At 41.8% G+C, this 144179-nt stretch overlaps 1 protein-coding gene across 4 annotated transcripts; it reads left to right on the top strand.

The window, feature by feature from the left end:
• Nucleotides 1–48901: 48901 nt before the first annotated feature.
• On the top strand, nt 48902–96352 carry EMCN (endomucin). 4 transcript variants are annotated; one of them, XM_081959082.1, is made up of 14 exons: nt 48902–49230; nt 67284–67316; nt 70819–70854; nt 72921–72962; nt 77534–77611; nt 77965–78039; nt 80254–80331; nt 81690–81740; nt 85748–85843; nt 87252–87276; nt 90917–90978; nt 93398–93476; nt 94508–94581; nt 96052–96352. In XM_081959082.1, exons 1-13 carry the CDS (start codon nt 49161–49163, stop codon nt 94533–94535), a joined length of 753 nt encoding a protein of 250 aa, XP_081815208.1. In that variant the 5' UTR covers nt 48902–49160; the 3' UTR covers nt 94536–94581; nt 96052–96352. The 4 variants fall into 4 exon arrangements, with proteins under 4 accessions (XP_081815208.1, XP_081815209.1, XP_081815211.1 ...); XM_081959083.1 differs by having other exon boundaries at nt 48903–49230; nt 94511–94581; XM_081959085.1 differs by lacking the exon at nt 93398–93476 and having other exon boundaries at nt 48916–49230; nt 94511–94581.
• Nucleotides 96353–144179: the final 47827 nt, after the last annotated feature.

Genomic DNA, 144179 nt, shown 5'->3' with positions numbered 1-144179 from the left:
TAACTGAAGGGAGCAGGTGATGTCTTTCTGGATGCAGTCCTCAAGAAGAGGCAAGATTTGGGTTTCGAGATGATTTATTGGGAATACTATTGAAAAATTAAAGGACCAACCCTAATTTGAGATGGCGATAACTCTCTGGGTGGGAGACAGAGTTGTGGCAGAACTCACCTAGACTGAAAGAGCAGGAAGGAAAGCATTTCCAAACCTGTAGGATCCTAGAGAAAGTAGGGAAATGGTACATATAGGATTCTTGGTCCTGGTTTTTGTGTATCCATTTCCAAACCTGTAGTATCCTACAGAAAGTAAGGAAATGGGACATATAGGACTCTTGGTCCTGGTTTTTGTGTGCCCATGTGTGTAAGTGTGAGAGTGTGTGTGTGTGTGTGTGTGTGTGTGTGTGTTGAAGCTGAAGTTGGAAATTAGTGTTGTTTAGAAAGAAACCAGGGGTGGTATTCAGCAGGTTCTGACCAGTTCTGGAGAAGTTTGGAGTAGTTTGTAGAACTAGTAAATGCCACCTCTGACTGGCCATAAAATAATGAGACATGATTGATACGAAAGGTCAAATTTTATGGATGGCTTGTGGTGATGGGGCAACTTAATTGGAAGAATATTTCAGAGGGGTTTTTTGGGTGGGTGGGTTGCAAAATTGCAAAGACTTAGAGGCAAATTAACAAAGCTGTAGATGACAGAGATAGGTATCACAGGAGATGACTGGGATGATCAGTACAAAAGAAAGGGAATCAGCAGTTTGGCATTGGTCTACTCTGCAAATTTAACTGCCTCTTCCTTATATTCATATTTATGTACTTGCAATTTTGCATGCTTCCTGATTCAACAACTGATAGTCAATGCCAGGGCTCTAAAGCAATAATACCATATTTATTTATGTACTGTATATAATTACGTATTTTCAATTTCAAAGAACTTACATGAATGATCAATACCTGAGTGAGGATGGAGATATAACTCTATCTTAGCCATTCATGCTGTGACATCTAAAGGCTTGTCTCAGTCCACAGCTAATATGTAGCTCAACTCAATCACTTGGCCATACAACTGATCAAACGGTCACTTCAAAGCAGATAGTTTACGATCTCCAGGTGGCAGGTACTGTGATCAATCCTTTGTCATGGTCAGATCATTCACTGGTCAGTTTGCAGATTTGTTGCCACTGATATCTGGAAGGCTCATGGAATAATTAAGATGACTTACTAAAAATAGCTGATGAAAACATCAGTTTTCAGCAAATTTGTGGGTATTTGCCAAGCAATATATTGGGAAATTGCTTCATGAAAACTTTTGTGCTTTCAATGACAATGGAGGAAACCAAAGACATGAACAAACCAACATATTTATCAGAATTCAGGCCTTCATTACAGCAACGGATGCAGTGTAACGTAAGTATAAGTATAATCTTTATTGCCATTGTACTTAAATACAATGAAATTGGTTCGTTAATCAATACTTCTTTGCTCTTGGTTGGTGAGCAGAATGTCATTTAGTCTTACTCTTCAAGATACCCATACTTCATTGGTTAATATGGTTGTGTGAAGTACTTTCCAACCACCATGACATTTGTGCAAGCCATTTTTTATGACAGTTGTATTTGCTCTTCGATTCCATGTTGGCAAAAGTAAATGGGAGAGTTGTGGCAATGTTTTCCGAGGTTATCTGCCCTTATCTGCAAGCAAACAGGAGGCAATTAGCACACTTCAAAGAATTTTATTAGCTAAGTTGTAAATCTGTTAAGGTAATGCTGGGACTAGATGGCCATAAATTAAGTGAGGAAATATCTGCAGAGAAAAAAAGTATCTTATTATTTATTTATTATTTATTTATTTATTTATTATTATTTATTTATTTATTTATTTATTTATTTATTTATTTATTTATTTTTTATTTATTTATTTATTATTTATTTATTTATTTATTTATATTTATTTATTATTTATTATTTATTTATTTATTTATTTATTTATTTATTTATTTATTTATTTATTTATTTATTTATTTATTTATTCTTCGCATTTCTAAACCGCCCCCTCTCCCAAAAAGGGACTTGCCTTTTCTTGTGACTTGAGTCTAGCTTGAGAAACTTGTGGCACTCCAGTAGCTTATGGTGATGTCCACCATATCAACTACAGAAATCCTAAAAATATAGCAATAGCACTTAGGCTTATATATCACCCTATAGTGCATGGGTGTCAAACTCAAAGCCCGGGAGCCAGAGCAGGACCACGGGGTGTGTAGATCTGGCCTGCGTGACACTCCTGGAAACAGTGAAGGACCAGCCCGTGATGCCTCAGTCTGGCCCTCCTGAGATCCATTTTCACTGGTAGCATGCTGGAGCAGGTCATCACTGTTAAGTCCTTGGGGCTACGACGCTATTGAAAGACATTGCCAGCTCCTGATTGGCTGAGACGCGAGCAGCCAGCCGACCGGAGAATGCAGCCGTCCTATTAGTTCAGCCATCTGACAGCTCCTATATAAAGAGATGTCAGATGGCAAATGTTGCTGTTTGCCTGTTCAGAGTTTGCCTTGTGTTTTGTCCTATTAATGTTTAGAATAAAGGTTGTCTGTTAACTTTCAACCTCCCTTGCCTCAGTTCCTGCCTGCCAATGGCAGAGCTTAGTGCACAAGACAATCTGCTATAACGTCCTACCTGTTAATGACTACTTTTACTTCAACTGCAATAACACATAAGGGCTATCAATAGATACAAACTAAATGTAATCCGTTCTAATCTTGATTGCAGGAAAAACGATTTCAGCAATAGAAGATTAAATGTGTGGAACACCCTACCTGATCCTTTTGTTAGTTCCTCTAACCCCCATACCTTTTACCTTAAGCTGTCTACCATGGACCTTATGCATTTCTTAAGAAGTCCCTAAGGGGGCGTGCATAAACGCACCAGCATGTCTACCGTCCCTGTCCTATTGTCCCATTTATATGTACTTTTTATGTGTTTATGGCTATGTTTTGCTTATTTATATCTATTTATTTGTTCCATTTTTTTCATTTGTTTTCATACCTGTTTCACTTGTTTTCGTGTGTTTCCCATACTTGTTGACAAACAAACAAACAAGCAGCTGAACAATAGGGCAGAGTTTTGCAGAATTATATTTATTTATTTATTTATTTATTTCTTAGCGCTTATAGACCGCCCCCTCTCCCGAAAGGGACTCGGGGCGGTGTACAGTCCATATCAAAATACATCATAAATGACTATAAAATTTACACAATTAAAATTATTAAGTGGATAGATACATAAATAAGAGGAGGATAAAAAGATATACAGAACTGTATTGCTAAGTAAATAATTTAAAATGTACAGAATTTAAAACCCCAATATCCTATAAAATTAAGTTTAAAAGAACAATCCCCCTAAAAAACCAGTAAGAAATATGTATGCCAGGAGGTAGACGTTAAAATTATGCCAGGCCAGCCAGTCGGAACAGGTGTGTCTTCAATTTCTGTCGGAAGGAGCGGAAGTCAGTGGTGGTTCTAATGTCGGGGGGGAGGTCATTCCAGAGGGTTGGGCCCATCACAGAGAAGGCCCTACTCCTTGGTGTCGCCCGTTGGCATTGCCTAGTGGACGGCACCAGGAGAAGCCCCTCCCTGTGAGAGCGAATTGGCCGCAGGGATGTGTGTGGGAGGATGCGATCCCGCAGGTAGCTAGGCCCTATGCCATGGAGCGCTTTAAAGATGGTGGTCAAAACCTTGAAACGCACCAGAAAGACCACAGGTAGCCAGTGCAGCTCGCGCAGGAGTGGTGTTACGTGGGAGTACCTGGTACTCCCCATGACTGCCCGCGCGGCTGCGTTCTGGACTAGCTGCAGTCTTCGGGCGCGTCCCAAGGGAAGCCCCATGTAGAGAGCATTACAGTAGTCCAGGCGAGACGTCACCAGTGCATGAGTGACCGTGCGTAGGGCATCCCGGTCCAGAAGGGGGCGCAATTGGCGCACCAGGCGAACCTGGTGGAACGCCCCCCTTGCCACGGCTGCCACATGGTCGTCCATTGACAGCCGGGCATCTAGGAGGACGCCCAAATTGCGCGCCCGTTCCACAGGGGGCAGTTGTTCGCCCCCTATGGCCAGCGTTGGAGTCAGCTGACTGAACCGAGGCGCCGGTAGCCACAGCCACTCAGTCTTGGAGGGGTTGAGTTTGAGTCTGTTGTCCCCCATCCAGACCCCGACGGCTTCCAAACACCGGGACATCACTTCGACAGCCTCGCTGGGGTGGTTTGGGGTTGAAACGTACAGCTGAGTGTCATCAGCGTACAGATGGTATTCAACCCCAAAACCACGGATGATCTCCCCCAGTGGCTTCACATATGCGTTGAACAGGAGGGGTGACAGGACTGACCCCTGTGGCACCCCGCAATGAGTGGCCTCAGGGTCGACCTTTGCCCCCCTGTCAACACACATTGCGACCGGTCGGAGAGGTAGGAGCCGAACCACCGTAAAACGGTGCCTCCGACTCCCATCCCCTCCAGCCGGCGCAATAGGATACCATGGTCGATGGTATCAAAAGCCGCTGAGAGGTCTAATAGGACCAGGATAGAGGAACAACCTCTATCTCTGGCCCTCCAGAGATCATCAACCAGCGCGACCAAGGCTGTCTCTGTGCTGTGCCCGGGTCGGAAGCCGGACTGGCGTGGGTCTAGATATTCGGATTCGTCAATGTGCCACCACATTCTCAACAACCTTCGCTAAAAAGGGAAGGTTGGAGACTGGACGATAATTAGCCAGCTCCATTGGGTCCAGTGAAGGCCTCTTGAGTAAGGGCCTCACCACTGCCTCTTTCAAGGCAGTTGGTAAGGATCCCTCACCCAATGAGGCGTTCACCAGGCCCAGAAGCCAGCCTCGTGTCACCTCCCAGGATGCCAGTACCAGCCAGGAGGGACACAGGTCCATTGAACATGTGGTGGGTCGCAGCCGTCCACGCAACCTGTCCAAATCCTCGGGGGCAACAGAGTCAAACTCCTCCCAGAATGGTCTCACAAGACTCACTGCTGACGGCTCGTCCGGACCACTGGAGGGGGCCCATCTGCTCCGGATCTGAGCGACTTTGTCCTGCAGATATTCCCCAAACTCCTCTGCTCTACCCTGCAAGGGTGCCCCCCGCGTCCCCTGTGACAGGAGAGAGCGGGTCACCCTAAACAGGGCGGCAGGGCGGTTATCCGCGGACGCAATAAGAGCGGCACAATGTCTACATTTGGCCCCTCTCAATGCCACAAGGTAGGTCCGTAAATAGGCTCTTACCTGTGTTCGATCAGACTCGGAGCGTGAGGATCTCCACCTGCTCTCTAGATGTCTCCTATGGCGCTTCATCACCCTCAGCTCCTCAGTATACCAAGGAGCTCAGGTGGATCGCTGCCGCAGGAGAGGTCGCAAAGGCGCAACCCGGTCCAAGGCCCCAGCCGCCGCCGTATTCCAGGCGGCCACTAGGTCCTCCGACCGAGCGCGGGTCAGGGCTACAGGTAGTGGCCCAAGCTCTGTCTGGAACCTATCCGGTTCCATCAGGTGCTTGGGGCGGTACCAGCTTGGACAGGCTGGCTCCGCCTCCTCGCGGTGGGGGGTAGCGGCAGGGAAGTCGAGCCGGAGACATGAGTGATCTGACCATGACAGGGGAGTAATAACTAAATCCCCTATTCCCAGATCACTCGTCCTCTGTTCAGATACAAAAATAAGGTCCAGTGTGTGACCGCCCTCGTGTGTGGGGCCCTGAATTAATTGGGTCAGGCCCATGGCTGTCATGGAAGCCATGAACTCCCGAGCCACCTCAGATGCTGCTCCCGTCAACGGCAGGTTGAAGTCCCCCATGACCAAAAGCCTGGGGATCTCAACCGCCGTCTCTGAGATCAGCTCGAGGAGCTCGGGCAGGGCCGCTGATGTATAGCGAGGAGCCAAGTATACAATCAGCAGGCCCAACTGCCTCCCTGGGCCCCATTTCACACCTAGGGATTCACAACCGGGTATCTGAGGGACAGTGAACTCTCTCGGTTCTAGACCATCCCGTATAACTACCGCCACCCCACCACCCTTACCCAGGGCCCGAGGCTGATGGAATGCACGGAAACCCGGTGGGCACATTTCCACGAGGGGTAAACCACCCTCGTGGCCCAACCAGGTCTCCGTTATCCCTGCAAGGTCCAGCTCCCCCTCGGAGATCAACTCGCTAATGAGGGGGGCCTTGTTGGTTACGGACCTTGCATTGCAAAGCATCAGCCACAGGCCCTGGCTCTGTAGTTCCTGACCACCTAGTCTGCGGGGGTTGGTGCAAATGACCGGGCGTAGCCAACAGCCACGGTCTCCCAACCGACCTTGTGATCTTCTCTTGTCCTCCCATCCCCCCCTCCCCGCGACCGATGTAATAAAACAACCCTCTGCTGGAATAATTTGTTCCCTCTCCCCCCCCCCCACCCCGCTCACTTCCCTCCTGGACTCACCTGTTCGTCTGGCGCTGGCTTCCCTCCCGGCCTGGTTAACCCACCCACCCTCCCTGGAGCCCCCTAAAAACAATGTAAAACATTTGGATAAAAATCCCCTCAGCTTCCATTTCATATCATTTGGCTCAGTGGTGGGTTGCCAATTTTTTTTTACTACTGGTTCCGGGTGCATGTGTGATGCTTCTGCCCATTCGCAGAAGCGTCTGGGCAGGTGGGCGGAACCTCCCACCCACTTCTGATTTGGCTATAGGTTCATTCCTGGATTCTCCATTTTAAAAAACGTAGGAGGGCTTGGAGAGCTCTTAGCAGAGGGTACTGTGAGAGATGGACAAATCAACTTCCTATGCTTCTGGACCATATGAAAAGGCATTTATTGTACTTTTCTTCCAAGAAAAAAAAAGATGGGGTTAAGTTGATCTACCTAGAGTACTCTGGTAGATGAAATTACAGGAATTTGTTCAAATTACCAGCAATAAATAAGTAACAGTGAGTTGAAATAAAGCAAATGAATACTAAGTGCATTCATTCACTGGGGACACAGGAAAGTGGCAGCAGTAATCAAAATGGGTATAATTATATTCTGAATTGCTTCTTACATAATATCACTTCTCTAACTGCTGCTAATAATATTCAATGCCCTAAATAATTTAGATTTGAGATAACATACACGCAGTATTTTCTAAACTGCCACATTGTTCAATGTAGGATGTTGTGTTAAATTACATAGGCATTGCTACCTGTATCTTTGCTGGGTCTTTTAGTTGCAACTACAACAGTATAGTACATCTTTAAGTATAACACATCATGATGGCTTCAATAATTACCAGCTTTGTGTGTGTTAGCCATATATGTAAAAATAAAAAAGATACATCTTTGTACCTAGAAATCAGTAGTAATGCTGTAGTTCGAAAAGCAAAGCAACTGAAAGCAATGCATGGGTATTATGATACTTTTAGAACAATAGTTAGCAAGCCTGTTACTAATCAACACGAGAAAAGCATCAGTAAATATTTGAGTTTTCATTTTCCTACCATCAAGGAGAAACAAGGGAAGATGCTACACCTTCTTTTGGATTCTACATAGGACTAATTTTGTGCAAAAACACTGATGGATGCAGGTTTGATATTAGGACTCAAAACAAGGACAAAATAATATCTGGACATTATACTAGAAATCTCAAAGAATCCTTTGAAAAAAGAAAACTCACCAGCAGAATTCTGATAGTGGCTGCTGAATTCATGTACATCAAAAGATTTCAGGCTACAGTATCACAACACTCACAACTGATTTTAGCATGTTACAATTGTTAATTGGTAGGGTACTTGTGACGTGTCTCACAGGTACCCTCTGTTAACGTAACATTACCCCCTCTTGCCCTCCTCCCAATCTTCTCAATTAAAATCCTACGTTAGTCTAGCTGCTCCATTGCAATTGCTGAAGTGAGCTATACAGCTCATTAAAGCTTATGCCTTTAATAAAATTGATTAGCCTGAAACCCTTCTAATTTTTGGCTACCATAGACCAGCATAGTTCTCTTTCCACACTATCTCATTTCTTATTCTTGCTCAGAGAATGGTGGATGTGGGCTGCTCACCCCCGATATCATTTCAAGCTCTTATTTCAAGAGACAAAGAAGCTGAGAATGAATCATATGCCATTAGAAAGTTTCCTTCTTTGCAAATGATGATAGGGCAACTGTTGGATGGTTTTTGGGTTGTTGGGGGTTTTTTTTAGGTTTTTTTTTTTACAGCAACACAATTTCTGCCAAGACCAAAGGCTCATCAGCAGGTCACACAAATCACCTTGGCAAAGTACCAATTCTACCCACACAAAATCCAGAATGAAACAGTACATCATTATTAATCTCTACTAAGTACTAGCACCATCTAGTGCTTTTGGAATGCAGAAGTCTCTATGCGTCAAGTGGATTTATATTTATTTTAATTGCAGCTTCGCCCCAATTCCCAACTCCCACCGCTTGCCTATGCCTTATATTACCATATTAAATCATTCCTGCAAGGCCTAACAAGCAGCAAATGTCATGTGTGATTGTTGTGAATGATATTGACCAAACTTAGTATCAGCCATGTTAGCCTACAGCAGCTGACATTTGCTCTCGACCCTTCGTTTTTTAATATCTCTTCTTATACAATACCTTGAGGGTGAATTTGTTTCCAGAATTTCTTCAGAAAGGAAATACGTTTTTTAATGAAATTGTCATTGCTAGCCAGGAAAATATGTGGCTTTTATTGTGCACTAGCTGATAGCGTTGCCCGGGTATTTATTTATAGGGGGAAAATGTCTGAACCAAACATAATTTCTAATGCTGTATTTTCCCCCTTACCAGAGGTAGCCCCCTTGTGGAGTACTGTGAAGCCATTACCATGGCAACTCCACTTCACTGTACAGTAGAAGGCATTTTACGGCAGTACAATAGAGGCCATTTAAAGGCACAACAGGCTGTATCTTAACAGAACACACACAGCCAAGGGGTGTTAGGGGTGTCTAACCCCCACAGTATTTGTTTACAGCGAGTAAGTCATCTGTGTACCAAGTTTGGTTGAAATTGCTCAAGGTGTTCCAGAGTTATGCTGGAACACACACACACACATTAGATGATAGATGATAGATAGATAGATAGATAGATGATAGATAGATAGATAGATAGATAGATAGATAGATAGATAGATAGATAGATAGATAGATAGATAGATAGATAGATAGATAGATTGATTGTAGGGAGCTGCACATCTTCTTGCTCTTCTTAAATCCCAGGAAAACGTCTCCTAACCAAATAGCCAAGTCCTATTGGGAAGTCTAGGCAGCTAGAGGTCACCAGAAAGTAGGAGTCCCAGCCATCATCTCCAATAATAAACTAAACTTAAAACCTCTACTAAGAGAAAACTAGAAAAATATCCTCAATCACCCTAAGAATAAAATAGAAAAACAGTGAGTCTTTCACAAGAGAAGAACATTTTTTCAGAAACAGCAAGGCAGATTTTGGCATAGTGTAACTGATAATTGCAGAAGGCTGCTATAACTCTATTAGCTCACTCCTGAGAAAAAAATGTTTCAGCTGAAAAAATTGAAAAATATTCTTTCTATTCTTAATGGGCAGGGTTGCTCTGTGCAAACCACCCCAACGAGGCTGTTGCAGTGATGTCCCGGTGTCTGGAAGCCGTCGGGGTCTGGATGGGGGACAACAGACTCAAACTCAACCCCTCCAAGACTGAGTGGCTGTGGCTTCCAGCACCTCGGTTCAGCCAGCTGACTCCATCGCTGGCCATAGGGGACGAGCTACTGCCCCCTGTGGAACAGGCGCGCAATTTGGGCGTCCTCCTAGATGCCCGGCTGTCAATGGATGACCATGTGGCAGCCGTGGCAAGGGGGGCGTTCCACCAGGTTCGCCTGGTGCGCCAATTGCGCCCCCTACTGGACCGAGATGCCCTACGCACAGTCACTCATGCGCTGGTGACGTCTCGCCTAGATTACTATAATGCTCTCTACATGGGGCTTCCCTTGGGACGCGCCCGGAGACTGCAGCTAGTCCAGAACGCGGCCGCGCGGGTTATCATGGGGAGGTCTAGATACTCCCACGTAACACCGCTCCTGCGCGAGCTGCACTGGCTACCTGTGGTTTTTCGGGTGCGTTTCAAGGTCCTGATTACTATCTTTAAAGCGCTCCATGGCTCAGGACCTAGTTACTTGCGGGATCGCATCCTCCCACATACATCCCTGCGGCCAATCCGCTCTCACAGAGAGGGCCTTCTCCAGGTGCCGTCCACTAGGCAATGCCAGCGGGCGGCGCCGAGGAGTAGAGCCTTCTCTGTGATGGGCCCAACCCTCTGGAATGACCTCCCCCCCGACATTAGAACCACCTCGGACTTCCGCTCCTTCCGTCAAAAATTGAAGACTCACCTGTTCCGACTAGCTGGCCTGGCATGATTATAAATGTTACATCTATGAACTCCTGGTAGTATATTCTCATCTGGTTATTTTAAGGGTAATGTTTTAGTTTTAATTGTTTTTAGGGCTTTTAGCCTCATATTTATTTATTCTTCTGTACAGGACTCTTAATTTTAACCTCCTCCACATACATACATACATATATTTATAGCCCTATTTATATTTGTATTTTATCTGTGATTTATTGTGGACTGTACACCGCCCCGAGTCCCTTTTTGGGAGAGGGGGCGGTTTAGAAATGTGAATAAATAATAATAATAATAATAATAATAATAATAATAATAATAATAATAATAATAATAACAACATTACAAGCAAGCCTTCCTAATGTTTGTTTAGCAGAAAAGTTGGAGCGGAAGTATCAAACAAGTCAAGGGATCCCTGCAAAGGCAACGAAAATTGAACCACATAAAGGCACATTTCAAGAGGGCTGTACCATTAGATATGCACTATTATTCATCAGGAGTACCATACATGAACTCCCTCAATTGCTGGAATATATAAGGAGTCTTTGCATGAACAACTGTATGTGCATTGCTGTTTCTTCTTGTAATCTGGAGCCCTCCTTGTCTAGACCGTTGACTATGAAAAGTACTATGTGCATATAAGTTATACACAAACATTCAAATGTGTCCATGAATTCACACATTGTTGACTTTCATTTGCTCATCCAGATATTATCTATCTATCATCTATCTATCTATCTATCTATCTATCTATCTATCTATCTATCTATCTATCTATCTATCTATCTATCTATCTATCATCTATCTATCTATCATCTATCTATCTATCTATCATCTATCTATCTATCTATCTATCTATCTATCTATCTATCTATCTATCTATCATCTACCTACCTACCTACCTACTTACCTACCTACTTACCTACCTATTTACCTACATATATGTGTGTGTGTATGTATATGTGTATATGTGTATGTGGGGGGGGGGTCAGCATAACTCTGGAACGCCTTGAGCAATTTCAACCAAACTTGGTACACAGATGACTTACTCTCTGGAAACAAATACTGTAGGGGTAAGACATCTCTAACACCCCTCTGGATGTGTGTTCTGTTAAGATACAGCCTGTTGCGCCTTAAAATGGCTTTTACCGTACTGCTGTAAAATGGCTTCTACTGTACAGCATTGTGGAGTTGCCATGGTAACAGCTTTACAGCACTCCACAAGGGGGCACCCTCTGGTAAGGGGATAAATCCAACATTAGAAATTAAGTTTGATCCAGACATTTTCAACAAGGGTTTGATTACTTTTGAAGACAAATGTATGGTTTCTGGGGACACAGGAAAAACATTTGTAACTAATTTAATTGTCACCGAAATCAAGGCTTTTCCTGTCTAATACCAGATTAAGATAAATAAATACCTAGGCAACGCTGGGTTACCAGCTAGTTTGTATTAAAAATAAGTTATATTGATCTTCAGGGGAAGTATGGTGAATTGAAAATGTCTCCACCAAAGCAGACCTAATGATCACCGCAAAGACCAAAGAACTGGTGAATAGACCGATTCTTTGGAACCTCTCTGGATAAGGAGACAATGGGAGATCACTCATTTTATTTCAGACAGCCACTCCTTGGGAGGAGACTGCAGAACAGGTTGTCAGAAATTTGCTTGTCAGAAGTTTGCAAAAGGTGATCACATGACCCTGGGACAACCATCATAAACACATGCTAGTTGCCAATATTCCGAATTTTGATCACATCACCATGGGAATGCTGCAGCAGTCTGAAAAACGGTCATAAATAAGGTTTTGATTTAAAAAATTACAAATGGATTAAAGGTCTAGTTAAATTTGGGGTGCTAACTTTTACTATAATTTTTTTTAATCATCAGGCTAAGTCCAAGGATGCCAAAGGGTAATTCAACCAGAGTTCAGTTCTTTATTTGTTTACACACAAGAGACAGAATCTTGCCAGACTAAACTCTTACTATTTTTACCCTAATGATTATATCCTGGAAGATTCTAGAGCAGTGGGTCAAACACAAGGCCCATGGGCCGGATCTGGCCCACGAAGTGGTTGGATCCAGCCTGCGGAGCTGTCCTGGAAAGGAGCCAGCCTGCATCACTTTGGCCCAGTCTACCCAATGCGAAGAGGAAACATCGGGCAAGCTCTCCTCCGTATGAAGAGGAAACATCAGGCCAGTGTACCCAATGCAAAGAGGAAACATGTCAGCAGTTTGGGGAGTGGTGTCAAGCTGGCCACACCCACCTGGTTAGCCACACCCAGTGAGTGGCATCAAGTTGGCCACACCCACCCAGCTGGCCTCACTGCCCAGTTGGCCACGCCCAGCCAACCTCCGAGGTCAACCACAGCCCTGATATGGCCCTCAATGAAATTGAATGTGACACACACACACACCGTTCTAGAGAGTGGCTCTTCCAATGAAGAAAACCTGTCTCCTCTCCAGCTACAGGGTGTAATGCCTCTTATCTGGTTCCTCTTTCTGGAATGTTTTCCTCCTCTCCTGGGAAACTGCCAATTCACTGTAGTGCATCCCACCAGCTCCTTCTCCATGGGCACAATCTCTCATAGGAACTAACTATAAAAAGACAGCTCATGGAATTATTAGCTCAAGTTATTTTGGCTGCCTTGTTTCATGGCAAAGATAAATAACTTTATGGTTTTAGAAAGTTGGCACTAGAGAAGACGAAAGGTTCTGAGTGGAATGGAAAAAGAAATACAAGCTAGGGGTTGACCAGGACTTAAAAGCAACACAATACATAACATTAGAAATATTAAAGGATATTTAATATTTAAATACCCCTGAAGAATGGTGCCAGAAATTAGTAGAAATTAGCACAATATCAACAATGTCAGTAATGACGTCTGATTCTAGGGATAGATGATGGCCAAAGGCATCCTTTCTAAGGCCATTGTAACTTCGAATGGCTGTTAAAGAACCAGTTGTAGTTAGCGACTGCCTGTAGATAAGGGATGAGATGTAGCACCAAGATATCTATCACTTTATGGAGGGGTGAAGAGTTACTAAATTTGTCTATACTTGTTGTAATGAAGCTTAAAATTCACTTCTTTACCTAGTTCTTTTCCTTGTCATATTCTTTTTCTCTTTTTCACTCTTTTTCTTTTTTCCTTGCATGTTTTATTCCTTCTTACCAGAGTGGTGCGGTGGCCTAGAGATGGAGCTCCCACCTCACAATCAGGAGGCTGTGAGTTCAATCCTAGATAGAGGCAGATATTTCTGTCTCTGGGAACACTGAGAATGTATCTGCTGAAAAAATTCTGCATTGGTGACAGGAAGGGCATCTGGCCATTAAAACACTCTGCTAGCTCCATTCAGTTGCTCAAACTCCGTCCTGCAAGGGATTACAGAGTTGTTCAATGAAGATGATGATTTTATTCATTCTTACTATTCTTTTTTCTTTAAGTTTAGTTTCTATTAGTTATTACCATTGTAATCAAATTCCTTCATTAAGAAAATGAAATGGCTGATGGTTTTGAAATGTACTGTTGTTTGATTCTGAAAGCATCTTGAAACAGAACCTGGCTGTGATTCTTTCTTTCAGATCCTATTTTCTTTTCTATTTTCATATATAATGATACCAAACATCTGGAAACCAGCCCTAGTCAACAAACGAACCCCAAGCACCACCCAGGCCGTTACAATACAAAACAACAATGCACACACAGCCAGCACCAATCAGCACCAATCTACCAATCATGATACAACCACACAACCAATCATTCCACTTACTGAAACAAAGCCAGCACTCCATCCCCTGCCACCAAGATTTACAGAAAGATGGCAGCTCCGGTTGCACTTTAAGCCAAAGACAACAGCCTGAAGATGGCGAGTGAGATCTCACTGACAATCTCAATCTTACACAGGAAAAGACCCGAATACAACAAAACCAGCATATGTATGTATGTATGTATGTATGTATGTATGTATGTGTGTGTGTTACAACCCCTGGTATGCCCAAATATGGGAGGGAGCTCACTACTCCCTCTTTCTGTCATTCGGCTCATCACAGAAAACCATCCAGACAGAAAACCATATATTTTTTTTAATGTTGCCTTTTTATATTTGTGTTGTATTTGTACTAGTCTCCCTTTATTTATTTATCAGCACAAATAACACACACACACACACACACACACACAATTCTCCGTATTTTTCAGAGTATAAGATACACTGGAGTATAAGACGCACCAAGATTTTGAAGAGACAATTTTTTTTAAAAAAAGTTTTTGACCTCCAAAAAACGGCCCATTTTTCGCGAAAACTGCCCCACTTTTTGTCTGGAAACCTTCTAAAGGCTATGCACGGCCCTTTTGGTGAAGGGGGCAGGGTTTCAGGAGGCAAAAGATGCTGTATTCTGTGTATAAGACACACCAAGATTTTCAGCCTCTTTTTTGAGGGAAAAAGGCGTGTCTTATACTCTGAAAAATACGGTAATCTTTTTATCAGTCTGTATTTAAATCAGTCAAATTACTTTCTGCGGCATGGCAAAAAAGGTAAGAAGGTATTCCCTTGTTGCTTATTCATTCGATCAGCATTATTCTGGTGAGTCATCTGCGCTGGCAAGTCATTAGTCAACATTGTAATTTTCAGCCATAATACCCCCTACTCTGCATACGACTTGTGAAACAGCTCACCGGTTTTAGCCAGATTCAGTTTTCTTTGAAGTTGAAGAGGCTTTTTATCCATCAAACAATGTCATCTTTTCCTTGAAGAGAAGCACATTAAAGAAAAGTGCAACAAACCTGTGTACTGTAAGGAGCAGAGAACCACAAGACCTTTCTATATTTTGTTAGGGATGTAGCAGGGTGGATCAAATGCTTCGCGTGAAGTGAGTGTCAGCTTCATTCCTCAGCATCGACAAGTAGAGCTGGAAAAGCAGTTTCCTGAAATCATAAGCAATTTCTCTCCAGCTCACCAAGTACAAGTTTGGTAAAAGTGAGGTCCTGACCCAAGATTTCTATGTGATAAACAGGAAAGAAAAGATAGAAAAATTGTGAGATTTGACTAACTATTTACAGGTCATCTTTGATTCACAACCAAAATTCACCCCCAAAACTTCCTTTGTTGAGAAAGGCAGTTGTTAAGAGAGTTTTGCACCATTTTATGACCTTTTTGCCAGGGTTGTTAAGCAAGTCACTGCAATTGTTCAATGAATCACACGGCTGTTAAGTGAATCTGACTTCCCCCATTGTTGAAAGCTGCCTGGGAAGGTTACAAATACTCATCACATAACCCTGGAACAGTGCAAACTGTGATAAATACATGCCAGTGGCTAAGTAGCTGAATTTTGATTACATGGCCATGGACACACTGCAAAATGGTCATAAGTGTGAAACATGGTGATAAGCCCCTTTTTCCAGTGCCATTGTAATTTTAAATATCCACTAAATCAAGGGTGTGAAACTCAATTTCATTGAGGGCCACATCAGGGTTGTGTATCCCCTTGGGGGAGGGGGGGCATGGCCAGGGTGGGCATGGCCAGCTTGACATCACTCATGTCAGGGGCGCCTGTTATCACCCGAGTGATCTGCCAGTGAAAACAGGCTCCAAGCTCTGTTTCAGCTGCAATGGCCCCCTGCAACCCTCTGTCAGCAAAAACGGAGCTCAGGAAGACCATATACAGCCCTCCCAAGCTCCATTTTCATTGGCAGAGGCACTGTAATACTGTTGTTTTTAGTTGCAAAGTCATGTCCAACCTATCACGACCCCATGGACAACGTTCCTCCAGGCCTTCCTGTCCTCTACCATCCTCTGGAGTCCATTTAAGCTCACACCTACTGCTTCAGTGACTCCATCCAACCACCTCATTCTCTGTCTTACATTCCAAGTTCCTAAGGAGGATAGATCTTATACAGAATTGGACTTTCCTTTCACCTCTACTACACCACCATGGCTCATATACTGTTTATCTGTCCCTTGATCTGACATATATAAATTATTCCAGTTCATTCCTGAAGAGAAACAAAGGCCTTGAACAGCTTCTTCCTATTCTTAAATGGTCCTTGTACTTCACCTGAGTGTCTCAAAATACTATTTTAATATCATATTCAGGCAGGGACTTTTTCCTCTATGTTTCCCTGCAAGTAAAAATGAGACTGGAATTGATAGGGCATAGGAAATTCCTAATGATTTCTCTTCTCTGGTTTGGGGTTCCCTCTTTGAAAATCCAGTGGAGTAGAAAATCAGTTTCTTCCTTAATATACTTTCAATGACATTGATGTACATCAGGAGTCTCAAAACCTGGCAACTTTAAGACTGGTAGACGTTAAGTTGCTAAGTTTGGAAACCCCCGATGAATAGATGAGGATGGCATTGGTGTTCTTTACCTATTGTGGTGTAGTGTTAAAAGTATTGTGCGAGGAGCTGCCAGACCCAGGTCCAAATACACTGTCACAGCCATAGAAGCCCATTGGCTAATTCTGGACTAGTTATCCTGCCTCAGTCCAATGATAGTAAGGAGAGAGCAGGCTATATATGCAATAGCGAACCTTTTTTGGCTCGTGTGCCATAAGTGGGGGGAGCGCAGGGGGGTTGTGTGCAGGCATGCCGCACCCATAATGCAATGTGCGACACACACACCCCAGTGCACATGCGCACACTACAGGTGCGACTCCCCATTTTTTGCATGCTTTTTTCACCCTCCCCAGGCTCCAGAGGCTTTATAGGAGCCTGGGGAGGGCGAAAACAGCCTCCCCTGCCCCCCTGGAAGCCCTCCAGAGGCTTCAGGAACCTTCAGGAGGCTTCCCTGAAGCCTCCGGAGCAGTCAAAACGAACCTCCGAGCAAACCGGAAGTCAATTCCGGTTTGCTTGGAGGGTCATTTTGAGCACTCTGAAGGCTTCAGGGACCTTCAGGACACTTCCCTGAGCAGTCAAAACGAACCTCCAAGCAAACCGGAAGTCCGTTCCCGAACTTCTGGTTTGCCCATAGGGCTGGTTTTTTGCACTCCGGAGGCTTCAGGGAAGCCCATGAAGCCTCCGGAGGGCCTCCGAGTGGGGCGGGGGAGGCTCTTTTCACCTCCACAGGCTCCTATAAAGCCTCTGGAGCCTGGGTAGGGCAAAGAAATTGCTTTAAAAAAGGGTGAACTCAGCTGGCCAACCCGCGCATGCGCGCTGGCCAGCTGACAGGGCAGCGCCTCGCATGCCCTGACAAATGGCTCCGCATGCTACCTGTGGCACGCGTGCCATAGGTTCGACATCACTGCTATATAGTATATGCCTGGATAAAAGGAGATATAAATCTAACAAATAAATAAACTTACAAACCGTGATGGCATATGGTAAATAGCTAGGAACCCCTGCAGCTCCTCTTTTCATCCATCTTCATCTCCTAAGTGACAGAGTTAACAGATTAACAGAAATGGAAGGGACCTTGTAGGTCATCTAGTCCAACCCCCCGCTCAAGCAGGAGACCCTACGCCATTTCTGACAAATGGCAGTCCAATCTCTTCTTGAAAGCTTGAAGAGATGATGCTCTCACAACTTGCTAAGGCAGGCTGTTCCAATGGTTGATTGTTCTCACTGTCAGAAAGTTCCTCCTTATTTCTAGGTTGAATCTCTCCTTGGTCAGTTTCCATCCATTATTCCTTGTCTGGCCTTCAAGTGCCTTGGAAAATAGCCTGACACCCCCCCCCTCCTCTCTGTGGCAGCCCCTCAAATTGATGCAAAGCACATCAATGTCATTGTAGTAGGTTAGACTGGTCTAGTTTTAAAAGATTTATCCATTACAATGTTTGCTTTTCTTTTGATGTACTGTAGAACTAGGCAGTGGGATCTGTGATATCAACAAAGTTCTCTGATCCCTAAGCTTACTCCAAGCAAATAAAATGTTAGAAGCCCCCGTGCTACAAAACAGTTTTATTTATTTTGGCTTTTTTATTTCATTAAATTTATTACAGCTGTGCATTCATGTAATCTCTGGGTTGCTTTTAAAATCTAATACAGATAGTTCACTTTTAGCAGCTGCCTTGTTTAGTGGCTATTGACTAAATAGTTATGACAGTGATGAAAAAGTAATTTTACCGTTCAGTTTCATGACTTTTCTACCATCTCTCTCTCTCTCTCTCTCTCTCTCGCATGCACACACACACACACATACCCAAGTGGTGGGTTTTGGATTTACCTACATGCACATGCGCAGCGCGCGTGCAAATGTGCCTGGTGCGCGCATGCATTCTAGCATCAAAAGTATAAATGCCATGTGCATGCGTGGAAGCGCCAAAAGTATAAAGCACAGGTAAGGAGCGCGGGTGGGTGGGTAGGCCCTCCGGAACACCTTACCAGAATGGTAACTGGTGCTCCGGGCAGGATCCGGTACACCCCTACTGGGGCGTACCGCCTGCAACCCACCACTGACACACACACACACACACACACACACACACACACACACTTCTTTATAGCAATGTATCAGGGTTCTGGATGCTAAATTGCTAAAATTTGAGAGAGGAGTGATATTGGTTTCCATATTGATAATGAATAATTTAGTCAGACTTGATAGAATGATCATAAAAAGATTAAACCAATCATAACCCATATTTTTTTATTTAACTGACATATCCCAGATATAAATATTATTCTTTTTTGCTTTTATTGATTGGAAAAAAAGAGGGAGAGAAAAATAAATAATGCATATTATAAAGAAGAAGAAAGAAAGAAAAACTAGAGGAAATCAGAAAAGGAAAAAGATACAGGGCATACATTTAGGCACACACCTATCTATGTCAATGAACGATAGAATTTCCCTGTCTCAGCAGGGCATTATCATAGTAAGTGCAAAATAAGATAAAAGTGATCCATTTTTGAATTAAGGCTTGCTCTGCAAGAGTTAAGAAAGTGAGCAATTTGAAAAATAAATATATTATCATTTACATATGCCTACAGGATTCTTGTTAATTAGGTTGACAAGTTTAAAAATGCAGGCCATACAACATTCTCTCTTATTCTTAATTTCTTTATGAATATACGAAGTGAATATGATAGAGATTTTTCAACCTATGCTCACATTTAAAATAGACTTGTCTTTTCTAAAGCAAGCCACACAATTTCGGAGTTCTTTTTAAGCTTTTTCAAAAGTTCAACTTTTCCTTTTACCACCTACGTAGATAGAGAGCAAAGCTTTTCCCTTCACCACACATTTCAGAATTTTGATTACCACACCGACACTAGCAGATTGTTCTACCTACTTTTAGTTTGTGGTCTTAAACCATGCTAGGAACATCATTTCTAAAGGCTAAATAAGAGTTGAATGGCCAATCAACAGCCAATTTTTTGCTACATTTCGACCAGGGGTGGGTTCTGGCAGGCACTACCGCCAGTTCGCTCGTGGGCAAGCTGTGCACGCATGCGCAATACAATAAAAATTGTTCTGCACATGCATAGAAGCAAAAAACAAGATAGCAGCACCTATGGTGCCATCCAGAGAACTGGTTCAGGGGCGTGGCAGGCCTGAGTCACTACTGGTTCCAGAGACCCAGGCCGCCAAACTACTACAGGTTCAGTTGAACCAGTCCAAACCAGCAGGAACCCACCACTGATTTCAACCAAAAAATCAGTAGCATTTTCTAAATACAAGAATAACGCAGCTTTCCTAAAGCATTAAAGTCTCAGGACTTATTTACAATACAAACAACTGCTGTTAATAGTTTTAGCATTCCTCCAAGGCAGAACACTAAACAGCTAAACTGGTGAGCATATAATAATTCCAACCTGGTTGATGTCTAACTCCTGTGCCCCCTACCCATCATAATCCCAGTAGTGAGGGATTATGGGAACTGCAGTCCACCAAAATTTGGATGGCTACATAATGCCCAACTCTGATTTTCTTCAAGTTGTCAGATAACATTCTTATTCAGAATTTGATTGTCAAGATCCATATAACATACAGAATTCAACATCAGAATTTTCTATGGAATGTAAAAATCTTTCCCTAATGCTTCTCCTGTGTCTCATCCTGAGTTTAGAAATTAAATCAAAATGACAGTTACTAAATTCCACTCATATTACATTTGACTTTCCTACTAAAGAGATGGCTTCTCACTCATTTATTTACTGACTCTAGGTCATAGTCCAAGACTCCAGTGGTGAGAAATCACAAGCTCAAAACACTGAATAAATGTACCAATATTTTAATATTCCATTGGCTGATTTAAAAATAAATGTCCCTACTATTATTACTATACTATTATTACTACTGTTACATAGAAGTATATACAACCAATTTAACCCTTAACCACAGACCTGAGGTCATAGTGACTGCAACAGTTTTCCAAAATGTTTGGAACACCCCTATTTTTAGAAATGGACCATTCCGATGGTGAATGAAATTTATAAAATTTGTTAATTTGATCAATAAATTAAAATTGTAACTATACAAAATTCAATTTAACAATATATCCCACCTATTATTTTCATAGATTAAGAAAATTGTATGAGCAGTCATTATGACTTCACATGTGCAGAGTGCAGAGAAGAGCAGAGAAGAGTGCAGAGAAGAGCAACAAAGATGATTAGGAGACTGGAGACTAAAACATATGAAGAACGGTTGCAGGAACTGGTTATGTCTAGCTTAAGAGAAAGAAGGACTAGGGGAGACATGATAGCAATGTTCCAATATCTCAGGGGTTGCCACAAAGAAGAGGGAGTCAAGCTATTCTCCAAGGCACCTGAGGGCAGAACAAGAAGCAATGGGTGGAAACTAATCAAGGAGAGAAGCAACTTAGAACTGAGGAGAAACTTCCTGACAGTTAGAACAATTAATCAGTGGAACAGCTTGCCTCCAGAAGTTGTGAATGCCCCAACACTGGAAGTCTTTAAGAAGATGTTGGATAGCCATTTGTCTGAAACGGTATAGGGTTTCCTGCCTAGGCAGGGAGTTGGAGTAGAAGACCTCCAAGGTCCCTTCCAACTCTGCTATTGTATTATTGTATTATATCTGTAATAGTGTAGCCGAAATAGTATATCTGTAGTTAAAGGTTAAAGGAAACTATTACAACAGCTACTGTTATTTTATTTCTATTATATCATATTTTCACTTGAACTACAATATTTTTTTAAAGCTTACATTTTGCTCTTTTTGAAATTTCAGTTATTGGAGGAGCGGGGGGGGGGGGGATGGGATTCCTGTAGAGAGAAACAAATCCTTGTTTAAAAAGCCAGTCATAATATGTCAGCTTCCTGACCAAAATGGAAGTTAGCACTTTTCACAAAACTTTTGAAGGGCTGATAAGGAGGCTGACAAAACTTTCCCAAGACAGACTCGGAATCAAACTTCAGAGACGCTTAAAAAAAACCAGCCCTCCAGAGAGTTTAGATTCTAACAGTCAAACGTTTCTTTTTCCTGCCAGTTCTCTTTGTCAAACTAAGAAATAGAATATTGAAAAATATTTCTTTCAAACTGTTAGATCGGGTAATGGAAAGGCACACAAGGCTAAAGGCAACAACAGCTCTTTATTAAAGTACAACAATTAAGAACAATCCAGCGAAGGTTGAGTCTGACAGCAGCCCTTTTATAGGGAGCTGTCAGATCCTTCGACCAATAGGATTAAACCTCTGTTCCCACCAGAACAGAGGACCTTGGTGGAAACCACTGTAGTTGATACCAATAACTAACACAAAGACTTCAAAGAAATTCTTAGAAATTCTCATAGAGGGAGTTTTGTGTAATTTCCTAAAGAGAATGAAGTTTCTGACAGAAATGTCACAGTATATAATTGTCATTTTTTTTCTCCCTTCTTGTTTTGTCTTCAAGTATTTGTGCAATTTATTATTTTCTCTTTCCTCCGTTTCATTTTAGTTTTCTGACTCACTACTTCTTTAGCCTTGGATACTTTTTAAAAGATGGATAATCCTTCTGTTCTTTCTGGGCTTTTTTTTTTTGTCAGCAATCTTTTCTCAATTAAATATTATTCAGTTCATTATGATTTTCATAATTCTAAGCTATTCAGAACTGTTAAAATGTACTTCTCTTGTTCATTTTTCACTTTATTGATTTTATTCTTGTTGATTATTCTCCGAGTTAAATATTTTCAGACTGGAGTTCTCGTACTCTCTCCAGATTTTTCTTCTGTATCTGAATAGTTTCCTTTGGCTATCCTCAATTACAATTGTTACTGTTTCCTCCCTTTTCAGATTCTACCAACTTATTATTTTCCTTTATGTGAAATTCACATGCACCTATGGCCGTGATGGCGAACCTATGGCACGTGTGGCATGCCATATTTGGTGGCATGCCCGCCGTCAGCTCCGTCACGTATGCACCGTCCAGCTGATTTTTCACATTTCCGCAGGGCCAAGAGAGGCTATTTTCGCCCTCCTCAGTCTTCACGAAAGCCTCCAGAGGCTGGGGAGGGTGAAAAATGGCCCTAACAGGCCAACCGGAAGTTCGGAAATGATCTGTTTCTGGCTTCTGGAGGGCCAGCGAAGGCCGTTTTTGCCCTCCCCAGACTTCAGGAAAGCCTTTGGAGCCTGGGGAAGGGTCACACACTTATGCACGGGAGAGCAGTCATGCGCACAAGCACAGTTGGGCAGGAGATTGAGTATGCCTGCGCACATACATGCAATTTTGGCACACCATAAGAAAAAGGTTCTCCATCACTGACCTATGGGTACCACATATAGTGACAACATTTGTATTTTTAGTTTGTTGGAGGTTGTCTCTTTTCCAATGTTTTATTCGTTTTAGTTTTATGTTTAAAGATTGCTTTGTTAATTGTGTATGTTAAGCACTTTAAAAAAGATGCTTATGTCTTTAGGCTGAAATTCTTTCTGCCTGCCATGCTGGCTGTCCTACTCTACTTTTAAAATTTATCCTAATTTTAAGCACAGTGTTCAAGAACTTGCAAAGGACCGGCTTTGACCTCCATTCTTATTTTACATATCATTCTTGAATTTAAGGAGGGTGCCTAGAATACAGATACAACACAACACAAGGCACAGTGAAGTTAAGATTTCTTTTTGTAAATGTTGATAGTATTTGGGGTGACTGGACGCAATCTCATTAATTCACCATTCCTTAAATGGGATGTGTGATTCGTGATAGCCATGATATGCCAATCATTTGTTTTTGAAGCATTCAAAAGCATTTCGAAATACCAGACGTACTCACTGGATTCCAATGGTTGGGGACCCTACTCTGAGGAAATCTGTGTATCATCCAGCTTCCCTCATAAGAACAATGTGACACAATTTAAAGTAAAATATGCAGGTCGTCCTAAGGTCCCACAGGAAATATTGTGTTTGAAGGTCAAATTGCATGTTATACTTATCATGAAGGATGCAGCTGATTGGGTTGCTGTTACCTTTTAACCTTAAACAGGACCTTATGGTTTTGTTCTGCCTTTGAACTAAAGCAATGCTATTTTCTCCTAGTGTCATTCATTCTCCATATGGCTATTTCATTATCGCATTTATTTCCAAATATTTTGGTAGGAAAGCTGATTTAAAAGGTTATATTTATATGTATAGAGGGACAATGGCTCAATGGTTAAAGATGGTGAGCTTGTCAGATGGAAAGCTAATAGCCCGGGTTTGAGACCCAACCATTGAGCAATGGGGTGAGCTTCCGTTAGTTGCCTCCATTCCTGCCTACCTAGCAGTTTGAAAGCATGCAAATGCGAGTAGATAAAAAGGCACCATTCTAGTGGGAACATAATAGTGTTCCATATGCCTTTGGCATTTCGTCATGTCGGCTACATGATCATAGAAGTGTCTTTGGACAACATTGCTTCTCTCAGCAAGTAACAGAGATGAGCACCAATCCCTAGAGTCAAACATGACTGGACAGGGGAAAACCTTTCCCGTGCCTATATATGAAGACTCAGATCCTAACCTACTAAGAGAGCTCTAGTTCAGCTTCCTGAATACCTAGCTGAAGACATATAAGCAAAGTTGGACCAAGCAATTGGCATGGACCCTACTATAAAACCTACAGAGCTCAGGTGGTGGGGGGGGGAGAGATCAAACCATTGGCTTAGGCAATTATAACTTCTCCAAGGGCAGGCGCACTAGAATGGGGTGTTTAGTGTCTCAATAGAAGAACCACTATTGTCTTCTTCCCTTTGTATTTTTGCTGCAATTGTACTTTCTAATGAATGAGAGTAAAGAATAGGAAGCTGACAAAATAGGCAGCCTTCAATTTGTTCTTGAAAAAGCCAAAAATACACCCCTCACCATTTTTCCTTATTGCCATTCACCCCATTATTGCTTCCATCTCCCTGCCATCTATGGAAGGAAATTCGGAACAGCTCTATACTTTTTGTCCATAATACCGGATATCCTTTTGATTTTTGTGCCTTTGGGAATAGACACACAGCTGCTCTTACATTACCTTGGCTTTCAATACTTTCACATTGAACAAGACCCATATGTTTCACAGAGTTACTTGAAACAAATCTTTCAGTAGGGATTGCTTCATACCAATATACTCATGGCACCTGTCTTAACATTTAAATGTTGTGAAAAGAACTGAGGCTTACAAGATCAGACATTCAGATATCGGCAGCAGGATAGGAGTTTATCTTCAGAAACAAAATTTCTCAAAATCAGACCCTCCAGACCATTCTGAAGGCAGCCAAAATCCTGTTTGTATTCCTGCAAGATTTTGAATCAAGGGAGGGGGGGAGTGTCCATGACCTAGACTCTCTCACTAACTGATAACAGAATGCCCAAATTGTTATTTAGTTGGTGCCCCCTTGCCTACAGCAGATTGGATCCCAAAATATAAAAATATCCCTTATTTCCCTAAATTAAAGGTAAAGGTTCCCCTTGCACATATGCGCTAGTCATTCCCAACTGTAGGGGGTGGTGTTCATCTCAGTTTCAAAGCCAAAGAGCCAGCGCTGTCTGAAGATGTCTCCATGGTCATGTGGCCAGCATGACTAAACACCGAGGGTGCACGGAACACTGTTACCTTCCCACCAAAGGTGGTCGCTTTTTTTCTACTTGCATTTTTACATGCTTTCGAAGTGCTAGGTTGGCAGAAGCTGGGACAAGTAACGGGAGCTCACTCTGTTATGTAGCACTAGGTATTCGAATTGCCAAACTATCAACCTTTCTGATCAACAAGCTCAGGTATCTTAGCCACCGCATCCCTTATTTCCCTAAATTACGAGAGTCTAAAATATTAGGAAGTTAAAGAAAATTCGTGTTTTCAGAAGTGAAAGAAAAAGAAGAGGAAATTTTCAGGAAGTCTAATTGTAAGTCTCTGAAGAACTCACACTAAAAATAATCTGTATAATGCAAATTAAATACAAATTAAAATCATCATTACAATGTTAAAAATTGCTCAATGGGATAGGAGAAATCTAAATTTTCAGAACCATCTGCTTCAGTGGACAACTCCTGTCTGATCAATTGTTTTGTTCGCCAGTGACTCGGTATTAAACACTCAATTGCATTATCAGGAAATGGTCCTTCAGCCAATGGAAACATGTGTTGTCGAAAATAAGCTTCCTAGGCAAATACGGAAACAAAAGTTATTGTTTATTGTCCGTCTAGTCATTCATCACAGTTAATATTTATTTGTTTGTTTGTTTAATCAGATTTGTGTATCACCTATCTTGTCTAGTGAGATGTTTATGTCTTAAAGGTAAAAGGTAAAGGTTCCCCTCACACATATGTGCTAGTCATTCCTGACTCTAGGGGGCAGTACTCATCTCTGTTTCAAAGTCAATGAGCCAGCACTGTCTGAAGATGGCTCCATGGTCATGTAGCTGGCATGACTAAACGCCGAAGGTGCATGGAGTGCTGTTACCTTCCCACCAAGGTGGTCCCTATTTTTCTAACTGCATTTTGTACGTGCTTTCGAACTGCTATGTTGGCAGAAGCTGGAGCAAGTAACGGGAGCTCACTCCATTATGCAGCGCTAGGGATTCGAACCGCCAAATTGCCAACCTTTCTGATCGACAAGCTCTGCGTCTTAGCCACTGAGCCACCACATCCCTTGTTTATGTCCTACAATGTCCTAAATATTGGGAAGCTCAGGAAAAAAAAACACAAAGGCCACAGGTCATTGTAGAAATATCTGGAAACAAAAGGGTTCAAATTGACACCTCGTCACACATTTTGAGTCTTCTTCCAGCCTCCCATTGCTGAAAAATAGCATTTTTGCTACCAAATATTAGTACGGCTTTGTCTCATGGATTGCCCACTTCTTTGCCCCTCTTCCAATCTTGCCAGCAATCTTGAACAGAAAAGCGCATTAAGCCTCGGGGGCCACATGATTCCATTTAAGCAGGACTGATCAAATCATTTGTCTCTGAACTGATGTCTTCCAAATGTATCAGAAATATATTTTCAAGACTCTCTTGACAGCTGAGCCATTGGCCTTGCCAGCTGGAGATTCAATATGAAGGTAAGATTTAAGGACTGGCGCCGGACAACTCTAGAGCAACACTGCTTACAGATTCTTTTTTCTTCCTGGCAAAATACCTAAGTCCACATAGAGCAACTGACATAAGAAAAACCGGAAAGGAAAACATAACTTTGGAAAACAAAGGAGAGCTATAAATGCGGCTTGGCACTGACTAGAATTAAAATTTGTTCTGTTCGTTGTGCTCTTACACTCTCTCTTCCTCCTATATCTTTCGAAGCAAGCATTTCCATATGTTTAGATACTAAAATACTCCCTTTCCAGAGAAGAAGAAAAAAGGATGTTCCCAAAATCCTAAAATACAGGGGGTAAAAAACAATACCATCTAGGACAGAAAGCTGATCAGCTAAAGATTGTTTCACAGGGACAAAGCAGACACATTGATAAGGCAGACACAGACACACTTATGTGTCTGAAAGGAACAAAGAGTTCCTGGTATCGTCAACTAAACACCCTCATTGACTGTTTCACTGTTATTTCCTGAAAAGGAATTTGTTGGCTTATCTAATGTAGTACCCATGGGTCAAAGGTCAGCTTTCAAGAAGCACAAACTCTTTTTTCAGGATGTGTAGACTTCACCTCCACAAAATGAGCTGGTTAACATAAGGTAAAGGTAAAGGTTCTCCTCACACATATGTGCTAGTCGTTCCCAACTCCAGGGGGCGGTACTCATCTCCATTTCAAAGTCGAAGAGCCAGCGCTGTCCAAAGATGTCTCTGTGGTCATGTGGCTGGCATGACTAAATGCTGAAGGCGCACAGAATGCTGTTACCTTCCCACCAAAGTGGTCCCTGTTTTTTTTATTTGCATTTTACGTGCTTTCGGATTGCTAGGTTGGCAGAAGCTGGGACAAGTAACAGAAGCTCACTTCATTATGCAGCGCTAGGGAGTCGAACTGCCAAACTGTTGACCTTCCTGATTGACAAGCTCAACGTCTTAGCCACTGAGCCACCGCGTCACAAATGTGGTCTACTAGGTACCTGCAATTTTTATAGTTGTGGGAGAAGAAACATTCTAACTGATGCACGAGCCAAGTCCTGCTTCTGTAACCCACCCACTCCTCACTAAATATATGATTTAAACATTGAGAAAATCTTTCCCAATGAATGGCTGGCACCATGTTTTGTGGTGGACTCTGTAAATAAATTCTGCCGTGTGTACTATCCAAAGATTGTCCTGTGGAAAAAGGGAGCAGCATTCTCGCACATAATGGCTGTGTAAAAGAGAAAAATAGGAGATGCCATTTATTCCTGCCAAACCATATAATCAGGAGTAGGGCTTCCCATAAGCCAGGGGTGTCCAAACTTGGGAACTTTAAGACTTGTGGACTTCAACTCCCAGAATTCCCCAGCCAGCATAGCTGGCTGGGGATTGCTGGGAGTTAAAGTCCACAAGTCTTAAAGTTCCCAAGTTTGGACACCCCTGCCATAAGCAGTACACAACCAAAGAGTCCATTGAGGCTAGACCTATCTCTTTGGCAGATAAGACTGAAAGGTTTTAGTGTCCCTCTCTTCCTGACACAGTGTTTTTAAGGTGAATTCTTTCTCTAGACTTACATAAAATTTTAGCTAGGTTATAGTAACAAGGGTGGTGTCTAGCTCTTTGCTTCCACCTTCAGTTTTCATCTTCCTCAACAAAGTTAAAAGTGCAGAAGTCCCGCTGTCTTTTGTACAAAGCATTCTCCCAAAGAAAGCCTCTTGTCACTCTACTTTTACTCCAACTTTTTATGTTAATAAGCACAGGTTTGTAAACCATCCCCTTCTCAATCTGGCCCAAGCAGGAGCCCATCAAAGAATTGAATGCCCTTGATGAAAATGAAAGTTGAAGTAGAGATAGGTAAACTGCATATAGATGGCACCCAGCTCCATATTCCCTGATAATTACATATATAATAAGAATCATATCATATTTGAAAAAAAAATGCACGTTGATCTTGTTCTCATTGATCTGGTTCTTCAGGATTGTCTTATCCTTCTGTAGTGCTTGAAAGTTTCTCTCCCCCTGGTCTCCTCCCCATCATGGGTCCCATGTGACATTAGACTACCAGACACAAGGGACTGTGTGTCTGTTATGGAACCACTGGTAGCTCCATCCCATCAGCCTTAACTACCTTCCTTCTCATTGCTACCATCAAGCTTCACTTTTCCAGTCCAAATAACATCCCACTGTAGATTTGTGTTGAGGTAGATCAGCAAGTTGATGTTTTGTTCATTCTTGGCATACAGTTTGATATCATCCATGTAGAGACATGGCTGATGATAGTTCCACTCTTGAACTTGTATCCATCTATTTCTGTCTCTGTCTTTGTCTCTATCTAGCTCTATCTATCTATATCTATATCTATCTATCATATATGTATGTATGTATGTATATATGTATGTATGTATGTATTGAGTTACAACCCCTGGTATGCCCAAATATGGGAGGAAGCATACTGCTTCCTTTCTCTGTCTATTGGCTCATCACAAGAGACCATCCAGACAGAAAGCTATTATTTTTAATGTTGCCTTTTTTATTTGTGTTGCGTTTGTGCTGATAAGTCTCCCTTTATTTATTTATCAGCACAAACGCAACACACACACACACACACACACACACACACATAGCCTGCAATACCTCACTCTAACCACTGTGCCACCAGTTTATAATATCTTTATCTATTACATCTATATTACCTCTATGTCTATCTCCTGACAAATTTATGCAAATTTATGTATAAGAAACTAGAAATGTTGGTGGGTATAAAGAAAACATGTAAATCAGAGGAAGCTCTGTGTCCTGAGCATTCCTGTCTGTTTTCATAGATGTTTTACAATCTTCTCTACCTCGTGACTGATGAGCAGAATCAAAAGCTTTGAAAAGCCCTCCAGCATTTTTTGGTAGACCTGAAACTCTATTTTTAAATCTCTCATCTTTATGGTAACTGAAAATAATTGCTATTTCACCTTTTTTAAAATATGCACAGTATATTTGAGTCAGTGGCAGGTTTCAATTTATTTTACTACTGATTTGCTTGAGTGCGTCCACACGCCCGCGTGCATGCGCAACCCTTCTGCACATGTGCAGAAGCATCCGGGTGGGTGGGTGGAACCTCCCGCCGCCACCACTACCAGTTCATCCGATCCAGGGCAAACCGGCAGAAATCTACCTCTGATTTTAGTAGATTTTTTTTACTTAATGTAAAATACAAATAGAAATAAAGGCAATGAAAAAAACTGAAAAGGAAAGGGAATTGTGGGGATTAAGTGAGTGAAAGGGGAAAAAGTAATTTTTAAAAAAAGCAGTGACTTCCAATTTTTTTCAGTGCAGAAGGATGCATAGGAGAGTCATAATATCAACTTTTTAGTTATGCCAAATACTAACCACTAGCCATTTCTATAACAATTACCCACTTAATTTTCAAAAGCCAAAGTTTCAATTTTTTTTCTCTTTCACAAAGGAAGTCCAGAAAGTTACGTATCTCCCTCAGTTCCATCACCTTTATAATCCATTCCTTGATTGTTGGGATTAATGCTTCTTTTCATTTCTGGGCTATTTTAGCATTTTTGTGACATTTGATTTTATTTAGCATTCCACTCAAATCTGGGTTTGTTATTCGTGTTTATCCAATGTTCTCAGATCTTATTTTCTTTGCGATATCTGAAATCACTAATCTCTCTCTCTCTCACACACACACACACACAAACACACACACACACACACACACACACAAATGGTGCAATATGCAGACAGAGCAATACAAGTTAATCAGTGAACGAAAGAAGGAAGAAACTTTGCCATTAATTGGAGAATATTTTTTTTAAAAAAAGCTTTTAATCACTTTCCAACTTCCTGTCAAAATTCCTACTGGCTAAGAAATTGTCTCTCATCATCCAATCAGAAGCGAATGTGGGAGCAATGAAGACCATTAGAAACTATGCTGGGTCCTGGTAGAAATGGATGAATATTAGAAAGAGAAATATAGTATTGATATAGAACTAACACGGACATCTACAAGGATAATAAATGACATGTGTGTCATTTAATCATGCAACTGACACAATTTACACACTGTCTATAATATGGGTGCCAACCCTGAAGCGGACCTGACCATTTCAGTGTTGCCACACTGGAGTTGAGGGATAGGGAGGGGGGATTTGAGATAGAGGGGATTCTGTAGCCAAAGCAAAATATTTTGGGAACCAAGGACATTCTCACACCTGGTTGGATGAAGGCAGAGTGATGCTACCTGGCTGCCAGTCCTCATTGTGATTGGACCATGTGACTGATTGTTTGAGAAAGTAGAAAAACTTTTACTTTTAATTAAGGGAAAACTGCAGGAGACTTCAAAGTCGGTTTTCACCAGTTATTGCCAATATGAAATTTCCAATAAAGCTATTTGAGGAATCTATCTGCCTTGGAGTTTTGCTTGCTATAGATCTATTACCTGGAACCCTGACATTAAACCAACTCTGTCAAACACGCAGCGTCTCGTTGCTGTCACGTGACATATCGCGATATTTTTTCCCTTCACGGAGCTGGCGTGGAAGTGGCCTGTATGTTATGCATCTGACCGGCAGGCTGCCAGTTTGTCACCACTGGTCTATAATTACATCAGTTGCGCAGTGAAGTCTTGGCACATAAGTTGGCATTTGACATTTGACATTTTCTTGACTTCTTGTGGATGTCACTTGCTTCTAGTATTTATTACATTTTATTTGCTACATTGCTTCCAAGAAAACCTACACATTTTGGGGGGGGAGCACAGATTCCAAAATCCTAAAGCAGTTGGCAATAATTATTGCATATTATTTTGCTTCCTTCCTTCCAGCCACACAACATACTGTATGTTTGATAGATAACTGGGCTTCAGGCAGAGGTGGGTTCCTACTGGTTCAGACTGGTTTGGCTGAGTAGGTAGTAACTTGGCCTCCCATGGACCCAAACTGGTTCTATTGTCGTCGGAGCCATCTTCAATTTTCTTTCTGTGCATCCGCAGAACAATCTTCATTGCAGAAATGGAATCCCCCCCTTTTTTGCGACCTTTTTAGGTGTAAATGCGCACGCATGCAAAAAAATTTTGCGTGCCGAACCAGCAGTAATGCTGTAGTAACCCACCCCTGGTTTCAGGTGTATATGAGGATTTGATCCTCAATTTCCCACACCTATGCCAAACTCTCATCACTACAATCCTCCATAGGAATGTCTCCGTACATTTTATGAGAATAACTGCTGAATTGACACATACAGGATTACCGTATTTTTTGGAGTATAAGACACACCTTTTTCCCCCAAAAAAGAGGATGAAAATCTGGGTGCATCTTATACACTGAATATAGCATTTTTGGCCTCCTGAAACCCTGCCCCTTCAAAATCTTGGTGCGCCTTATACTCCGGTGTGTCTTATACCCTGAAAAATACAGTAAATTGTGATTCATGATTCATCTGATGGTATTTATAACTTTGGAGAAAATCATATGTCATTATTTTCACATAGGCATCATAATTAAGGTTTGATTTATTATAGTTATTGTTATTGACAGTATTTCAGGAATTGTTGCTTTAAAGAAGGAGTAGCTGTACATCCTAAAATTGCCTTTCTAAAAAATATGTGACTTATTTGTAAAGTATAGTTCCGATTGAGAGGAAACTGCTTTACTTCTTTGGGGCAACACCCAACTTTATGGAACTAAATCAGGGGTGCCAAACTGGTGGCCTATGGGTGGGATGCGTCATGCACAGGCCACACCCATCCCAGCTCTGTGAATGGGAAAACATTGTGAAACGACACATGACGGCAACGTAACGCAATGAGTTTGACATCCGTGAACTAAATTAACTGATTACTTCTATATAGAACTTCCATGTTAGACATAGAAATCCATTGAATTCCAATTCTGCAAAAGAGAGAAACAAGATATTGAACCTTTTTTATGTTTCCCATTCTGGAAATTCCTCTGACATTTGAACAAATTTGTAAACAACACAGAATGCTTTAATAAACAAGCTTTCGGATGCATATTATGCTTCAGCAGACCTTGTTGAATTGTTTACTTGGGCTCAAATCCTAACCACTCATTTGTTTTATCTATTGCCTCATCTATTAGGAAGTTTATTTAATTAAGCCTGAAGTTCTGCAGCATCACCAGGCTGGATCAGTATCACTTCAAATACATTGAATATTGACTAGGCTATGCATAAAGTTTGCAGATGCTTTGTCTTTTTCTAGCAGGGAACAATAAGGTTTTAGAAGAGACAGACAGGATTAGCAGATCATATTTTCACAGCAGCCACAAGCAGTGACACTTGGCCAGAGATCAAGTTGAAACACAAAGACTCATAATCGTTGGGATTCCCACTCCCTCTGCTTTTAAAGGAATGTGTTATTCTTCCTGTTTTTGGTCAAGAGATGGATGAATGACTCACTGGAACTCTTTCATTTCCAAGCTACATCATCCATGGGAACAAGAGTTTCCTTGCAACAGGAGTTGCAATTCCCAGAGAAATCCATGCAATATTTAGAAAGAGGAAAATTCAGGAGTGTCAAACTGGATTTCTTAGAGAGCTGGCTAAGCATTGTAGTTCTCCTCTGTGGGCTGGCCAGGGTGGGAGAGTCAGGATGGATGCTTCCTGCAGTACCCTGCCAGCCAAAATGGGGCACAGGGTGGGCCATGTGCAGCCCCCATGAACCATTTTCAGCCTGGTTGACCTCCTGCAACACTTTGCCAGCCAAAAAAGGGGTGCGGGGAGCATTTGTGTTTCCCTGCACCCTGTTCTGGCTAGCAGAGGCACTGTGAGCTGGTCCTTTGCTATTTCCAGGCCAGCCCCATTGGCCAGATTTAAGCAAAAAAAAACAACAACCCTGGGCCGTATCTGGCCTGCGGGCCTTGAGTTTGATACCCCTGGGATAACACATTGACTAGGGCTGTATGAATCCTATGAGAAGATCAGAGGTGGGTTTCTGTCAGTTCACCCCAGAATGGGCGAACTAATAGTAATGGTGGCGGGAGACTTGTGCGCACATGAGCGAACCGGTAGTAAAATAAATTGAAGCCCACCATTGCAGAAGGTGCATTGCAATAATGTGAGGTCATAGAAAGCTACTCTCTCTGAATCAGGAAAACAGCTGCTTCTCTCTTTATTTTTTTCCCAAGTTTGCACAGCTGCTCTGGAACCTCTTCCTGAATGTCTCCACATACAGTATGCTTTGAAGGAAAGTGAGTGACTATTAGCAGCTTATGAAGCAGCTGTCCAAACAGGGGAAAAGATGAGGCTGCTTTATTGATTCAAAGAGAGGTGCTTTGTATCTGTTACAATGTCTTGCAAAGCATGTCCAAATGATTTCCCATCGTCAAATAGATAATACTGCAACCAATAAAGCATGCTCAACCTCCTTCTGTTGTGGTTTTGTATACTCTATGTATGCCGTCCCATAAAATATTACTTGACTGTAGAGAAGATATTTAATCCACACCACTGCTGTTGACTCATTTTGTCAATACATTATCCAGACTTTTTTTCTTATTATTATTATTATTATTATTATTATTATTATTATTATTATTATTATTATTATTATTATTATTATTATTCTGGGAGCCCCCTTTATTTGGTAAATTTTGTTCATTCTGGGCAAGATTTCAAGGCAGTTAACACAATACAGAGGAACTTAAATATGACACTTGAACTACATGAACCCCACATGTGTGCAGTCTCCAGAAGGCTTCTTAACAGAATAATAGAGTTGGAAGAAACTTTGAAAATCTTCTAGTCCAGGGGTGCCATCATGTGACAAATTGCAACTTTTTCCCCCTTTGCAAACCTGGGGGTGGGCGTGGCCATTGCCTGACGCATCTGGCATGCGGGCCACGAGTTTGACACCCCTGTTCTAGTCCAACCCCCTGCTCAAGTAGGAAACTCTATACCAGTGATGGTGAACCTTTTTTGGCTCGAGTGCCACAAGTGGGGGGAGCGTAGGGGGTCGAGTGCGGGCGTGCCGCACCCATAATGCAACCCGCGACCCCCCCCCAGTGCGCATGCGCGCACAACGCGACCCCCCCCCATTTTTACATTTTTTTTGCCCTTCCCAGGCTCCAGGGGCTTTATAGGAGCCTGGGGGGGGCAAAAAGAGCCTCCCCCGACCCCCGGTAGGCCCTCCGGAGGCTTCAGGAACTGTCCGGAGGCTTCCCTGAAGCCTTCGGAGCGCTTAAAACCACCCTCCAAGCAAACCGGAAGTGACTTCCCGGTTGCTCGGAGGGTCGTTTTAAGTGCTCCGAAGGCATCAGGGAAGCCTCGGACGGTCCCTGAAGCCTTCGGAGTGCTTAAAACCACCCTTCCGGGTTGCTCGGAGGGTGGTTTTAAGCGCTCCGAAGGCATCAGGGAAGCCTCGGACGGTCCCTGAAGCCTTCAGAACGCTTAAAACGACCCTCCGAGCAACCCGGAAGTCACTTCCGGTTTGCTCGGAGGGTGGTTTTAAGCGTTCCGAAGGCTTCAGGGACGGTCCCTGAAGCCTCCGGGGGGGGGAGGCTCTTTTCGCCCTCCCCAGGCTCCTATAAAGCCTCGGGAGCCTGGGGAAGGCGAAAAATAGCTTTTTAAAAGGTGAACTCAACTGGCCAGCGTGCGCATGCGTGCTGGCCAGCTGATAGGGCAGCGCCTCACGTTCCCTGACAAATGGCTCCATGTGCCACTTGTGGCACGCGTGCCATAGGTTCGCCATCACGACTCTATACCATTTCAGACAAATGGTGGTCCAATCTCTTCTTAAACACCTCCAGTGTTGGACCATCAACAACTTCTGGAAGCAACTTTTTATTTCTAGCCACTTTGGGGGAGTTCACTTTTGTCACACCAGAGGATGGGTTTCATACTCCTGCCTTAGTAGAATAACAATTCAGCAAAAGGAAAATTAAAAAAATAGAAGGAAGCAGTTAATTTTTTTAAAAAAAATGGAAGCTTCTTGCAGGCAGATATTTGTTCCCTGCATAAATAAAATAATAAACAAGCATAATAAAACAAAAATAAGGACAGCCAGAATATGTAAATATATTCAAGTATAAGCCTATAGAATTGTAACCTTATAAATGTATGGCTATATCCCAGTTACATAGTGATTGGGGGTTGGTCCTTTATTTCAATTCCTTTCAATATTTATTGCAACAGGAAAATAGAATAGGTGACTCAGTTAATTTATTTAACATCGTCACTTATTTGCCAGCTTAACTTTTCATCTGCCTTAAAACTCTCTGTGGCATTCATCCATCTTTTGTGAACTCATAAGCTTAACATACTCTGCAAGGGAAGCTATTATAGAAACTTCCTCAGCTCTATAATGTACTGTTATTAAATTCAACTGAATGGATTAAATTATCCAATTTTCAAATCAGAAGACACTCAGGGGTAAAAATGCACTAAGAAGAATTGTCACGTATTGCAGAATATGCAGTTTCGTTGTTTAAAAATGCCAAGTTCACAATAGCTGTGGCTATTGCATGTTAGGCCGATCGTAACTGCTCATTCATTTTCAAGCTGTAAGTGTAGATTTATCAAGCCTGATCACATAGTTTCGGAGCGGAGCACGGGTATTCAGCTAGTAAATCATGGGACAAAGTCTCCCCCCCCCCACCCCAATTAAGAAAGAATCAAATAATTAACAATATCATGAACTTACTTAAGGGCTACACATACTGCAAATGTTAATTTAAGCAAATGGCAAATTCACGCATGGGCTTCAAGAAAATGTATCTTAGATTCCAGGCCACAGTGACACATTAGAGATGTAGTGATACCAGGACACAACTCTTAGAAGTGTTGACTGGGTGGTTCCATGTTGTCTGGTGTCTTAATAAACAGGGGTATTTTCTACTCAGTAGCCTTAAGCTCGTTTGTTCTGTTGTGAACCAGCTGGTTTAAAAATTCCTTCCCATATTTCAAACTCTTCCTCCACTTTGGTCATAGGATGCTCTATCTGATTCATCTTTAGCAAGTCCCTTGTTTATTTCCGTTTCCTTACCCACCCTGGACTGATAAAGAAGAAGATAGTTCATCGACATAAATAAATTAGATAAAATTACAAAAATAAAAAAACCCGTCAGGAGCGATATGTTCAGACTATAGTTGAGCCAGGCCAGCTACTTGAAATAGGTGGGTCTTGAGCTTTACACGGAAGGAGCGGAGGTCGGAGGTAGTCCTAATATCCGGAGGGAAGTCATTCCACAGGGCTGGGCCCGCCACAGAGAAGGCTCTACTCCTAGGCGCCGCCCCTCGGCACTGTCTGGTGGACGGCACCTGGAGGAGTCCCTCTCTGTGCGAGCGAATTGGTCGCAGGGATGTATGGGGCAGGATACGATCCCGTAAGTAACTAGGTCCTGAGCCATGGAGCGCTTTAAAGATCGTTATCAAAACCTTGAAACGCACCCGATAGACCACAGGAAGCCAGTGCAGCTCGCGCAGGAAAGGTGTCACATGGGAGTACCTGGAACTCCCCATAATTACCCGCGCGGCCGCATTCTGGACCAACTGTAGCCTCCGGGTGCATTTCACGGGAAGCCCCATGTAGAGAGCGTTACAGTAGTCCAGGCGAGACGTCACCAGCGCATGAGTGACTGTGCGTAAGGCGTCCCGGTCCAGTAGGGGGTGCAATTGGCGCACCAGGCGAACCTGGTGGAACGCCCCCCTTGCCACGGCTGTCACATGGTCATCCATGGACAGCCAGGCATCCAGGAGGACGCCCAAATTGCGCGCCCGCTCCACGGGGCAAGTTGAACGCCCCCGATGGCCAAATATGGCATTAATTGGCTGAACCGGGGAGCCGGTACCCATAGCCACTCTGTCTTGGAGGGGTTGAGCTTGAGTCGGTTGTCATCCATCCAGACCCGTATGGCTTCCACACACCGGGACATCACTTCGACGGCCTCGTTGGGGTGGTTCGGGGTGGAAATGTACAGCTGAGTATCATCAGCGTACAGATGATATCCCACCCCAAAACCACGGATGATCTCACCCAACGGCTTCATATATGTGTTGAACAGGAGTGGCGAGAGGACCGACCCCTGTGGCACCCCACACGTAAGGGGGCTTAGGGTCGACCTCTGCTCTCCTGCCAACACACGTTGCGTCCGACCGGAAAGGTAGGAGCCGAACCACCGCAAAACGGTGCCCCGGACCCCCAACCCCTCCAGTCGGCGCAACAGGATACCATGGTCGATGGTATCAAAAGCCGCCGAGAGGTCTAATAGGACCAGGATAGAGGAACAACCCCTATCTCTGGCCCTCCAGAGATCATCTACTAACACGACCAAGGCCGTCTCCGTGCTGTGCCCGGGACGGAAGCCGGACTGGCGCGGATCTAGATAATCATCTTCCTCCAGATGTCGTGGAAACTGATAAGCCACCACACTCTCTACACCCTTCGCCAAGAAGGGAAGGTTGGAGACAGGACGATAATTGGCCAGCTCCATAGGGTCCAGGGAAGGCTTCTTGAGCAAGGGTCTCACCACCGCCTCTTTCAAAGAGGCCGGGAGAGACCCCTCACTCAACGAAGCGTTCACTAGGCCTAGGAGCCAGTCACGTGTAACCTCCCAGGATGCCAGTACAAGCCAGGAGGGGCACGGGTCCAATAAACATGTGGTGGGTCGCAGTCGTCCACGCATTCTGTCCAAATCCTCGATGGCAACCAAGTCAAACTCTTCCCAGATCGGTGTCTCAAGACTCGCCACGGACGTCTCCATAGGACCACTGACAGGGACCCAATCCTTCCGGATTTGAGCGATTTTATCCTGCAGGTATTTCCCAAACTCCTCTGCCCTACCCTGTAAAGGGGCCTCCCGCGGCCTCTGAAACAAGAGGGAGCGGGACACCTGAAACAGGGCGGCAGGGCGGTTCTCTGCGGATGCAATGAGAGCGGCACAATATTGACATTTGGCCGCTCTCAATGCCACAAGGTACGTCCTTAAATGGGCTCGTACCCGTGTTCGGTCAAATTCGGAACGGGAGGATCTCCAACGACTCTCTAGGCATCTCTTGCGGCGTTTCATCACCCTTAGCTCCTCGGTAAACCAAGGGGCCAGGGTGGATCGTTGCCGCCAGAGAGGCCGCAAAGGCGCCACCCGGTTCAAGGCCCCGGTAGTCGCATTATTCCACGCGACCACCAGGTCCTCTACCCGGGGGCGGGTCAGGGTTGCAGGAGGTGGCCCAAGCTCCGTCTGGAACCTATCTGGTTCCATCAGGCGCCTGGGGCGGAACCATCTAGTGTTTTCTGGTTCCGCCTCCCCGCAGCGGGGGGTAGCACCAGGGAAGTCGAGTCGGAGGAGTGAGTGATCTGACCATGACAGGGGAGTGATGGTTAAGTCCCCTCCTCCCAGATCACTCAACCACTGGCCAGAGACAAAAACAAGGTCCAGGGTGTGTCATCCCTCGTGTGTCGGGCCCTGAATCAATTGAGTCAGGTCCATGGCTGTCATGGAAGCCATGAACTCCCGAACCCCCTCGGATGCTTCTCCCACCGATGGCAGGTTAAAATCCCCCATCACTAAGAGTTTGGGGGTCTCAACCGCCACCGATGCGACCAGCTCGAGGAGTTCAGGCAGGGCCGCTGATGTATAGCGAGGAGCCAGGTATACTATCAGCAGGCCCAACTGTCTCCCAGGGCCACATTTCACAACAAGGGATTCACACCCGGACATCTGTGGCACAGTGGCTCTAAATCGTTCCGGATAATCGCTGCTACCCCACCACCCCTTCCCTGGGCCCGGGGCTGGTGAAATGCTAGGTAGCCTGGTGGGCACATTTCCACGAGGGGTAAACCTCCCTCGTGGCCCAACCAGGTCTCCGTTATTTCCGCGAGGTCCGGCTCCCCCTCCAAAATTAGATCGTAGATGACGGGGGCCTTATTAACGACGGACCTCGCATTGCATAGCAACAGCCTCAGGCCCTGGGTCTGCAGCTCCTGACCACCTAGAATGCGGGGGTTGGTACGAGCGACCGGGTGTAACCAGCACCCATGGTCTCCCAACCGACTATGAGGTCTTAATCTGTCCTCGTATCTGCCCCTCCCTACGACCGTTGAAATCAGCGAGCCCTGTAAAGGAACGATATCTTCCCCGTCCTCCTCCCTTCCGCTCCTTCTGCTCGCGACCACACCTGGAGACCTGGCTCTCTCATCGCTCCTGACCTGACCCACCCACCCCCCAACCCCTGAACCCCTACCCCTAAAAGTTTTTAAAAAACAGTTCACTAAAAACCCCCTAAGTCTCCGCTTCCTCCACCTCTCGAGATTAATAAATCCGTCATCAAGGTGGGCCCTTGAAAATATATGCTTTAGTAGGATAGACCATACCAATCAGTTGGCACACCAACCACTCAGTGGTTGGTTACAGCCGGCACTCCCCGGTACAGGCATAACGGTGCCTGCTGGGAGCCATTTCAGTATGGTGCTTTGGAGGGCCCACCCGCTCACCTGCTCTCCTTACCTCTATTTGACCCAACCAGGCCATTTGCACACGTGCACGCAGCTTACGGCGCCTGCGCAATGCTCCGCCAAGCAGCTGGAGCGTTGCAGGCAGTAGTGCACATGCGTGCGCAGCACGTGTGTAGGTGGTGGACTCCTGGCCCCGTCGCAGCGTACCGGTTGTGACGGGATCCAGAACTCACCATTGCAACCACTTCCTTGCCAGTATGCACCAACACTCATAGACAACATATTTTCTAAGAGTACTAAGAGTACTGGTACTCAGTGGCAGGGAAGAAGAGGAGGAAGAGGGTGATGACGAGATAATAAGAATAGGTGATTGTTACTTCCAACTTTTGTTTTTAAAAATGGGGAGTGTGGTTCTTCTATAAATGAAGACTCAGCTAATTTAGGTTTTTCTTTTATCTCAGTTAGCATTAGAATTAAAGTTCAACAAATTTGGATGGCACCAGGTGAGGGCAATCTGAACTAGGCCAATATTAATCTAAAAAAATATTTTCTAAGAACACCTTCCCTCAAAATATATTCTCATTTCAAAAAGAAAAAAAGAGAAATGTGACACTGATATCAACATCTTATAATATTATTTTTGATAATGTAAATAATTTAATGGCTCGATCGGAAAACCCGATCCTGGGTGCAACGTTTGGGAAGCCAGGCTCTGCCTGTCACAAGCCAGGACAAAGGGTGAGTGATGGAGGAGTAATACCTCCTTAAAAAACCTTGGTCCAGCTGGCCCGGCTGGTAGCACCTCCTAAGGGTCCCTTTCCAGGGTTACAGAAGAAGGCGGAAGAGGGCTTTACACCCCAACGGCAGATAAAGCAGTGGAATCATCTTCTAGGAGAAGGGAAACTCTGATTACAAACCTCCCCTGCCTTGTGGCTATATCCATTACTGGAAAAGGCTTCAGGAGTCAACCTCGAGGCAAAATTAGGAGCCGGAGTCCCGGAAGCAGTTCGTGACAGCGTACAACCACATTCTGGTAACTCCTTAGATGCAGCTGGAACCATCAATTGGACTATTTCAGTGAAGTGGAGAGTGGGGAATCTGCTGCTTGGGTAACAGTCTATCCTCCATATTAACCTACCCAGGCCTCGTGCTCTGGGGAGGACACTCCAGCTTTGACCTCTTTCCAGAGCACAATATCATAGTCTATTGAGACTGAAGGATGCCAATGCAGATCAGAAAATATACCCACTTTTGAATGAAATAACACTGGGGGGGGGGCACTTTATTTTACCCTATATCTGAAATTTAAAAATATTCTTCTAACCTTAGTAGCTAAAATTTCTCAAAAAGAGATGAATGCAGGCTGGAACATACCATTATTATGAAATGCCCAACACTATAATAAATTACCAGAAATGTGTTTGTATGAAAAATCATCTATATACGCAACCTTTCCATGGGTAATTTAAAATATTGGCTTTCAGCAAGTCATTTTGAACACTTGATTTTCAGCTGGTTATTTTACTGCTAGAATTGATGGCTTTCGTTGTGATGGAAAGTATTTCATTCTGCTTTCTATGTCTGATATAAATTTAAAAATAGAAATTCTGGCAAGAGAAGAGGTGAAATCTGCAAAGAAAAAGAGATATGGTTCACCAAGTTGCAGGGCTTGGTGGAATTTTTTTTTTTTAACTCTGAAAATATTTCAGCCTGTTATTCAGTGTTGGGATTCAAATTTTTTTGCTACTGGTTCTGTGGGCATGGCTTGGTGGGCTTGGTGGGCGTCGCAGGGGAAGGATACTGTAAAATCTCCATTCCCTCCCAATCAGCTGGGATTCAGGAGGCAGAGAATAGATGGGGGCGGGGCCAGTCAGAGGTGGTATTTACTGGTTCTCCAAACTACTCAAAATTTCCACTACCGGTTCTCCAGAACTGATCAGAACCTGCTGAATGCCACCTCTGCTCTTATTATATATTTGGGGTTAAACTGTGTAGCCAGTAACCTGGTGCAGAGAACCGCTGGTGATTACTAGAATCAGCTCAAATGTTAACAATGTGTAATAAATTTAAAATTCTTTCTCTCCTGCTCAAAGATGTCCAAGAGATGGGAAGGAGACAAAAAGTTAAAATTGTGGTTGCAACTGTATAATCAAAATCCTACTCCTCTTTCCATACATAAAAAGGTGGCAGTTCAGTCACCATCTTGATTTTTAAGCACCTCCCTTCTAAATACTCTTGCCGTCTCTTATCCCAACTTTCAGCTAATTCTCAGAGATCCAATAAAACTGAATTGGTGAATTCATTCATCTTACTTCTTAATGGGCTTTTTCCTGAACATAAACTACATAGAAGAAACACCGGGGGGGGGGGGGGGATAGGATTAGAAATGGAAAGTCATGAATGAACCTTCTAAAATTCCAAGAGAAGGGGCTGCTTTTCCTCTCTGTCTGATGAAGGGAGGGTAGAGATGTTCAATTCATACAACCCAAATATTGTAAATTTGATGAGTCCCAGTGATGAAATTCAAAAAATTTCCCTCCCGGTTCTGTGGGTATGGCGTGGTGGGCATGGCTTAATGGTCATATGAACGGGCAGGCGTGGCTTGGTAGTCATGTGACCGGTGGGCGTGGCTGCACGACTGACTCACACACAATGTAAAAGCAGCTGGACTTCACACAAAATGTCCCCCGCAACAAGCAGGAACCTCATAGAGTCACAGAGAGCTCAAAAACCAACTATCACACTTTACACCAAAATAACACAAAAGCTGAACAACTGACTGACACACAATGTAAAAGCAGATAGACTTCACAGAGCATGTCCTCTGCAACAAGCAGGAACCTCATAGACCAGGGGTGTCCAAACTTGGCAACTTTAAGACTTGTACACTTCAACTCCCAGAATTCTGGGAGTTGAAGTCCACAAGTCTTAAAGTTGCCAAGTTTGGACACCCCTGTCATAGACAATCAGGGACAGCTGATTGTCACACAACACTGCAATCATTTGCTCATTAGGTATTTCTAAGTTATTACTATAGACAAGTTTGAAAACACTGTGTGATTCTGCCTTCAATTTTAAATGAAAGAAAATTTTAATCATAAGCTTAAGAATTTAAAGAATTTAAATATAAAGAATCTGAAATAAACAGGAAGGAACAAAAGCAAAAAAAAAAACTGATACAGAAACTGTATTTATGGAAAGTAGTCAATAGTTCCAGCAATTTAAAAGGTTTATTATGCTAACAGAAGGCAAGATTTTGCACATTGCTTCCCGTTGGTTGGTTGGTTAAGTTCGCACAATACAATTCCAGGGTTCAAATAAGTGTGTGATATGGAAACAAGATTGCTTCATTCACACAGAATGTTAAAACAATGAGTGATTTCTCAAAGAGTCTGAATCACAAAATACCCAAGTTCATTTTAGCCAAAATGGATGCCCAAGTATAAAATATCAAGATACAAAGGATATGAATTAACATTATTATTTTCTTGGGTAAAGAAATTGGCCCAGTTAAACATGAAATTGATTTGGTGGTGTAAAATTTTAGGGCTAGAAAGCTAATGCAAAACATTATCTAAATTTGGTATGTCATTTAAAATAAAGGAAAATGTTAACTGCAATGCACAATTAGCAACAGCAACTATGAGGAAACTGTAATTTATTTTAAGATACTAATCAGTCATTATTCTATGACAGAAACTTGACCTAGACATTTTTGGCACTCTAGCCACATTTCCTGGTAAGTTCCTGGTAAGTTCTGCTCCCTAATATAGAAGTCTACACTCAATTAAATAAACATGCAGGACAAACTCTCCCTGGAACAGCAAAACATCATTGGCAGAGACACTTTTAAGGATTGAATTAATAAGATATCACAGAGCCACAAGCTTAGGCCAAACATCTGCAATAAATAGCAGGTTACAATTTGGTTCAAGCAAAGAAAAACACACCACTAGTCTCAGATATTAAATCTCGTAACAAACTGAAATTGCCTTCAAGAAGTTTATAACATTTCTCTTATAACTAAAGTTTATTAGACCTCAAGGTAAGCAGAAGAACATATCTTTGACCTAGCTTCATCAAAATGCTCTCATAATATTTGTGGTTCTGCAAACATACATTATTTTTTCTTTCACTTTTACTAATTCCTTTTCATTTCATTGGATTTAATCGTACTTCCCAATTGACTCTTCACTAGAATGTGCTAGCAACCATTGTTGAGGGGCAGGAACATACATTATCACTCTGTCTTCACCCCTGCATCAAATATGACCTCCAGATATATTTTTGGCTGCGGTTTTTTCTTTTTCCCTTATGTTGCTTGAGCTCCCCTGTCCATTTTGGCTTCTGTATTTTGCTTTGCTACAAGCTAACTCCAACAGTTCTTTGGCTACTTCACAGAGGCAGGAATTCCTCTGCAACTGAGTCAACTGTTACCATGGTTTCTAATGACTTCTACAGCTAACTTGGCTTGTAGATAAAAAGATTGCTGCTTAAACACGTTTTTTTTTAAAAAATGTCATTTTTCTTTCTCCGAACTAGATTTTTCCCCCTCAGATTTTTAAAAATAAGTCCAGCGGTGCACCATTTCATCATTGTTCTAGTCACACTCAGCTCAATGCCAGGAGCCTACTATTGTCAAGACAAATGTTAAAGCCATTGTGCCAGGGGTGTCAAACTAGCGTTTGACGTTATCATGTGACGTATCGTGACTTTTTGCCCCTTTGCTAAACCGTGGGTGGAGGTGGCAAGCTCATGACGCATCTGGCCAGTGGCCCGTGAGTTTGACACCCCTGCATTGTGCTATCATAGCATTCCTGATAAAGTCTGTTCTCAAAGTCACCAGGAAGGATGCGGTGGCTCAGTGGCTAAGACGCTGAGCTTGTCGATCAGAAAGGTCGGCAGTTCAACGGTTCAAATCCTTAGTGTCGTGTAATGGAGTGAGCTCTCGTTACTTGTCCCAGCTTGTGCCAACCTAGCAGTTTGAAAGCATGTAAAAAATGCAAGTAGAAAAAAAAGGGACCACCTTTGGTGGGAAAGCAACAGAATTCTGTGCGTCTTTGGCGTTTAGTCATGACGGCCACAAGACCATGGAGACATCTTCGGAAAGCGCTGGCTGTTCGGCTTTGAAACGGAAATGAGCACCGCCCCCTAGATTCAGGAATGGCTAGCACATATGTGTGAAGGGAACCTTTTTATCTTTACCTTTAGAAAACACCAGAGACCAACTGGGCAGCATGAAATACAGTTTTATTTTAAAGGTGTGTGCTGGACCTGTGTGCTTTGACACACAAAAACACACACATAGAGATTAGAGAAACCTTTTAGTGTGTGTCTGTGTATCCAGTAAAATCCACCACACAAATAAAAGTAATTGTCAGTTGCTGTCCTGCTGTCCTTCTCCTTCTGTCCAGGAGAAGAAAGCTCCAAAGGGAATATGAGATTACCCTGCTCTATTGATTTACTACTTTGCCAGCTGTTGCCAGGAGTCTTAATCCAGACAGGAGTTTCTTAGATGAGTCTAGAATCACACCCACATGAGTATAAGGCAGAAGCAACCTAAAGGGGCACTGCTCATTGACTCAGTATTAATATCTGCCAATAGTTTATTCAGTTTTCCCCCGCACAAAGCTATCCAGAAGGGCTGATATTACAGTTTGAATAAAAATAATTCAGCCAAATCCATGATTTGAATAAAATCTTATGTGTGTAATTATCAGTTATCATTTTTATACCTTCCTTTCCACCTCAGAAACCAAAGACACATTTCCCAAACTAGCGGGAGAGTAAGGATAGAAGTCAACATCTCAAAGCCTTCTAGACTTAGTTAGTATAGGTAATAGTCAGAATTTATGAAATATAGTCCAAAATATCTGGAAAGCACTTGGTTACCTATTCTTGGCCCAATGATAATTATATGCAGTGGTGGGATTCAACTGATGTAACAACCGGTTTGCTGAGGCTGGGTTTTCTCCCAAACCGGTTCCAACTGGTAGAATCCCACCCCTGATTATATGTGTTTTTGCTTCCTATTAAATAATTGATTCCATCTATAAAACTTGCCTGGATCATTTCACCTTTGATATATCCAATGGCATGTGATATTAACTCTCCTTGGTTATGATGCTAATAATAATTTCAGAATACCTGCTTTGCCCAGATGCTGCAATATTGCTACACAGATTATTTCATAGTTATAAAGGCTGAAACACAATTTTTGGCAGATACCGAATAATTACTTGCACCTGTCCAACTTCAGCTTCTCTCTTTTTCATTGTTGATTTTACCTAACATAAAATTTGGATCAAGATGTAATTAGTGCAACAAGAAGTTGGGTTTGCATTCTTTTGGAAAATGAAGCCTTACATATGGCTTATATTTTGTTTCCAGTAAAAAAATATAATCAATATTTCCATTTAAAAAACAACAACAGCAACATGTTGAGGAAATTGATTCACTGTTTCCCTTTTAATTAGTCTGTTATACAATGTGGAACTCATTGACATGTAGTAGGGACCTTTGTCTGATAGTTTTTCACAAAATGCCTCCATTTAGAATAGAATAAAATAACAGCTGGAAGGGACCTTGGAAGTCTTCTAGTCTAACCCTCTTTTCAGGAGGAAATCCTATACCATTGGTTGTCCAATCTCTTCTTAAAAACTTCCAATGTTAGACCATTCACAACTTCTGGAGGCAAGTTGTTCCACTGGTTAATTGTTATTTCAGGAAATTTCTTTTTAGTTCTAAGTTGCTTCTCTCCTTGATTAGTTTCCATCCATTGCTTCATGTCTTGCCTAGGTGCTTTGGAGAATAGCTTGTCTCCCACTTCTTTCAGTATAACCTTTCTTTAAATTTCCAGTACAGTAACACAGCTTTAATGCCATAAATGTCCTATGGCCTGGGACTATTTTCATCATCTAATGCAGGGCTGTCAAACTCGTGGCTCATAGGCCAGATGCGTCATATGCTGGCCCCACCCACGCCCGGTTTAGTGAAGGTAGAAAAGTCACAACACATCACATGATGCTGCCATGACACAAGTTTGACCACCCCTGATCTAGTGGATAGTCTAAACTCTAAACCATGAAAAGGACACAGGAAGATGCTCCTGTTGAGGCTTGGTACCATTTGGATTCCACAAAAACTAGAAGTGTGGAATTTCTGTCAGCTTGATAATATACCAGATTTAATGCAACAAATTGATATGAGTAGAGCCAATACTTATTTTCGATGGGCTCCATATTTTGGGGTTGAAATAGGTGCCTTAATTCACTACAAAGCCAAATGTCAACTTACACAATGAACTTCTCCAAAATTAAAAAAAAGATATTGAACTTTTTAAATCCAGCCACTCTGGGCTTCACTTCTTTCATTCCTACCTTAAATTATGATATTGTTTTTAACAAAGGTGGCAATATTTTATTTTGGATGAACTCCTCCCTCCCCCAATATATATACAATAGTTTTTGCATTATATATAAATGTATACTATGAGTATGGAGAGGGGGGCGTCTGTCACATTCTGCAACTGCCATAATTTGTATACCTGTCCATTTACCCTTTTCCCTATAAATGTTGAAAAACCAATAAAAATTTTGTTAATAAAAAAAATAGTTTTGTATGTTCGTATGAAAACCCTCACGGAGTTTAATTTTTATTTGTTTGACAATACAAATAAATATTGCAAAACAAATTTTATTTGTTTGACAATATCCAGATGTGTTTCCCCTTTACATTTACATTTAAACTCCAGGAAATAATGTACCGAATCATTATCTGATATTAATAATAGACTGGATAAAATTTAACTCACACAACTGAAACGACATTTATCAACATGGAGGGCATTCAGTTGAAAAACAGGAGAGAATGTCACAATTCAGTAAAACCAAACTAAAAGATATCCATGGTCTTAGGCAATGTATAAAAAGCCTTCTCTTTTCTACTCCCACATATTCTAGATATATAAGTTGGCTGACATGGACATTTAATACAATACAATACAATACAATACAATACAATACAATACAATACAATACAATAGTAGAGTTGGAAGGTACCTTGGAGGTCTTCTAGTCCAACCCCCTGCCTAGGCAGGAAACCCTATACTGTTTCAGGCAAATGGCTATCCAACATCTTCTTAAAGACTTCCAGTGTTGGGGCATTCACAACTTCTGGAGGCAAGCTGTTCCACTGATTAATTGTTCTAACTGTCAGGAAATTTCTCCTCAGTTCTAAGTTGCTTCTCTCCTTGATTAGTTTCCACATGCAATCTTTCACATGCAAAGCAAGCAGTTTATTCCAGTTTTAATTTAGGAAGCATGGGCTTCCATTTTCCCCAAGGTACCTGCCTGAGGAAACTGACTCATTCTGCCTTAATGGCAGACCTCAGCTTCAAACCTTCTTGGAAACAGCATGTATTAAGGTAGAATTTAAAAGATGGCAGCCCAAATTGCACAACGCAAGCCTCTCCCTAATTGAAACAGCTCACCAGACATTCTTTTAAAAAGTTTGGAGAGTAATGGCAGTATTCATTTTGCTTTAAGTATGGCCATCCTTAAGTGCGAGGGAATGCCTTTTAAAATACATTTTCAACATTATTATCAAAGTGACCTCTTCTAAAGGGAGATCCGTTCCCTTAAGCAACCTTTCCTGACCTCTTGCAGCTAAAGAACAAAATAACGGAGCAACAAAAACACTGACGCCTGCCAAAGCAGAAGGAGTTCCTGTGAACGGGCTGAAACAATAAATCTCCTCCATGCTGAATTCCCGGAGGGAGGCTGTCGTGTTTCCTCCTGTTCTTTATCAAGGTCCCCCAAATAAGCAGGATGGGCAGTGGCTCTCCACAGCTGGCCTTACTCCCTCTTTCACTCTGCTACAAACCTTTCCCACCAGCTAATTAGAATCAGGTTGGGTGAGCGTGAGTTCTGGTCCTGCTGCTGCCTTTGGAAGGAGAGGCCTGGAGCACCCTGACTGAATGATGGCTGGGAAGTTGCGGAGCACTCTCCTCCTTTCCCTGGCTCTGTCTGGCTTCTTCTGCGAGGAGGGTAAGGCCTCAAGATTTCTTTGCTGCCCTTTCAGCTTTTCAGAGCAGTGGAGCTAGTTGCCATTTTGTCATATTGGATTGCAGTCATATTTGTTTGGGTCTCAGAAACTGGGCATCTACTATGAAGAAAAACCACATGGTTCTTTCTAAAAGTAAAAATACCTGTCTTTCCTATTTTATCAGTAAACTTTTATAGAGGACTAGCTCCTTGTAAACTAGCAGCAGAGGATAACAAATTATTGTACTTTATTTAGCGTATGGCGACTACACTAAAATAAATTGCTATTATTGTGTGGCCACTTTTTTATTTGTTTTCTAATTTTATGCTAGTAAGAATAAAGTGGGGAATAAAGCAATGTCCTTGCAAGAATAGAACACTCTGATCTGGGACAGTTTGGGGAACATGATGCAACTGGGATTGGAGATATTACCGATTCATTTCTTAATATTTATTATGGATTCTAGCGTTGGTGCCCTCTGTGGTAATCTTTAGTAATCAAAACAATAATCAGAAAGCAATTAGTACTACTCCTTTTCCAAGTGCTCTGAAAGAACTGGGGGCCAGAAATTTCATTTTGCAAGAAAGAAATTTGTATTGTTGTTGTTTATTCTAGTGGTGCCTTCTAAGTTGGTGCATAGTACCTTTTATCCTTTCACAGATGTTGGAATAGACCAACTGACTGAATGGCTAGTAACTATTGGAACCCTTGTGGTTAAAATAATTATGCAATCCTAGGTACTGAATTAAAACCTCTGCCTTTTGTTGCAAAAGAGACAGGAATTAACAGAGTTCTCACTGAAAATTCTGTTTGTATCTCAAAATTCTCTTGTATTTGTCAATACTGAGACCTAAACATCCTTGATATATCTCTGTCTGATATACATACATGTGCATAAACACGCTTAACATGGGAGAAGCATTTGTATTGATAAATATTGCATAACCGGTGTGCTTTTAAACAGTAAAATAAAAAGGGGTTGGACATGGGACAATTAAAAAAATTGTATTCACATGAATAAATATGTGTGGGGGCATGTATATATTGCTCAGGATGAACTGAGTAAATGGATAAATACCATTTTATTCAAGATAATAAACCTATTTTTTCTGAACTCTGGATTCTTACCCATATTCCTTTTATTGGTTAATAACTAAAGTTTGTAGCATGACAATACAGGATATGGAATCAAGGATTTAAGTTACAGGAAGACAGATTCCTGTTGAGTGTTATGAACAGGAAGAGCAATTCAGCAGGACATAATTAGAAGATAAAAACTCCTTCACTAGATATGATAATGGCTGGATAATGCCTTAATTTGGATCTCTACCTGGAGCAATGGGTTAGTTTTAATGGTCTAAGTAAGGCAATGAGTCACAGGGCAGCTACAGAAGGAAAATGTGGAAGTGCTTTGAAAGAGTTGAGATGTTTCCATCCATACCCACACTAAACAGAAAGAAATTGAAAGAAATTGAAAATTAATGTCCAATCTAATAGATACACACAATATAATTGTAGAGTTGGAATTGGCCACTTTAGGCCATTAAATTGATTTTGTAAAAGACCAGGTCTTATTTTCTTTTGGGCCCCAAAATAATCACTACGGCTTATTTTCAGGATCTTATTTTTTTCCATGTATGAGAGTCACATTTCTGCTTGCCTGCAGTAGGGCAAAAAGCCATGTGGCATGCCAGTGCCATTATCACAAGGCAGGGAGGCGGTGTGCTCCACATGGCCTGCACCAGCTTACCTCAGGGTCCCCGCCACCAGGCCACCCACGCCTGCCTCGCCTTACAATGGCAGCTCCAGCAGCTCCATCCATCAGGACCCTGAGTGGCTGCCAGTCCATTTTTTCTGCTTGCTCGTGGCTCCAACGAAGCAGGAGGCCGAGCAACACACTGGTGCCGCGGCCACATGGTGGATCTGTCCCATGCACTTGCACTGGTTTACTTCAGGGTCACCACGGCCAGGCCATCCATTCCCCGACACCTGCCTCATCACCTTACTGTGCCTCCAACACATCTCTCGGACTCCTGCTCCACTGAGGCCATGAGCAAGCAGAAGAAGTGGTCTGGCGACCTTGTGGTCTCCTGATGAACATGGCTTTTGGTGCTGCTGTTGCAAGGCAGGTGTCGGGGCATGGATGGCCTGGCTGTAGGGGCCCTGAGATCAGCTGGTAAGCTCCACCACCACCACCACCCCACCTCTCCTCATGGCCGTGACACCATGAGCAACCAGATGAAACGGGCAGGTGTCAACTGCACAGGTGGTTAAGTAGGGCTTATTTGGGGGTAGGGCTTATATTAGGCACATGTAAAAATATGATAGGGCTTATTTTTGGGATAGATCTTGGTTTTGGGGAAACATGTATATTTCCCCAACATGTATATTCTATTTTCTGGGTGCCCTGGCAATATATAAATATATAAATGGACATAAGCCATGAGATAATCTACAACCGTTATTTTTGCAAATAACGTTACATTGCCAATGTATTTAGCCATATAGATATATAGCCAGCACCAAATTTGCAAATCAATATCTATAAGCAAAATGTCATAGAGAGATCACATATATGTGGCCTACATTGTAGTCATTTAAGACTGCTATGCAACACTTTGGATTTAAGGTAAATGGATGCTTTGGAGCATAAAAGAACACCAATATACAACCTTTTAGCCATTTCTTAAGCTAGTCCTTTCTCAACATTAAGTGGCAGTAATGGAAAGCAAAGGCACAGCTTTTCAAGTGCCACAAGGATATCCTCCTCCTATCTTTTGAAGTCCTTTATTTTAAAAAAACAATAGAACTGCACAGAATTTCACCCCACTTAATGCAAGCACTTCTAATGGGAGATTGGTGTGTGTGTTACTTAAATATATTAGTGTGCTATTAGAATATAGCAGACCTTCAACCCCACACTTACCCCACACCCACTATTAGATTATAAATGGATACTATCTCACAAGACTACCTTATTTTGTGGCTGCCAAAACATCTCAATACTACACTCCTGAAAACAGTTTCAGCAGTAAATATTTTCAATGGTTGGTTTTGGAGAAGACATAAAATACGTTTTAACATATTTGTTCTCCATTTCAGAGACATCCATGGGTTGATAAATGGCGGACATTGTCCCACTTCCTTTTTACATGCATCAGAGGACCTTAAAAAGGCTGTGATCACATGACCACAATCCTTTTAGCCTTCCCCCTGAACGTCTGTCCCAAACTTCCTACCCTGTTTCCCTGAAAATAAGACCTGCCCGGATAAAAAGCCCAATCGAGCTTCTGAGCGCATGCGCTAAAATAAGCCCTCCCCCGAAACTAAGCCCTCCTCAAAAATATTGCAACGCAGCAGCAGCCATGAGGTGACCACGCTTGCTGCCTCCTTCACCTCAAAAAAGGCCAAGCGCTTATTTCGGAGGTCAAAAGAAAATAAGACCGTGTCTTACTTTCGGGGAATCACGGTAGTATCTCAATAAAATTTCTGTACCACAGAGGCTTAATGTTTTCCCCCTCAGATACATTTTATTTCTTTTCTTTTTTAAAATTTAGCCCTTTTAACCCAGTAAAAAAATGTATCACCCCCTTGCAAACACATAGCATCTGCAATCCCTCAATCAGCACAGATGTTTTTCCCTTCATTCCCAGCTCCTCAATTCTAATAAAATTATAACTTCTTAAATGTTATTCATAATAAGAGAATCAGTCTCCAGAACAGTTTCCACTGAGGTCATCTTTTGGGCTACCTAGCTGAAGTGTTAATACTTGAACCATTTTGAAGACCAAGTATAGATATTTTAATATTTTCTACAAGGAACCCAGAAATGGGGTTGGAGCAATGGGAAATAACAAATTCTCACACGTTCACTTATTTTTAGTTATAAGATCCCAGCTGTTGTTTTAGAAATTATTCTTGCATTTGTCCAAGAATATTTGATCTTGATATTAACTCTACTACTGCCTTTGGGTGTGTGTGTAAAAAATGCTACTTCAGTATCAGTTGTGGGACAGATAAGAAAGCTAAACTAGTTAAGGAAATTGAGGTAGATATATTTCAGTTGAAAAGGGAAATAGGATTAACCCCCAGGAACACATGCCTTTAGCTGATATATTCTGCCTCCCTAATAAGAACCAAGGAAGGCTAATGATTATAGACAACAGTATTTACACAGTATTGTCAAGATTGTGGGTATGGTGTCATGATCAAAGTCCTAACCCCTTTACACATCACTGCATGTATAAAGAGGGGAAGATTTTGATCATGCTTTTGTGCCTGTTCTTTTGCAGTTTTTGATGCTCCCTGATAGATGACCATGAGGGATAGGACCTGTCAAATTATAGGGTGTACTCATGGTGAAGAATAGAATAGAATAGAATAGAATGGAATAACAGAGTTGGGCGGGACCTTGGAGGTCTTCTAGTCCAACCCCCTGCCAAGACAGGAAACCCTACACTACTTCAGACAAATGGTTATCCAACATCTTCTTAAAAACTTCCAGTGTTGGAGCATTCACAACTTCTGGAGGCAAGTGGTTCCACTGATTAATTGTTCTGTCAGGAAATTTCTCTTCAGTTCTAAGTTGCTTCTCTCCTTGATTAGTTTCCACCCATTGTCCTACCCTCAGGTGCTTTGGAGAATAGTTTGACTCCCTCTTCTTTGTGGCAGCCCCTGGGATATTGGAACATTGCTATCATGTCTCCCCTAGTCCTTCTTTTCATTAAACTAGACATACCCAGTTCCTTCGTATGTTTTAGCCTCCAGTCCCCTAATCATCTTTGTTGCTCTTCTCTGCACTCTTTCTAGAATGTCCACATCTCTTTTTACATTGTGGCAACCAAAACTGAATGCAGTATTCTAAGTGCGGCCTTACCAAGGCATTATAAAGTAGTATTAACACTTCACGTGATCTTGAAGCTTAGGAAATAAATTGTCACTAACTAATAGACAATGAGAGAAATGTACTTTCGGACTTGTGAGATTCTGATAATGTAGCCTTACAATAAAGTAATATTAGCTCCTCTGCTCATGTTTCCTGTTTGGTCTATAGGTTAAGACAGATTGGGATTGGAAAGCATGATGCTTCATTCCTTTTTCACTTAGTGATCTTTTTAGCCATTGTGCTTTCTATATATTAGTGGAAATCAGCGGAATAACACTTTAATTGATTTTTTTAAAATCTCTCAGGAGCTGATGAAAAGAGGTATGCCAATTTCTCTGGAGCACTCCCCTTCCTTTGATACTCCAGTTTCCTAATGCGCAGGGTCTAGCAAGTGATAGAAAGCCTTATTTATCTTATTTTTGCAGTGCTGAGATGAAGACATTGTGAAGTTGCTTCACTGCCTGCTCAGTTTTAATTGTTTTCTTTATTAATTACTTTATTAATTACTCTCATGCAAAAATAAAATTTGTGCAGTGCATTGTAAGAGTGACATTAAAGGGTGAGGGGTGCAGAATGGCAATCCCTGGGGATATAAAAGTTCTCCAATTTATTTGGATGCTGTCTAACAAATAAATAATCTCTTATATTCTGGTTAAATCTGTGAAAGAATTTAGCTCAGCCAGATGAAAAAGGGGGGAAAGAAAAGGGATCCACTCCTTACAGCACTGAAGAAGGTATTTCAACAGAGATGTGTAATTCTTTCTTCTCCAAGCTGTTATAACCAGGAGATACCCTATTTTCCCCAAAATAAGACCTCCCTTGATAATAAGCCCAATCGGACTTTTGAGCGCATATCCCCAAAAATATTGCAACACAGCAGCAACCATGAGGTGACCACACTTGCTGCCTCCTGCACCTCAAAAATAGTAAGACTCTCCGAAAATAAGGCCAAATGCTTATTTTAATAATAATAATAATAATAATAATAATAATAATAATAATAATAATAATAATAATAATAATAATAATAAATTTGAATTTATTAGCCGCTCCCTCTCCACACAGGACTCGGGGCGGCGTACAATAAAACATATAAAACATAAAAACATATGTGCAAACACATAAACATCCAAATACACACATATACAAAGACATACATGCACGGAGGAGGTAACAAATTACATCACATTAGGAATGTTAAAAATCAGCCATTAAACTACCCCATTAATAATAACACAATTTAAAATTCAAAAGGACTGTCAGGAGGAATAAGAAAAAATTACGGTTGAGCCAGGCCAGATAATTGAAAGAGGTGGGTCTTCAGCTGTACACGGAAGGAACGGTGATCGGAAGTAATCCTGATGTCACGGGGGAGGTCATTCCACAGGGCTGGGCCCATCACAGAGAAGGCTCTGCTCCTGGGTGTCGCCCCCCGACACTGTTTAGTGGACGGCACCCGAAGAAGTCCCTCTCTGTGTGAGCGGATTGGTCGTAGGGATGTATGGGGCAGGATGCGATCCCGCATGTAACTAGGTCCTGTGCCATGAAGCGCTTTAAAGATCGTAATCAAAACCTTGAAACGCAAGGTCAAAAGAAGATAAGACCTGTCTTATAAGACCCTGTCTTATTTTGGGGGAAACACAGTATATGTCATCATTTGCACGTCTTGTCTTGACTAAATATAATTAGAACAGGTTAGCATATTAATTAAGGATCACCAAGGAATTGCAGGGAGATACAGAGACACAAACATACATGCATGCATACATACATACGCATTCATTCATACATATGTACATACATACACACCAGTGGTGGGTTGCAGGCGGTACACCCGGAGCACTGGATACCGTTCTGGTACGGTGATCCAGAGGGCCCATCTGTGCTTCTTACATGTCTTTAAACCCTTCGGCACTTCCGCGCATGTGCACGGCACGTACAACGCCTGCACGACGCTCCACCGAGCATCTGGAGCATCGTGGAAGCTTGTGGAGACGTCGCTGAATGGCAAGATGCATGTGTGTGCCACATGCATTCATGTGGAGAACACTGGGCCCCATTGCAACCGTACCGGTTGCAATGGGATCCGGAACCCACCACTGACACACACTAAACTTAGAGAAAGAAAAAAGAATGGAAAGACTTGCTAGACTGATGTCAGCCTTCCTGAGTATACCAGACAGGAAACATGACTAGATGAGCTAATTCTACTTTATTGTAAAGCTACATGAACAGAACCTTGCAAGTCCGGGTATAAACTTCCTGCTGCCACTTTTAACATTCTGATCAGTTAGGGTGGGTCCTTTCTAAATTTCTTTCTCTGATCAGTAACTCATTGGGGCTCCTTCCTCCCTCATCTGTTTACTAGGCAACATCTCCTCATCCCCCTCATCTTCTACACATTCCTTAATATGAGATTTGCAAATTGCATCTTTTAAAAGTCTCTGCCATGCTTATAAGCAAGATGACTGATCTGGTCATCTTCTGGTGTTCAAACTCATGGAAAACTGTGCTCCAGTGTTCCCCTTGTGAGAAGCTGCTACCTGGAGCACATGTAAGTGATTTCCTGTCTTCTCCTTACCTGGAGAGATTCCAAAGAACTGATCTACTAACTAATTCCTTGGTCTTTGCAGAGGGTATCTGCACTTTCACAGGGGCATCTGCAGTTTGCTATATCTCCCCTGCAAACTTTAGAAAATTAAATAGGAGTTGAGCTCAGCTTGAAGACAACTACCATTTAACTTGTCCAAGCATCAGCAGTTATCAATTATTTAGCCAAAACTGGTTGACCTTAGAAATCTGAGTAAAAACTGCTCCTTGAATAGGAGACCTTCTGGATATTCCATGACTCTTACATAGGTTGTTCAATATTCCCACAGCAGTGCAGTAACACTGCCAAGAAACTACAGGAGTTTACCTCAATTTAAGGGCATTTTTATCTTATTACCTTAAGCTGAAACCAAGAGAACTCTCAAAGTAAACCAACCATCCTCAACTTACTTCTCTTGATATTTAGGTGGGGAGGGGATTTTAATCATTCCTGACTCTCTTGCCCATGTGTTTATATTTGTTGTAGTAATGGATCAATACCATGACATTAATGCATTCAAGTTCCCTTGCCTTGCAAAGGGGAAGGTACAGGTGAACAGGTAGGATGGAAAGTAAGCCTCGTTTTTGGACTGGTCAAGAATGTATACATTTGGACTGAATTCAAAGAGGGTTACAAATATTTGAGCAAAGAGGTTTGTATTTTCAAACTTTGTCTTGTTTGCAAGTGCATATTTATTCATATACATTATGTCCACAGCTATTAAAATTTATTGCAGCAAGCCTACTTATTTGGATAAGATATACTAACACTAAAGCTACTTTAAAAATAAATCCAGTTCTTGAGACGTGCTGCTAGTAATCCAAAGTGCTCACACAATTATCTTAATCTCATTTGTGTTGACCCAATATTTTTCATAAATTAGAGATGAGAGTGACCTTATCAACTTAAGCAAATTATCTGGTTATTTCCCACAGCTTTCTACAGGCTAGGTTTTAATTTAAGTATCTTACTTAAATAACCAGAATTTTTGCTGGTCATTTTTTCTCCTTCCAAGCTTAACTAGTAAGTGCCTGTATACTTTTGGGGTTATGTCATTTGAATGAAAAGTTTTACAAAATGGCATTTTCTTTCCTAAATAATAGACTTGGTCTTGATAAGCCTGGTATATTTTCTCCTCCTTCGCTTATAATTTTCTGATTGTGTGTGTGTGTGTGTGTGTGTGTGTGTTGTATTTGTGCTGATAAATAAATAAAGGGAGACTAGTATAGATCTATTTCAAGCTATTTAGCTCTCATCAGCTAGCCATACCCTTACTGGGATTCGAACTAAATCGAGCTAATTCAAACTAAATCGAACTGATGAGAGCTTAATAGCTTGAAATAGATCTATACTAGTTTCCCTTTATTTATTTATCAGCACAAATACAACACAAATATAAAAAGACAACATTAAAAATAAAAATATGGTTTTCTGCCTGGATGGTCTTCTGTAATGAGCCGAACGACAGAAAGAGGGAGTAGTGAGCTTTCTCCCATATTTGGGCATACCAGGGGTTGTAACACAAATACATCATACATACATACATACATACATACATACATACATACATACATACATACGTATTTGTGTTACAACCCCTAGTATGCCCAAATATGTATGTGTGTGTGTGTGATTGTGTGTGTGTATATGTGTTGTATTTGTGCTGATAAATAAATAAAGGGAGACTAGTATAGATCCATTTCAAGCTATTTAGCTCTCATCAGCTAGCCATACCCTTACTGGGATTCAAACCTGGGCTGTATATATATATGAATGATAGAAAGGGTTGGAGCCTAACACATGCAAATGAATGATTTTGCCGTCTTGAAAACAAGTCCCATTAGTTAGTCTCAATTCTTTTGAGAATGTCTTTAGCAACAGTTCATTTTAATCACTGTGAAAAAAGGACTGCAATATCTAGCCACTGTTGCTTTCTCTTTCCCCATCTAGAAACCAAAATATCTGCCATAAACAAGAGAAAAGGCAGGTGGGCACTTTTCTTCCATTCAGGGACAGGTAGCCTTCACAAATTATAATAGTCTATTTATTATATTGTGTTTGACCTCGGGAGCCAGGGTGGGCATGACCAGGGTAGGTGTGGCCAGCTCAATATCACCTGTGGTGGCCCGAGCACTTTGCCAGTGAAAACAGGCTCCTGAGCTCCATTTTCAGCTGCAACGGCCTCCTGCAACCCTCTCCAGTGAAAATGGAGCTTGTGGGGGGGGGGGTACACATGGCCCTCCCAAGCTCCATTTTTGCTGGCAGAGGCAGCAAACCTTTGTGGTTTCTAGGGCAGCCCCCACGGGCCAGATCTAAGCACCTCGCCAGCCGGATCTGGCATTATAGAAAACCTGCTGGATGGCTAGATGCCTTCCACCTATACAAAAAGAGGAGAAAGTCAAAGAACATGAGGAGGAGGAGGAGATTATTCAAGCATTTTTAGGGATGATAACCTTTCAGAACATAACAATATAATCTGATGCACTTTGGTCATCAGCCACTTCTTCTTTTCATGTGTTTGGGAAAGGACTTTCTTGGATGTCGTTCATGGTGGAATAACATCCAGGGTAAAAGCAAGATTAACATTCTCTCTGTAAAGCTGCATGTGGGAATCTAATGCTGCTTGGTGATTCTAACACAATCATTTTCCTCCAGGAACAAAGCAGCTTAGGTGTGGTATCATGAGCATATAAAAGATAACAGGAAACTCTAAAAATAATTGCATTATGGGAGCATTTGCAGTGACCCTCTTCAGGCAGTACACAGCTTAATCACATTCTTCTGGTAGAAGTTAGATGTTAAGGTCAAGCTCGTTACATACTAAAGTGAGACTGAATAATACGAAAACAACCCCAGACCTCATTTGTCATACAGAAGAGCTGTTTTTCTCTGCCTAGAATGATAAATACTGTTTTGATTTTTCTCATCTATACAAGGACTGGCTGATACAGTACTTCTAAACGTTCTCAGGTACACATGATCACAACCAGGGACATGTATCTCCATTTGGGGATGCATAGGCTACCTTTGAGGCAGAGAGGCTGTATGAAATCATGGATGAAGCCAAGTTTGAATTCTCAGTTTGGTAAATGACTTTCATCAGGCATCGCTTCTCAGCCCATTCTTTTGTACAAGATTCTTGTGGGGATATAATGATAGAAGAAGCATCTGGAGTAAGGGCAGACTGTATATATGCAGTGATTCATGAATAGGGAAATGATGCTAGCTTTTCTGCTGAAAGAATTGATGGAGAGAAGGAAAGAGGTAGAAATAACCCAAAGTTGGCAGAGGCTTTGGAGGTCTTCTAGTCCAACCCCCTTCTCAAGCAGGAAACTATACCATTTCAAACAGGTGGTTGACTAATCTTTTCTTAAAAACCTACAGTGATGAAGCACCCACAACTTCTGAAGGTAAGCTGTTCTACAGGTTAATTGTTCTCACTGTTGGGACATTTCTCCCTAATTCCAGGTTGCTTCTCTCCTTGATTAGTTTCGATCCATTGCTTCTTGTTCTTCTTTTGGGTGCGTTGGGGAATAGGTTGAGCCTCTCTTTTTGTGGCAGCCCCTGAGATATTAGAACACTGCTATCACCCCTAGTCCTTCTTTCCATTAAACTAGAGATACCCAATTCCTGCAACCACCCTTTATATATTTTAGCCTTCAGTCCCGTAATTATCTTTGTTGCCCTTTTCTGCACTTTTTCCAGAGTCTCAACATCTTTTTTATATCGGGGTGACCAAAACGGAATGCAGTATTTCAAGTGTGGCCTTACTTACTGAGCTAACACTTCAAAAATATCCAAACCTTGAGCCATGAGTTCTCCCTCCAGTTGACCAATAGGAGAGTAGAAAATCAGGATTCAGAAAAGGTCTCATTATTCAGCTTTTGGAGTAAAGATTCCCTTGCTCCTGCTCTACACAAAAAACATGAAAATGCATTTCCAGTCCATGTTTTCATTAGATGTATGCCTTCATCTTTGCAAAAAGACCTGGGAGATGGTGGCGAGTCCTCATGTTTCTGCTAAATAGCCTCAACTGGCTATGTTGCAGAAAGATAGTGTGGCGGCATATTTGCAAGCAAGCATTTTTCACCACAGCTCTAATCATGGTTTTCGGTTACATTTTAGAGCTACACTATTAAGTGTGCATAGGGAAGAAAGTAATGGCTCACTTGAGAATGCAGACTCACAGGCAGGTAAATCTAGAACTTAATCTATGCTGATTCAATACGCAGAAGAAATCCACTTGAGCTCAGCTGTTCATAAAGAAATTATGAAAATGACTAGAAATTTGAGTGGGTAGGTCAAGATTGGGTTTGTTGATCTGACAGCCAGCATTCTTTCTCTAAAATAGTTCTTCATCAAAAACTTACGTGAGCAATATCTTACTTGAACCCCAGTGTCATTTAGGCATAGTAGAGCAGAGCAAACCAGTAGAAAATGACTAGCTTAACCTTGTTACACAAACACTCTCTCCCATTGTTCTGATTTCAGATCAACTAGAGCAAGGGCCTAGATCCGTGATGGCGAACCTATGGCACGCGTGCCACAAGTGGCACGCGGAGCCATTTGTCAGGGCACGCGAGGCGCTGCCCTGTCAGCTGAGTTCACCTTTTTAAAAGCTATTTTTCGCCTTCCCCAGGCTCCAGAGGCTTTATAGGAGCCTGGGGAGGGCGAAAAGAGCCTCCCCCCCCGGAATGCTTAAAACCGCCCTCCGAGCAAACCGGAAGTGACTTCCGGGTTGCTCGGAGGGTGGTTTTAAGCGCCCCAAAGGCTTCAGGGACCGTCCGAGGCTTCCCTGATGCCTTCAGAGCGCTTAAAACGACCCTCCGAGCAACCCGGAAGTCACTTCCGGTTTGCTCGGAGGGTGGTTTTAAGCGCTCCAAAGGCTTCAGGGAAGCCTCTGGACAGTCCCTGAAGCCTCCGGAGGGCCTCCGGGGGGTCGGGGGAGGCTCTTTTCACCCTCCCCAGGCTCCTATAAAGCCCCTGGAGCCTGGGGAGGGCAAAAAAAACATGTAAAAATGGGGGTGGTTACGCGTTTTGCGCGCATGCGCACTGGGGTGGTCGCGCGTTGCATTATGGGTGCGGCACGCCCGCACTTGACCCCCCTGCGCTCCCCCCACTTGTGGCATGCGAGCCAAAAAAGGTTCGCCATCACTGGCCTAGATTAATGCACAGAGATACAGTCCTGGTAACTCAAATAGGTTCTCTGCCTCCATGCCCTTGTGCAAGGGTGTCAAACTCACGTGACGTATTGGGATTTTCCCCCTTTGCTAAACTGAACAAGAGCGTGGCCAGTGATTGATGCATTCAGCCCAAGGGCTGGGAGTTTAACAGCCCTGCCCTAGTGGTTAGAATGCAGTACTGTAGACTACTTCTGCTGCCTGCCAGCTGCCTGGAATTTGGCAGTTCAAATATCACCAGACTCAAGGTTGACCCATCCTTCCATCCTTCCCAAGTGGGTAAAATGAGGACCCAAATACACAGAGCTGTAAAGCACTGTGAAGTGCCGTGGTGGGATTCAAATAATTTAACAACCAGTTCTTTGCCCTAATGATTTCTTCCAACAACCAGTTCACCAAACTGATCAGAAACTTAACAACCTGTTCTCCCAAAGTGGTCCACACTGGCTGAATCCCACCACTGTTGAAGTGGTATATAAGTCTAAGTGCTATTGCTAGTGCATCCCTCTCTGGCTGAATAAACAGGCTTTTTAACACAAAGCACACATCATGATAATCTATAGGCAGGTTTAGGTTTAGGTTTATTAAATTTATAGACCGCCCCCTCTCCCCGCAGGGACTCGGGGCGGTGTACAGACCGTTCATATATAAAAACAACAAAACATGACATAAAACACCAGACATAACAACGCAAACATACAGTCTGTAAATGTAACCCAAACTAATTAAATAATTAAAACAATTCTAAAACCAATTTAAAACCCCAAAATTTAAAAAGCCATCCAGGAAGGTCAGTAGTGAGTGTTACTTGCAATTACAATTAGGCCAGGCCGGCTAGTCGAAACAGGTGGGTCTTGAGTTTCTTACGGAAGGAGCGGAGGTCCAAGGTAGTTCTAATATCGGGGGGGAGGTCGTTCCAGAGGGTTGGGCCCATCACAGAGAAGGCCCTACTCCTAGGCACCGCCCGCCCGCACTGCTTAGCGGAAGGTACCCGGAGGAGTCCCTCTCTGTGAGAGCGGATTGGTCGCAGGGATGTGTGGGGTAGAATGTGATCCCGCAGGTAGCTAGGTCCCGAGCCATGGAGCGCTTTAAAGATGACAATCAGCACCTTGAAACGCACCCGAAAAGCCACAGGTAGCCAGTGCAGCTCGCGCAGGAACGGTGTTACATGGGAGTACCTAGTACTCCCCATAATAGCCCGCGTGGCTGCATTCTGAACCAGCTGGAGCCTCCGGGTGCATCTCAAGGGGAGTCCCATGTAGAGAGCATTGCAGTAATCAAGACGGGAAGTCACCAGGGCCTGAGTGACTGTGCGGAGGGCGTCCCGCTCTAGTAGGGGGCGCAATTGGTGCACCAGGCGAACCTGGTGGAACGCCCCCCTAGCCACGGCTGTCACATGATCATCTAGCGCCAGCCGGGAATCTAGGAGGACGCCCAAATTGCGTGCCCTATCCACCGGGGGCAGTTGTTCCCCCCCGATGGCCAGAGATAGAACACACTGGCTAAAGCGGGGCGCCAGTAGCCACAGCCACTCCGTCTTGGAAGGGTTGAGCTTGAGTCTGTTGTCACCCATCCAAACCCGGACGGCTTCCAGATACCGGGACATCACCTCGACGGCTTCATTGGGGTGGTTCGGGGTGGAGATATATAGCTGAGTGTCATCTGCATACAGATGACACTCAACCCCGAATCCTCGAATGATCTCGCCCAGCGGTTTCATGTATGTGTTGAACAGGAGAGGTGAGAGGACCGACCCCTGTGGCACCCCGCACGTGAGCGGCCTCAGGGTCGACCTCTGCTCCCCCGTCAACACACATTGCGTCCGACCGGAGAGGAAGGAGGAGAACCACCGTAAAACGGTGCCCCTCAACCCCATCCCCTCCAGCCGACGCAGTAGGATACCATGGTCGATGGTATCGAAAGCCGCTGAGAGATCTAACAGGACTAGGATGGAGGAACAACCCCCATCCTTCGCCCTCCAGAGATCATCCACCAACGCGACCAAAGCTGTCTCAGTGCTGTGGCCGGGCCGAAAACCGGACTGGAGCGGGTCTAGATAAATAATTTCCTCCAGGTGCCGAGGGAACTGTTGCGCCACCACACTCTCAACAACCTTCGCTAAGAAGGGAAGGTTGGAGACAGGACGATAATTGGCTAACTCTTCTGGGTCCAGAGAAGGCCTCTTAAGTAGGGGCCTCACCACCGCCTCTTTCAAGGCGGCTGGTAGAAACCCCTCCCTCAGCGAGGCATTCACCAGTCCCAGGAGCCAGCCTCGTGTGACCTCCCAGGTTGCCAGTACAAGCCAGGAGGGACACGGGTCCAATAAACATGTGGTGGCCCGCAGTCGCCCGCGTAGCCTGTCCATATCCTCGGCGGCAACACAGTCAAACTCCTCCCAGAGTGGTACCTCAAGACTCGCCTCCGGTGTCTCCCCAGGATCACTGAAGGGGACCCATTCACTCCGGATCTGAGCGATTTTGTCCTGCAAATATTCCCCAAATTCCTCTGCCCTACCCTGCAAAGGGGCTTCCCGCGGCCTCTGTGAAAGGAGGGAGCGGGTCACCCGAAACAGGGCGGCAGGGCGGTTTTCTGCGGACGCAATAAGGGTGGTGTAATATCGGCGTTTAGCCACCCTTAGTGCCACAACGTAGGTCCGTAAATGGGCTCTTACCTGTGTTCGGTCAGATTCGGCGCGAGAGGATCTCCATCTGCTCTCTAGGCGTCTCTTGTGGCGCTTCATCACCCTCAGCTCCTCGGTGAACCAAGGGGCCAGGGTGGTTCGCTGCCACCGGAGAGGCCGCAAGGGCGCCACCCGGTCCAAGGCCCCGGCCGCCGCACTATTCCATGCGGCCACCAGGTCCTCCATCCGGGAGCGGGTCAGGGCTACAGGAAGTGGCCCAAGCTCCATCTGGAACCTGTCAGGTTCCATCAGTCGCCTGGGGCAGAACCATCTAAGATCTTCTGTTTCCGCCTCCCCGCGATGGGGGGTAGCGTCAGGGAAGTCGAGTCGGAGAAGCGAGTGATCTGACCATGACAGGGGAGTAATAACCACATCCCCTATTCCCAGATCACTCTTCCATCGACCAGAGATAAAAACAAGGTCCAGCATGTGGCCTCCCTCGTGTGTGGGGCCCTGAATTATTTGGGTCAGGTCCAAGGCTGTCATGGAAGCCATGAACTCCCGAGCTACCTCGGATGATTCACCCGTCGATGGCAGGTTGAAGTCCCCCATAACTAATAGTCTGGGGGTCTCAACCGCCACCTCCGCAATCACCTCGAGGAGCTCTGGCAGGGCCGCTGATGCATAGCGAGGAGCCAAGTATGCAATCAGCAGGCCCAACTGACTCCCTGGGCCCCATCTCACACCTAGAGTCTCACATCCGGATATCTGAGGTACGACGAATTCTCTCGGTGCCAGGACTTCCCGTATAATGACCGCTACCCCGCCACCCCTACCCCGGGCATGAGGCTGATGGAATACACGGTATCCTGGTGGGCACATTTCCACAAGGGGCAAACCCCCCTCGTGGCCCAACCAGGTTTCCGTGATCCCTGCAAGGTCTGGCTCCCCCTCAGAAACCAGATCATGGATGAGGGGGGCCTTATTAACAACGGACCTTGCGTTACATAACATCAGCCTCATGCCCCGGCTCTGTAAACCCTGACCACCTAGCGTGCGGGGGTTGGTACAAGCGACCGGGTGTATCCAGCGCCAACGGTCTCCCAACCGACTGCAGAATCTTCTTCTTTCCTCGCATCCACCCCTTCCTACGACCGTTGGGATATAGGAAAACATACAAGAATCTACAGAGATGAATAAATGAGATGAACTTTAGAAACTCCTCTGCACTTGAGTGCAGCATGAGCCCAGTCTGATTTAGCTCACAGTAAATGTGCCTAAGATTGCTGCACAGATTAGTTAATCAGAGTGATTAATCATCTAAAGCTTGAATTGCAAATTGGAATTGCCTCTCAATTTATTGACAATAAACAAAGACTCTGGGATGAGAAACACTTAAAGGGCGTCCATCACAGCAGGCATTCAACTTGGCTGCTTAAATCCCATTAATTTCACTTGCTTCTACACCCACCCAACATCTATTCTGTGAGCAGCAAGGCATTTCTATAGGGGCATAATCACTTCTGCCTGTTCTGGATATTTAAGCAACTCCTTTGGTGTCATAATACACATGTTGAAGTAAAGATTGCAATTTACACGGCACTGAAATTTTCTGATCTTTCTTAACTGCCAATAGACTTTTCTTGTGCCTGAGTTCTCTACTATAATTTGCTTTTCACATGATAATATCTGCCATATAATTAAGCCTTTCACAGCAGATTGACCCAGTCAAGATGTCAAGCACTGGGCCATTTAAATATATTTACTGGGGGGGAAATGCTAAACTCAAAAATGTATCCCAGCTGGTTGCAGTTGTACAATCATGTTACTTTACTGCTACTTACAGATGCAGGGTTAGCAATAAGTACCTACTTACAAAATAACCCTTTTTCTTATTTCTATTTAAAAAGTATTGCATTTACAACAAGCAAACAAATTATTCCTCTTTTTGGAAACCGAAATCTTTCTACTGTTAGTATAATAGGTTTAGCTCAAATTTTTAAAAAATCATATGATTTTCTCTATACATACATTCTCTATACATACATACACGGTGCAAGTAAAAATGGCCACAAGTACAGCTCAGTTCCTGGGGATTGCCTGGACACAACCATGCAATTTTCTTGGCAAGACTGTAGAAATGTTTTGACATTGCTTTGTTCTGAGATGTTTATTTGGACTTTCAAGTCTAGTCTATAGCCCTGAATTTTCAAGTATTAACTAGGTTCAACTCTCGTTAATTTTGAACAAGGGAGACACTTGAAGGCATGTTTCCTTTACTTTTTAGATGTGTGTAAAAAAAAGGGGGGGGAATATATCAGGGCATGCTACTCCCTGAAGTTATTTTGAAGCACTAGACTTTAATGAAACAGAATGGCAGAACATGTGACAGATAAATGGAAATGGTTCACATAGCTCAGAGTAACTGTGCAATTATAAAGAGATGTAATCCACCTGGCTAATTTAAAAAGCGGTTGGACAAATATATGAAGAGGTGATGTCATTATCAGGATTGATCAAGATCAAAGGCAGGTTGGTTGGTAAAAGGAGAAATTAAGTTTGTAATTATTTCAGCTGTTTTATTAATGATATAAATGACTAGGCATGTTTCTTGTTTTTTTCAATTATGTTCTATATCATTCAAAGAATTACTGATTATTTAGATACAGCTCAGCAGAATATTTGTTTTCATCCTGTGTCATCTTCTTAATTGCTAACTAGATATGTGACAGAATTGGTTCAAACTTATGTTTTTTGTTTGTTTTTTGTATTTTCTACAGTTACCGTATCCAATAGTATCCAGCGAACTACTGGTAAGTAAAAACATGTAACCATATCATCAAAACAATGGCATCAATTGAGATCTCTTTGTATTCTTTTTTATTCTGGAGAGTTACTTACAGTTATTATAAGCTAAACAAGTCAGTTACTCTCCCCCTATAAAACTGGGGGAGAGGAGAGGCAGTCTTTATGTGAATCTAACTACCATAAGATGATTTAATAACTGAAGCTGTGGAGCATCAAAACATTAGTAAAGAACATCTACAACAGAGCTGTCAAACTCCCAGGCCACGGGCTGGATGCATCACACACTGGCCACGCCCACATCCAGTTTAGTGAAGGGGAATAGTCCCGATACATCACATGATGCCGCCGTGATGATGTGAGTTTGACACCCCTGATCCAGAGGTGGGTTCCTACCAGTTCGGACGAGTAGGTAGTAACTCGGCCGGACACACACCTGAACCGGTTCTATCGGCGGCGCCACCAGTGCCGCCATCTTGTTTTTTGCTTCTGCACATGCACAAAAGCAATTTTTTTTTACTTCTGTGCATGCGCGCGTAGCGTTAATCAAGCGCGCACGCACCTGAACCGTGTCCCTGAGCGAACTGGCAGTAAAAGAAGCCAGAACCCACCCCTGCCCTGATCTATGCACTACAATAAGAATTTGAAATCTGTAAAGTAATCCTATTAATCTAAATAACAAAATGGGCTAGATCCTCACATCTGTAACTTTAACCTTCTCTAATATTTAATAGAGATAGCTAGTACTTTAATTTGATCTCAAAAAGCATAAGACAGCTAATTGAAGAATAACAACTTTTATTGATATCCCTTATCAATGCAGCTATCATATGTGCCTGTATAGTTAACGGGGGCACTGCCCTCCACTAGGCTATGCATTTACATGTCAGTGATGGGATTCCATTGATGATTAGTATTTCTGCATGGCTGAGAGTTTGTACAGAACCATGTGGAAATTTTCCAACAAAGCCCTTTCAGGACCTTGGAGAGCACATTGCAAAAGCTACACCTAAGAGGCAGATTCCGCACCTATCTGAGGATTTTCGAAGATCCGGCAAAGCCAATAAATCCTTTTTAGCTACACCCCTTAAACCTAAAGAACCCCTAACCCTTTCCTAAGCATTAAACTCATGCATAGCTGGTAAATTATGGGGGAATCATCAGAATCTGAATTACCGTATTTTTCGGAGTGTAAGACGCACCTTTTCCCCCCAAAAAGAGGGTGAAAATCTGAGTGCGTCTTATACACTGAATATTTTTGGCCTCCTGAAACCCTGCCCCCTTCACAAAAATGGACATGCAGTGGGCTTGGGAGGTCTGCAAAGGCTCCTGAGGGCTGGGGAGGGCAAAAACAAGCAAAAAATGGGCAGTTTTTTGCTTGTTTTTTCCAATCCCCAGCCCTCAGGAGCACACTACAAGCCTCCTAAAGGCTATGCATGCCCCTTTTTGGCAAAAAAACAGGCCCATTTTCATGAAAAACTGGCCATTTTTTGCTCGTTTTGCCCCTAGGAGAACTTTGGAGGCAATCAAACTCCTTTTTTTCACAAAAAACGAGATGTGCAGGGGTTTTTGGAGGCCTGCAGAGTGCAAAAACCTTTTTTTTTTTAATTTTACGTCTTCAAAATCTTGATGCTTATACTCCGGTGTGTCTTATCTTCCAAAAAATACAGTATCTTCAAGCTGAGAAGGCACAAACAGGGATGATGAGGGCTTCCCCAGAATTGACATTGTAATGCATTTACTATATGCTGAGTTCTTTACATCTTTGCTAAACTTCTGATTCTGTTGATATGACATCCAGCAGTTCCCTTATGCCAACTATTTCACTGGCTGGTAGTCAGTTACTACAAGAAATTAAACAGCCAGGATGGTCAGTACAGTTGTGACACTATTGGACCAGATTAATTTATCACATTTAGCTCCCCCTGTATAATGTTTATTCTAGGTAATCCCCTAAATAATGTGCAAGTAGAAAAATAGGAACCACCTTTGGTTGGAAGGTAACAGCACTCCGTGTACCTTCAGCATTTAGTCATGCCGGCCACATGACCATGGAGATGTCTTCGGACAGCACTGGCTCTTCAGCTTTGAAATGGAGATGACCACTGCCCCCTAGAGTCGGGAACGACTAGCACATATGTGCAAGGGGAACCTTTACCTTTCTAATGCATAGGATTTCAACAATGCTGAGTGGGCAACATGGAATTTATAGCCTATAATACAGTTTCCATGCTCTCCATCCAGCATAGTTAAAATCCAGTGCATTGGAGAGCACAAAATTGGGGAAATTATCTCATTCCAATTAATCCCAAATGATCCTTATGAATTTAAATGGATAGTCATGAAAATGTTTTACATTGCAAAATGCAAATAAGGTTATGAATTGATTTTGTTAATTGATGCCTATTTTGCTGCAACATTAGTTTACATTTCACACATTTTTTTTTAAATTTTACATATTTTAACTTAAAACCACACAATACAAAGCAGATTATATACCTAAAGACTTGGCAGGCATATTCTCACATTATATATAGATATAAATTAATTATAGAGAGAGATTTTTAAAATCATTAGAAAATAGTTCAATAGAAGGTAGTACAGCCAATAGAGTTATGTTAGGCAAATTGGTTAGTAAATTACACTGTCACAAAATACAGATGTCATGAAATCAATTAGTGTTAATTTGGGCTGTTTTTGTGAACCAGATGGAACAGTATAGTCATAGCAATCTGAAGAATGTAATATACGTCTAATTTCCTTATAGACTTATTATATACTTATCGTACCCCTACACACACACACACACACACACACACACACACACACACACACAATTTACTATATATATCACCTTCTTTTGAACTATTTTCTAAAGATTTTAAAAAGTTAGCAATAATAAATACCAGCTAATAATAAACAGGTTAATAAAATTTCATGTTTTATTATTTTATCTCTTTAAAACAGATGTTGGGATTTGAAGATATTTTTGTTCTAACAAAAATATTTTTATTTCTATAAATACTTCATCCAATATGTAGTCACTTGTATGAATATGCAATATTAGATTATATATTTATATGTATTTATATATACATAGAAAGTAGATGATAGATAGATAGATAGATAGATAGATAGATAGATAGATAGATAGATAGATAGATGATAGATAGATGATAGATAGATAGATAGATAGATAGATAGATAGATAGATAGATATGCAGATAGGTATTCCTATATTTATACCATATTATTGTTCTTAGAAAACCCTGGGTTATCTTTCCTGAAGCCTGCATCTAGCAATAGTGTTGTTTTCCTGAAATTCCATATATTATTATTATTTGTTCAAATGATGTCATAGTTTGGAATCTGAATATAACTATATTGCTATTATTCAGGAAGTAAGAGTTAATGCTAAAAAAGCATGCTAAATTGTGGGCTATTTATTCAACTTGATTGGTAGTTTAAAAGTGCATTATAAAATTGTAATCTTTAATATGCTTTCTATAGGGTCTCCCATGATAAATATCACTTCAGCAGCAAAAAGTAAGTTCTTGAATAAACAACTGCTTGAAATCCTGCATTTAACTATACATGTTGAGCTAGTGAAAATATTTTAAAAGTTGTTATCAGTGTCTTGATCCTCCACTGATTGCATTAAAGGCTTTATTATATTTCTTTTAAAAAATATGTTATTGGATACTGTTTCAAGTGTAAATTAATACTCTCCTCAAAACACAGACAGGCGATCATTTGCTGCTGGGGAAAGCATCTTTTAAAAATCAATATTGTTCTGTGGCAATGATTTTATCAAAATGATCAGACCTCAAATTTGTTGTTGACTATTCCCTTTTATGCAAAGATTGGATCACAACTAAAATCTTTAAACTCTGCTCTCCCACATCCTTGTCCAGTATTCTACTTTGGAGGTGGGGAGCATGTAGGGAGAACAATTTACACTGAACAGGGCATGGGTGCGCAGCACGAGCCTGATGCATATGGGTTGTAAACCAGTAGTAAAACGGGCAGCAACCCACCCCTGTACCAGGCATATTTTTTTTCTTTACCTCATTTAGTAGTAGACACACCTGTTTCTACAAGGCATTTTTAATAGTAGATCCACACAGCTAGTGGGTACTCATGGAATAAAGGAAAAGCGAAGTACAATAATAGGCTGAAGATAGTGTGAAGAGAAATGGCCCCAACACCTGATCAAAGCCCTGACATTTTTATATGCATCACAAGGAGATTTCGATTTTTTTTAAACCCTCCATGCTGCAGACACTTCTGCTAGGTTTGGAATAAGATCCTGTCAGGCTTCCAAGTAACCCACCCAGCCAAGTAAGACTCCGAAGCAGGCATTTCCTCAAAGTTCCATTTTATTAGAGATGTCATATTGACACATCTAGGAAGTCTCTCAGGTTTTCCCCACCCAAAGGAAAGTCAAAGTCTCTTTCCCTGCACCCACATGTCCATCACATGGTCCAATCAAGGCACCATCCTAACTGGAGTTGTTTCCCAGTCATGCCTCTCCAGGTGGAGGCTGAACATCAGAGATGATATTCAGCAGGTTCTGACCAGTTCTGGAGAACCGATAGCGGAAATTTTGAGTAGTTCGGAGAACTGGTAAATACCACCTCTGACTGGCCCCGCCCCCATCTATTCTCTGCCTCCCGAGTCCCAGCTGATCGGGAGGGAATGGGGATTTTGCAGTATCCTTCCCCTAGAGTGTGGAGGGAAGGAATGCAGTACCTTCCCTTGCCATGTCTGCCAAGCCATGCCATGCCCACCAAGTCACACCCACAGAACCGGTAGTAAAAAATTATGAATCCCACCACTGCTGAACATCCTTGACTCCCAGTGAAATTTTTTTTGTTATGGCTATACATCTCACCCCGTCACCATCCAACCCCTCTCCCTCGGCATGCCCATTCACCAAGTGTGGCAGCCCTGAAAGATGTCCTCCAGGGCTGACAGATCCATCTGGTCGTCTGGTCAAAATGTGCAAATGGAAAGACAGAATGTTGCTGTCTTTCAGAAAGAAGAAATAGCATATCTCACCATTTTTCTGTTCATAATCAGGCACTCAAAGCATATGAACAAGCAATTTTTAATGACATTTCTCAGAAAAACCCATTGGATTCAGTGAAATTTACTGGGCAGATGCCTAACTTTTATTAACTTCCATCTGGAATTTTTATCATGCAGGGGAACTGGGAGTCAGCAGTGGGAATATGAACTGTCTTAAGTCCTCCTACCCCACTCCTTTGCTCAGAACTGCCGCCTCCTAAGGCTGTTTTGCACTGAAGAGAACAGTAATTCAAAGGAGCAATAAAAGTATCCACGTTTGAAGGAAAGGAAATAATTTGTTCTGCAGCAGAGCAAAAAGAGTGCATATTAAAATAATGAAGCTAGAGAAGTTTCACATATTGATACAACAGCACGAAAAGGCAATGTCAGTAACTGTAAGATAGAAACAGAATAGTACATTTAAAACTTGCTTTCAAGTATGCTTAATTTAAAATAATGTATTGCCTTTTCCAAAAAGATATGATCACTTTATCTAAGAAGCATTAAACTTACTGTGCATTTTCTGTCTTTCCTTTCCAAAGGTGCCACTTCGATGAGCACAGCTGCAACTATTACCATTAAAGGTAATGTTTTAGCTTTGTGTAATATTTAGAATACTTCTAATATTTTATTTCTGTCTTAATTCATATCTAAACATTTTCTGGACAGTATGGTACATAAAAGACCAAAAAGAAAGTTGTGTTGTTGAGTTACAAATAAGTTAGAATAGTGTGCTATAAGTTAACACCCAAGCCCCAAGCATCACATAGTTGTCATGTCAGAAGCACCGAGGCACTTCCACCTTGAAAGGATTATCTGGTGGCATCACCATTGTCTATGTGATGCCCACTTGGGGGGTCCTTTTATGTCCCCAGCAGGAGCTGGAGCAAGGGATGGGAGCTCACCCAGTCTCACAGCAGCACTCGGATCTCAAACACAATGTCAACTCATAAAGCACTGGCATGTTCTGGGAGGGCAGTTCTGGGAGGCTCTAGATACTCCCATGTAACACCTCTCCTGCACGGGCTGCACTGGCTTTTCAGGTGCGTTTCAAGGTGTTGATTATCATCTTCAAAGCGCTCCATGGCACAGGACCTAGTTATCTGCGGGATCGTATCCTGCCCCTCACATCCCTTCGGCCGATTCGCTCACACAGAGAGGGACTTCTCCGGGTGCCATCCACTAGACTGTGCCAGCGGGCGGCGCCCAGGGGAAGGGCCTTCTCTGTGGTGGGCCCGAGCCTCTGGAATGACCTTCCCCCTGATATTAGAACGACTACGGACCTCCGCTCCTTCCGCCAGAAACTCAAAACCCACTTGTTTCATCTAGCCGCCCTGGCCTAATTCCAGCTTTCCCACCTCAGTTTGTATTTTTAAATTTTGTGATTTGGTTTTAAGGTTAAGTTTTAATTTTATAAATTTGTACAGGGGTGTATTTAATTCGATTTTAGTTATCTGTATTTTGACTGTATGATTTTAATTTGTACCTGTACACCGCCCTGAGTCCCTCCGGGGAGAGGGGGCGGTCTAGAAGTCCAATTAAATAAATAAATAAATAAATGTCTCGAGGCTCATGAATTAATTAGGGCATCTTTTGGAAACCTGACACACAGGCTTGCGAACCTCCAAACCAATATCCTCACCACAGGGACCACCATGCATCTTTAATCCCATGCATGGTTCCTCAAAATTAATTTTGATTTTGTGAATTGGATTTACTGCTAGCAAAACGCCCAGAGGAAGGGTGCATAACTTTTTGGACTGAGAACTCCATTTGTCCTTCAAGTGGCAGATTGAGCATTCCACCAAAATACCAAAAGAAGAAATAAATATTACATGGATTTAACCAGCAAATGCAATTAAATTCAGTTAATATGATTACTTCCGCAAATTTCTCCCTCGTATTAATTTTATTTGTATTTATTTGTATATTCATGTATTTGTATTCATTTCTTTCGTTCATGTCCATGTTTATATTTATACCTGCTTTCTTGTACATGTTTGACAAACTAATAAATACAATTGAATACAAATTACATTACCTTGGGAAGTGCTCTAGGGACAGGATCAGTTACACAGATAACTAGCTGTATGTTGCTCTGTGGCTGCAGATGAGATTGCAGCCTTAAACTGCTAGTAGTAATTGCTTGGGCATATATAATGCCAATGTTATTTTTAAAAAATTATTTGGTGCTAGAAGTATCAAAGAACTGCCCTCATTATGCTGGATGGGGAAGCGAGAGAAAAGATTTCCAGCAGCATTTATCCCTTTCTTAAATTGAGTTACAGATAGGACCCTGTTTGCGTTTCCCTTTGGGATTCCTTGGCAGCCTCTCAGAAGAATCTCATCAGTTTTATATTCATCTAAAGACAGATGCATCTGTTTTGTTTTCCACAACATTTTCATTTTCAAGTACAACTTTTCTACTCTGGTCCATAAGCTGAGATCGCAGCCAACAATAATTGCTTTTTGTTTGGTTTGTAAGTGCTTTTTAACTCTCTGTCAAACCTTTGAATAATTCTCTTGCATATCAAACCTTTATATGGAATCTACTAAACAATTGGAAGTCATTTTCTTAATGGGTCCATCTAAATTGTTTTCTTTCTCATGTGTGTACCGTTCTATGCATTTTTCCAGCTGTTTGTAGCATTGTTTAAGTTGGGGTGTTTCTTTGGCTGTAATTGTAAAGAATAATAGTTACAATTCATCTATTACTAAGGATTAGATTGCTTTTTAAAAAAATACAAATCAAATTATTTTTCTCCCACACTTCACTGTAACTGACAGGATAGAAATGATATATCTATTACTTCGGATCGTTTTTGTACCCCAATACTGTAGAATATTAGATAAAATAATACCAGATATTATTTTAAAACCACCAAGACCGGCACAATCAAAGCTCTTTTTTGCATATTTGGGGAAGACATCCATTAAATGAAGAGGCTTCCACTGTAAATGAAGAAAATCCATGAAATAGATGTCTAAGTGCCTTTTAAAAAATGCATGCTGTCTGTTACTTAAATGATGGAAAAGTTAGTAATGTGTTTTTCTAAAGAAAGGCATTCCATTATGGCTTTGAGGATGAAAAACAGTCTGCTGAAAAACATTTCTATCTTGTGCTTAATACTGTAATTCATCCCGTTCATTCAATTCTTATTTTCTTTATATCAATAATTTTCAAACTTCCTGGTGCCCAGGATCATTTGAAGGAACTCAAAAATATTAATAAAATGGCAGCAAGTTCAAATGAGCACAGAACAATTACAGCTGAAAAATCATTAGCATCATCATTTTCTCAGTTAGAAAAAATGCTTAATCCTTTTGTCATTCAAAAAAACCCTTTGTGTTCCCTTGTTATTCTACAATATTTTCTATTTTCTTTCTACAAGCCTTTTCTCAAAATCCAAAAGGGATGATGAGATTTTGGAAGACACCGAATACTATGAGAGAAGTCCACCAGTCCTTTACAGTTAACTTAAGTTATATTTTCCTATTTTTTAAAAAAGAAAAGTATCTCCCGTTATTAAAAAAAAAAAACAGGGTAACAATAATAGGGAAACTATGTTTGCAATTATTTCCTTTGAGTGCTATTTAGTCTTCTTAAAAAGATTCATTATGCGTTCCTGTTTGCAAGTGCAGAAGGATAATCCCTAGGAAATTCCTGATTCTAATGAAGGCAAACAGTTTTTGCATTTCTGAATATGATACAGCAGCACTTGCTAATTCATTTTTTGCAATACGGTACTTCTGAAACAGAAATAGATAATAATACCACAATTCCCAATTTCTGCAGTGTTAGAGAAGTTGGAAGCTATTACAGAGCCTTTGACAGAGTAATTGACATAGGTTTGGAAGCTCTGACCTCAACAATTTTGATGGGCAACTAAATCCACATTTTTATTTAAAGAAACTGGTATGGTGATGTTCACGATTGGTTTGGACATGTCTTCAAGTATACCTCGTACGTATTTACAATGTTGTGCCATAAGTAGACAACTGCTGAAAAGCAGGACAGCCTAATGGATAGCTATCTTCTTTTTTCTAAATTAAAAAAAGAGTTTAAAACAGTGTTACTGAACTATTCCTTATTCATTCAACTTAATCTAAAATAACTCCAGGCTGTTTGGAGTTAAATTTCACATTCTAATGCTGTTGGAATCAATGGATGAATTCCACAAACAAATTCCCTCCTTAGTCTACTTAAACGAGTTGTGCAGACACTACTTATGTGTTGCAGACTAAATATTTATTTCAGGGAGCCAAAATGAGGTCTCTAATGGATTTTGCTAGGAGGTATTCTGGGCTAATGAAAAAAAGATAGAATCAAGATCATGTGAAGTGTTCATACCACTTTATAATGCCTTGGTAAGGCCATACTTGGAATACTTCAGTTTTGGTCACCACGATGTAGAAAAGATGTGGAGACTCTAGAAAGAGTGCAGAGAAGAGCAACAAAGATGATTAGGGGACTGGAGACTAAAACATATGAGGAACGGTTGCAGGAACTGGGTATGTCTAGTTTAATGAAAAGAAGGACTAGGGGAGACATGATAGCAGTGTTCCAATATCTCAGGGATTGCCACAAAGAAGAGGAAGTCAAACTATTCTCCAAAGCACCTGAGGGTAGAACAAGAAGCAATGGGTGGAAACTAATCAAGGAGAGAAGCAACTTAGAACTGAGGAGAAACTTCCTGACAGTTAGAACAATTAATCAGTGGAACAGCTTGCCTCCAGAAGTTGTGAATGCCCCAACACTGGAAGTCTTTAAGAAGATGTTGGATAACCATTTGTCTGAAGTGGTGTAGGATTTCCTGCCTAAGCAGGAGGTTGGACTAGAAGTCCTCCAAGGTCCCTTCTAACTCTGTTATTCTATTCTATTCCATTCCATTCCATTCTATTCTATTCTATATGGTCTTATATGGATGGCATTCTGCTTAAGCCTACCTCAGTTTTAAAATGTTGCTTGCCTTACAATGCTATTTGCCTAGAACAGGTGTGTGAAACTCGTGGCGCCACATTGTCACGTGACGTCTCGTGACTTTATTCCTCTTCGCTAAAGTGGGGGTGGGCGTGGCCAATATGTGAGGCATCTGGACCACGAGCTGGATACCCCTGGTCTAGAACATGCATTCATTGCCCTTCTTCATTACAGACCAAAGCTCTCAGACCCCTCACACCCGGGCAAATGAAATTGACAGATTAGAAACCATCACTGAAGCCAGACCTAAAAGTAAGTGAAGACAGATTTACATATCAATACAAGTCCATATTTATTTTATTCATTTTTATTTATTACATTTACCTGCTGGGTCACCAATAAGGCAACCCTTTGTACGCCATTATCATTGTTATTATTTCTCAATTGTTTTGTTTCATTTTAGGATCTCGTTAACTCAGCTCAGTCATAGCTTTCTGTTTTCCCCTCCCTCTCAATCCGTTTATTCTTTCTTCCTTTATTTGTTTTGCTGGGACCTGAGGCTGTTGAGAAAAGAGCTTTGATTTCCATGCTTGCATACTGATTATTCCTTTGACAAATATGTTTTGAGAGCAGCAGATAACACACTGTCATTTATCTTATCAAAGTAACTGCAGGCACAACCGCATCCGCAACAAAGATTCCTGTGACTTCAGCGTTCAGCCTGGGTCCAGCAATTTTAGGTGAGATTCTTCCCCCACACCCACAAACCTAATATCAATCACATCTCAAAAACAGACCTATGAAACTATTATATGACTATCGCATTTGCCTCTGCTGTATTAGCTTATTACAGTTTCAAATCCTTTCAATTGACTTGAGCACAGGTATTCTCATTGGTGTTTTTTTTTTTGTTGCTGCTGATCAAAAGGGAAACCAGGACAGCTGCGGGAATTCTTCACAGAAAAATCATATTATTGTTATTGCGCTCTGCCTCCTGAAGGAGCTGAAAATGGTGCACATAAAAAGAGCAACATGTAGGGAAAGCTAACAGAAGGCTTTGTTATAGCAGCAATGCTTTTAGGAAATAATGGGAACTGTGGTCAAATATATTTGAAAGTACTATGCTGGGGAAAACTTTATTAAAGTGGGTATCAATATTTTTCAGAGGGTACTTGCGATCTCTCGGTTATGTGGTGGCCTGGCTGCCCCCGCTCCTTTTTATTTTAAAAGTAAAGGTCATCATCCAGTAAGGCAAGTCCAGAAGTTTTATAGAAGTTCTCTTGAGGGATTGGCTCCATCCTCTCAGTAGGTGGCTCTTAATTCAAGAATGGGCAACCTTTCTTCTACTGAGACCCTTTTGAAATCATAGGTTGATGGGGCAGATCTAAAAGGGATTCATCTACCCATTCTCTTTACTTTTTTCTAACTTAAATATATTGTATCTTTTTTTCACTCTCGTTTTCTCTTTCTCTTGGTTTATGCCTCCCCTATAAAAAGATTGGGGGTGAACAGATTGCTTTGGACAGAGCTCTAAATTGATTGATTGTGAAAGGTATTTGAAAATAGATGGGTTCTAATGGTTGCATTAATACAAACTGGAGAGCAACATTGCTGATTTGAATATTCTTCGTAAGAAAACTAGTAACTGCTGAAGTTAGTAGCGTTTCTGAAAGAAGGGTTATGCTGAAAACATTGTTAGCCATCTACAACCTAAGCCCTTGATGGCAAACCTATGGCATGCGTGCCCTAAGTGGCACGTGGAGCCATGTTGGCTAGCACACGCAGCATCACCTGATCCTCTTCCGGGTTTTTGGCGTGCATGCACGGGTGCGACAATCAACTGTTTTTTGTGCGTGTGGCAGTGCCAGAAACTGGAAGAGCTGGTCTTCCATTTTCCGTTGAGTGCATGCGCGCTTGCCAGCTGATCATCATGTGTGCATTCGCGCCAGTAACCAGAAGACAAGCTAGCCAGTGTGCATGCACACACCGGAAACTGGAAATTCATTTCCTAGCATCGCATGCCCACTAAGCAGCTTCTCTTCTGGCACGTGTTCCTGAAGTTTGCATGCACACGCCCTCCTTTTTTGGCACTTGGTGCCAAAAAGGTGTGCCATCACTGACCTAAGCCTATGGACCAGGGGGGTCAAACTCAAGGCCAGGCTGTGGGGTGCTTAAATTTGGCCCATGAGGCTGGTCTGGAAATAGCAAAGACCAGCCCGCCGTGGCTCTGGCAGCCAAAACAGGGTGCAAAGGACTGTGTGTGGGTTTTGGCTGGCAAAGTGCTGCAGGAGACTGAAAATGGGCATGGGGAGGCACAGAAGCCCACCCATGCCAGGTTTTGACCAGCAGGGTGATGCATGAGGCATCCATCCCATCTCCCCTTCCTGGTCGGTCCATGGAGGAGAATTACATGGGCTGATCTGGACCTCGAAGAAATCCAGTTTGACATCCCTGCTATGGACTATGTATAATCTATTTTATCTAACAGTTCCAAGGCTTTTTGTAATGACTCACCTCAGTCTACTGAACATCTAAAGTAATTGCCACGAGATGGGTCTAAACTGCTAAGCTTTATGGTAGTGATAGCATCTATTAATGTTGCGGACTGTGTACCTGGAAATTGTAAAATGCACTTAAGAATGTGAGAACATGGATGCAGTGAAGGTAGCAACAATCCATCATGAAGTTAATCGATTAATACAGTAATTAATCAATCATTAATTGTTTCATAGAAACTTCCCACTTTCTACTTTTTGCAAGTATGATGAAATTTGCCATGTTGGTTAGTTTTAAAATAGGATTATTCTGCCATTCTGCATCCCATTGACTTCATGTAAGGGACATGATAATGGATGGATGGACCGTCTGCTGAACTCTTCCATTCAAAAGAAACACAAAGTTACATTTGGTTTTGCTTGTGACTAACACACATTCATTGGACTTCTTCATTACAGACCAGAGTTCTCAGAGCCCTAATAACCAGAAAAATACAACGGCCAGCCTAGAAAAGGAATCTAAAGCTGGAGCTAAAAGTAAGTGAAGAAAAACTTAGGTATCAATATGCCCAAATTTGTGTAAACCTGTAACTGTAATCTCTGCCATGTTTTCTAACAGACATTCCCCAAGGCCATCATAAGATTACCATATCTGGGTTTCAAAAGTATGAATGATCACTAGATATACCAAAAAAATAATTAAGTATGATTTTTTTTTTGCAGCCCAGATATGGCAATCATGGCATTACAGATTGAGGGTGATGGATCTGCACATTTCCATAGTACTTTCCTTTTAAAAATAAAAATAAATGATCTACTAAAAATAAAGTTGTGTGAGGTATACAGATTTACAGACATACTGATGTTCATGCGTTTCAATGGAAATACCAGTAAAATAGCTTTTTTGTGAGTAGTTTGATGATAAGGTTTCCTTTCCTCTCCTTTAGAGCATCATAAAAGTACATGCAGTACAGCAGGCTACTTCTGCTGATTGCCGGCTGCCGGCAGTTCAATTCTCATCAGGCTCAAGGTTGACTCAGCCTTCCATCCTTCCGAGGTCGGTAAAATGAGGACCCAGATTGTTGGGGGCAATGCACTGGTATAAATTGGTAAATCTATGTTCTTCAGCATATACCTGTGCATTTGATTTTTGTTATCTAAATGAAGAAGAATTTGCATTTGTCTCTGCTTTATCTCAAGACCACACCTGGAATACTGCATCCAATTTTGGTCACCACATTGCAAAAAAGATGTTGAGACTTTGGAAAAAGTGCAAAGAAGAGCAACTAAGATGATTAAGGTCCTGGAGACTGATAGCAGTATTCCAGTATTTGGGGAGCTGCCACAAAGAAGAGGGGATCGAGGCAGGGCAAGAAACAATGGATGGAAACTAATCAAAGAGAGAAGCAGCCTGGAATTAAGGAGAAACTTCCTAACAGTGAGAACAATTAACCAGTGGAACAGCTTGCCTTCAGAAGTTGTAAGGGCTTCATTATTGGAGGTTTTTAAGAGAAGATTGGACTTACCTATCTGAAATCATATAGGTTCTTGCTTGAACAGGGGGCTGGGCTAGAAGACCTCCAAGGTTCCTTCCAGCTCTATTCCGATGGATTGATCATTCTGCAATTTTCACATTACAATAGGCTTACATCACAAACTCATTATATCTTCTGCTATTAAATTGTGCACACAGACCCTAGCAACAGGGAGAGATGCAAAATTATTTCCGTATGGTTCAGAAATGGTACATGAAGTATACAGTAAAGAAACGTTAAGAAAGCCAACAAAGCTGCAATTAATTCAACTGCTAGTTGGTCACTGAAAGAAAGAAAAGAAAGAAAACCTACAGGGGACAATATACGTGACTGTATGTTTTTCCACTTCTTTTCTCATAGACAATTCAGGATTAACTAATCAGGAAAAACAAGATGATGCTTCGTACATTGGTAAGTAAATATGGTCCATTGACTCTCCTCTCAGGTTTTCGCAAACAGATTTTTTTTGTTTACAAAAATTGTTGCTTGAAATGAAATTGTTGTACTTGCTGAACAGTGAGCCTTGTAGCAGATGTGTACCTGCACACTTGCCTGGGTAAACTACCTGTGTGCGTCTTTAGAACTCTGCAAAATATATAAATATAATGCAATTAGCATAAAATCAACCATTTTCACCTCTGAGCTTTGCCTTTAGAATACCGAAATAAGCACCAGATAAAGGAAAAGTTGGATCATGCCAACCTTTGCATAGAATAAGCATTAGAATATGTTGGCCCAAGAGCTTTAAAGTTATCATTCAGGGCAAAGCATCTGCTTGAGACTTGGTTTAAAAAGTATGTGATGCAATGTGATTAATAATGAACACAACTCCTTAATAAGAGATATCTGATTTTTTTTAATCTATAAAAGAAAATAGACTGCTATGTAGTTGTGTTTGATACTCACTTCGGTATCATCAGACTGAGAATTTTCATTAACATATTGCAATGCATTTTGGGGAGGAAACCCCCTGAGCTTGATGAGGGGGGAGTGGTACATTCCAACAACTCTCTGCCTAACTAGCTTGCTTTGATTGATGAAGCTGAGCAGCAAAACGTCTCAAACTAATAAGAAAAATAAATCCAGGTGCCATGATGCAACCTTCAGACAACCTTATCTGGATGATCTAGAATTTTCATCTTCATACTTCAGTAGCATCAGACCCTCATTAAAACATCCATTCAGTTAGCCCATCTGGTCCAGGAATCTGTTCCCGCAATGGCCAACCAACTGCCCAGGGAAGCCTGCTACTTTCCCAGCAGATGACCTCTGAGATAATCACTGTTCTGACCCAGCCTTAGCAGAAGCAAGAAACAGAGCCCTTGTCACGCAAAACCCCTTTATTTACCTCTTGTGAATTAATTGCATTCGCCCACCAAAAAGTCCAGGCAATAGTCCTTCAAGGAGTAAACTGCAGTAACAGACCTTATCAGTTCCTTGCGATAATTGCCAGGCTGTGAGCTCCCATTCAAAAGGCTGCAAATTAAGTTCTGGCAAGCAGTCTTTGTGGCATGAAACACAATGAGCAAAATCTTCAGATATACGAACTGTTGTCTTCTACGACAACCACTCCCATTTCCTTCTATTTATTCCCCAGGCAGGGAGGGGCCATTCAGTGTCTACATGTGCTTTGCTTCCTGAGTCAGCTCCGTTGTTCACCTTTCCTAACTGCTCTGTGCATATGTACATCTGGAACAGGCCCCAGCTGTTCTTCCTCCTCACTCATATCAGTCTCCAAAAGCAACTGCCTCTCTGGTGGTTGGGAAATGTTGGGCAGCTTTGGCGGGCCACAACACTCACACTGCCATCAAGGCTAATCGACATTGATCCCCATGACTTCCATGAAGTGGTCCAGCCTTTGGTGACTCTGCTTCCAGTATTGTAGGAAGATTGAAATAGCTTCCCTTTGTCCCTTTTATCCCAACTACAAGTGTCGCAATTTTTATCCAAAGGAAGTTGCTTGAAACCTTTCTGTCCTTGTAGCTGCTCTCTATGAACCTTCTCTAGCTCTACAATGTCCCTTGTGAAGAGCAGTGACCAGAATGAAGAACACTGACTGAGAAAGCAGGAATTACCATAATTCTCTTCTTTAAAAGGAAGACGTAGGGAAACAACAACAAAAAAATTCAAGTCCGTCCATAATAATTACAAAACTCAAATAGGAATTATAGATTTGCACTTCTTAAACTAGAGTACCACCTGAAAAATACGTTTTGCAAGACTAAAACAGGATACGAAAAGGTCTTACTTGATATAAAATGTACATATGCTGAATCACATGGGTAAACATATATAAAATATCTTATGATTTTAAAAGAGGTAGTTTATAACTCAACATAATGAAGGGTATGACATCTAGGATAGCCAAATTCTATGCAAAAGAGGATGTAAAGAGTTGTACCCAAACTTTGCCAGTAAAAAGCAAAGTCAGAGAGATGGGTAGAGTGTCAGCGTTCCAAGCAACACCCGCAACGAAAGAAGACTCTGAGGCTTGAGTTTCCTCAAAGTTCCATTTTATGAGAGATGCCGTATTGGCACATTTGGGAAAACCTGAATCTGAAAGTTTCCAAGTTTTCTCCACCCAAAAGAAAGTGAAAGTCCCTGCCCAGCACCCACATGTCCATGACATGATCCAATCAGGCACCATCCAAAACTCGAGGTGCTTCCCAGTCACCTCAATGCAGCTGCAGGGCAAGGTGGCCTTGACTTTCTGAGAAAGAATGTTATTTTGGCTACATATCACCCATACTCTGTATAATCCCCCACTCCCATTTTTCAATAGTAGAAAATGTGCCAGGCCTGAAGTCCCAAAGGTAAAATATGGCTCCCAGGTCTGACATAAGAGTTTCAAGGAAAACAAGGTCCAGTGTTCTCATCAATTATTCTATCCTCATATCTTGGTCGCCCAAAACATATCAGCTGCTAGATTCACAGTGTTTCTCAACCTTGGCAACTTTAAGTCCTGTGGACTTCAACTCCCAGAATCCCTCAGCCAGCTGGCTGGGGAATTCTGGGAGTTGAAGTCCACAGGACCTAAAGTTGCCAAGGTTGAGAAACACTGTGCTAGAAAGTAATGGGGCACCTAAACTCCATACAGGTAGTCCGCGACTTACAACAATTCATTTAGTGACCAATCAAAGTCACAACAGCACTGAAAAATGTGACTTATGATCATGTTTCACCGTTATGACCTTTTGCACCTTCCCCATGACCTTGGGGTCAGAATTCAGAGGCCTGGCAACTGGTTCATATTTATGGCCATTGCTGTGTCCCTTCTCTTGTGACCTTCTCACAGGAAGCCCATGGGAAGGCCAGATTTCCTTAACAAGCGGGTTTTACTAGTTTATCAACTGTAGTGATTCACTTAACAACTGTGGCAAGATTTCTCATTTAGCAACAGAAATTTTGGGCTCAATTGTGGTCGTACGTCGAGGACTATCTGTATTCAACAATGGATGGAGAGAGGGAGGGAGGGAGAGAGAATAATATTCCCTCTCTTAAACATATTTGCAGAAACTAGTATTATGCTGAGGAAGAGATATACACTCCCATCTGTAATTTGTTCTTCTGATTCATGGGGAAGGAGGGGGGGGGGGGAAACCATCTTGATCTTAAATTCTGGAAATCAGGATACTGCTATTTACTGCAGAGACTTTTGAGCAGGATAGAAAAACAAATCCCCCCCCCCCCTTTCATTAAGGCTCTTTGCCTGCCACCTAGTGGTTATGCTGAAATATAGAAAGCCTAACAAATTGATTTTTTTAGGGTGCCTTCATGTCAGTTCTAGGGACGCAGTGGCTCACTGGCTAAGACGCTGAGCTTGTCGATCAGAAAGGTCGGCAGTTCAGCGGTTCAAATCCTTAGTGCCGCGCAATGGAGTGAGCTCCTGTTACTTGTCCCAGCTCCTGGCAACCTAGCAGTTCGAAAGCATGTAAAAATGCAGGTAGAAAAATAGGGACCACCTTTGGTGGGAAGGTAACAGCATTCTGTGCGCCTTCGGCATTTAGTCATGCCGGCCATATGACCACGAAGATGTCTTCGGAAAGTGCTGGCGCTTCGGCTTTGAAATGGAGATCAGTACCATCCCCTAGAGTCGGGATTGACTAGCACATATGTGCAAGGGGAACTTTTATCTTTACCAAGTCAGTGCTGATTCCCCGAGACTGCATGGACAAGTCCCTCCTATGGCTGGGAGAAAATGACTAATTCAAGTTCATCCATCTGGCTTTATGCTTATGATAGTATTAGAACTAAGTTTTTGAAGAATTCTCAATGAAGATATCAAGGATGGTTTGGAAAGATGTTTTATATTTCATATTTTATATTTTATATTTTAGTTTCATATTTTATACCTACTCTTAAGATGTGCATGTGTCATAAGGTATATGAAATAAAATAAATACTTTCACTACATACAGGTATAATTTTGCCAGTTGTCATTGCCCTAATAGTCATAAGTGTCATCGTATTCCTTTTAATGGCACTGTACCGAATGTGCTTGAAGACAACGCCAGGTGTGTATGTATTCTGTAAAAATTAAAATGTATATATGACATAATGAAATGCACAGACATAGGATGAGGGTATCTGGCTTTGCTTTACAGTATTTGAGAAAGTATTTTAGATGCCAACTGAACATTAAAAAAATAGTTTCCAGATTTTGTGAAATATATATTTTTTCTAATTGGTTCTACTTTGGTGGGTTCTCATCACAAATATGGCAGGTAGTTCTGCATGTACTGCTTTTAAGATACAATTCATTCATGGAACAGGTTCAGAGATAGTAAAAAGAATTATCAAAGAAACATAAACTTAAAACTATAGGTGCTAACAATATTTAAAATAATAGAATAGAATAGAATAGAACAGGACTTAGCCACGAGTAAGAAGGTCAAGGGACTACATTATAGCACTCTTTAAATATCTGAGAGATTATAATGGGGAAGGTAACAACCATTCTTAATTATTGCAGAATATAAGACAGGACAATGTGTTCCGTGACATACTGGGAAACCATCTGTTGGGGATCCTTTACTCTGGATTCCTGCATAGAGGAGGAAGTTGGAGTCAGTGATGTGAAAGACCCTTTCATGTCTTGTAGTTTCAGCTTTTATTTGCTAGAAGCCTAACCTGATCTCTCTTAAAGTCCTTCTGAAATTAGGTGAAAGAAGATCTAGAACCCTAAAGCTAAAGTTCATGAGCCTCAGTGGCGCAGTGGTTAGAGTGCAGTACTGCAGGCTACTTCTGCTGACTGCCGGCTGCCTGCAATTTGGCAGTTCACATCTCACCCGGCTCAAGGTTGACTCAGCCTTCTATCCGTCCGAAGTGGGTAAAATGAGGACCCAGATTGCTGGGGGCAAGAGGCTGACTCTGTAAACCACTTAGAGAGGGCTGTAAAGCACTGTAAAGTAGTATGTGGAAGCGCTATTGCAATTGCTATCCTACAAACTCTTAAGGGTACATCCTCATTGCCCATCCAACCTACTCTTAAGAGATCTGCTAGAAAAGCTTCCTTATAAAGATATAGAAACTGAACAGTAGCATCTGTTACTAAAGATTGCTAGGTGTCACACATGCTTCACAGATTAGATTTCGGTTGCTGATACTATTTACAAGAACCACTGTTTAAAAAGTGGACCAGAATTAAATAATTGGAATCAGCTCTAAACTTTCTTAGAATAAATTATAATTAGATTCAAATTGCTTCAGAATATTCATCTATGAAACCTTTGAAAATTATTACAGTTTTTAGACCACACTCTGTTTCTGTATTTCAAGAGTCTCTCTATAAGAACAACAAAAAAATCGTGATAGATACAAGGAAAAGGTCTGTGACATATCATGTAGAACTAGAAATGTAGAAAGATGATGTGATTTATCATGGTGGACTAGAAAGATAATGTGAATTTAAATTCCTTCCAGAGAGGCAAGAGAATGGAACTGAACAGTAAGTTTTTTTTTCCCTTTTCTTCCATCCATTTTTCTCATTTATGTTAAAACACATTAAACGTGTTAGGTTACAGTTTCTTTAACGACCCAGTTTTGAAAAGAAATTCACCTGACCTTCTAGCCTTCTACATTTATCATTCAACAGTCAAGTCTCATTTCTTCCAGATGAATGTAATTTTGAGAGTGAAAAGGTAGAGTGTGGGAATTAAAGTTACATAACTTGCATGCAGATACTCTGTGGAGTTTCAAGTCAGCTACAATCTCTCTCATGTGTACTTTGATTTGCAGTATGTAACCAAGCTGCACTCATAGTCATTCTTCTACTTGGTGCAGCAATAACATTTCCTTAAAAACTTTTTTAACCCACCCCTCGGAAAATGTAACTTTCTGGAATTTCATCCAAATATTTTATTGTCTGTGTGTATATGTAATACAAAAGGGATGTGATGGCTCAGTGACTAAGATGCTGAGAAGAAAGGTCATCAGTTCGGCGGTTCGAATCCCTAGCACCGTGTAATGGAGTAAGCTGCCGTTACTTGTCCCAGCTTCTGCCAACCTAGCAGTTTGAAAGCATGTAAAAATGCAAAGTAGAAAAATAGGAATCACCTTTGGTGGGAAGGTAAGAGTGTGCCTTTGACGTTTAGTCATACTGGCCACATGACCACAGAGACGTCTTCAGACGCTGGCGCTTCAGCTTTGAAATGGAGATGAGCACCACCCCCTAGAATTGGTAATGACTAGCACATATGTGCGAGGGGAACCTTTACCTTTTATATATAATACCTCACAGGGTTGTTGCGGGGAAAATGGGAAGAGGAAGCAGTTTTGGATACGTTCAGCACTTTATTTGTAAAAATAATAAAGGCAGGATATGCATAAATAAAGAAGCAAATAAGTCAGGGGTGTCCAAACTTGGCAACTTTAAGACTTGTGGACTTCAACTCCTGGAAATTCTGGGAGTTGAAGTCCACAAGTCTTAAAGTTGCCAAGTTTGGACACCCCTGAAATAAGTAAATAAATAGGACAACTACAATTTAGTTGTAGGATTTATAAGGATACAAAAAAAACCAGATTATTACTATTAATCTTTGTAAGGATACAAAAAACAGATTATTACTATTATTTGCAACTAAAGAAGTTATCCAGAGTTGCTTTGAGATAGGTGACACATAAATTTAATAGAAGAGACAAGTTTATCACTCCCTTTGTTGGTATTCACCCCCATCTGTGAGAAAATGCTGGAGAATTTGTCTCCCCACTTTGTCATTGAAAGAATTCACAAAAAACATCCCATTTCTCAAGCCACAGATAAATAGATTTTCAAGGAATCCCTTTGCACAACTTTAGTTATAGCAGTAAACTGCTTAGACTATATTACTGGCCCAGCACTCAGCACAGGTATTATCTATAGTTACCACTATGCCATTATTTGGACTCTAAAATTTCAGGGTGATAGAAGTTGAGATAATTGACCTCTTCGTTGTCTTAAAAACAGCCTGTCAATGAGGGCATGATTCTTTGGTAATTTGCCAAAGATGTTTAGTGCTTCTAAAGTTGTTTGCAGGCCATCTGAATGCATTTATTGTACATTTTACCCTGAATTTTAAGAACACCAGAAAGCATATCCATTTCTGTAACAATTTTTATCTTGTCCAGACTTGGGCTTGTTCTTTCTTTGTTTGGATACTGATCCAAAAATTCAAATTTGCACAGACCTAAGTGCAATTGTTTTAATTAAACTGTTGATTTACTAATCCAGGTAGATGTCTTTGAAAGTTTCAGTGCAGCCTTTACTGTTGACCCACATACCAATCTGACATCTGTAACAACAATTATACCATTTTTGAAATCCTCTTTGAGCTCATTCATTTACCTCTGGAAAATCTTCAAGGCAATCTTTTAAAACTCTATTCTCCAAATGAGGTAATGAATATATTGTGCTTGGCTTGGCTTAAATCTAGGTTTGGGTTTTATCCCCACTCCCCAGCCCTGCCCAGAGCTGCGGTTTTATGTAATATTGACCAAAAAAAAAGTGCATAATTGTGACCATGATCTGTTACTGGAATTATTTATATTTGGGAAAGTCAGATGCAAGTTGCTATGGCTTTCCAAAACTCCTCAGGTTGCAATCTAATGCTTTTCAAATCAATGCAGTCTGAATTCCTCTGAATTAAATGATTCTTCTCAATAAATCTGTGTTGGAACAGATCCTCTCCTACTTCCCATTGGGAGCAAGATGTAATCCTCTGTCTTTTTATGCTGGCCTTGGAAATAGGAATTTGGTTTTTCTAAAAAAAAAAAAAAAGATATTCCCGGAATAGAAACCAGATTTAGGGTTCTTTGCTAGGTGTTTTTTTGTTTTTCCAGTCCAGCACAGAAATCCAATCAGTTGCGCACAAAGAAAGAAACAAATTTCCTGACGCATTCACTCCAGGGAGGACAAGCAAGGTTACAAAGAAAACAAGGCATCCCAGGACCTTTCTAGTAGGAGAAGAGAGAAAGTAACTCAATACACGTTTAATGAAAACATACCTCATTTCACTTTTTTTAACCAATGTGCAGAATCAAATTTTCTAATACAATTTCTCATTATTTAAAATGAATACATTAGAAAAAAGACGCCAATCAAATATATATTCAAGTTCATGGAAACAGTGTACAACCTGACTTACATTGTGAAAATTATTTGTATTAAAGAAAAGTAGGCACGTACATCAAAATACACAAGAATTTCAGTGAATTGGACTTGAACTGAAGCTGAGAAGGACCAAATGGAACATAGCTGCAAAAATGTGAAGCATTGATGGAATTGCCCATCCCTATGGCGGCTTACTTGCATTTCTCATTTTAGACAAAATGGGGCAATGGACGGTAGTGTGCAATTGCAGCCGCTCAAGGGTAGTGGCTTTGTGGTCCCTCCTGAATTGTCAAGCCATTTGCAGCTCGGTGCCCATCTGGCTCATTTGGATTCTCCAGATTGGCCTGCTGCTATTAGACATGATAAAGGATGCTACATTCCTCAGCTTTCTTACCAAGTACCCAACCACAATTAGGTACTTGGGATGGGAACCTCTGCTGCTAAGTGCTGCAGTCATTAAGCAAGTCGCACCTGATTCTGTGATCTTTATTCCCTAGTTATTAAGTAATTTATGTGGTCATAAAGTGAATCTGGCTTTCCCCATTGACTTAGCCTGTTGGAAGCTTCCTGGTAAGTTTCTAAATGGCAATTATGTGACACATAACTGTCATTAATATGTACCGGTTGCCAAGTACAGGAATTACGACCACAGGGACACTACAACAGTCATAAGCGCAAGGACTTGTCATAAGTCACTTTTTCAGCACTGCTATAATTTTGAAAAATGATTAAATTGATAGTTGAGAACTACCTGTATTCCCTCACCCCCATTGAAGTAAATCAGACTTGGTAGTTTAGTCTCCTATAAATGGAATGGGAGTAAACAAAATGTGAGGATAAGGTGTCAGAGAAGAAGCAAAGCTAGGCAGGAAAAGCTCCCTGTTAGATCCAGCCAACAGTCTATCAGTTCTCCTGTCCTGTATCATCCTATATCCACTTTCATATCATGTATCCTTTGCCATCATGAGACATTTGTCAACCATGCAACACCTCCCAACAGAGCCCCATCGGATAAAGAGAATGTGAAACTCATTTCTGTTAAGACAACTTCTTCAGACTCAGGTAAGTCATCCTTATTCATTACTGGTCAGGTTGAGAAGTAAGGCCAAGCTTTTAAGCATTCAGTCAGAGTTAAACATATTAAACTATTAGGCCTGCATTTATAAGAAAGGTTATACTTGCTTGAAAAAGATTGGAATCTTAGCACATGTCTACTATTCATTAAACCAACCCAATTAGTTTGGGGCTTCTTCACAAGTGCAGAATAAAAGAGGCCATTGCTTTGAAGAGCCTTAATGTAAATGAGAAGGACCCACTGATTTTTTAAAGGCTCTGAATCCAGTTGAGCTACTTTAATAAATAGTATTAAAGGTGCTCTGCTCATACAAACCTAATACACTTCTTCCAATCCTTCAAGAAACACACAGCCCTAACAATCTGAAGGCTTCTCTAAATGAAAGATGCATGGACAAAATGATACCAAAAAATTGTTCAGAATACTTGATACCCCTTTGGATATGATTATGCCTCTCGTGTAAGTTTTAGCCATTTTCTGGAAAACAGTACAGCAAAAAAAATGGTTGGGACCTTCTTCTAAAACAGGGGTGTGAAACTCAAGGCCCACGGGCTGCATCCGGCCTGCGGGTGCTTAGATCTGGCCCCTAAGGCCACCCTGGAAAAGGCAAAGGAATGGCCCCATTTTCAGCCAAGGCCATCTCGGGCCCCATTTATAATGAGATTACAATGAGAGGGAGGGAGGAGGGTCTGAGGGAAGTCCTGCCTTAGCATTTGGCCACCACAGGTGCACTGACACGAATTATGTTGACCTGGCCACACCCACTCTGGCCACGCCCATTCCATCCCTGCAAGTTCACAAACACAATCCTGAGGCGGCCCTCAATGAAATTGAGTTTGACATCCTAGATTTCAGAAAACAGTTCGAAAACCACAAGTATGAAGTTATCAAACTGTTTTTAGACATAATGTTTTCAGACTTGGCATAAAAGAAAGATAACATTGACAGTAATAAATGGAAAAGAGAGCTTCTGGGCCTCAGAAGGCTTCTAAATTTTCCAATCTGACTCTAAAGTTTTCTTCTGCTGAGCAAATGCTCAGGAAACCCATTACTGAACCGTGTTGTATGCACACTATATTTGGAATACATCTGAACCATTGGCACTTTAGGAAACGTTTTTCCCTCTTCCCTCTCACACTAGTTAATTTGATTCATATTTAATACACTTTTTGCAGTTGGCTTTTCAAAACTTTAATGCACTTTCAGTTCACACATTTCCATAAGCATGAAATCCACTTTGCCCTTTCTGATCTTGTGAAATATTCAGTTTTTTAAAAGCCCAAAAAGTAAAAAAGAAAAAATCTCTAAGCCTCCAAATCTCCCCTGAGATTTTTCTCTTATACATGTAATCACATTTACCTTTTATCCAACTTTTCTGAAGGAAATGAGCCTCCCTCCTTCAGATGTCAAAACTGAGCACCCAGGGAACAGCTGTTTTATGAAACAGAAATGCAAGAAAGATGGGCAACAAAATTATACTCCGGTGGGATCAGATGTGGCATGTAACAGGAAAATAAGATTGTTTCCCCATAGCTGAGGATTATTTCTACACTGATTAAAATCATTCCTCTTTGGTGCAAAAGAACTTGGGTTTAATTAGCAAAGTCATCTTCAGGATGAAGAGCAACCTCTTCAGCTGTTAACTTTGGTTCCCAGAATTTTAAAAGTAGAACTATCATTGTTCTGAATTTCAAAAGTTAAAAGTCAGGGTATGGGGGAGAGGGACTTCAAGCTGGGGAAACTACTGCATATATTAAACTACACAGTGCCCCCCTTAACCAGGAGTGGAATGCTACCAGTTCAGATCGGTTCGACCAAACAGATAGGAACCGGTATTTCCAACTATCAGCTGGGTGATGATCAGCTGTGACGCACAATTTATATTCAGTAGAATTGTCAGATTTCCTGCTTTCTAGCTAATATAAATCACGTGGCACAGTGGATTCTCCCCCCTCCCCCCCCTCGCTGTTCTACTTACTTTTGCACACTCGGAAGGCTTCAAAATGTTATTTTTTTAGCGCCCCACGGGCACACGTCAGACACGCCCTTCAGAGCGCATGCTCGGTAGCAGACTTCAGAGGATTTCACCGCTGCCCTTAACTACAATTACAAACTACAATACTCCAGTCTATTTCCCCTTGACTGATCTTAGAAGCCCATATTAAGAGAGAAAAAGCACTGCAATCCACCTCCACTTTCCCTGTTAATAATCCAGTTTATTATGGAGTGTAGATTCTGTATTCTGTAATTATGACTCAACAGATCAATGATGCTTAGTAGTTTTTGAAAGCTTTTGAAATTTTGCAAAATTCTATTTTAGCATGATGTTTGTATTCTGTTTTTCATCTCCTGCATATTTTAAACCACTGCTGTTCCCCATTAATCTTTATTTTCCTTCTGGGCTAGGCATGTTCAGTTTCTTGGCCCTTTCCTCCTATGACTTGCCTTTAGGCATGTCATTACCTTTGGAATCCTTCAAACCAGTGTGAGTACTCCCATTGGTTATCAGACGGCAGCCTAAAGACTGCAGTACTTCCCAATGGGCTTAGTAGAATGATTTCAATGGGTTCCCTTTGAGTTGGGATTAAGTTGCTTCTGGGTTGGGAGTCATCAAATTGGTGGGATATATATCCCAGCCTCTTCCTGAGTAGTGATGTGGGGTATTTCTATATTTAAGCAAAATAATTTGGTGGGTTTTTTCCCCTTACAATATTAAATGAGTACCTGTCCTTATTACTCAGTTGCATATGAATGTGCCTTGTGGCTCTGCTAGATTAACATATAATATGTTCTGACCGAGACTTCCCAAGAGCATGAAACAAACTCCTTGTCCCGGCAAAAAGCCCTTTTACTAATTTACAGTGAATGCTGCTCATTCACAGCTAGCAAAGTCTTTCAACCGAGGATTTATGGTCACAGACCTAATATGACTTGGAGAGTTAACAGGGTGATATCTGTAGAACTTGGCAAGGAATCTCAGACAGTCATTAACCAATTAGCAAACTAATTGTCTCCTGCAAACTCCATTCCCCTTTCGCTCCTCTTTTATCTCCTCTGGGAAGGGTCATTCATTGTCTGGCCTTACTCCCAAGATGACCCCTGCTCTTTAGTTGTTCCCTTCGTCTGGCAACTCTGTGCATGCACAAACTGGGAACAGGCTCCAGCTGTTTGTCTGCCTCACTGATGTCTGACTCTGAAGGCAACTGATAACTGGCATACGGCTCTGGCCCTCTCTCTGCCTCTAACACAGAGCCCTCATCAGAGTCTTCCCCAGACTCCAGGACTGGCCCATGTTCCTCCCCAACCTCCTCACTGTCTGAATCTGCTGCCAGCTTCACTGGCTGCTAACTGGCCACAACAATGTAGGCCATCCTTTTTTTTTTACAAAAAAAAGTACATTTAATTTATTTAGTTCTTTTTCACTGACTGCAGTGGCCCATGGCTAAGGCAGAAAACTTCAGTATGACTATATCTGGACCTTTACTGAAATTGTGCATATTTTCATTTTTTTCTTAGCAGAGCAGACTTCTCAGGGAAGGAATAAAACTCGGCAACATAACGATTCCTCCTCGTGCCAAGGCAACAAATGCGTATGCTCAATATTTTATTTCTATCTGCTAAATGCTGAATGAATATTTCTTATTTTCAGTGACAGTCAATAGCAGTTCGTTGGAAAAAAAGCAGATAACCTTTTTCCGTATGTAGCTTAAAGGTTTGGAGCAAATGTTGTTATGCGTTCCCAAAGCAAAGAAGACAAGTGGATAAGTACCTTAGAGGACTCTGCTTGCAGTTCAGAAAATCCAGTTCAAATTCTCAGTGTCAGTCATGGGAAGCATCTGGGTAGCCTTGGAGATGGGCTACTGTAATTATGCAAAGGTCATTTAGAAAATGAAAGATAACATGAAAATATGATGTTCTCTGTGGGGAGGATGCCACTGACAGAACAGTGAACTACAAAGAGTTCTGTATTAACGACATAAGACAGATGTCCATGAATGCTATAATTCAGAGATAGATGATTGATTAGTTGGTGAAAGGGGTCATTTCAAAAAAAACCAATAAAGAGATGGGTGGCTGGGAGATAGATAGATAGATAGATAGATGGATGGATGGATGGATGGATGGATGGATGGATGATAGATGGATAGATGGATAGATGGATAGATGAAAGGTAGGTAGGTAGGTACGTAGGTAGGTAGGTAGGTAGGTAGATGATAGATAGATAGATAGATAGATAGATAGATAGATAGATAGATAGATAGATAGATAGATAGATAGATATGGGTGGATAGACGGATGGATAGAGGGATGGATGGATGGATGGATGGATGGGTAGAAGGATGGGTGAATGGATAGACTGATGGATGGATAGATGGATGGATGGATGGATAGAAGGATGGATGGATAGATGGATGGATAGACTGAGGGATAAGTACCTTAGAGGACTCTGCTTGCAGTTCAGAAAATCCAAAACAGAGCAGATTCTCAGTGTCAGTCATGGGTAGCATCTGGGTAGCCTTGGAGATGGGCTACTGTAATTATGCAAAGGTCATTTAGAAAAAGAAATATAACATGAAAATATGATATTCTCTGTAGTGAGGATACCTCTGATGGATGGATAGACAGATGGAGGGATGGGCGGATGGATGGATGGATGGATGGATAGATGGATGGATGGATGGATAGACAGATGGATGGATAGACAGATGTATAGACTGATAGAGGGCAATGACATTTAGGAAAAAGGGATATTTCTACATCCTTCTTTTAGAAACTTCCATTGGTTTCCTTTGGCGGATGTATGACTTCTGCAAGATTAGCCTGAGGGAATCTATCATTTGAGAGATGCAAGGTTCCTTAAATGTTCCTTAATCCCAAATGAAACAGTATCACCTTTCCGAGCAACTAATTGCCTGTTAATTAAGATTCTCAAACAGCTTTGAAATTGTAGACTAATGATGCAAATTATTTTAGTTTTTGCACCCTAAAAGTCAGCCTAGTTGTAGTAAAGCCAAAATCATCTTGTAATACAAACACCTCAAAATGTTCCTTCATTTCAGATGTGAAGAATTCCTGTTTCATTCTAGAAACCACCGAAGTTGGATTTTCTTGATGTGAAACAAGAGCATCTATGCATCACTGGGAAAAAAACTGTTCGTTTCATTTCTCTTTAATTTTGCCATGTTGTCATGTTGTTTTTCTATGTGCCTACTGTTTATCTCTAAAAATAATTTTGTAGTTTTTTTTCTCTCTTTCAGTCCATTCCTCTACAAGACCTATTTATTGCTTTCCATGTATGTAAGGCAGAGAAAAGAATTGCATATTGTAAAACTATATAAAAATGCACTTGACTTTTGCCAATTCTGATACTGTAGTTTTGTACATAAAATATATATTCTGCCTGTAAATATAATTCTTTATGTGCTTTCAGTAATTACCACAATATTAAATATTATATGTTGTGGCCATATCTGTTTACAATAAGAACAAGATACTAGCTTTGGTCTTTCCTTCTGTAAATTGAGTAGATTCCCTCACTCCCATTTCAATGCAAAGCAAAGTTTCAAGTTATTGTATTCATAAATGACTAATCTCCTTATTAAGACTAACCAAACTGGTACAAAAATGTCCACCACATTCTTCCAAAAGTTTTTCTAAAGCAAAATGTGAGAAAAACCAAGGAATGGGGAAGAAGCAGGACACTCCAAAACTTCTCGCAACTAAGAAGATAAGATTTCGTCTCCATGAGGTCTGCAAGTCAGATTTGGACTTAAGATTGGAGGTGTCAACAGAATCTATTTGTGAGCAACAGGTGCAATATATTCTGAGTTTCAGCTACTATCCTAGGACATTTTTTGGTGGTTTTCTTACTTGTTCCCTGCTTCTTTTAACATCTTACCTTGATGCAGATTTCTGCAACTTCTTCTGCATCATTTGATAATATCAGAAGTATCATTACCATAATATGGATTCCTGTTGTTTCCCCCCCCCCGCCCACACGATTATTATGCCTTTTAAACTATTATATTGTATGTAGATCTGCAATCTTTTTTGTGCAGTGGTGGGGAGAGCTTTTTGAAAAGGCAAAAATCATTACAATGCAGCCTGAACCTAAGGAAATGAGGAGGAATATATAGTATGTATGTATCAGGGATCAGCAATCTTAAACACTCAAAGAGCCACAAAGGTTCTAATCGGAAGCCCCCTGGTTAATTCTGAATGCAACTGGAAGTCCGGTTCCCCCACCAGTGTCTCCTCCTAGCACAGCGTCCTTTTCCCTCTACCTGTCCTAACCAAAAGCCCTATCAGTCATGGAGCCATCTGGCAACAGGGAGCCGCAGCAGAGGGATAAAAGAGCCACATAGGGCTCCAGAGCCGCAGATTGCTGATCCCTGGAATATATTAACACTCTTTAATAAAATATATGGGAATCTCTTACACTGGATTTCCTTAATCTACTGGATTTCTACTTCAAATGGCAGCTTTGGGGACTATTTTTTTAAAAGAATTTTTAGTATTCCTTCATTCCAAACATTCAAAAAGGGGAAATAATAATTTCAGAATAACAAAATTCATGATACCACCTTCTGCTACCATGACTACATTGCATAAGCACAATGTTCAGAAAAGATTCTAGGAACCATCATCCTGTCAGTCTTTATCAAGCATTTTTCCCTGGAAAATTGTCCTCTTCTTTTAAGAGAAACAAATCCTGCATATGGTCAGAAGCTGCGTTTGCTGCAGCAATCTAGAAATGTAATAAGCAAATGATTGTGTCAAAATTCCTTTTCTGGCTGCTTTCATTAAGGATGCAAAAGTATAATTTGGCAGGAAGAAAAAATGTGTTCTTCTGCAATATTTTATCAGAGAGACATTTGTGCTTAATTAACACAGGGGTAAGACACAAATAAACAAGTTGCCGAAAGCTGTGGCAGGTTTTAAATAATTGGGAGGTCATCGCATTTAATCTAGTGATACTAGAAATAAACTGCAGTTCAGTTTTTCTTTAAAACCACTAATGAAGAATGGATACATCCTCCCTATTTCAGTTGGTATAGTTAAACAGCTTGTACTGCCAGAGAGTTCTAATATTTAGCCAAAATCCCTTTTTGTATAATTTGAACCTGTTGTATCAGGCCTCAGAATGAAGCAAAAGAAAATATATTTCCTCAGACATCTGTTTGACAGACTTTCAAATATGTTAAGATAGCTATCATATTCCCTCTTAATTGCCTCTTTTCTGAGCAAACCATGCCAAAGTCCTTCCATTTTTCTTCATGTTCTATAGGCTTTTCACAATTTCCATTTTCCTCCTCTGGATGTGTCCCACTGTCTGTTAATTTTTGAAATCCTGAGATTACAATCCACTCAGAGGATCAGTGAATAAACCAAAAGGAGAGAATTCTTCCATCTTTAAACTGGATGACGATTTAAGGGGTGGGGTGGAGATTCTATCACATTGTTAAAAACTCTTCCAAAAATGAAAATGAAAATGAAATTGGAGTAGGAATCTTTGTATTTTTGCCAGAAAAATTTGAGTGAATGGTATATTGACTATAAAAACAAAATAGAATAAAACATTTACATATGTATTTAGACAGTTTGGCTTTCCTTGGTGCCAAATCCAGCTGTTATAGTAGCACAGGTGATCAGGGGTGGGATTTAGCCAGTTCGGACTGGCTCAGGCGAACCAGTAGCTCCGACGATCAAGTGGGCCTACTCGCCCGTCCTTGCACTTTACTTACTTATATCCTTTCAGCTGATTTGCACAGCAGAGCCGATTGCTGCGTCTCAGCTGTGTTACTCCCCAGAAGTAATGTGGAAGGTAAGTTTTGTTAAAACTGCATGCACGCGAATCGTGCAATCGTCGAACTGGTTGTTAAATCGGCAGGATCCCACCACTGCAGGTAATCCTTAGTTTATAACACAATTGAGTCCAAAATTTCTGTTGCTATGTAAGACCATTAAATGTTAAATGAGTTTTGCCCCAGTTTTATGACCTTTCATGCCACAGTCGTTAAGTGAGGCACTTCTGTTGTTAAGTTAGTACCACAGTTATAAGCAAACCTTACTTCCCCATGGAGTTTGTCAGAAGATCACAAAAAGGGAATCCCATGACCCTATAATCATCATAAACACAGACTGGTTGCCAAACATCTGTATTTTGATCACGTCACCATGGTGACCTGCAATAGTGGTGAGTATGAACAATAGTCATAAATTACTTTTTTGCAGTGCCGTTGTAAGTTTGGTCACTAAACAAATAGATGTACTGTAGTTTTTGGAGTATAAGACGCACCTTTTTCCTTCAAAAAAAGAGGCTGAAAATCTGGTCGCGTCTTATATATGGAATACAGCATTTTTTGCCTCCCAAAGCCCCGCCCCCTTCACCAAAATGGCCATGCAGAGACTGTAGAAGGCTTTCAGAGACCTCCTGGGGGCTGGGGAAGGCAGACATGAGAGAAAAATGGGCCTGGTTTTTTTGCTTAATTTTGCCCCTCCCCCCAGCCCCCAGGAGTACTCTATAAGCCTCCTGAAGGCTATGCATGCAATTTTTTCTACAAAAAACAGGGCCGTTTTTGCAAAAGTCGGGCCCTTTTTTGTTCATTTGGGGGGGGGCACCCCCCAGGAGCACTTTGCAAGCCCCCTAAAGGGTATTCATGCCTTTTTTGGGGGAAAACGGGCCCATTTTTGCAAAAAACGCATTTCTGGGAGGTTTGCAGAGTGCAAAAACTTTTTTTTTTTGCCTCTTCAAAACCTTGGTGCGTCTTATACTCTGAAAAATATGGTTAGTCAAGGGCTACCAGTAGACTTAAGTTTAATTCCTCAAATAATTCCAGAAAAATATTTGCCCTATTACATGTAGTTCCATATTCTTCAGTGAAGCAACAACCTGAAAATTGTGTTAAATGTGATGACTTGAAATAATATAGGAAAGAAAAGGAAGGGAACATGTAAATCTTTCCAAATGAGCAATTGTAAAGTTCTATAGGTATATCCACTTCCCAATCTTTCTAGAGGAAGACATTCTACTCCATACATACCATTTTCTTGAGGTGAAGGATATATTTTATCACCATTAGTATCACCGTGTCACCAGTAGAGTCAGGTCCTACATAGAATTCAAGAGGTGAACTTTTTTCTTTACAATAAGTTGTTCTTCAGCAAAGACCACAGAACATTTTGCTTGGGAAACCTGTTGTGGCCCAGCAGGAGCCGTTGCAGCTGCCACCAGACTCCGAGAGTAAGGGTCCCTATGAGTCGGCTCTGGAGAATGAGGAGGATCTTGGGCAGGGTTCTGACTCTGAGCAGGGATCGGAGAGTCTGGTCGGCCACCAGGAGGCGCCTGAGGCATGGAGCGGCGGTGAGAGCCAGAGGAGGGGGGCTCCTGATGCCATGCCTTGGAGCAGTGGGGAGGAGTCACGGGACAGTGAATCAGAGATCAGCAGGGAGTTCTTGAACGCCCGTTATCGCCGCGCCCATAGACGCAAGGAGCGAGGGCGCAATTATCGGCGGTAAGGGCTCTCAGCTGCTGATAAGTGGACTCCCTTTCAGGCTATAAAAGGGTTGACTGAGCATACGCCCTTTGCAGCAGTCAACAGTCCTGCAAGAAGTTTGGTCTTGGAAACATAGCAGGCTGGATAGCTGCTTTCGTGTCTTGTGTTTGTGAGCTTTGTCGTGGTGGTTTACTGCCAAGAATCTGTCTGTCTGTCTGTGAAATAAACCCTGTTAAAATAGTATTGTTCCGGAGCGTGTTCTGTGTGGGCGAAGGAGGAAGGGGGGTCAGAACAGAAACCTATGCAAATACAAACAATCACAATCAGAATAGAGCTGGAAGGGATCTTGGTCTTCTAGTCCAACCACCTGCTCAATCAGGGGACCCTATATAATTTGAGACAAGTGGCTGCCCTTTAAAACCTCCATTGATGAAGCACCTACAGCTTCTGAAGGCAAGCTGTTCCACTAGTTACTTGTTCTCATTGTTGGGAAGTTTCTCCTTATTTCTTTGTTACTTCTCTCCTTGATCAGTTTCCATCTATTGTTTCTTGTCTTGGCTTCTGGTGCTTCGGGAAATAAGTTGAACCCCTCACCTTTGTGGCAGCCCCTCAAATACTAGAATACTGCTATCATGTCACTCCTAGCACTTCTTTTCCTTAGACTAGCCACGCCCAGTTCCTGAACCGTTCTTCATGTTTTATATTTCTTTTATATTCCAATTCATTTATGCTACATGGACATACTATGTGATACATGCAACATAAACTATGATTTCTGCCTTCATTACTAATCATTGCGGTAGTGATGGCGAACCTTTTTCTTATGGGCAAAATTGTGCATGCGTGCATGCCCACTCAATCTCCCCACCCACCTGTGCATGGATGTGTGACTCCCCACAGCGCATGCGCACGTGACCCCCTCCCCAGGCTCTGAAGGCTTTCCTGAAGCATGGGGAGGGCAAAAAACTTCCCCAACGGCCCAATCAGAAACGGCCTCGCCTGGCTCTCTGGAAGGAAGAAAAATCAGATGGCCAGTGCGTTGCATGCGCACCAAAGCTGGCGACTGGCATGCCACCAAATATGGATCCATGTCTCACCTGTGGCATGTGTGCCATAGGTTCACCATCACAGTTGTAGGTGGTAAGCATAGCTTTGAAAAGCCGGCAGCATTAAAAACATTATCTATCAGCAAAGTCTGCGTTGATACTGACATTCTTTACTACCTTAACTGCTGTATTACAAGGCCAACAATTAAATGTGCAGTTTCTGGATTTCCGTGGGTCTGTGTTTCATATTGCCAAGAAAAGATGGACTTTTAAAAATATTATAGTTTTCTTCTCCAGCCTAGAACCCTTTGGTGTTTAGTTTTCTACTTAAAACCTCATCTCCAGCAAGTATACAGTGGTCATCAGAGGATTATATCAGAGGATTAAACCCAACATATTTGGAAGACACAAAGCAAAGAAAAGTTGAACTAAGTTCATGTATAAATGTCTATATATGGAAATAAATCAGGCCAATAAAATGTACATCCAAACTAAGAGATAGGCCAGTGGAAAAAACCTCACTCTCTTCCTACCCCCACCCCCCTGTCTCTCTTTCTCATATAATTTATCGCAGCTCTTTCTTTTTCCTCCACTTTTCTTTTTAGTCTGCATTTTGTGACTGGGAAAAATGATGACTCTTCAGCTAGCACCTTTGGCCACGATGCCTATAATAGTAGTTGCAATCCAACACATCTGGATTTATTATGCTTGGAAATCCTGAGATAAATATTCATGGCTCAACCATTACAGGGTTCATGGAAGACTATTTTTTTAGAGTTTGCTATGGGTCCATGAACATTGAGAGAAACAATTAGAAGGAAAAAGCAAGCAATAGAAATAATTCCTTATAACATGACTACTTTATAGTGTAACAATTATTTGTCTATTTATGTATATTTTATTTATTGACATTTATAAACTGGCTCAATTTGCAGGTATTCTGGGCTGTACTTTGTACTCATGTAGCAGTTGGAAATGTAATACAATAAAAACTAATCAATTAAAATAACAACATCTAATTGACTTTGTTGATCCCCCAAGGAAAGCCAGAGGCTAATGGAAGCACTACCAGTTTAAGTTGATTATTAAAAGCAAGGAGGGTTGGATTAACTCTATGCACGCATGCCAGAAATGGCACACAGAGCTATGTTTCCGGGCACGCGTAAAGTAGAATAAAATATGGATTAAAATATAAGAATGAAGACGTGGCATAAAAGGGACAGTTGGAAGCTTGCTTAAAGGGACAGGGAAATGTCATCAGCCTTCAACCACAACATGTTTCAGCAAATGTCCCTATGTCAAAAGTCCAAAACCACAAGGTTCAATTAAAGTTCGTTAATGGCACGTAGTCCATACCTGTAACAAAAGAAGAAGTAAGACCCCCATCTCCTTATAAGGCTTTTTCCTCAAGGTAACCAATAAGAAATGAATTAAGTGTTTCCGTGTTACACTGTCTTTGAGAATGTATAAGAACGCGTGCATCAATAATAAAGGTTGTTCAAAAATTCACAACGTTAGCCATGGGCTAACTTTTCTGAACCTGGCTGCCAAATAAACTTTTCCTGTATCCTGAGAAGTCTAATGCCTGTCATTTTCTGCAACACGCGAACCATTGTCCATTGCTCTTCCGGATTCCGGCATGCAAGCCAGTGGGTCTTCATGCACATGGGAGCACCAGAAACTGGGAAAGCAGTCGCCCGGTGCACATGCGCAAGCCGGGAAGATTATCTTCCTGTTTGAGATGCATGCACGTGCACCAACCAGCTGGTATTCACACATGCATGCGTGCCAGAAACCAGAAGACCAGGTAGCCAGTGCATATATGCACACCGGAAATCAGAAGATCATCTTCCCGGCATGTGCATGCGTGCCAGGTGGCTGGTCTTTCAGTTTACAGCACGCAAATGCACCCCAGCCACCTGGTCGTTATGCATGCAGGTGCACCAGGTGGCTGTTCTTCCCGTTTCCAGCGCACATGCTCCCCTTTTGTCACTCAGTGCCGAAAATGCTCACCAACACTGGATTAACTTCCTTGAAAAATTTTCTTTATATTAAAAAAAACTACTATGCTTAAAATATTATTTCTTACCTTCTTTTGCTATAATTAATTCATCTGCAAAAAAAATTAATTAACCTATCACTATGAAAAAATATTCTTTTCATTGCATAATAGTACTTACTTTTTTCCAGACGTATCAAATGTACATTTAGGGAAACGTTTAGCCAGATTAATTCTCCATTCAGCATTAAGCATTAACAAATAACCAGATACCTTTGGATATCGCAATTTCTATCTATCTTCTTCTTCTAACTTTCCAGTGTGGAATTATAGATCTAGATTCAAAATCTTCACTGATTAAGATTTCAACATTCTTGTCACTTTTAGAAGGTTAAGCCTATTGATTTTAGAATGCCTTGTAAATTAAAAAAGATGTATTGTACTCGAAATTCCTTACTTTCTATCGCTTTTTGGCTCAGTAATCACCAGGTTCTTTACAGATACTGTAGTTCTTAAAGGCCATTGGCAAACGTGGCCATTTGCACTTATTTGGAAGTTATCCCTATAATTTTATCTATAAACTTTCAGCCAAATTCCTTGTATGCTAAAAACATTATGCAGAAAAGCACACAAATGTTGCTTTTACTGTTAATCTAAACATTATTATGCTTCAGGATATAAAACATGAGGCCTAATATATATTTATAAATAATGTTGTTGCACAAAGTCAACAATCATGGCATCCTATAGATCCCACCCTGGAAACAATGAAGGACCAGCCCATGGTGGTCCTGCCAGTGAAAATGGAGCTCAGGAGGGCCATGTGCACTCTGCCCATGCTCTGTTTTTGGCTTTAATGGCCTCCTGCAGCTCTCTGCCAATGAAAATGAAGCTTCGGGAGGCTGCACGCAACATGTCCATTTTTGGCCACCACAGCTTCCTGCAGCCCTCTGCCAGTGAAAATGGAGCCCAGGTGGGCTGTGCGCAACCTCCTCAAGCTCCATTTTCACTGGCAAAGCGTGCAGGAGGTTGTCGCAGCCAAAAATGGAGCCTTCATGAGTGATATTGAGGTGGCCACGCCAACCCTGGCCAAGCCTCCAGCCCCCCCTCACACACCCTGAGGTCAAGCACAACCCTGATGCAGCCATCAATGAAATTGAGTTTGACACCCCTGCTATAGATAGTACTACTAGAAAGTTGAGAGATAGAGAGATAGAGAGAGATGAGAGATAGAGATGAGAGAGGGAGAGAGGGAAAGGGAGGGAGGGAGGGAGGGAGAGAGAAAGAATGAATGAATTCCAGTCCCATGTCCTGGACTACTGTTTTAAAAAGATACCCGATCCAGCATTTTCTTTACTTCTTTTATAGGTTAGCACTGATTTCAGTAACTACAGTACCTGAAGACTAGCAAATGATAACAGATTGATTGAGGGGGGATAAAATAATCAAAGACAATGACAGTCTCTTCCTGACATTTTGAAAACACCTCATACTAGATATCTCAGGAGTGGAATCGACTACTACATCAGCTGTCTCCTCACAGTAATTAAAGTGTTTTAAACTACCCTGCATCATCTTCTAAGCCAGCAAATGTTTCTCTAAGCCTCAGAGCAAAAGAACAATCACTACAATGTTATTGTGGTTAGTGGCATATATTATCACCACACATAATCTGGAGCTGTAACCATTCAGGGTTGCCATAAGGAAGGAAAAATGAAACTTTTCTCAGGCTCAAGGAGCACCTTTGGCCTTTAAAACGGGGGTAGGGAACTATGGTCCTTTTATGACTTGTGGACTTCAACTCCCAGAGTTCCTGAGCCAGCTGGCTCAGGAATTCTGGGAGTTGAAGTCCACAAGTCATAAAAGGACCATAGTTCCCCACCTCAGATTTTAAAAAATCCCTACATTCATTATATTGAAATACATGTTTTTAAAAAACCCAGAAAGTCCAGTTGCCTCTTGAAACAGCACTTTTGAGACAACAACAACAACAACAACAACAACAACAACAACAACAACAACAACAACAAAGCACTTTTAGGACAACCATGACCTGGATGACTGAGAATCCCCATAGACATATGTAAAAGTATAATATAACTAGCATGATTTTCTCACATGCATTTAATAATTTCACCTTCTAACATCTTAAGAATTTTAATTTGTTAAGAACTTTGGAAGATTTTTGGAAAGCAATGTATTCAGGAGACACCAGTGACCATTCAGACTCATTTCTGCCTCACCGTATAGTGGGCTTAGCCAAATGCTACCTCTATTCTTGTCATCCTGAGCAGGACTAACTTGATTGTTTGCTGTCTTAGATTCCTAGCTTTTATTGAAATAAACAGGCTGGGGTGGATGGAGCAATTAAGGGAAAAAAGAGGGAAGCAATGTATGTATGTTGGCAGGAGTACTAATTTTTTTCCGGATTGAGGGGCTTTGTACTGTTTTACATAGATTCAGTTCAAAGTAATATTTTTCCAGTTATTTTGGGACTTGTTTTTTTTTCTTCCTGCCTTAAAATGTTGGAAATTGTAAGCTATGTTCAGCAATTGTATCAGAAGAAACTTTGGGGTCTCAAAAAGGCATAAGGGCCACAAATTGCTCTCAGGTCTAAGTAACTAATGCTCTTAATGAACCACAGTGGCGCAGTGGTTAGAGTGCAGTATTGCAGACTACTTCTGCTGACTGCCAGCTGACTGCAATTTGGCAGTTCGAATCTCACCATGCTCAAGGTTGACTCAGCCTTCCATCCTTCTGAGGTCGGTAAAATGAGGACCCAGATTGTTGGGTGGCAATATACTGACTCTGTAGACCACTTAGAGAGGGCTGTAAAGCACTATGAAGCAGTATATAAGTCTAAGTGCTGTTGCTATTCACAGTGTAATTCAGGGGTGTCCAACCTTAAGGCTTGTGGACTTCATGGCTGGTTGGCGAATTCTGATAGTTGAATTCCACAAGTCTTAAACTTGCCAAGGTTGGGCACTCATGGTCTACAACCAGATATAAGAAGTAACATGTGCAGTCACTAGTTTGTCAGTTGTTTCATGAGAATTGAATTGTTTTCCGCTTTTTCCTTAACTTAATCAATGGATGAAGTTTTAGATATGTGCCTTCTTTTGAGGCAGAAGTCAGGTTGTTTTTTCTAGGGTAAAAATCAATGGTGAGATTCAACAATTTTTACTACCGGTTCTGTGGGCGTGGCTTGGTGGGCATGGCAGGGGAAGGATACTGTAAAAATCTCCATTTCCTCTGGATCAGCTGGGACACCGGAGGTAGAAAATAAATGGGGGTAGGGCCAGTCAGAGGTGGCATTTACCAATTCTCCGAATTACTCAAAATTTCCGCTACAAGTTCTCCAGTACTGGTCAGAACCTGCTGAATACCACTGCTGGTAAAAAATAATAGCAAATCTGTTTATCAATGGAGGATTCTAAAGTTTTACAATACAATACAATAGAAGAGTTGGAAGGAACCTTGGAGGTCTTCTAGTCCAAACTCTATACCGTTTCAGACAAATGGCTATCCAACGTCTTCTTAAAGACTTCCAGTGTTGGGGCATTCACAACTTCTGGAGGCAAGCTGTTCCACTGATTAATTGTTCTAACTGTCAGAAAGTTTCTCCTCAGTTCTAAGTTGCTTCTCTCCTTGATTAGTTTCCACCCATTGCTTCTTGTTCTACCCTCAGGTGCCTTGGAAAATAGTTTGACTCCCTCTTCTTTCTGGCAACCCCTGAGATATTGGAACACTGCTATCATGTCTCCCCTAGTCCTTCTTTCTATTAAACTAGACATACCCAGTTCCTGCAACCGTTCCTCATATGTTTTAGCCTCCAGTAACCTAATCATCTTTGTTGCTCTTCTCTGCACTCTTTCTAGAGTCTCCACATCTTTTCTACATCGTGGCAACCAAAACTAAATGCAGTATTCCAAGTGTGGCCTTACCAAGGCATTATAAAGTGGCATTAACACTTCACCTGACCTTGATTCTATCCCTCTGTTGATGCAGCCTAGAACTGTGCTGGCTCATATTTAAATGGTTCTCCACTAGGACTCCAAGATCCCTTTTGAGTTAGTAAGAACAGCAGTGTTCACACACACACACACACACACAGAGAGAGAGAGAGAGAGAGAGAGAGAGAGAGAGAGAGAGAGAGAGAGAGAGAGAGAGAGAGAGAGAGAGAGGTGGTTCTAACTCTTACGTGCACATAAACAAGCGACTTTCCCAGAAAAAGGCATTATTATTACTAGCCTTTATCTAACACTGATGAGGCAAAGAATGAGATTTGCTCATTTCTGCAAAGAAATCTGTTCTTTGCAGGGGTGGACCAAGAACATGGAACACAATGATCCTTGATTATAGTTTTCCAGGTTCTTGACATCTTTTTAAAAACAACCCTGAAGGTTCAGGTTGATTGCATCCCACACATTGAGTAATTGTGGTGGGAATACACCTTGAAAGAAAATTATTGGGTAATTAAAGAAGGTTTGCCTCACATAAATCATTGGGCGATCCAGCTCAATACCATCTACAGTGGGCCTAGTTTCATGCAGCTGTCCCAATTGCTTCCTTGAGAAGTAAGAACTGAGCCTGGACCCATATACTCCTCAGATAGTAGATCCGTTCGGAGACCTACTATCTGAGGAGAAAAAGTTGTTTTCTCCATATATATAAGCACCTACCACAGATGCTGAAGCCATTGTTTTTCTGCATTGATAAAGGTTTTTTTTTTTAATTGGACATTTGAGATTGCTCCCAACTGGCCTTTATTTTGAGGAAATATTGAAACTCTGCAGAAAATGTTTCATTTCATTTCATTTGTTACTTGTTATATTCTACTTATGCACAAAGCATATCCAGAATAGTCATCACTATCGCTCCATTTTGGCTTTGCAACAACCCTTTTAGGACTGAGTAGCTGGTGAAAGTTACCTAATGTATTTCTTGGGCCAAGTGGATCTCTGAAGATGACTGTAGTCCAATGCTCTAATTGTAGCACATGCAACAATTTCCTGTCAATTTCAGATGATGCCAGGGGTGAACAATGGTTGAAGACTAGTCAAGAGTTTAGAGGTATCTTTACCTTTAGAAACCCTGGAGCTCTTCAGACTCTTTCCAGCCTCTTTGTTCTCCTTTTAGTTAGAACTAGCTGATAACCCAGCATTGCCTGTTGTATTTATTTATAGGGGGAAATGTCTGGATCAAATGTAATTTCTAATGTTTGATTTTCCTGCTTACCAGAGGGATCCCCCTGGTGGAGTACTATGAAGCTGTTACCATGGCAACTCTACTCTGTACAGTAGAAGCCATATTATGGCAGTACAGCCATTTGAAGGCAAAACAGGCTATATCTTAATAGACAATACACCTCGAGGGGTGTTAGAGGTGTCTTACCCCCACAGTATTTGTTTCCAGAGAGTAAGTCATCTGTGTACCAAGTTCGGTTGAAATTGCTCAAGCTGTTCCAGAGTTATGCCATTTATATATAGAGAACCGGTTGTTAAATTATTTGAATCCCACCACTGATACAATGGAGGGATGTGGTGGCTCAGTGGCTAAGACGCTGAGCTTGTTGATCAGAAAGGTCGGCAGTTCAATGGTTCGAATCCCTAGCACCGCATAACAGAGTGAGCTCCCATTACTTGTCCCAACTTCTGCCAACCTAGCAGTTCGAAACCATGTAAAAAGTGTAAGTAGAAAAAATAGGAACCACCTTTGGTGAGAAAGTAACAGCATCCCATGTGCCTTCGGTGTCTAGTCATGCAGGCCACATGACCACGGAGACGTCTTCGGACAGCGCTGGCTCTTCAGCTTTGAAATGGAGATAAGCACTGCCCCCTAGAGTTGGGAATGGCTAGCACATATGTGTGAGGGAAACCTTTACTGTACCTTTACTGATACAATGGTTTGAATAATATCCTTTTATAGAGAAGAAAAGATGTTGGTATTGAACATTTAATTTCCTGTATGGCTAAATGGCATGAGACCCAAGCAAGAAACCTACTATTCATTCAACACATATAGTCTCTATGCCGGTTTGAGAGAGCCAAGCTAGAAAGTATAGGAATGTGAGTTCTAGTCCTACCTAAGGAAACTCACCTTGGTGAGTTTGGGTCAGTCACTCTCTCTCAGCCCAGACCAGCTCACAAGATTGTTGTTATGTGGAAAATAGGAGGAAGGGAATTGGCTATACTCACTGCCTTGAGTTATTTATAATTATTTTTATTTATAAAAATAATAAGGCATGTTACAAATAAATAAATGCTCACAGCAGTCTGGGGAATCTAGAATTTCTATGACATTTAATGTCATGTTTGTTTGAGAAATTCTATTCTGGAATCCACAAATATCTCAAACCAATTGGCCCAAGAGTCTTTGACCCTTCTATTATACATGCTCAGAAATATTTTAATCATTATTACAGATTTTCCATGGCGATGTGTAAGACGTACCAGAATAAAATCTTCATTTTAAATTAATTCCTGGCATCTCTACTTTTTTAAAAAACATACACGTATATATAGCTACAGTATGTCTTTTCATTCCCTATAAAATATCGAGTATTTTTCTAACTGTCCCAATATCAGTTCCTTCCATCTGTCCACCCACCTTGCTCCCTGATCTTCAGAAATATTAATACACCTTTCTCAAAAGGTTTGCTCCATACTGGAGAGTAGACTTTTTAAATCCTTCACATTGAGCAAGAGATGGAGATAAAAGTCACCTTGTTTAAAATCTACACTATTGCTGTTAGAATAAAAAAGTATAGAAATTATGAGAACATGTTACTGTAAATGTTTGCTTAGATAAATTTACTTTGCAGCCCCCTTTCAAGTATATTTGTCACAGAGTACCAGATGCTTCACAAATAATACAAAGCCTTGGGGAAAAGAAAGAGAGGGAAGAGAGGGAGAGAGAAAGGGGGAAAATAAGTCTAACATTAACAATAAAATAAAAATAAAATCAACTGACAGCTAAAAGTACTGGAAAATGGTACAAGTAATATACAATACAGGCAGTCCTTGATTTCCAACCACAGCTTGGAAAAGTTCGGTTGCTAAGCAAGACACTTGTTAAGTGAGTCACACCCACTTTTAAACCCTCTTCACCATGTTTGTTAAGTGACTCACTGCAGTTGTTAAATGAATCACACCAGTGGTGGAATTCAAAAAAATTTACTACTAGTTCTGTGGGCGTTGCTTTGTGGGCATGGTGTTGCTTTGTGGGCATAGCTTTGTGGGCATGGCAGGGAAGGATACTGCGTAATCCCCATTCCTTCCCCATCCTAGCTCCTTTCTCCTGTTCAGGGCAGCAAAAGAAGATCGGCTGAGAGGCAGCAGGGGCGGGGCCAGCCTATTTGCCGATTCTCCGAACTACTCAAAATTTCTGCTACTGGTTCTTCAGCACCTGTAAGAATTGACTGAATACCACCTCTGAATCACACTATTGTTATAGTGAATCCAATTTTCTCCATTGACTTTGTTTATTGAAAGCCAGTTTGGGAAGGTCGTAAGGGGCAATCACATGACCCCAGGATGCTACAACCATTGTAAACGCCTGCAGGCTGTCAAGTGCCCAAATTTTGATCATATATGCCTGCCATAATTGTAAGTGCAAGGACTAGTCATAAGTAAGTGACATCATAACTTCAAATGATTGTTAAATGAATAGTTGTAAGTTGAGTACTACCTGAATAACTACCAATATATTTTTACACATTTTTTCTAAATCCTGAGAGTGAGGACCAATAATTCATCTGGAATATTGGAGCCTTGGAGGTGCAGTGCTTAGAATGCAGTACTGCAGGCTACTTCTGCTGACTGTCGTCTGACTGCAGTTCAGCAGTTCGAGTCTCAACAGGTTCAAGGCTGATTCAGCCTCCCATCCTTCCATGGTGGGTAAAGTGAGGAGCCAGATTGTTGGGGACAATATGCTGACTCTGCAAACCACTTAGGGAGGGCTCTAAAACATTGTGAAGCGGTATGTAAGTCTAAGTGCTATTGCTATCTTCTGAAGAACTGTACTACAAAATCCAGAGCAATGAAATCTTTCAACAAGGTGCCAGAGAAATCAGCCTCTGACAGCTTACACATCTTTCAAAAGGACCTTTTCTGTAGAACTGAACAATCAGAAAAGTTTGCAGAGACAGAAAAACAGACCCTTAGAAAGTAGGTCCAAGCCATATAGAGCTTTAAAGCTGAAAAAAGGTGAAAAAATATCCCTAGTATAAGCATGACTCCTTATTTATTTATTTCTTAGCGCTTATAGACCGCCCCCTCTCCCGAAAGGGACTCTGGGCGGTGTACAGTCCATCTAAGAAATACATCATGAATAACTATAAAATTTAGACAATTAAAATTATTAAGTAGATAGATAAATAAATAAGAGGAGGATAAAAAAGATATACAGAACTGTACTGCTAAGTAAATAATTTAAAATGTAAAGATTTAAAACCCCAACAGATATCCTATAAAATTAAATATAAAAGAACAATCCCCCTAAAAAACCAGTAAGAAATATGTATGCCAGGAGGTAGACGTTATCATTATGCCAGGCCAGCCAGTCGGAACAGGTGTGTCTTCAATTTCTGTTGGAAGGAGCGGAAGTCGGTGGTGGTTCTAATGTCGGGGGGGAGGTCATTCCAGAGGGTTGGGCCCATCACAGAGAAGGCCCTACTCCTAGGTGTCGCCCGTTGGCATTGCCTAGTGGACGGCACCAGGAGAAGCCCCTCCCTGTGAGAGCGGATTGGCCGCAGGGATGTGTGTGGGAGGATGCGATCCCGCAGGTAGCTAGGCCATGATTATGATTGCAACCATCCTGTTTTCTTGGCCGTGTTATGGAGGTGATTTGTCTGGGACTTAACTCCCCATCTAGCCAACTGCTGTGACATTCCAAGCAATTTCCCATCCAAGTACTCAGAAGGGCCAATCCTTCTTAGCTTCTGAGCTCAGTCAAGATCAGCTGGATTGTCTCATCTACTTTAATATTTCCAACATTTCAGTTGTGCCTTGTAAGCAATTGGCAACCAGTCTAGCTCTTCAAGCATAGGCATGATATGATCCTTGTGCAAGTTGACATTTAGCTGTCTTGTTTCGAACCAGTGCCAGTTTCCAGATTCTTTCCAGGAGTAATCCACTATAGACTACATCACTGATTGGCCTGGCTCCCTCTCTCCAGCATCTCCAACAGTGCAAAGTATAATAAGAAATGTCTATGTGGGTATTTTGAAAGCAATATTAAACAATGTACTCTACCCACATCCACTACTGTACTTTTTAATGGTAGGTCTTTACATGAGGCTTCAGAGGAGTTTTATTCTGCATGGATTTAATTTACTCCAAGAGTTTATCGTCTTATGCTGCAGTTAACATCCTATCAGATTCATCATTGTCGTCTCCCTAGTATGGTTAGATAATGATTCGGTTCCATAACACGGATTCTTAGGAGCAGTCGTGTCAACTATCCCAGCATTTCCATATTCCACAGATCAGCCAAGGCATTGGCAAACATTGTTGATAAATGATGTAGGAAATTGTTCAGGCACATTCAGGAAACCATCTGGACCCATCAGACAACGGATCTATTCTAATGTTCATAATAGATGGATTGTACATTGTATCCTTGCCTTGTAAAATAATGTGCAATTGCACCAAACGTTTTTCTATCTCTTGCTTCCAAATTGAGCTCAACCCGGTATTTTCAAATAAAGGCAACGTAAAACTAATCAGTTAATCTTCCCATGAATTAAGATTGTAAACTACATCAATATATCTTGAAGATTCTGTTGTTAAACACTAGAGGGTGCAGTAGGCAGGTTTTGACTTCTTTTGCAGAAACATTTAATTCTTCCTCTTCTCTTGGATATTATTCTTGAGCCTTGTCATTAAAGAACTCTACCTTTGCAATGAAATAGATAAAATCTTATTTTGTGAGGCATGTTTATATGCTTGCATAAATTAAACTGTTTGTAACAGAGGTGGGCTCATTATTTTCAGATAAAAGTCACTGCATTGGTGACCTGATTACATCAGCGAACTAATAGAGATGCATATTGATGATGGGAGTAGAGAGAGATTGGGGGGGGGGACTCACTAACTAGAACATTAACTAGTAAAGTCTTTAAAAAATGGACTTTAGACCATGGTCTACACTTTAGAAAAGTTTCTGGTAAAATATGGACTGGATCTCACAGAGACTGAGAGATGTATACAGGTCATCTGCTGGTCTTTAAAATATGGAGATGGAAGAGTCTAATACCAGAGCCATATTCAAATTATGAGGCCAAAAAGGCAATAAATCTTACAAGAAGAAAGGAAGTGGTGAGCAGAAAGGAGTCTTCAGGAATACAGCAGCAAACTTTTAAAAGGTAATACTGAAAGACAAAGTATAGGGAAGAAATAAGGGGAACGTGAAGCCCTAGTACTGGGTAACAAATAGAACATTGCTAGTATTATTGAAACTGGTGAGATGACTTGGGATTTGAATATAGTATTGGAACAATATAATTTGTCCCAAGAAAGAGACCCAACAAGCAACAGACAAACAGACAGACAGATACACACACACACACACACACACACACACACACACACAAAAACACACACCAGAATGGAAATTTATGGTACCAATGGTAAAAATGCTGAAAGCATCTGGACCAAGACAAAGGGAAAAGAAACAAAAAGAGCAGTGTTGTGAATGTGCACTGCAGGCCACAAAACTGAACAGAGGATATAGACCAAATCTTCAGAAATGAGATGGCCAAGAGTTCAGGAAAAACTGTTAAGGGAGCAGAGCATGTTTAGCCTAAAGGTGAAAAGGCTAAGTGGGAAGTTGATAGGAGTTTTTCAATACATATCATAGACAAGTGAATGTAGATTATTCTCCAAAGTATTTGAATGTAGGACAAGAATCAATAGGTAGAAACTTTAGAAAGGGAGACCTATGAGGAATATCCTGACAGCTGTTAAACAATTAAACTAATAGCATTTAGAGTTATTAAGCTTGCCTCCTGGGTTCCTGGAACACTAATTTGTCAGGGGTCATATGAGGTTTCTTATCCAGGATAGGGGACCTCCAAGTTCCAACACAGCTCTATGATTCTTTGACGAAGTGTGAAATCCAGAGCAAGCTAGGTACCCTTGGTGAGAGTTAGAGTTAGGGTTATATCTGAATATTTTCCCCCTCCTGGGATACTCAATTTCTCCTAGCAGCATTTGCAACAATGGGCAAGATTGCAGCAGATCCATTTATTTCCATTTCTGCAGCTGTTACACTTCTGAATCAGTTATTCATTCCATCTACTTTCTGCACCATCTTTGCAGCAAAATATCTGCATCAGAATTCATATGCACTTCTCGTAATACATTTTGTCTTGCTTTTTCCCCTGAGATATGCTCGATTCTCACAGTAAATATATTTATCTCTAAAATATACTTTTCAATGTATGCATTAGAACATAGAATAACAGGGCTGGAAGGGGTCTTAGAGATCTTCTAGTCCAACCGCTTGCTCAAGCAGGAGACCCTAACATTTCAGACAAATGATTGCCTACCTCTTCTTGAATACTTCCAGTTTGGGGAGCACCGACAACTTCTGGAGGCAATCCTGATTAATTGTCCTGCCTATACATTTCTCCTTAATTCTAGATTATTAATCCTTAATAATTTGCACCCTTAACTCCTTGTCCTGTCCGCAGGTGCCTTGGAAAAATAGGTTGACCCTTTCTTTTCTCTGACAGCCCATCAAATATTGGAAGACTGCTATCATGTTATTCCTAGTTCTTCTCTACATTATCATAGACATACCGAATTCCCATAACCATTCATCATACAGTTTAAACACTAGAGCCCCTTATCATCTTTGTTGCTTTTCTATGCACACTTTCTAGAGCCGGGATGGCGAACCTATGGCATGCGTGCCACGGGTGGCCATCGCCCCAGCCCAGTTCCACCGTGCAAGCACGTGCACCTCCCACCCGCCAGCTAGTTTTCCGATCTCTGCTGCGCATCCGCAGGGGGCATGCCTGGGGGCACTTGCATTGCATTTTGGGGGCTCGTGCAGTACCCTCGTGCCTTGTTTTGGCTTCCAGATTGGTGCAGGAGGCCTGCCAGGCCCAAAATGGGGCACACAACAAAAAGGTTAGCCATCTCTGTTCTAGAGTCTTAATATCTTTTTTTATAACATGGTGATCAGAACTGGACACAGTATTTCAAACGTGGTTTTACTAGTTCAGTATAAAGTGGCACTATTACTTCACATGATCTTAATACTATCCCTCTGTTCATGCAGTCTAGAACTGCATTGGCTTTTTTAACAGCTGCAGCATATTGCTGGCTCAAATATAAGTGGTGGCCCATAGAACATCTCTCGCAACTATTGCTATTGAGCAATAGTACCGACTGAAGTACTAGGCATGTTCATTTGGTTTTCCCTGCTTAAGTATAGGACCTTATTTTTCTCACGAGTGAATTGCATTTGGTATAAAGTCCAGTATTCAAATCTGTCAAAATCCTTTGGTATCTTGAGTCTAGAAGATGTAGCTCTCCTTCCCAGCTTGCATCTGCAAATTTGATGATTTATCCCTTCTGTCTCCTCATCTAGATCATTTATGAAGCAGTTGAATTGTACTGGGCCTAAGACAGAACATTGAGGATTATATATTGAGCGCAGTTTGTTAGACAGTTGTGAATCCAACTGGTGGGTGATGCTATCTATTTGTCTTTCTTACCAATTAGTAGCTATGGTCTATTTTGTCAAATGCCTTACTGAAGTCTAAGTAAACTATGTCCACAGTGTTTTCCTGATCCATCAATTTAGTGGATTTATTAAAGGAGGCAGTAAGATTTGCTCATTTTTTAGATGCTCACAAATCCTGTTTATTATTTTTCCAGCATTTTCCTACATATTGACACCACGCTAATTGGTCTTTAGTTTCCTGGATGCTTAGAGTGAATAGATGTTCTCTTACCATTTTCTCACCTATTTTGACTTGTATTCCTATTCTGTCTGCTTTTGATAGGTTGGGCTATATATACAGCTCTAGAGAACTGCATCATGAAATTTGAAAGCAAGCATGAACTATGCAGTAATTTTGTTCTGATTTGCCAAGCTTAGGAAGTGCTGTTCAGATTGCTCCATCTTGCTCTTGAGATCAGATAAATAAACAAATAAATATTTTTAATAATACCGTTTATATAATATGTTAATATTATTAGGAAAATTTCTGTGCAAAACCTATTTCCAATATAATGTAGTGTGCAACTTTGATTAGATTTTGTTATTATTTAGAACTGGCATTATTCAGTATCCACATAAAATAAACAATCCTAGGAGTTGTGAGGCTGATGACTAAAGCTGCAGCTATTACAAAGCTTTGAAAATCTGCCTGTTTAAATGTCTTTTAATGACGTATTTATTAACCATGCTGCTTTTTCAATAGATATTATATGGCCGTACCTCTTTGGATATACCCTGTAATGGTCAGATTAATATTTTCTCCTTATTTGTATTTTTTTAAAACTAAAGCTTTGTTATACCTGTTGTGACCCACCAGCAGCCAGAGGAGCTAGCAACATATTCAGACAGTGAGGAGCTTGGGGAGGAACATGGGCCAGTCCTGGAATCTGGGGAAGGCTCTGATGAGGGCTCTGTGTTGGAGGCAGAGATGGGGCCAGGGCCGTCTGACAGTTATCATCTGCCTTCAGAGTCAGACAACAGTGAGACAGATGAACAGCTGGAGCCTGTTCCCAGAGTGTGCATGTGCACAGTTGTCAGATGAAGGGAACAGCTAAGGAACAAGTGTTGACCTGGGAGTAAGGCCACAGGTGGATGGTGAATGGCCCCTCCCATAGGGAATAAAAGAGGAGCGAAAGGGGAGGGGTGTTTGCAGGAGATAATTAGTTCATTCCTGCATTCTTGCCAAGTATTGTGGCATCTAAGAGATATAGCCCTGGCCACACTCCAAGCCTGATAAAGGTCGGTAATTGTGAACTATCTTGAAAGACTGTGAGCTGGGACTTTGCTGGAGAGGAATTCACTGTAAATTAAATAAAAGGGGTTTATTGAGATGAGGACGCGCCTTCGTGCTGCTGGGGAAGCCTAGGTCAGAACAATACCATTATATTTCTGTATCTTGATTTTTATTCTTTTATGTCATTTTGTTGTCCTTCATGGGCAAAGGCAACTAAAGATATAAGTTGAGTCAAGAAATACAGCCTCACAAGTTGATTGCTAATCTTTAAGCCATATTTTCCCAAAGTAGCAATAACCAGTTCTCCCAAAGCTATTTCTCAGCAACTAACGAAGCTAAACAATGGCTTTCTTCTCCTCCGCTTCCTGTAATTGCTTAACTATTTTTTTCATTCCCTCATTTAACAAAGAACAAGTTACCCTGAAGCAGGATAGCTAATAAGCAGGAACAATATCTTATTAGGTAAGGCAGGCTGTTTTCCATTTAAACTAGATAGAATATTCTTCAGGGACAACTTGTATGAGTCCCTTTGTTTGGGTCTTATACTTCTGTTTTAAAAAGCAGTCAGATTCAATAATGAAAAAAATCCCACTTCTTTAAAGATGGCATTAAACATATCCCAATTTCTGTTAATGCTTCAAAAAAGCCAGCAAATTGGAAATTAAGTGCTAAATAACCACACAACGTAAACCAAAAAGACTTTGCGGAGCTTTCTAGACAATAATGAATTTAGAAGTAATACACCCTCTAGCCAAAATTTACATTGGCATTTAGGTCAAGTTTGGGCTAGGGAAATATGCGTTGAAGAAGAAGCTGAAGTGCTAGGGACAAAATGCCTTATGTAACAAGGCTAAATTCCACCACACATTGTGAAGGTTGTGGTAGTGTTATTATATATAACAGGATTTCCCTAACACTTGAAAAGCTGGAACCACTTGAGTCAATCAATACTTCCACCATTTGTTGTGGCCCGCCAGCGGCCAGCAGAGCTGGCAGGAGAGTCGGACAGTGAGGTGGTTGGGGAGGAGCATGGGCCAGTCCTGAAAGCTGGAGAAGGCTGAGACAAGGGCTCTGCATTGGAGGCAGAGATGGGGCCAAGGTCGTCTGGCAGTGATCAAGGGCCTACAGAGCTAGACAGCAGTGAGGCCAAGGAACAGCTAGAGTTTGTTCCCAATATGCGCATGCGCAGAGCTGCCAGAAGAAAAGAACAACTCAGAAAGCAGATTGCTGTGGGCAATAGTGTAAACCACTTAGAGAGGGCTGTAAAAGCACTATGAAGCGGTATATAAGTCTAAGTCCTATTGCTATTGCTATCTTGACTTTTTTTTTAGCCATACCAAATGTCTATTGAGTAGTAAACCATGTAACTCTGGAAGGAAGGACAGGAGGGCCCAAATGGAATGATATTGTTTATACACCTTAATGTAAAGGGTTCAATTGTGCCTTGATTGTTATAAAATATGGAGCTGAGCAGAGGATGGTTTATCTCCTCAGTAACTTCAGTGATGGGGAACTATTGATTGTTCATGTGAAGCAAAATTTTGATTGCATTTCTTGAGTTCTGGCCTTGGCTGCTGATTTATAAGTAATGGTTTGTTGTTACGATGATACAGCTGGTTTTCTTCTGCCAGCTGGAAGCCTGATATAATTGGCAAGAGAAAGGAAAGATTGCTGTTCCATGGCAAGAAAGTAGGATGGGGTAGCAACAAAACTGTATGACTGGCATTCTAACTTTCTACAAATATATTAAAGTTGATCATTTTCAGAATGGATATTTCCTGTGTTATCCTTCCCTTTGCAGCCTCCTGCAACTCTACCCTAAATCCTTTCTGAAGAACATAAGTTCCTTGGGGAATAGGAGCAGGCATTTCTGTTTATATGTTTCCATATATTAAATGAATTTTGTATGTCTGCCACATAATAAATAGATAATAAATAGATATAAATAATAAATAGATATATGAAATAGATAAATATCCACCCCCACCCCCCGCTAAAGCAAGAATAGGTATGTTGTAATTAAATACATATAGGGACGCAGTGGCTCAGTGGCTAAGACACTGAGCTTTTCAGTCAGAATGGTCGGCGGTTCGGCGGTTCGAAACCCTAGCAATGTGTAATGGAATGAGCTCCCGTTACTTGTCCCAGTTTCTGCCAACCTAGCACTTCGAAAGCATGTAAAAATGCAAGTAGAAAAATAGGGACCACCTTTGGTGGGAAGGTAACAGTGTTCCATGCACCTTTGTCATTGAGTCATACCGGCCACATGACCACGGAGACATCTTTGGACAGCACTGGCTCTTCAGCTTTGAAATGGAGATGAGTACCACCCCCTAGAGTCAGGAACGACTAGCACAATTGTGTGAGGGAACCTTTACCTTTACCTTAATTCAATACATAAATCTTAGAAATGTATATTGGAGATTACTGAGTCTGCCTGGTACCAGAATCCACTACAGGCAATCCTCAACTTATGAACACAGTGGAGCCCAAAATTTCTGCTCCTAAGCGAGACAGTTGTTAAGTGAGTTTTGCTCCCTTTTACGACTGTTCTTGCCACAGTTGTTAAGTGAATCACTGCAGTTAAGTTAGTAACACGGTTGTTAAGTGAATCTGGCTTCCTCATTGGCTTTGCTTATCCAAAGGTCATAAAAGGGGATCATGTGATCCAGGAACATTGAAACTATCATTAATATGAACCAGTTGCCAAGCGTCCCAATGTTGATCATGGGAACATGGGGATGCGTCAATGGTTATACATGTGAAAAATGGTCATAAGTCACTTTTTTCAATGCCATTATAACTTGAAACAGGTAACCAAATGAATGGTTGTAAGTCAAAGACTACTTGTACTATAACACCTTTAACACTTGATTATCCAATGTCCGTTTCAATGGCTCCGGAAAAGAAGAGTCCACCACCTTCAAAATCAATAGATTTTATGATTTTTACTGGTGTATAATCAAAATCTTTTTCATTATAATGTAATCTCAATGTTGTTCTTGTTGTTGTTTTGTTCTGTCATCTGAAACAACTTGGAATACTTGTCTCTATTTTCTGTAGGAAGACCCTTCAAATAGTTGAAGGATGCTATCATGTCTTCTTCCAGTTCTGTCTTCTTCAAGCTGAACATGTCCATTATGAGCCATTGGTTGCACAGGTTAGAGTGCATTACTGCAGGCAATTTGGCAGTTCATGTCTCACCGGGCTCAAGATTGACTCAGCCTTCCATCCTTCCTAGGTGGGTAAAATGAGGAGCCAAATTTTGGGGGTCAATATGCTGACTCAGCAAACCCCTTAGAGAGGGCTGTAAAGCACTGTAAAGCGGTATATAAAGTCTAAGTGCTATTGCTATTGCTATTACCTTCCACCATTCTTCATAAGCTTTTCCTTCCACAGACCTTTTATTATCTCAGTTATTCCCCTTGAGACTCCCTCCAGTTTGTGAACATGCTTCCTAAATTGCATTGGCTAGAATAAAATAATACAGTGATGACTGGCACTTTATCCATATTTTGTTGGAATCTGATGGCAGCAAAACCCCTGGGAACTATATAACGTTTGGAATGCAGAAGAAACAACAACAACAAAAAAAGCAGTACAATATAGTAGAAACACAGGAGCAAAACGTCTGAAGCATACCAGAGGTGGGTTCCTACCAGTTCGGACCAGTTTGGCCGAGTAAGTAGTAATTTGGCCAGCCACGCCCCCAAAATTGATTCTATTAGTGGCACCATAGACGCCACCATAGACGCTTCTGCGCATGTGTAGAAGCATTTTTTACCTACTGCGCATGTGTGTGTAGCACTCATCAAGCCCGCATGCCCAAAGCGCATCCCTGAGCAAACCAGCAGTAGAAGAAGCCGGAACGCACCCCTGAAGCGTATGTATCTACTTGCATTTCATCTGATATTCTTTTGCCATGCCTAAGCAGCATCGACAACTGCCACAAAATCCTTAATGATATAATTTGTATTATTGTAATGACTTCAGGGCAAAACTACTTTATGATTGTGTGTTGGTTTTATGCCTGTTTAAAGGTTGAGGCCATGCCAAAGAATCCCTTGGAAGAGTATTCCAAGTTCCTTTTAATCGCAAGGACAGTGTCCTGAATGACCTGATGAAAGGGAACACAGTGTAAGTATTATGCTGCAGGGTTTTTTTTTTTCCTGATTTATATCTATCAGATTAAATGCAAAGAAGTGGAATTCCTTCCCCTGTGCACTGGTAAGAATGTATTATTTTTTTTAATATATATTTTTATTTATTTACAAACATACAAAATACACACACACAAAACTTAGACGTACACTTCATTTACACAATACAGTACGAACAGGAACTTCCTGTTCTTTCTAATAGCAATTACCAATCGATACAATTCTCCTTATATTATTTCCCCTTCTAGTATATTTCATTTGCATTTCATCATTTTTAACCCTATTATTTTACTCATCTATCTGCTATATTGGGTGGTTACCTCTAGTACATTTAAACTCTCTTGAGTGCATATATATATATAAGTTAATTCTTCTTAATTACTATCTTTGGATTTTATTGGCTTCTTTCATTGATCCTTGTTTCTTTCCTCCATCCACCTATACCATTTATCCCATATCTGGTAATATTCTGTTTTTTTCTTTTCCCTGGATTTCTTTTGTTAATTTGTCCATTTCGGGACAGTCCATAACTTTGGTAAGAATGTATTCTTATTACACCTCCCAATCTTGTCTGATCTACACTAGACCTCGGATTTGTCACCTTTCTAAAGGCTGGGAGAAAAACTTGCTCATGTTCTCCACTGTTATGGAAAATTGGAAAATGTCTTTAAAGGGAAAGACAACATGTTTATGAAGAGTAAATACAAAATGGTCAAACCCAGCCAGCTCCTAATTTTGTGTTTTAAAAAAAAATCCTTTTGTCCTATATAGGATTTGCTGTTCTTTCGCCTATTCACTGGTAAGAAGCATCTATTATTATGCCACCATTTTTGAGAAGTCTGAATTATTCTAGGCATGCAGTTGGTCAACTTTCTGAAGGATGGAGGGGTGGAATTATTGAAGTTCCCCGCTGTTATTAGAATTGGAAAGTTTTTTTCAATTTCTTTGGAGTAAAAAAAAAAAGAAATGTATAATACATTCATCACAGCCTTGAGTACAAAGGAAGTGGAAGGCAAGAGGAGACCTAGAATGAAGCTCAAGGCAGCTAGCTGTCAGTTTTGGACAACTTCAGGGAAGCATTACATGGAGCCTGGTGATAAATTTATAAATGAGTTCCCAGTAGTACACTTCAGGCTGAAGCAAGGAGGTGGTGGGGAAAACGATAGCATGAACAACTGACTCAAACCTTAAACAAGGTGAAGACATTTCACACCTCAGTTTTTCTAAACTGGATTCCGAATAACAGAATTAGAAGGAACCTTGGAGGTCTTCTAGTCCAACCTCCTGCTCAGGCAGGAGACTCTATACTATTCTGGACAAATGGCTGTCCTATCTCATCTTGAAAACCTCCAGTGATGAAACACCCATAACATCTGAAGGCAAGCTGCTCCATTGGTTAATTGTCCTCACTGTTGGATGTTTCTCCTCAATCCCAGGTTGCTTCTCTCCTTGATTAGTGTCCATCCATTGTTTCTTGTCCTGCCCTCTGATGCTTCGGAAAATAAATTGATCCCCTCTTCTTTGTGACAGCCCATCAAATACTGGAATACTGCTATCATGTCCCAAAGATACCCAATGGGATGCTATTATGACTATTATTATTTTTTTGGCATCTGCGCATGTTTGTTATGGTATTAAAAGGCACACCAAAGGTGCATTTTCAAGAGGCAACTGGACTTTCTGGTTTTTCTTTGAAAACATTTTTCCTCTTTTTTTTAAAAAAATATATTTTTATTACTTTTATATTTAAAAACAATGCAATACCGCGGAGTCGGGGTGACCATACATACACATTATATACAGCTAGTTTCAACCATTAACAGTTAAACTACTTGATACATTGTCTATCCTTCTGTCCAATCACAATATATACATTTGTTCCAGGCTTCTCATCTTGTCTTATACCAATCATAAAATCTATTCCATACCTCAAAATATTCTGATTCCCCTTTATTTTCAAGTTCAAGAGTGAGCCTATCTGCTTCTGCACAGGCCAACACTTTTCTGATTATATCTAGCTCTGATGGTGTATTTTCTTTTTTCCAATACTGTGCATAGGTTATGCGCGCTGCAGTTAGTATATGTATAATTTAAAAAAAAAACATTTTTCTTCTCATCCAAGAAGCTTCTTCAGATGAGAAGCGAAACATCTTCCAAGAAAAACTGGAAAATCCAGTTGTCTCTTGAAAAAGCACCTTTGTTACAACCATTGCCTGGATAACTGAGAATCTCCACAGACATATTAAAAGGTGCAGTTTTTTTCCTGCGTTGTGATGTTTTGGAGGAATGTTTCTTTTTCTTTCTCTACTTAATTCCTGATGATGATCCATTTTCAATTAATCCATTCTCAATTAACCCCACTGGCATGTGGGAACTTCAAATCTAGAGTAGAGTACTGCTTGTGGGGGATGGTGGTATAGTGCCATAGATGGCATCAGGTTGAGGAAAACTGAGTATTGCCTCAGCTAATCGCATTCCAGCAGTCTATTGTGCAAGGCCAAACTGTGTGAATCAAATAGATTTGAAAATAATGTACAGTTTGCTGACATATGAACAGAAGATGGAATATGAATGTCATCATATAACAGATCATATATTCTAGAGGTTGTTGTTTGGCTCCCTGACCACCAAGGCAACCGATATAAAAGGGAGGGAGCATAAAATTACTCTGGTAGTCATATTAAAGATAAAGTCCCTTTGCAGTTACATTGAACAAGATCGACCATTTACAGCACCAGATTGTCTTGGGCTAAACAATCTGAGCATCTATAACATTCATCTCCAAACAGCATCTGATTGCTGACAAGTCCAGCTTCCCATCAAAAATTAACTGCACCTGTTCTCATTGCACCATTATATATACCATATTTGGTTTAATGTTTTTTAAATGATCTACAGCGAAGCTAATTGAAACATACAGTAGGCAAGGATTCATTTGCATAACATCTCAGTCCCCAGACTAGTTGGTATCAGAGAGGCTTTGAAACTGGAAACAACGTTCCATTAAATCTTTATTATTGTTATTTTTTAAACAGGAGAGAAAGCCGATGGATACAGGCAGATAATTGTACCCATCGTACCATACTCTGACCAATCTTAGAGGCCTGTTATGACAATAAAATACGAAGAATTGTGGAAGAAAAACGGCATACCAATGCAATAAAATAAGTCCCCTGGAGTATAATGGTACTTGAATTTATCATGATAAGCTTTATGAGAGAGCTCAGATTAGATTAATGATGGAGCTCAGATATATTTAATAACTTGAGTTCTGAAACTTAGTGTTTACTTCCAGGTTTGGAAACTATAGTGATTTATTCCAAACCTTTGTAAAAAGCATCAGAAATGTGAGGGATACTAAATTTTCCTGCCCTCTTCTCTTCTTCATTGTCGCTAAAGTAACAATGCAACCAATGTAAAAAGGATCCTAGAGGCCTTTTCAATAAGTTATAAAAACCTGGCTTTTTCACCAAGCCCTGAGGTAGGATGTGTGCTCTTCTCCCCAGTGATCTTTTAGATTGCCAGGAACATATCTATCCCCGGTACAGAGTAATTTTGTGGTTGAATTCATACTTCTGGTCATTTTTACTTGCTGTTTTATCCCCTTTATATAAGCCACATAGAAGTGACACACAAACTGATAAATAAACAATAAATCGAAAGCTTGAGAGAGACCTGGGAGCAGGGGCGGGCTTCAAAAATTTTAGCAATGGGTTCTCTGCCTGGTTGTTGGGTGGGTGTTGCCATGGTGTGCCTGGTTGTTGGGTGGGCGTTGCCAGTTCACCTCCTGCACCACGGTAGTGGAGGGGTGTATGTTTTTGCCCTTCCTGGGCTCCGGAAGCTTTTCTCAAGGTTCCAGGAGGATGAAAATGGCCTCCATGGAATCCAGAAGCCCTCCAGAGGTCAGAAACAAGCCCATTTCTGGCCTTCTGGAACTTTCAAGAGGCCTGTTTTTTGCCCTCCCCAGGCTCCGAAGGCTTTCCTCAAGCCTCTAGGAGGCGAAAATGGTCTCCTCTGGGCCCGGAGGCTATAAATGGGCCCATTTCCAGCCTTCTGGAACATTTTTTGCCCTCCCTGAGCCTCTGCATGGGCCCTATACTTACCTGGCATCCCAAACGGGCCACGTGGAGACTCCTGGGAGGGGAGGTGTGGGAGGGGACAGCCAAGGGTGGGATTTGCAGGTTCACTGAACTGAGAAGATCCTTAGGTAGAGGATCGCCCGAACCCGTGCGAATCCACAACAGCCCAACCCTGCCTTGGAGTGGATTTCTGTTTCTCTTCCTGGTGATTAAAACACAAACATAGAAGGCTATGAAGAATCTGATCATTGGATTCTATTCAAGACTCATTATTATTCCAAGGGACATCAAGTAACGGGTCCATAGCAGGCAGCACCAACCCAACCTGAGCTAATCTTGCGTAAGCAAAATTAGACTTAGGTAGCTCTTAGATGGAGTTCAAAGAAGTTTAGGTTTTAGAAAAATCTTTCCAGAAGAATGGCAATGTCATAAAGGACAGCATCAGCATTTAATGGGTTGACTCGTTACAACAACATTTCTTTGGAATGCTGAAAAAAATATGACTCCTTTAAATATGTGCTCCACTAGGGTTTCATGCATTTGGAACAGAGGCGGTATTCAGCAGGTTCTGACCTCTTCTGGAGAACCGGTAGGGAAATTTTGAGTAGTTCAGAGAACCGGTAAATACCACCTCTGACTGGCCCCACCCCCATCTATTCTCTGCCTCCCAGCTGATAGGGAGAAAATTGGGATTTTGCAGTAACCTTCCCCTGGAGCTGGGTGGGAATGGAGCACGGGTGGGTTTCAGCTGGTTCGCACTGGTACGGGCATACCAGTTGGTGAAATTTAGCGTGCCTTCCTGTACCCCTTCTTCTGGAGGTCCAGTACGGGAATGCTCCCTCCCCTAGCCCGCCTGCACACGGGTGAAGGAAGCAAATGGCAGGCTCCTTTGCCTCGGCTACATGACCTCCTTTCGTTCTCCGTCTGCTTCTTTCACTCTTTCTGGCATGTGGAGAATGAAAGGAGGTTCGCATAGCCAAGGGCAAAGGAACCTGCCACTTGCTTCCTTCACACGCGTGCGAGAAATCACCTCCACTGCCTGAACGTGTGAAGGGAAGAAGCGGCAGGCTCCTTTGCCTCGGCTACGCAAACCTCCTTTTGTTTTCCGCCCACCTTTTTCACTCTTTCTGGCCAGTGGAGAACGAAAGGAGGTTCGCGTAGCCGAGGGCAAAGGAGCCTGCTGCTTCCGTCCTTCACACTTGTCAAGAAAGCACCTCCACTGCCCGAAAGTGTGAAGGAAGCACTCACTGGCCACTAAACCACTCATTAGCCATCATTTCGCTTCCTCTCTCCCACCATGGGCTCTCTGGAGGGGGAGGGAAGGTCCCTCCCAAAACCTCGCTTGTCCTAGTGGCACCCTGGCAATAGCAGCTGAGCAAGGGAAGGAGGAATTCTGGGAGTTAAAGTCCACAAGTCTTAAAGCTATCAAGTTTAAAGATTCCTGGAGTTTTTTTCTAAAGGGTTAGGGGTGCAAGGGTCAAAACATTTTCAAACAAAAAAACAAGAAATCCCAGTTGCCTCCTGAAAAAGCACCTTTTGGACAACCATGACTGGCAATCTCTACAGATGTTGACCTGTACTATAATAGTAGTTTTGGTTTGACTTAAATGTAAGATTTGCTGCCGTGCTCAGGTTGATGGCAATCTAAAAATGCCAGCCTTGACTTTTTATAGGAGAAGGGATCCTCTTATCCACTAGCAATGTAACCTAGGCTGCCTGCCACTCTGAACTGATTCACTGTGGCAGCTATACAGCTGGCGGTAACTTTAGAATCCTGCTTTCCTTTGCCTGAGACCTGAGGGCCCTCCTTTTTTGCAGCTAAATTTACAGAGGGGTATTGGCTCAAACAGAAAAACACTTTGATTAGCCTGTAAAATATCCCATGATTCTTCTTTCTCTAAAGCAGTCTTCCCATAACTGTCTTCAAGAACTGTTGGAATATGCTTACTGTTATCCTGTAACTCTTGGCCTGAATGATTCTGCACCTCAGTTTGAAGGAGCCTTACAAGATCACCCATGTGATGATAATTTATTCAGATCAATCAAACGCTGCCTCTCGCGCGCGAGAACAAATTCACATCTTCAATAGCACTGGTTGTGGCAACAGACATTTCGGTTCAGGCCCTATACTTGTTTATTTCTGTTTTAATCCCTTTTTAATATCTATTTATACTCAACAATGCTTATTTTTATTCAATTTAATTCTTGCTTTCTTCCAAAACATAGCTTTAAAAAATCAACTAGTTAAAGCACAACAATATGAAGTGTGTCATCCAGTAACATTAAAACTGAACTCAATTGCAAATTAAGTTTCAGTATCAAAGCATCTCTACCACCTGGCAAAAGGGCAACCAAGAAACTTGAATAGCACTCTTCCTAAATTCTTGTGACTAAAATAGTCCCACAGATTATAAAATGGCTTTCAAATACCTTGGTCCTTAGTTCTATAGAGCTTTTCATGGCTTACTTAGCATGATGGATTGCACCCAGAAACCAGCCAGAAGGTATCCCCCATGTAGCTTGGATCTCAACACTTTGAAAGACAACCCAATGCTGTATGAACACCATAGCTTCCCCCCTCCCAAACCCAATAAACTAAAATAGATCCCCCCATGGCAAAATCTGGTTCCTATAGAATTAGTGACCTTGGCACACTTATGTCAGCTCCACAGATGCAGTTCTGGCTGCCACCATCATTACCACCCTGGTATTCACACTCATAACTAAATTTAGGAGAGCATCCAAGCTGTGATCCCAAACCTTCAAAGGAGCATTTTCCATGCAACACAAGGCTTCTCTTTCGACTGGTAAGTATGTCTTTGTTACTGGAGTTCAGTTTCAACAAGTTTGCCTTCGTCCGATTCATCAACACCAGGGGATGATTACTAGATTAAACCCCTTCCTTGGATGCAGATGGAAATTAGAGAGACTCAAATGTCATCAGTGTATTAGTGACATAGAACTCAAATTCCAGAAAGCTCTCCCAACAATTTCATATATCTCTACAGCCTGGGGCAAGTATCCTAAAAGATATTGTGAACCAGCTTTCCATCGTGAAAAAACTCTGAAATAGAAAGTTGGTGGCTCAGTGGCTAAGAGGCTGAGCTTGTCGATCAGAAGGTCGGAAGTTCAGCGGTTTGAATCCCTAGCGCTGCATAACAGAGTGAGCTCCCATTACCTGTCCCAGCTTCTGCCAACCTAGCAGTTCGAAAGCATATGAAAATGCAAGTAGAAAAACAGGAACCACCTTTGGTGGGAAGGTAACAGAGTTCCGTGCACCTTCAGCATTTAGTCATGCCGGCCACATGACCACGGAGATGTCTTCAGACAGTGGTGGCTCTTTGGCTTTGAAACGGAGAAGAGCACCACTTCCTAGAGACTAGCACCAGTGACGTGCAGTCAGTGGAGGCAGGGGAGGCGGAGCCTCACCACTCTCATCATGAAAATAAAAAAGAATTACTCCAGGAAGCCGTGAAAGTGGCTGGGAGAGGCGCGCGGCTTGGTTTAGCCTCCCTGGACATCTCAGCAGCAGCCCCAAGTGTGCCGATCTCGCCATTTTTTACATCGGGCGAGCCCAGGATCCTTGCAAGGGGAATGGGACATGTGCAGGAGGCTCCTCAGCTCCAGCCTCAATCAGCACAGCCGCGGTCCCCTTCATCTTGCCTCAGGAAGGAGGGGAATGGGACCACGTGTGCAGGGGAAGGGGATCGCGGCTCTGCTAATCTGAGGCTGTGCGCTGAGGAGCCGCCTGCACACGTGGTCCCATTCCCCTTGCAAGGATCCCGGGCTCGCCCGATGCAAAAAATGCCTAGGTACCGTGTTTCCCCAAAAATACAACCTGTCCCGCACTCACTGACCTAACGTTATCCTGAAAGCACCAAGTTACAGGAGCCGGGGGTGGGGGGAGCGCTCACGTTGCTTGCCGCCTTCGGTATACCGCTAGGTTGGGGAGTGCCCGCTGCCACCGCCCGCTGCTGCCACCCGCCGCCACCGCCGCCGCCCCACCCCGCGCATAACTTCCAAACTCCAAAACTTCCAGCATCGGCCGCTCTAGGAGTGCTCTCTATGGTGGGCCGGCTGCTGGAAGACTGTCCGGAAAACTCTCTGTCCGGCAGCCGGCCCACCATAGAGAGCACTCCTAGAGCGGCCAATGCTGGAAGTTTTGGAGTTTGGATGTTATGCATGGAGCGGAGCGGGGCAGCGGCAGCGGCGGCGGCAGCGGCGTGGGGCGGCGCGGAGCGGAGCGGGGCAGCGGCGGCGGCGCGGGGCGGCACGGAGCGGCGGCGGCGCGGGGCGGCACGGAGCGGCGGCGGCGTGGGGCGGCGCGGGGTGGCGCGGGGTGGCGCGGGGTGGCGGCGGGGCAGGGCGGGGCGGGGCGGGGTGGCGCGGAGCGGGGCAGCGGCGGCGCATGGCAGCGGGAGCGGCGGCGCATGGCAGCGGGAGCGGCGGCGGCGGGCGGCGGCAGCAGGCACTCCCCAACCTAGCGGTATACTGAAGGCGGCAAGCAACGTGAGCGCTCCCCCACCCCCGGCTCCTGTAACTTGGCGCTTTCAGGATAACGCTAGGTCAGTGAGCACGGGACAGGTTGTATTTTCGGGGAAACACGGTACCTAGGCATTTTTTACATCGGGCGAGCCCGGGATCCTTGCAAGGGGAATGGGACTATGTGTGCAGGCGGCTCCTCAGCGCACAGCCTCAGATTAGCAGAGCCGCGATCCCCTTCCCCTGCACACATGGTCCCATTTCCCTCCTTCCTGAGGCAAGATGAAGGGGACCGCAGCTGCGCTGATTGAGGCTGGAGCTGAAGAAACTTCTCCGTTTGGGCTGCGCCCCTGCGATCGGAGCAACCACGTGGTTTGATGACATCACCATCCTCACCAGTCATAAACGTCACCGCACGTCACTGACTAGCACATATGTGCAAGGGGAACCTTTACCTTTTACTATTCTCAGAATTTCTAGCCGGCATTGCATCAAGACTGGGCAAATCTGCAATAAGCCAAGTCATATCTTCTATGGCAACTCCATAGTAGTTCCCCTACTAATAGTTCAAAATGGCTCATGATATTGGAAGCCTCTGAAATATCCAGGAGAACTATCAGAACTATCTGGGATACCAACCCTTATCTAGTTCCAAGCACAGATTCCCCACAAAAGCACACCAGAGCAATCTGGTTCACTTTACCCAGGCCTGAAGCCAGACGGAATGGATTTCATCCAAAAAAACAAATAATCTGTTTCTAAGAATAGAATATCCTCCAACCCCATAAGCTCTTGCGTAGAAATGCTTATGAGTTTTCTTGGAAACTCATTGGGTTGAAGCCCCCGCTCCCTTCAAATCCAGATTGTTTCAAGGTTCTGTTTTCGTTTTATGAGTCCGTTGCGCTTGGAACATGATGTACCATTCTTCAGCCTGGTGCCAAGAAGAGCCTTGTTGAGGGCCATTGTGATCTGCCCTCTCAAAAGATGAAGATCTGATTTCCAGGTTCATTAAACTAGAGCTCTCATTCCGAATGGCATTGGCTTACTTCCAATATTGGCAATTAAGCATATTATTTTCCCAACTTAAAATCCTCTATACAAATCTGATGGGATCGTGTGGTTTCCAACCTCCGCCTATCAAAGCTGAGTCAGTCATCAGGATGGCTGCCAGGTTGCTTAACACCTGCCGCACTTCGCAGACATGAAACGAGAGGCAATGGGTCAGCTGAACAGAATGCCAGTCTGAAAAATGCATGTCCATCTTTGAGTGAAGTAGAAGGAGAACACAGCCGGCAGTGTTTGTTAACTGTATCATTTTGTAGACTCCAAATAAGAGTCTAAATAAATTGTCTAAACCAGATTAACAGAGTTGGAAGAGACCTTATAGGTCATCTAGTCCAAACCCCACCCCGCTCAAGCAGGAGACCCTATACCATTTCTGACAAATGGCAGTCCAGTCTCTTCTTGAAAGTCTCAAGTGATGAAGCTCCCACAACTTCCAAAGGCAAGATGTTCCATTGATTCTCACAGTCAGAAAATTCCTCCTTATTTCTAGGTTGCATCTCTCCTTGGTCAGTTTCCATCCATTATTCCTTGTCTGGCCTTCAGGTGCTTTGGAAAATAGCTTGACCCACTCCTCTCCATGGCAGCCCCTCAAATATTGGGACACTGCTATCATGTCGCCCCTGGTCCTTCTCTTCACTAGACTAGACAATTCCTGCAAGCATTCTTCATATGTTTTAGTCTCCAGTCCCCTAATCATCCTGGTTGCTCTTCTCTGCATAGTCATTTACTGATAGGAGTTGTAGCTACCTCAACCTAGGTGACTCAATCTCTCTGTCATTTTTCCTTCTCTGTTTTCTAAGAAAGAAAGAAAGAAAGAAAGAAAGAAAGAAAGAAAGAAAGAAAGAAAGAAAGAAAGAAAGAAAGAAAGAAAGAAAGATTATATTGATATAGCTAAAGTATACCAAAAACTAAAGTTTTAAAAAAGTCACTTCTTCCCATCTATTTTATATATTTCCCCAGATTTCAATGCTTGGTAATGGATTTGTCAATGGCAATATCAAGATAATGTAACCTTTTTGTCAAATAAATATAGTCTGTCAGTTTTTGCAAAGGAGTTGCTCTGGGACCATTTCATAGATACTTTCTGCTGTCTGTAACTTAGCATGAATTGTATTTCATGTCAGTCACTAATGCTTGGCTGTAAAGATTACCTGACATGTAGCCATCAAAAAGCCTTAACTCTAGAGACAGGAGCTGACATCACAATGGTACAGTCAATACTTTTGCCACTGGACAATCCTTTTGGACCTAAACCGTCCCGAAGAGACGGTGACAGGGAAGAGTATGTCTTGCTGATCTCAGGGACATCATAAAGGCCCTGATTGATCCAAGAGAATCTCTTCTTGCCAGCGACAGAAGCACAGCCAAAAGCTGCTGAAGTTGGGAAAGCTCCGCAACGGGAGGAAAGCAGAAAGAGAAAGTGTGTCCATCTGGTGAGGAGATTTTATTGTTATAAAAGAGACTGCTCCCAAAAAATCAAAGCTAAATTAAACTTGCAAAGAAAAGAAAATAAGCTGCAAAATTAAGCTATATTGGACAGTGCATTATCCTTTTTTTTATGGATGGAAGTTTTGCAAATATTTCCTACTTTTTAAAGTGAAAGTATTGGTTTTTCTTCTATTTCTTTTTTTTACCTATGGATTAAATCTTTTTCTTTATTTTTATAATATTGGTTTGGATGGGTTTTTTCTCTTTATTTTGCTCCATTTAAGAATTTCGTTTCTTTTAAGCCTGGAATATAAGAAGATATAAAAGGAATATAAAGAGGGTAGTAACATCAGAGGGAAAAGAAGTTACACTGCGACTTGAAGGTTGCGTCCTGGAAATATTGCTTTCTCTTTTTTCTCTTTGATCATTTTGACTTTGCACTTCAAAGGTTCAGCTTGTTTACAGAAGAGATAAGGAGAAGAGCATGGGCTGTTTATATAGGTGCTCTTTGGATGCTTCTTTGGCAGCTGGAGAGAAGTGAAAACAAAACCTTGTTTTGAAACTAGAATGGCAGTGTTTACTAGTTGGAAGTATGGCACAACACTAAAAAGAAACCATAACATTACAACAGATTATGTTTGAAATTCAAAAATTATTAGAAACAACAGAGAGAATTGAGGAGAGATTGGAAAATATAGATTGTAATGCAGTAAAATTCGATGGAAAAATTGAAGATATCCAGCAAATGGAAAGAGTGGAGGTTAGTCCTAAAAACCCAAGGGAAAAATGAACAAAGAGGCAAGATAATTGTGGATACTGACAGTGAACTGAGTGTGGTTGGAGATGGAAAGAGTGGAACATGGAAAGGGAAGATAGTTGGAAAGGAGCTCTACTCCAGATTTCAAGGTATAAAAGAAGAAGAAAGAGAAGAATTGATGGATTCAAGGAAATAAACTTTGACAAAAGCACTACTGATAACCAAAGATAAGCTGATTAAAGAAGCTGATGGAGGGTCTTGAGATTTTACAAGATATGTAAAAAGCAACAAGTTGCGAAGAGAAGTCCACACAAATTTGATTAAGGAAATAACCAGAAGACTAATTCCACAAATGGCAAAAGACATAAGACTTCTCTGTTACTGGAAAGACACAGGTTGAGATATGAAAACTAATAACAAAATATTATTCAAATTTAGTTAAAATTAGAGCATTATGTTAAAAATGAAGTGATAATGGATATAGTTAGATAAATAATTGATAATGATAGCAATGTACACATATGTATTGGTTTGATAAGAGAAAATTTGGTATAAATTCTAAATGGTGATCATGAAAGGAAGTTTAGAAACTCTATTATGTATAAAAGCTTATAATATTAAAAAAAAGAGTAAGTCAAATTTAGTTAAACTACCAAAAAAAATGAAATGATGACGGATATTGTTAAATAAATGATTGCTAATGATAATAATGTAATATTTGTATTGACATGATAAAAGGGAAATTGGATATAAATAGTAAATAATGATTCAGAAAGGTCTAGAAACTTTGTTATTAAACATAATTAATTTTTATTTAGAAAGTGTCATAAAGATGTAATGTTGCTGGATGATATTGAAAATAGATAACGGAATGCCATCATGTGGTTTTCCTTTAAATTTTGGAATATTTTATATAAAGGGACATAAAAACAATCATAGTCATGTGAAGATTGAGGTATGATGATAGTAATATATATAAATATATTTGATTTAAAATATATAACTTGATATGAATTGTAGGTGATGACTGTGGAAGGGATGCACGAAAGCTCTTTGTAACCAATTGACACACTCTTTACAATTTGTAATGGAAGATATTTTTGTGGTGTTTGTTGTGTTTTGTCTGTTTGTGTTTATTCAAAAATAAAAATAAATATTTTTTAAAAAGCCTTAACTTTAGAAACTTTGCATTCAGAATAAAATCCGTCTATCAAAAGTCACTTTCATGAACTTGACCACTTTTTCTTTCTAGAGAAATCCTACAAAAACAAGGCACCTTATTCAAATGTATTCCTTTTTCTCAGACTTTGAAATTCTACTAGCAGATTAACTGAAAGAAGGTAAAGATTCTTTCCTACAGAGATGTTAAAAGTAATCTGACCTACTGCTGTCCCAGAGGTGCTTTTTCAGGAGGCAACTGGGCTTTCTTGGTTTTATTTTCTTTTTGCTTCTCATCTAAGAAGCTTCTTCAGCTCTGACAGGACAGTGGGGAATGGAAGTATTTATATTCCTTACAGACAGCTGGTCATTTGCATCCTTGGAAGAAGCTTCTTGGATGAGGAGCAAAACATCTTCAAAAGAAAAAAAATAAGAAAATCCAGTTGTCTCCTAAAGAAGCATCTCTGGGACAACCATGACCTGGATGACTGAGAATCTCTAGAGACCTGATCTACTGCTGTACTTTTGAAATCAGTTTGAGAAAAGTTGCCAATGAGAGTATTTGCAGCTTGATCCCCTACACAGGCTGACAAAGGCACAAGCAAGGCTGAGTTGGCAAATCCAATGCTTCCTTTTCATTGCTCTTCTGGCTAAATCAGAAGATTACTGTATTTCCCTCTCCTGCTCTTGTGTTCAGAAGCAGAAACATTTCTGAGAGCACATGATCCAGCAGCAGAGAGATTTTATGTACTGTAACTATCCTAAGTATACTATCTATGTTTTTTGCAATGTCTTATACTGCAGGATTTCCAGGAAAAAAGTTGCATGGAAACAAGCGTTGAAATGCATTCTGACTTCTACAAGCATTCTGTATAGAGTGGAGAACTTCCTCCCCACTTTCTCTCTCCCTCCACCTCTTCTTAGCACCCTATGCCTGTGATGGTGAACCTATGGCAAGCGTGCCACAGGTGGCATGCAGAGCCCTCTCTGCGGGCACGCGAGCCGTCGCCCCAGCTCAGCTCCACCTTGCATGTGCCTCCCGCTGGCCAGCTGATTTTCAGGTTCATGTGCAGGACCAGGGAGGGTCACACGTGCATGTTTGTGGGGGACAGGGGGAGTGCAGAATGGTGCCCCCCCCATGGCCCATTTTTGGAGGCTGCAGGGAGGCCTACTAGGCCCAAAATGGGGCAAGGGGGTCATGCACACATGTGTGGTGGGCAGGGGAGGTGGTATCATGCACGCATTGCATTATGGGTACAGGGGCATGTGTGCGCTGTCGGCACACGACAACAAAAAGATTAGCCATCTCTGCCCTGTGCCATTTTGCATTGAACGAAGTGTTGGAAGAAATGTCCTTCTGGGTTCGGCTCCAAGTAGGGAAAAAGACACTGGAGACATGGAGGCTGCTTGGAAAGATGGTTTAATGGTGGACAGGACCACATGGCTTGAGTCCTGGACAGAAAAGTTGATCACATGCTTCAATGTTGGGTGAAAAAGAAGAGAAGAGAGAGAGATGCTGAAAGTTCTTGGCTTTATACTCTCTGTTCGGCCCCACCTCTCTGTTTCCTGTTCCTATGTAAGAAATATATTCTGATTGGTTGTCAGAGTCCCATGGGGCCATGCAGGAGCAACTCTCTAGGCTGTGTTTTGAATCCAGGTTTGGTTGAGTTTTCAGATGCCATGTGGTGAATAGGTAAAGGCTAATCATGCATTAATCCCATCCCCCTGGAGCTGAAGGGGAGAACTCTTTATTATGTAAAGGGACTGGCTTGGGCATCTTAATGACCCATTGACAAAGGGGGTGGGGGCAGGAAGCTGCAGGGAGCTATTCTGCCTTTAAAACATGTTTCTCCCTTTTCACATCCAGGGAAATATTCTGCCTTTTCAATATTTCCTAGGCGATTTCATTTTTCTGGGAGAGGGCTGGGTGATAACTTCCTACAGAAGGAAAGTTAAATGTCATTCACTGGACACCTCTGAATAGAATTCCCATATTTATTTATAGGCACTTGTATCCAGGATGGGCAATGGAAACAAAGGTAGAAAACTCATGCGGGTTCAGTATATCATGTTTGTGAAAGGGTGGCGGCAGTAGAAAAAGTCCTCTGCGTGAATCTGATAAGTGATAGGTATGTATTCCTGAGCATTTGGAAGATGGAGTATGAAGCAGATCTGGTTTCATCTTTCCTGCTTGCTGTGCTAGGCAGCGTTTCAAGGCATATTTTTAACGTACAGTAACAGATGATAACAAGAATTTGATACCAACCCATCCAAGCTGTGCAGAGGAGCTGACAGGTTTTGTAGAGACCTGAACCTGTTGCTGGATGACCTCCAGGTGTGTTGCAAATTTTAAGACTCTCAGCCAAGAATATAAACTCTTTGGGGTCATTCTTTAAGGTGCTTTGTTGAGATTAAGCCAGCTTTCTAGCAGCTGGATGCCCTCCACTTCAACTCTGGGAATTGAAATCCCAACACATCTAGAAAGGTAATTAATGGGAATTCAATGGGAATTACAACCTGAGTTAAGTTATATAATATATGGCATTAATATTAACAGAATAATTATGGGTACTCCTTGACTTACAACAGTTTGTTCAGTGACCATTCAAAATTGCAACAGCACTGAAAAAAGTGATTTATTGTTCTGACCGAGGCTTCCCAAGAGCATGAAGCAAACTCCTTTTCCCAACAAAAACCCCTTTTATTAATTTTCTGTGAATTCTGCTCATTCACATCCAGCAACGTCTTTCGAGGAAGATTTACAGTCACAGACCTTATCTGGCTTGGAGAGCTGCCAGGCCGATATCTGCAAAACTTGGCAAGGAGTCTCGGAGAGTCACGAACCAATTAAGCTAACTAATTATCTCCTGCAAATTCCATTCCCTTTTTGCTCCTTTTTTATTTCCCTTGGGAGGGAGGGCCATTCATCGTCCACCTGTGGCCTTACTCCCAAGTTGACCCCTGTTCTTTAGCTGTTCCCTTCGTCTGGCAACTCTGTGCATGCACATACTGGGAGCAGGCTCCAGCTGTTCATCTGCCTCACTGATATCAGATTCTGAATGCAGCTGATAACTGGCATACGGCCTTGGCCCCCTCACTGCCTCTGACACAGATCCCTCATCAGAGCCTTCTCCAGAATCCAGGACTGGCCTATGTTCCTCCCCAACCTCCTCACTGTCCGAATCTGCTGCCAGCTCTGCTGGCCGCTGGTGGGCCACAACATTTATGTCCATTCTACACTTAAGACCCTTGCAACATCCTCATGGTCACATGACCAAACTTCAGATGCTTGGCAACTGACCCATATTTATGACAGTTGCAGTGTCCCAGAGTCACATAATCATCTTTTGCAACCTTCTGAGAAGCAACATCAATGGGGAAGTTAGATTCACTTAACTGTGTTACTAACTTAACAGCTGCAGTGATTCACTTAACAACTGTAGGAAGAAATGTTGTCAAATGGGGAAAAACTCATTTAACAACTGTCCCACTTAGCAACAGAACTTTTGGGCTCAATTGCGGCCCTAAAGCGAGGGCTACTTGTCTATTGTTATCTATCCAGAGATAATCTTGCATTAAACCAGTTCTGCAAACCACTTCAGGTTCAAGCTAACCTGGGGGAAAATGGAAACAAATTACAACTCTTTCATGATTTCTTTGCAACAAGAGGGGAACATAGAATGACTGATGTCAAGGATGTGTAACAGTTTCCTCTTTTCATAATGACTGGAAAACATAATATATTTCTTTAATGATTGTTCAGGGTGAGTGATTTTATTGATTGATTTGATTTATATTTACTTTTCATTCAGGAGTTTACAATTTCAACCCTCTATTCCCACCCACTATTTTTCTCACATGGGACGTGGTGGCTCAGTGGCTAAGATGCTGAGCTTGTCGATCAGAAAGGTTGGCAGTTCGGCAGTTTGAATCCCTAGTGCCGCGTAACAGAGTGAGCTCCCGTTACTTGTTCCAGCTTCTGCCAACCTAGCAGTTCAAAAGCATGTAAAATGCAAGTAGGAAAATAGGAACCACCTTTGGTGGGAAGATAAGTTCAGCATTTACTCATGCCGGCCACATGACCACGGAGACATCTTCAGATAGCGCTGGCTCTTCAGCTTTGAAACAGAGATGAGCACCGCTACCCCTAGAATGACCAGCACATATGTGCAAGGGGAACCTTTACCTTTACCTTTATTCCCCCCACACACGCACACACACATTGTCCCAAAGGTTGCTTTTCCAGGAGGCAACTGGACTTTCTGGTTTTTCTTTGAAGATTTTTTTGCTTCTCATCCAAGAAGCTCTGATAGAGCTGAAGAAGCTTCTTGGGTGTCTTCAAAGAAAACCCAGAACGCCCAGTTTCCTCTTGAAAAAGCACCTTTGGGACAGCTTTTCCCTCATTTTTACTATAATTTCTCATCAAAAACACACGTACTCAACTTAGAGCCTGTCCATTAGGGTTATAAGGTATGACAGACGTAAAGCACCCACCTGAACTGCCTGATTTTACAACCTTTTAATAGTAATTGTTAAGTAAATGTCACAGTCATAAAACCAATGCCCACAGTCCCTGAACAAATCCACTATTCATATTTTTCAGAGTATGAGACCACCAAGGTTTTGAAGAGGCAAATTTACAAAAAAAATGTTTTAGCACTCTGCAAACATCCCCAAAACAGCCCATTTTTCACAAAAATGGGCCAGTCCCACCCCCAAAAAAGGGCATGAATAGCCTTTAGGAGGCTTGTAGGGTGCTCCGGGGGGCAAAAATGAGCAAAGAGCAGCCCATTTTTCATGAAAATGGGCCCGTTTTTGTCAAAAAAAAAAGGGCATGGATAGTCTTTAGGAGGCTTATAGTGCTCCTGGGGGCAGGGGGGGGGGAATTGAACAAACAAACATCCTGTTTTTTGCTCATTTCTGCACTCCCCACCCCCCAGGAGCTCTCTGAAAGCCTCCTAAAAGCTATGCATGGCCATTTTGGTGAAAGGGGTGGGGTTTCGGGAGACAAAAAATGTTGTATTCAGTGTATAAGATGCACCCAGATTTTCAGCCTCTTTTTTGAAGGAAAAAGTTGTGTCTTATACTCCAAAAAATACGGTAATATGGGCTGGCTTTGCTAAAACTGGAAAGAAATGCTGATTTTCAACAGAAACATCAACTGCTGTCACATGAAAAGCAGGCCAGTTGCCAAACATCTAAAATGTGGGTCATGGGAGTACGGTGGATGGCTCTCAGAACTTCGGACAGGGAGGGCCATCATAACTTGGACAGTCACTAAGCAGCTGGCCATAAGTCAAGTATTACTTGTAGGTAACTGGGGACAAATGAATGAACTGTAGGGAAGAGGCATTAAAATTACTCTGAGGCATCTGACATGTACAAGATCTGTACAGCCATCCAAAATGACATGGCAGGAGTGGATTGACAAGGGAATGTCCCATCTTTCCACTAGACAGCACTTTTCATGAGTCCAAAAGAAAAATGCAAATTGTTTAAAGCAGGGGTGTCAACCTTGATTTCATTGAGGGCCACATCAAGATTGTATTTGACCTCAGGGGGCCGGGGGGGGCATGGCCAGGGTGGTCATGGCCAGCTCAACGTCACTTGTGTCCGGAGTGCATGTGGTGGCCCGACCACTCTGCCAGCTAAAACAGGCTCCTGAGCCCCGTTTTAGGCTGCGACAACCTCCTGCAACCCTCCGCCAGTGAAAACAAAGCTTGGGAGGATTGCATGTGGCTTTCCCGAGCTGCATTTTTGCTGGCAGAGGCACTACGCTCTTCACTGTTTCTGGGGCAGCCTTGCGGGCTAGATCTAAGCACCCCGTGGGGTGCTTGAATTTGACCTTGAATTTGACACCTCTAGTTTTAAGAGTCCCATTCATTTTAATAAGTAGATTAAATCAATGGCATCTTTGGGGGGAGAGGGAGGATTTGTCTGGAAGCCTGAAAAAATCAGTCTCTTTTAATAAATAACAAAAAAAAGTCGCATTCATGCCAAATCACTTTTTAAGTATGCCAAGCTCTAATAACTTACTTTGCAATTTCTCAGCGTTGTTTCTCAGTTAAAGAAACTTCCCATTTCTTGAAACTGATTTTGGATTTCTCTCGGGCAGATTTTGTTTCAAAGCTTACTTTCCTGTTGGAGATGAGGCTGCTGGTGGTGATACTATTTTATGTGGTACATTTTCCCATCACTCTCAAGCATCCCCAGCTGTCCACACTTCCCAATCTGAAAAGGGGCTGATGGGAAGAATGCTTTCATGATGCCTTCCCTTGGGATTTAAAGAAAGCCTAAAGTTCCCGACAGCTGGAAAGATGACTGCATAATGAAAAAAGAACGTCCACATTTGCTCTTCGGCCAGCTCCTCACTAAATCGGAGCAAAAACATCTCATTGTCCCCAAGAGAAATTTACCAAAATTTCTTGTCTTCCTGGAAAGCTACTTCAACATCAATTTTTTTTTCATCAAATGGAGGGAGGATTGGTAGAACGATATGAAAGATAATTCAGGCAGGTTTCTGCTGGATGCTAAACTGCCCTTCGCTTTGCCCAATTCATCTTCCTTTGCAACTATTCAGCATGGAAAAAATGAAGCTCAAAAGGAAGTGGACCAAGCTGGGTGAACTCCGTTAGGCCAGATAAAAAATTCCTGTACTCAGGGGTTGGCTGTTGCAGGTTTGCAAGAGTTCGGCCGATCCTCTAGCTAAGATTCTGCTCAGTTAAGCAGACCTGCAAATCCCACCCCTGCCAACCCTGCCCCTCCCCTCCCATGAGTCCTCATGTGGCCTGTTTTGGATGCCAGGTAAGTACAGGTCCCACGTGGAGGCTCAGGGAGGGCAAAACATGGGCCTCCCGGAGGTTCTGGAAGGTTTCCAGCCTCCAGAGGGCCTCCAGAGCCCAGGGAGGCTGTTTTTGCCTTCCCAAAGGCTTGAGGAAAGCCTCCGGAGCCTGGGAGAGGTGGAAAATGGGCCTCCTGGGACTTCTGGAAGGCCGGAAATGGGCCTGTTTCTGACCTCCAGAGCCCGGGGAGGCCATTTTTGCCCTCCTGGACACTCAAGGAAAACCTCCAGATCCTGGGGAGGGTGAAAATGGCACACACATCATGGCCGCATCCACCCAGCCACCGGGCAGAGAACCAGTTGCTACAATTTTTGAAGCCCACCCTTACCTGTAATCCATATTTGGCCACAATTCTTAACCATGGAGCAAATCCACATCAAACAGCCTTTCATTGCTTCCAAGATGCACCAAGCTTTTTCCATAGTGAAGAAACATTATTTATAAGGCCTTGGGCTACATTGTCAGGAGGAGTCAGTTAGAATATCAGTTATTTGAAGAGTATAAAGATTTATAATATAAAAATACAAAGATTTGCAATGCATACTCCAGTCTACGATCTGAAGACTTTTGCTTCGCTCATCTACAGTACATCTTTCTGTTTGTATGTCTTTTCTGTTGATTGGTTTATTTTTAATTTAACAAATCAGATGCAAATGCCTTACAATCTTATATAGAATACTTCTGTCTGAAGGTTAGCTCCAGTAGGGTCTAGATTACAGAAATGGCCATTAGTTGGCAGCAAAGACATAGAGATTTCTGTGCCTCTTTGTCGCCATCTAATTGTCATCTGCATTTCAACAGCCTGTAGAGCTGTTGAACTGTTCAACAGCCTGTAGATCTATAGCTCCCGTGGAGTGCTGTTACCTAGGTAAGTAATAAAATATTTGCAAGAAAGCAACCAAGATGTTTGGGTTAATATCAGTGTTCCAAATAGCATCCAAAAATAAATCAGAGTCCGAGGCAAATAATATTTAATAATAATAATATTTAATGCTTCTAGACCGCCCCATCTCCCGCAAGGGACTCGGGGCGGTGTACAGTTCATACAAAATATAACAGGATACAATAAAATTAAATTAAATATGTACAGTTGACAATTGACATGGAGGAGGTTAAAATGTAGTTAAAAGAACTGTACAAAGCAGATATAAAATAAATTCAAACCCCTAAAAACAAATACAGTAAATTAAAAAGCCCCTAAAATAACCAGATATAATACATTTGCCAGGAGGGACAGTTGTAATTATGCCAGGCCTGCTAATCGGAACAGGTGGGTCTTCAGTTTTTGCCGGAAGGAGCGGAGGTCAGAAGTGGTTCTAATGTCGGGGGGGAGGTCATTCCAGAGGGTTGGGCCCATCACAGAGAAGGCCCTACTCCTCGGTGTCGCCCGCTGGCATTGCCTAGTGGACGGCACCAGGAGAAGTCCCTCCCTGTGTGAGCGTATTGGCCGCAGGGATGTATGTGGGAGGATGTGATCCCGCAAGTAACTAGGTCAAAGATTCCTCAAAGTTCAATTTATTAAAAGAGTCATGTTGGCACATGTAGGAAAACTCGAATCTGAAAACTTCCAGGTTTTCCCACTCAGTTGAAAGTTCAAGATCCTGTCCCTATACCCACAAATCCATCACATAGTCCAATCTTCCACTGCCATGCTGGCAGTTTCCACCCATCCAGTTCCGGACAGGTACAGAGACAAAGAATGACTTTGATTTTCGAAGAAGAATGATGTTATGGCTACATATCACCCAACTCCATATAATCTCCCCTGCATTTTCCCACAATAGAAAATGATAGTAGAAAGTGTGGCAGACCCAAAGTCCAAAAGAAAGTTGGCTTGAAGGCCTGACAGAAGCTCAGAGAGGACTTCACAGTTCAACCAGGAACTATAGATATTCAATCGCAAAATAGAACATTATGAAGTCCTTGGTGGTCTCTGATCTTGGTTGCTGCAGATGTTTAATTACCTAACTAGGTAACATCAGTGTGCCTAGTTAGGTAATTAAACATCTGCAACAACCAAGATCAGAGACCACCAAGGACTCCACAATTCAACATGGAGTTACAAATATTATCTGTATTCTTTACAGCAGAGGCATCAAACTTGCGGCTCACAGGTCAGATGTGTCACACACTGGCCATGTCCACCCCTGTTTTTGTGAAGGGGGAAAGTCACGATACGCCACGTGACAATAATATGACGCCGGACGTTTGACACCCCTGCTCTACAGTATTTGTCTGCTTTCTCCATGTCAGCTCTTGTTCTTGGTACTTTTCATAACAAGACCATCTGCTGCAGAGCTCCCTTCTTTCTCAAGAATACTGGAAAATGTATTACAGCAAGAACACAAACATTTTTATACAATGTGGGAGGATTGAATTATGTCAGCAAAATCCTCTTGAGGCTTATGCATTGGTTTAGCATCTGCAAAAGCACTAAGTCCCTTCATTTCACATGCAATTTTGGCCCCGGGAATTCTGCTATCCTTCTGTTTGGGGATTGTGGTGCAAAATGAATGACACCAAAGGGAAAGCAAATGGAGAATAAATTTCCTCCTTGTCCCACTCCTTTTTTTCTAGCCTGTCACAAACAAAGCAGCATGCATTACTTCCAATGCAAGGTTGCCCAGCAACACGTTAGTTCTGTCTATATTGGGCAATGGACATTAATCTTTCTCTTTTTTTTTTCCAGCGTGCAAACTCTGTTTT

The sequence above is a fragment of the Natrix helvetica genome, assembly GCF_964273705.1.
Source record: "Natrix helvetica genome assembly, chromosome: 7".
Lineage (NCBI taxonomy): Eukaryota > Metazoa > Chordata > Lepidosauria > Squamata > Natricidae > Natrix > Natrix helvetica.
Note: the sequence above shows the minus strand (reverse complement) of the source record. Positions and strands in the feature narration are given on the sequence as shown.

What these genes read in the sequence shown, in the direction of transcription:
- EMCN (XM_081959082.1), top strand. Translation starts at nt 49,161, where the DNA reads ATGATGGCTGGGAAGTTGCGGAGCACTCTCCTCCTTTCCCTGGCTCTG. An exon ending in TATCACTTCAGCAGCAAAAA is followed by an intron (nt 70,855 to 72,920) that starts GTAAGTTCTTGA and finishes TCCTTTCCAAAG; the next exon opens with GTGCCACTTCGATGAGCACA. An exon ending in AGATGATGCTTCGTACATTG is followed by an intron (nt 81,741 to 85,747) that starts GTAAGTAAATAT and finishes CACTACATACAG; the next exon opens with GTATAATTTTGCCAGTTGTC.